The sequence below is a fragment of the Leptosomus discolor genome, chromosome Z (assembly GCF_034619465.1).
Source record: "Leptosomus discolor isolate bLepDis1 chromosome Z, bLepDis1.hap2, whole genome shotgun sequence".
Classification (NCBI taxonomy): Eukaryota; Metazoa; Chordata; class Aves; order Leptosomiformes; family Leptosomidae; genus Leptosomus; species Leptosomus discolor.
Window position 1 is genome coordinate 410,488 of NC_141419.1, and position 133,857 is coordinate 544,344.

Below are 133,857 nucleotides of genomic sequence, written 5' to 3' on the forward strand. Positions count from 1 at the left end.
CTCGGAAACCTCCCGCCTCCCTCTTTGCAGAAACCAGTGCCAGTTCTTAACAGCAAAGAAAACCCAACATTTCCTTGTTAAACAGCCCACAGTGAATATAAGGGAGCAGACAGAAACGTGTGTGATTTCGTGTTGTGATACGAGTGACTCAGGCAGATGTTATGCCCCTGACCCAGGTGATGCCAGTGACACGGTACAGGTCTGGGGAAATCCCACGTGAAACCTGAGCAGAGCAATGCTGGAGCTGCTGCCCTGGGACCGTGGCAGCAAGTGGGAGTGGATCCCCTGTGTGTCCGTCCACCCTTTCTTCCCAGGCTGAAGGAGCACAAGAGCCAAGGGGGGTTTAGAATGCTGCAGAGAGGACAAGGAAAACGGTGCCGCAGCCCGGAATAGTTTTCTGGCTCATGTTCCCCCATACGGGGACTCCCACAGCAAAGTGGCCTCATCCCCACGCTTTGCCCCACTGCAGCGAGTCTCCAGCGCCAGTGGAAGCATCTGAACGAGCAGGTGCCGCTGTGCTGACTCCCAGTCCCAGTACCTGGAAGGAAATGAGGAGCCCAGAGGATGGACCTGCCGAGGGTGCTGCCCCCTTGCCAAGCCCAGGCCACCTCTGTGACCCTGTCCCCGCCGGAGGGTGCCCCTGCCCCGGCGCTGCTGCACGGCAGGGCTGCCCCATCGCAGGCCTGCGAGGCACTGGGTGACCCGGGAGCGTGACGAGCCCCTGCCCAGACGGAGCCTCTGCCACTGCTTCCCTACCGCCGCCTGCTCCAGGCAGGGCCGGAGGAGCCCGCGCCACGCTCCAGGGTGCAGCCGGAGCCCATCCGAGCCGTGTCGCAAGCGCCAAGAGGGAAGTGAGTCACTCACCTGCGAGCAGCGGCACCCTCCCTCCCTCCCCTCCGAGCCTCCCCTCCGAGCCTCCCCGCGCTGGCGGCTCGGCTCTGCGGTGGCTCCGCTTGCCGCCGGGGCCCGGCGGGCGGGGGTCTGCTGCCCAGCTGCTCCGCGGCCCCAAGGTAAGAGGCTGCTGCCCCTTCTGCTCGCTCTCCCAGGGCGGCGGCCTCCCTCCCTGAGCTCCACAGGCTCCTTCTGCCTCTGGCTGTCACAGGGCACGGGCTGGCTGCGCGTCCCCGCTGGCTCTCTGAGCCGTGGCCTCTCGGACGGCTCCAGGGGCCGCAGAGCCGCCCTCCCCCTCCCCAGCTGGGTGTGCTGGGAAGACGCCCGCCCGCTCCCCGCGCCCGGCGAGCAGGGATGAGCTGCACCGAGGCGGGGTGAGTCAGGCTAGCGCTGCCGTTGCCTGTGGGGCCGTGGGGATGGGCACTGCCCTCACCCGGCTCCCGTCCCACCCCTGGGTGGCAAGGACAACCCCAGCTTTGCTTGGGCGCTGCGAAGTGAGGTGAGGGGCCCTGCCACGGACCTTCCTCCTGCGAGGAAGAGGAGGCAGTGCTTGGAGCCTCTGAAGAAGCCCAAAGCCCTCACCCCACTGGTGCATGGCCCCTGCCCTCGCTCGTGCCGGGCTGAGGCAGGGGGACAGGGCAGAGCCGGGCAGGGCGGAGGGCAGGCAGCTGTCGGGAGGTGCCTCGCTGCAGCTGGAGCCGCGGGAGCAGTGACCCGGCCGTGGGCAGCTCGGCGGAGGCATGGCTTCCCCCGCGGGAGGGCTGCGGCAGCCTGGCGCTGCAGCGCACGAAACCGAACGCGGCGGCCCACGGAGCTCACCCCCGTGCCCCGTGCGGCGGGGGTGGACTTGGGCTCCACCTGCCAAACCCAGCCGGGGTCTGCCCCGCTCCCTGCAAGGCAGCTCCGCTCCCAGCACCGACATGCCCTGCCAGGCTGGGTTATCCCGGCGCACCACGGCGAGCGGCAGCAGCTGTGTCCTGCCGTTGCAGCTGTCAAATGGCTAGTTGCTGCTCGCTGCCCCAGGAGGGGCTCTGGCCTGCTGGAGTGGCTCTATTTCCCTGCTGAGCAACCCAGGCTCCAGGGCACATTCCTGCAGCGCTGGTAAGGAGGCGGGGATGTGTGCTGGGCTCTGAAGTGCTCGCAGGGGAAAGCTACAGAGTTTATTTAGTGTTTCTTTCCTGCATCAAGCAAAAGGAAATTGTGCAGAGGGTGTGAGATGAGTAGTGGAAACTCACAGACAGCGATGCTTTGCGTCAGGTCATCAGCGGTTCCGGCTCAAAAGGAACTCCTTGTCCTCTCGAGGACCCAACCTGGCACCCAAGAACACATCCTGGTGACCGGGCCCGGCGGGGTCACACTCACCTCTGGGCTGGCCCTGCACGCTGCGGGCACCGCACGGCTCTAACCCTGGCGGCAGCGGCTGGTGCTTTCCCGAGCTCCGGGTTGGTATTTCGTCTTGTCCTTATTTGCTGCTCTCGTCACTGAGCAGGGCAGTCGACAGCGCCCACAGAGCCTGTTGGCTGAAATGCTGCTGCTGTTTGCACTTTGTGTAGAGCTCTTCTCCACTAACACAGTGTGGTTTTGCTCTTGGAAAGAGATCTCGGGATATTTGCTTATAATAGTGTGTTTTCAAAACCATGAGTTTCTGATACTTGCAAAATTCATAAATTTTGTGGCCATCAGAAGTGGGTGTGTTACTAATGGGCTCCGTCTCAGAAAGAAACAGCCCAAGGGACGATGCCAGAGGCAGACAGTGCGTACAAGGAGGATGTGTACATCTTCCACGGCAGCGTGTGCTGGCCGTGAGAGCGCTGCTGCGGTGCCAGAGCTGAGGGGAACAGCCCCCCCCTGCCTACCAACCAGCTTGAAGTCATCCTCAGAAAACACCACCTGGAAGAGCTGCTCCAGGATCCAATGTCCTGATAGAACAACCTAAAGTGCCATTAGTGCTACTTAACAGCACCGTGTGGGATCAGTTATAGTAAACAAAATGTATTTATTTTTTTATTAGCTGGCAAGTTTGCTTGCTAGAAGTGAAGGCGCATTCAAGATTTTTCCTTTCAACTGGCCTTGCGTGGCGCTCAGCGTTGTCAGCCTGTGCGTGCGTCGCCCAGCGGTAAATCCCCGAGCGCGGCCAGGACCCCTCGATGCGCCAGGACCCGCAAACCAGCGCATCTGAACACGGGCGTCGCGGCGACGCGCTGGCAAACAGGCAGCAGCCCCGGGAGCAGAGTCCCCGGGCGGGAAGGGAGGTGAGAAGGAGGAGCGCGGGCGGCGGGCGGGGGTAACGGCCTGTGCCAGTGCCAGCCGGGCGCGATGCGGTTTGAGGCGGGGGGCTGCGCTCACCCTTTCGCTGCTGCCTTGGTACTGGGAGTGCTGAATCTGGGTCCCCTTCTGCTTTTCATGCTTTAAACGCACCAGCTGAAAATGGAGGTGACGAGGACGGGAACTCCCCAGCTAATTAAGAGGTGGACCAGTGCAAGCCTGGCAAGATGCCAGCCTATGTGACCAAGTTCTTGTTGTTCTGGGCGTTTCTGTGAATCTCAATAACCTGAGCATTGAGGCAAAGCTGAAAATGAGTAAATCTGGAGAGCAGCGAGGAGGCACTGGCCAGCACGGGTGTGGGCAGGTCCCAGTTAGGGGTGCCCTGACTCCTGTGGGAGTGCTTAAACCAGAAAGCAGAGCTTGTGTCACTGCCAGAGCGTCCACCCGTCAGGTCCCTCTGTGCCTTTCCCCACTTACCTTGGTATGGCTTTGTTGTTTGGTTCTCTGGGTTTTACGGAAGACCTTTTTTGCTCAGCTTTGGTGATGTGCGTGTGCCCCACCAGCAGCAAAGCTGATGCAGGGCTGAGCAGAGAAAGGATGAAGATTTCAGACAAGAGCTCCTCCACAGCCCAAAACCTCCTGGGCTTTAATTTCCTCTAAGAACTTGGCTGCAGCAGGACAGCAAGCTTTGTTTGGCCGTTGCTACAGCCTTTGCAAACGCTCCCCTTCCCTCCGTGACCAGACATCCTCACTGGCTGCTCTTTCCAACGGCAGGGACTGGCTGCCAGCCAACCTCATCAGCGGCCTCTTATTTTGTTTTTAATTTAAACTCCCAGAAACAGTCTTAGGGGCATCACTGGGCCTCTGTCCGGTCCGTGAAGGGTCAGGTTCCTTGGTCCGTCTTTACAGCGGCTGGCAGGGAAGGGGGAAGGAGGGAGGACAGTGGGTGGCAGAGGGAAGGAGACTGCTGCAGCCTCCAACCCAGCACAGATCTGTAGCATCACTGCAGCAGCGTCATCTCACCCTTCAGGTCACCCCGATGTGGCCTGAAGAGACAGAGCGGGGCTGTTCCCTGGTCCCCTGCTCCGCACAGCCAGCCCCCGGGGCAGCCCACCCTGCTGGGGCAGGGCAGGGTACAGCAGGGGCAGGGTGTCCCACCCCGCGCAGTGCTGTCCCCGCGGGTCTCCCTCACGCAGGGGCAGTTTGGGTCCTGCTCAGCTCAAGAGGCTTCTGTGTCCCTCCAACAAGGGTGATCCCGCCACGGCTCGGGGGGCATCCAGCTGTGGTGCCAGCCGGGGCGTCCCTGCACGCCTGGCAGTTTGCTGAGCACTTGCACAACGCCCTGCCAGGCTGGGAGCTCAGCGGGGGCTCCTGGTGGCTGCCGGCACCTGGGTGCACAGCCTGCCTCTGCTCGCCCTGGGCCACCAGGCTGGAGCGTGTGCCAGGCGCTTCCTCCCACAGCGGCCCTGGGAAAGGCTGGCTGTACCCGCTGGAGAAGAGCCAGGGAAGAGCTGGCCTGGGCGAAGAAGCCCAGATCCGTGCTGGGGCTTTGCCTGCTCCTGCCCTGGGGACATCCAGCCACCGGTATGGACAGAGGGTGGGTTCTGGCACCGCACCGGCTGCCTTGACGCCGCGCAGCCCATCCCCTCAAGATGCCCGAGGCCAGGCAAGCCAAAAGTCGGCATCTTGGCAGGCCAGCGTTGCTGCCGTCCTCCTTGCCCCATCCATCAGCGCCCCATCTCCTTGGCTGATGAGGAGGTTGCTGTGTCCCAACTCAGAGCCAGGGCTCAGCAGCCCAACGGCAAAAGCGTGACTTGAAGGCGTCCCAGGGTCCGTGCCAGCTCCTGACCCTTGGAGAAGTTTGGCTGGTGCCCTCAACTGGTGTGGCTCAGGGGACACAACCCTCAGCCTGATTCTGGTGGCTCTCCCAAGACACAACACCACACCATGGGGGTCTCTTGTGCTCCTCACAGCATAGACACGGCCAGGGCCTACCATGGGCTGTCTGCTGCAGGTGGCATTTCATGAGAAGAGCCAGGAAATCCAGCCTTCCCAGGGGAGCACCATAAGCCTCTGCTTCTGCATGTCACTCTTCAGTAGCCTTACAGCAGGCTCAGGCACCAATTTGTGCTGGTGATGGACTTTGTGGCTCCATTCCAAAGTGTTTCACACTGAACCCAGGCACTAGACTTGTGTTTCAGTTCCTGTAGGTGTTTGTAGGTGTGAGGGTTGTGCGGGACATGGTGCAGATGCTCCACACTCATATCTGCACTGTGTGCAGGTGTCAGAGCAGTGTCTGCATGGACGGCAGGTTAACCATCAGCTACAACTTGGGATTTACAGCTTAGCTGGGACCATGTGTGCAGCTTTGCTTGTCACTGGTGTCTCCCTGAGCACCCCACCAATTTGCATCACTGTGATGAGTGGTCTTCAGGCTGCCACAAATAACGGTGGTCATGATGTGAAGGTGGATAAGCCAGGCGAAGACCTGCCATCCTGTGGTGTCTCAGTGTCCGCTGAAGGTCCCTGAGATAAAAGGAGACTCGGGATGGCTGGATTCCTGGGTCTGTTCATTCCCAACACCCGTGTGAAGGAGACCCTGCTAGGGAATGAGTCTGTCCGTGGGATGTACGAGTTTCCTGGCATTTCCTTTCCTCGAAGTTATTAAATGAAAGCTCTTCTGGCTTCTGCCATTCATCTGTTTGGAAGAAGGATGCTGTCTGATCCCAGATCTAACCAGGGACATGGAGTGGGTTCCTACTCTGCCTTTGGAGGAAAATCCCAATTTTGCCCTTTTTCAGGATCATCAGAGGCAGAGATACTTTGAGGAAACAGCTTTAAGGACTTTCCAGATCTCCACTGTGGTTAATTGCCTTTCCTCTACAGCTTATTTTATTTCTCATTTCCTTTGAGCTGATGTCACACATTTCCTCTTCTCTAGTGACTCTGCAGTCATGCTGCAGTTGCTCCCATTCTGGTGTCCTGTTCTCGAGAGCCGCCTGCGCCCCAGGTCAGAGAAAATAGCACTTGCAAGAAGACCGAGCATCCTCAGTAAAACAGCCACCACTGCTCTGCTAAAGCTGAAGATGGACGTACTGTGCTGAATCCTTCCGACTGTGGTAAGCAGAAAATATACTTTATTAGCACTATTGCTCTTGGAACATACTTTTGCTGATGGCATAGCTTGTGTTAGCGTGGTCTTTGCACCTTTCAGCCACGAGCCAGTAAATCCTTACTGGAAGAGCGTGGCCCATGGGAGAGAGTGTAGACTGGGAGCAGAGTCCGCAGTTGCCCTGGCTATGCTCTGCTGCGCAGCCAGGTACTTCCACCCCTGGTTCTGCGTACAACGGAGCTGATGCTATAAACCACTCGGGATTATCGGCTGGTGTGCTAGCGTGCGAGGCAGTGGCTTGGGCTAGAGTTGCCAGAGGTTTTGGCAATGCACCGCAGCCCGCTGCAGCAGAGACCACGACCCACCTCCGTCAGCCCACGCCCTGACCGCTGCGCCTGTTCTCCCTTCTGCTGGAACAGTTACGTGTTTTCCACAAAGGGGAACTGCTTCCACAGGGGGGGGCTCAGTGAGATCCCCCATACGGTCCCCCAGAGTTCAGGGCTTAGGGCGTCGCACAAGGCCACAGGAGATGTGAGCCCGAGTTCCTCAGGCTGAAGAGGGAGGTGGCTATTGAGTAAATTCAGTGGGGAATGGTGCCACGCTCTCTTCTAGTTGTGTTTTGTAGAATGTCTGGCTTGACAAGCAAGAAGGGAAAAACAACACTCCTGTGATTCCCTGAGAGACCTTGGCATTGACAGTGCACAGCCAGCTAATGCAAAGACAGGTGAGCTCTACCAAAGGCTGTTGGGGCCAGGAGGCGGCACTGCCCTCTCCCACAGCCCGCCTTTGCCAGAGATTTCTAGCAGATTTAACAACGTAGAGTGCGTCCTTGCCTTCATCTCTCCAGGGCAGAGCACAGCCCCTCAGCTCAAACCTATCTTCTGTGCGGGGCTTTGCAGTGGAGGGGGATGTGCAGGTTCGCTCCTCCTTCCACCCCATCTGCTAAATCAGGTAGCTGAGGGGCAGGCCTGGAAGCCCCACCAGTAAAGTTCTGGTCAAAGTTTGTTCCGGGCAGAGTTTGGAGGCTGCCATGCCCATGTACAGCACCAGAAATGGAGGGGTAGATGGACAATGCCCTGTGGCACAGTCTGAAGGGACTTGGTGAATAGCAGCTGTGCGTATCTATGGGATGTGGGCGCTCTTCTCCTCCTCATGAATTCTGCTAGTGGGGTGCACCACCTTTCCCCCCCCCCCCCACTCTTGATACGTTCAGGTCTGGTGCTACACTGACAGAGCACCTTTCCTTGCAAAGATTCCAGTCCCAAGCACCAGCACTATTTGCTGAAGCTGGCAGATAGTCAGAACTGTGGGTTTACAATGCAGATTTAAGGAAAAAAAAAAACCACTTAACTTCTCTAATGATCTTTGGTAATTAGGATTTTTTTTTTTCCCTAACATCAGAATAGTGTATCAAACACAAAGCTCCCCTTAGTTTCTCTTGCCTCTGCACAGCCTCAGCCCTTCCCTGAATGTCCACATCTGCGAGGAGCCCTCCCGAGCTGAGAGACCCAAGCCCTTCCAGCTGGCGTATGGCCTGACCAGGGATGGTCCCTCAGTGGGTGGGAGAGCTGGGCTTAGACACGGACATTTATTTAAGGCCTTGTTGTCACAATTACCACTTTTCACACACAGATGAGGGTGTGGAAACAGGACCATAACATGACCAGTAGGACTTGCCTTGGGTCCTGCATGAATCAAAGGCAGAAAAGGGAACAGAGCGCGGGCCCCTGCCTGCTCCGGGACCTCTCCGCAGGGCAGCAGGGAGTGACACGTTACTCCTCAGGGATGTGCCAGACCTCTGTGGCCAGACCCCGAGGTGTCACAGCCCCAACCATCCCGCCTCCCAGCTACCACCACCGGAGTCAGCCACTGCCCTTTAGAGACCAGCAGGTGCTCAGCAGGGTGGCAGAGATCAAGGTGAAAGAGGACAGACACGTGTCACCTGGCCAACTACTAGTACTACCGCAGCGACTTGTTAACTCACATGGAACATGGCTAAAAGATTGAGTTTAGAGACACTCAAACCCCAGTGCTACCCAGCACGCAGCAGCCTGTGAAGGTGCAAGGACAAGTGGTGGGCATCTGTAGTTGCCATGTCCTCAGGGGACCCGTGAGGGGTGAGGAGGGACAGACTCAGGAAGATGGCTATCGCCTTTCTCTTCTAACAACTGGAAAGAAGTACCACGGGGTTTGCAGAATTTTCTGAAGAAAGGGAGGGCTTTCTTGACCTAGAGCTGACTTCCCCATTTGCAGGGGGAAATTGCAAATGTGCAACTGTGCAAATGAGGAACCAACAGCCGTGGGCACAAAGAGAGACACAAGCCAGAGAGGGTCGTTCATGCCACTGTTTGCTGCTGGGGAAGGTCCAGAAAGTTTTGAGGCAGGAAGGTGCCTTCTCAGGAGGCGGCAGTCTTTGGGGGAAAATGCTTGTTGGCCGCGGTGCTGGCAGAGCGGAGGCAAGCACATTGCAACGTGCAGCACCCGGCACGCCCGTCATAACTCGCACAAGAAGTTTAGGCTCTGTGACTGGTGGTACAGTTTACTTACGCTCAAGGAAAACCACCGTGTTCTGCACATGAGGTTAAAAGCCCAGCCAGCTTACCATCAGTGAGCAACCCAGTGTCCTTGCTGGTGGCTCTCAAACTGCTTTACCTGCATTAGTCAGCCGTCTTCCCGTGAAGGGGGAGAGAAAACCAAGCAGATCTGCAGGACTGTGTCATGGAGAGGCGACTGCCTGCCCGCCATGGGACAGCGAGTTGGCACTAGAGCCAAGAACAGGCACGTACGTCCCCTGGATGGTAAAAGCAACAGGTTAAAGGATAGGAGGGGTTAGACCGAAGCCATGTAAATCTGAGACGAGAACTGGTACGGTACTGATGATGCAGGAATTTCGTGTGTCCAAACTGTAGGCAAGATTTGAAGAAATACTAACTGAGGTGGGGACTGGTAATATTAAAAACCTGAAGGCATCTCTTCAGGGACAGTGTTTGTCAGCAAACCCTTCTGAGATTATAGATTAGTGATCTGAGATCCATACTGCAGCAAATAATGCTGGAAGAAGACCCAAAGGCTACCGTGGGGAAATGTGATCAAAGAGAGGACCAAGGGGACAGGGCAGGTGTCTGTAGCTGGAGCCAAGGCATGGAGTGGAACTCCTGTGGTCACAGACAGCTGAACATGAAAGGTGGGTTTTGGCTTAGCAATGGCACCGTACCAATCAGCTCATTTTATGTTTTCTATTTTTAGGAAAGAAGAAAAGCTACGGCAGGAAATCCTGCTTCAGGTGTGCTCGCTCAGCACCATGATGTCTGGAAAGGGTGGAGGTGGTGCTGAAGGCAGTGCTGATTCCTACATTTTGTGCCACATAGACTCTGAGTTTCGCTACAACCTCTTCACAGTTTTCTACAGCATCATTTTCATTCTGGGCTTTGTTGCCAACTGCTACGTGCTCTGGATTTTCAGCCATATTTACCCCACCAAGAAACTGAATGAAATCAAGATATTCATGGTGAACCTGACAGTTGCTGACCTGCTCTTCTTGGTTACAATGCCAATGTGGATTGTTTACTATCACCACCATGGAGACTGGATCATGCCCGCGTTCCTCTGTAGCGTGGCTGGCTGTTTATTTTTCGTTAACACCTACTCTTCTGTTGCCTTTCTCATGGTCATCACATACAACCGTTACCAAGCTGTGACCAACCCCATTAAAGCTGCTCAGTTTACCACCCAGAGAAGGGGTATCTACTTGTCAGCAGCTATCTGGATCATAATAGTGGGCAGCTCTTTGTATTACCTTTTTGACAATAATACTAATCAGGAGGAGATCGATTCGAAGAATGTCACGCGGTGCTTTGAGCACTATGACTCTTCTGGCAGTGTTTCAGCTGTTCTTGCCATTCATGTCATCATCTGCATCCTCTTCTATATCATTTTCCTTTTTATACTGGGCTGGAACATCATCATCATCAAGACCCTGTTCTCCAAATCCGTGCAGCCACGGAAGAGTGCTCACGTCAAGCAAAGGGCGCTCTGGATGGTTTGCACAGTGCTGGCTGTGTTCATCATATGCTTTGTACCTCACCACTTAGTGCACCTGCCCTGGACCCTCACTGTTCTGGAGCAGTGGAAGAAGGAGAACTGTCAGTTGCGCCAACAACTCAATGATGCTCACCAGGTGACTTTGTGCCTCTTGAGTACGAACTGTGTGTTGGACCCCATCATCTACTGCTTCCTCACCAAGAAGTTCCAGAAGCATCTTTCAGAAAACCTGAAAAGCATGAAAGGGAGTCGCAAGTGCTCCAGGCACACCACGGACACAGTGATTGAGGGCACCATTCACCAAGAGGACGCCATTGGGATCTAGTTCAGCCCTGTTCCGACTGCAGATTGAGATGCGTGAATTAGTCGCTCATCTCTTCTCAAGAAGAGGCGCTGAGGGACACGAGAGAGGACCAGGATATTACATTTCCTTTTTCCCATTAAGACAGAAGAATGGACACTCATTTCTTCTACCACATGCAACTGGCAGAACTGGAGCCTGTAGTAATCCGGCAGAAAAGCACCTTCCGCCGGGGCTGATGTTCTCACGGGCACTGTGAACAGCTCAGATGACCTGCTCTGACGTGAAAGAAATGTGTCACTGAACCTCTGCAGAGAGCAGCTAGAAGCTAAGCGCACTGAAATTATCCATTGTGTCAGCCCAGATGGCACATCCCCGGACCTTTGCCTGCCCAGCTCCCATGAAGAATCCACTATCAGAGCTGTAAGAGACTTCCAAAGGACCTGGAAGAACAGACTGACGTGCTAGTATCATCAGTGACTTTTCTAAGTGGCTTGCATGCTTCCCTGAAGAGAGTCTGAGCTGAAGCGGCTCTCGAGTGGCTAGAAGGGCTGTAGTCCAAGGAGTTCCTCAAATGAACACCAAAGAAGAGATCTGCGTCTCTGATCCCTTCTTACCTACCTACGCTCTGCTGGGGACCGTACTTGACAGATGTCTGGGAGTAGCTGTTATGAGCTTTTGCCTTTGCTCCCAGCTCTTGAATCAGCCAAGAGCCTGGACTAGTAGGCAAGAAAAGGAAGGGCAATTGGCAGGGCCTCAGCCCCCATCCCCAGATCAGCATTGTGTCCAAAAGGGACTATTGGCTGCCCTGGCTTCTTGTGCAAAACTGTCAAATCAGTGGCCTCAGGTTAGCGATTTCGGGCTGAGTGCATGTGTCTGGAAACCCAGTCTCACTTTGGAGGCTCCAGATAAGAGATTATTGTCAGCATGGGCATTACAGTAAGAAGAAAAGAAGCTTAAAACGCTTCAGTACCCTTGTTCCTTACATTAGGGTTGCAGCAAGCAGCTGTACATTATTCCTTCCCCCAGCCATTCTATTTCTGCTATGAAAAAAATGAAGCTGACCAGTTCTCGGTATCCTACCGTGAGTGAAGTATTAGGTCAGGTCATGGCCACTTGCTGAGTACGTCAGTGCTGCACAGGGACAGCCTACGCTTGACAGATCTGCAGTTCATGCACTCTGACAGGACTGGAGACTCCTCACTCAAGGCATCAGTTGGGGCCCAGGGCAAAGTGGTTTTCCAGGGTGCTGAGTTCTGTTACCAATCATGAGACCCTTGAGGTTCCTTTTCTGACCCAAATTGCACAATCCAGCACAGGAAATTGAGCAGGGAAGGGAACTTACTTGTTTTCGCAACATTTTTTGGTTCCCTAAACAACATAGGAGAGTCTGGTTGACTACAGGAAAAGTGCATCTGCCCTATGACACCAATTACTCCTATGCAAGGACAGCAGCCTTCCTACACCCGCAGAGAATGTGAAAGATAAGCTCAAGGCTGTCCAGAGACAAGACCAACATTTGTATCAGACTTTGCCTATATTCAGTGGAGAGATGGGTCCTTCAGATGTATCTCCTGAAGATCCTCAGGCAGCTTTTATGCTTACTTGTGCAAATGAGCAAAAGAACTCAGACGTTCCTTTTTATAATGCCATCTGCCAGGGCCAGCCACGCACTCCATGCCCAGTGCCAGGCAAAGGAAAGCATCTGATCACAGTGTGAATGTGTTCCTCTCCTGGAACTGGACTGTGCTCCAGTAACGGCCACCCATGAAGAACACCTGCTGGCACCTCTTAGCAGAGAGATAATTCCCTGACTACGTCCTTCAGCCACGTTCAAAGCTTTGCCCTGAATCCACAGCCATCCGAGCCCCAGCACACAGCAAGAGGGGCAATTTCTGTAACTTAAAAGCCTAAATCCCGCTCGCCGGAGCGATCTGCCTCTGTATTTCTGCCCTCCCCAGACGGCACGTTCTGACTGAGGAGCACTTGCAGCTGGCAGCTGGGGTGGAGCTTTCCCTTTTCGTCCTTGCCACCTGATGCCATAGCAGGGCTCTCTGGCTTCACAGCCCCTAAAGCACTGACCAGGTGGAGACTGGCAACTCTTAGAGGAAATGCCCACGCACCAGTACAGGTTAGGGGCTGACCCGCTGGAGAGAAGCTCTGCGGAGGAAGACCTGGGAGTCCTGGTGGACAGCAAGTTGACCACGAGCCAGCGATGTGCCCTTGTGGCCAAGAAGGCCAGCGGTATCCTGGGGTGCATGAAGAAGAGTGTGGCCAGCAGGTGGAGGGAGGTTCTCCTCCCCCTCTGCTCTGCCCTGGTGAGGCCACATCTGGAGCGCTGTGTCCAGTTCTGGGCCCCCCAGTTCAAGAGGGACAGGGAGCTACTGGAGAGAGTCCAGCAGAGGGCCACAAAGATGCTTAGGGGACTGGAGCACCTCTCTTGTGAGGAAAGGCTGATAGACCTGGGTCTGTTCATCCTGGAGACGAGAAGACTGAGAGGGGACCTTATCAACACTTATAAATATCTAAAGGGCAGGTGTCCAGAGGATGGGGCCAGGCTCTTTTCAGTGGTGCCCAGTGACAGGACAAGGGGCAACGGGCACAAACTGGAGCACAGGAAGTTCTGCCTCAACATGAGGAGGAACTTCTTCACTCTGAGCGTGACAGAGCCCTGGAACAGGCAGCCCAGGGAGGTTGTGGAGTCTCCTTCCCTGGAGATATTCAAAACCCACCTGGATGTGTTCCTGGGCAACCTGCTGTAGGTGACCCTGTTCTGGCAGGGGGGGGTTGGAGTAGATGATCTCCAGAGGTCCCTTCCAACCCTGACCATTCTGTGATTCTGTGAAACGGAAAGGGATTTTACATGGAGATCTGGTAAATGTGTGACCTATTGATTCCTGGAAAGCTTGCAACAGAGTTTACAGTTTAGGCTACTTAGTGTGGGTAAACAAAATGCTTTACTCCACAGAAAACAGCTGCAAGGCCAGTGTGCGCTCAGAGAACGAATGTAAACTTGCATCTAAGGAAAAGGGTAAGTGGATGCAAAAGACCCGAGGACTCTTCAGGAGGGCATGTTGTGGTAACTAAGTCAGCAACAACGCGTTTCTGAAAACCAGTCTGAGCTTCCACTTCTGTTCCCAGAATCACCTTCTTGGTTTTACAGCTATGTTGCATTACTCTGCTTTACTTTGCAATAAAAGGGATCCTCAAAAGCGTGTTCTGCAAGTGTTTTGCCCTTTAACTTCTCCCTCCTCATCTGTCTGTACTCACACTGAAGGGAAAAGCCTCGCTACCCCCTGACGCAGCTTGAAGTTGGGGTTGCTTTTTTTTTAAATCCCCACTTGAACCCCTGGGAAAGGCGGAACCAACGGCCCGGCCGGTTCTGGCCCGCTAAAAGGGACGGGACAGAGGGAACAGCTTGAGCGGCGGCTGCCGGAGCTCCCCGGACCCGCCCAGCCCCCGCCGTCCGGCCTGCACACGCCGCCGCCGCCTGGCCCGGCCCTGACGCCCCGGCTGAGCGGGGCCCAACGGCTCTCGGTAACCTGCGCCGCAACACCCGCAGCACCGCGCAGGCACGGCACCACCGGCGCGACGAACACCGCGCCCAAGGCGGCACCGGCGGCCGCCGAGGCGCCGCCCGCCCGCCCGGCCCACACGGCGCCCGGCCCGTCCGTTCCAGCGCGCTCGGCTCGGCTCGGCTCGGCTCGGCTCGGCTCGGCTCGGCCCGGCCCGGGGCGCCCGCGGGGCCGCTCCCTCCGCCCGCCGCACTCCCGCCCTGGGCCGAGGCGCCGCCGCCTTCGGGCCGGCGGCGTCACTTCCGTCGCCGAGCGCTCTGCTTCCGGGCGGCGCTGCGGCGGGGAGGAGGCGCGGGGCCGCCGCTGCCATGTCCGCTGCGGGACGCGCTCCCGGGCCCGGCTCCGGAGCCGCCTCTCGGTAAGAGCCCGCTGAGGGGAGCCCGGCCCGCGCCGCTGCGGGGAGGGCGGCGCGGGGCCTCCCCCGCCCTGGGCGCGCTGCCCCCGCCGAGCCCCCGGCGCCGCTCCCCCGCCTCGGGCCGGGCCGGGGCCCAGCGGGCCCGAGCTGGCCGGGCGCGGAGGCGGCGGTGGGGGCGACGTGTGTGTGAAGTGCGCGCTGCCGCCCGCCGCCGGAACACGGGCCCGGGGAGGCGTCGAGGGGCGCTGGGTTAGACCCCGCGGCTCGCCGCCCCGCAGAACGCAGCCCCCGAGCACGGCGGGGTCCCGGCCCGGCGGGGTGTTCCCAGCAGTCCTGGGGCCTCAGCCGCCGCCGGTGGCGCTCGGAGGAGCTGGGGAACAGCCGAAAGGCGCAGAAAGGCCCTGACTCGGCTCCCTTAGCTTAGCTCGGGTAGCGAGGGGCGCCGAGCGCGGCGTCACCGGGAAGAAGAGCTGCCCGGGACGTGCCCGGGCCTCGCTGGGTTGTTCGCGGGGCCCGCAGCCGTTGGTAGCTGCAGCTCAGGGCAGCCCTGCTCGGGCTGCGCTGGCTCTGCAAGGAGGCGGCGGTTAAAGGTACCTGCACTTCGCCGTTGGGTGGGTTTAGTCGCTGACAGTCGAGCTTGTGCAGGCAAGTCCAAGAGGAGGTGTCTGGGGCTTGGCGGGGCCGTGATCGGTTGGGCTTCACGGGCTGGGCTGGATCCGGATCGGCTCCGCTGGACGTTCCCGGTTCTGGGAATGCTGGATTGCTGAAGCCTCATGTGGAGCGGGCTCATGCACAGCATGCATTATTCGCTTGGTTTCTGCGCTGCATGGTGTGGCTAAATTGTTTCCAGACTAGAGCTAGAGCTGTAGTCATTCAGATGAGTATCATACGAAACAGCCTTGGTGGACTTTGCTTTCAGTGTGGAGCCAGCTCTGCTTCTGTGCTGCACTTAATCTGCAGTGTAGTAACTTCCAACTGGTAATTGAAAGTCAACCATGCTGATTAAGATGAGATTTTTATTATTTTCATCTGCCTCCGTTGTTTGGTTTCCTTCAGTTTTGTCTGTTGTGGATTATTTTAAATTCATGATGGTAAATAAGATAGATTTTATTGAGAATTATGGCAATTCACACGCCTGAAGTCACTGTTTTCATAATAAGCCACTTCTAACAATGCATGAAGACAGCGGCTTCCACAACCTCCAAAACTACTGACCTATTGAACTGGACCTGTCGTGGTTTGGGTTTTTAATCACCTCGTGGTGTGGTGTTTCTTACTTGTGCGGCTCTGCCATCCAGCTTCTGCCACGTAAACCAGGATGCACAGGTACATCCTCGCTGCCCTGTGTCTAAAAGGCAGCTGCAGTTAAGGTCTCGTGGGCGACAAGCCATTACAGGAATTGCTGCCCAGTGTCTTTCTGCAGCTTTTGCCTCCCTCAGCTCCTCCACGCAGCCTCAGCAGCACTTACAGCACCTTGGTAACTGCATTGTTGGGTTGTGTGACAAATTTGATTGAAAAGCTGTCACTTACCCGTCACAGATATGTGCAATGGCCGTAATAACTCCGTAGTAACTGGTAACTTTGGAAGGATTTATAGCTTCTCAAAACTTTGCCCTGTAAATATCCAGAGGTTGAGTGAGTTTTGAATTGAGTGTGCCAGAGTACACTTTGTTAAAGGGGTCTCTGTGGTTTGTGTTATTGGGTTGGAGGACCTCTACAGCAGATTAACGTACGATTGCCTAACTTTTGTGTACCAAAGGGTAGTCATGTAGGGCTAAACATAAAACTGGGTAAAATATACTGAAACATTTTAGTTGAGTTAAGAGCTAGCAAGTAGTGTGTTCCCACGTGAGAGTCCTGTTATGCATAAAGAGTCAAGGCCTAAAGCAGATAATAGGTCGTTGTGGATGAGTAGCTCAGTGCCTGTATTCTTAGTTATCAAAAGCAAACTATTTTTTTTTTCCCGCTCCCCACAACTCTGCGCTTTTTTTTTTTTTTTTTTTTTTTTTTCCTGAAGGATGCTCCTAGAACTGGATGGATGTTTAAACTTGTACTGGGTCTGCAAAACCCCGTAACTGAAAAAGGAGCTGTCAGGATGGAGATGTACAGGAAACTTTCGAGGCTTTAAATGGAATTTTGTCAGGAATTAACAACTGGTCTTTTATGTATGATTTGCACCGAGCAGTGTCTACAGACAACCCACCTCCAGGCAGCGTCGTCTCTTGCAGCAGCTCCTGTGTGTTTTAGCCACCTAAACCATGACCAGTGGCACACACTGGTTAGTCACAAGCTGAGGAAGGTCTTTCTCAGCTTTTTCTTGCTTTGTCTTATCCTTAATTTATTCTCTTTCTTTCCTCCTAATTTGTCTGGAAGTTTTCCCTTCAATTGGTTCAAGGGCAGCAGACAAGCATCTCTTCAGCAGTGCTCTCTCTGGTGGCCCCTCTCTAGCAGTGCTTCAAGGATAGTTCGTGCGGATGCTGTGACTGGAGGTGCTCCAGTGCCCGAGGGAATAACTTCGAATCCTTTCTTCTTGAGCCGCCTCCAGAGCTTCAGTGCAGGTGGTGCTGCAAGGGTCCGGAGCTCCTCCTAATGCATTCCCAGACCTGATGCTTAGGGGAGGGCTGTGGGCAGGTGACACGGCATGTCGTAGCACGCGTTCAGTGTCTGGTGTCATTTGGATGCGCACCACAGCAGTCACTGCTGTCTTGTCTTTTCAGGTTGTCACCCATCGGTCCCGTGGCTGGGCACGATGACTAGAAAACAAGCTTTGTATTTAGAAAAATAATTTAGTGTTGTGATGAAGCTGACTGGGAACTTTTTCCATCTTTTAATGGAACTTTTAAATAAACTTCTGGTGTTAAAGGTATGGCTAGTCTAATTTCAGAGTTGACTGAACAGCTCTTGGGAAGATGGGTCTCTCCTGAGTTGAGATCTGTCTAAGGGGCTATTCTGACATCCCAAGAGCTTCCTTCTGAGTCTTCATTGGCATTGTTTGTGTTTGAGTACTGACAGTGCTGTTCCTCTGAGAGTCACCAGCTGGAACATAACATAAAGTGTATGGCAGCTTTAAACCTTGGGTGATGGTTCATGCTTCTTTAAATATCTACTATCGTATGTAATTCCATTTTGAAGCTTTTACAAGTCAGTGTCATGCTGAATTACGTACATGATGCCTTTTCTGTGGCAATTTTTTTGCCATATTCTATTTGAGAGAGCTTAAGAAAGTCTTCCTTGACTAGGATTGATTTAAGATGATCAGGGTAGAAAAATGCATGTTCAGGACCAGGATCATTTGAAAAAGTAGGTGATTAATCTTCAGAGCAGAAAACAAAGTGTCAGCTGTTTTCAAAACCATGTGGAAGTATTCTGAAGTAGGCTCAGTCATTGGTTTCCTATCAAAATTTCCCCACGCTGTTTTTTTGGTAAAGGCATAGTTGTTCTCATATACGTATTAGGGAAGATACTGCCACAGAAAACAACCCTGCTGATTGAAGGCTTTGAAGTTTACTGTAGGAGTCTGGTCCTATTTGCAGTATGTCTTGTTTTGTTCAATACCTTTATAATCGCTCTTGAAATTTCAGAAGCCGTTGCCTTGATTGTTCCATGTACTTTAGATCCCTGTTTCCTGCCCATCCAGAACTTTTGGGCATAGGGAGGGGAGCTGGCCTTTTTAGAAGATAAAGAGACTCAGAGATAACTCAGAGGTAACTCAGAGATAACAGGGACTACTTTTTTTTCTTTGTTAGCTTGGCTGGTATTCCAGAGAACTGTAAAAACAGGAGGTTTAATTCTTTTTCTACTGTATCTTTTTTTTTTTTTTTTTTCTTTTTTCTGTCCAGTAGTTAGCTCACATGCCAAACCTGCTGCTATGATGACCTTTCTGGATATGACAAAAAATTAATTCTTCTGGCTTAAAAAAAGAAGTTACAAAATACTCATTCTTGCCTCTCCTGAAGAAAGCCAAGAAGTCCCCATGAGTCAGTGATACCACTGCTCTCAGCATTTTAAAGTTAGGCAGCAAAAGTCTCTCTGCATTACTCATCTGTGCAGTAGCTTCCAGGATGTAGAGAGTTTAACTTTATGCGGAAGAAAAACCAGCACCAAGTTGTGAGTAAGTTTCTCTAATCTCTGAATGAAATGACCTTTTCTGTGGATGGGGTGGTAAAAAACATATATAATTGGTCTTTACTGAAAGTGTTAGTTCTCACTGAACTACTGCCAAAATCCAGTGTATGTCATGCAGCTGCTTCTTCCAATGAGGGAAGTAAAAAGTGGACTAGTTCAGGAGGGTTTTGGGCAGAGTCCATTAGCTGGCATAGACCTAAGGCAAAGATGACAGCCCTGTGGGAAACTTCTTGATGTTGACAGATTCTGGAGCTAAAAGGCAGCAGGAAATGCTGTGGGCTGTTCTTTCTCAAAGGTTACCTGTTACGTACGGTAAGCCAGAAGATACTGATCCCTGGGGCTCTCGTTTAGCCTGAAGGTGTGTGTCGTCCTGCTGGTGCTGCCAAAACTGCCATCCTTGTAGTCCCTCGCTCTGGGCCCTGGCTTCCCTGCGGATGGGCACGTGGTCACAGGTGACAGAGCTGCCAGGGCTCAGAGAGCTGCAGAAGTGCGTCGTGCCTGAGTTCCTTGCCTGTCCCAGCTGTCAAATCAAACCGATTGTTACTTAGCGGAGTATAGGGTTGAACAGTCCTTGATTACAATTGCAGCAGTTTGCTTAATGGGTTTCACTTTGCAACTGGTGCCAGCTAAAATTAAAATGCACAGTATTATCACTTGCCCCAACTCAACTGATTACAAATATCTTAGTAAAACAGTAACCTGGGCATTCATCTGTCTGCATTCATTTTGTGTTCCAGATTTTCTGCAATCATCAGAAACTTCAGAACACACAGCGCTATTTTGCTGGGATTTATTCGTTGTCTGGTGAGGGATTAATTCACAGTATGGTAGGAGTTGGAAGGGACCTCTGGAGATCATCTGGTCCAACTCCCCCGCCAAAGCAGGTTAGCCCAGAGCAGGTCACACAGGAACATGTCCAGATGGGGTTTGAATATCTCCAGGGAAGGAGTCTCCACAACCCCCTGGGCAGCCTGTTCCAGTGCTCTGTCACGCTCAGAGTGAAGAAGTTCCTCCTCATGTTCAGGTGGAACTTCCTGTGCTCCAGTTTGTGCCCGTTGCCCCTTGTCCTGTCACTGGGCACCACTGAAAAGAGCCTGGCCCCATCCTCTTTACACCCGCCCTTGAGATATTTGTAAGCGATGATAAGGTCCCCTCTCAGCCTTCTCTTCTCGAGGCTAGAGAGCCCCAGGTGTCTCAGCCTTTCCTCGTAGAAGAGATGCTCCAGCCCCCTGAGCATCTTCATAGCCCTCCGCTGGACTCTCTCCAGTAGCTCCTTGTCCCTCTTGAACTGGGGGGCCCAGAACTGGACACAGCGCTCCAGATGTGGCCTCACCAGGGCAGAGCAGAGGGGGAGGAGAACCTCCCTCCACCTGCTGGCCACACTCTTCTTCATGCACCCCAGGATACCACTGGCCTTCTTGGCCACAAGGGCACATCGCTGGCTCGTGGTCAACTTTCTGTCCGCCAGGACTCCCAGGTCTTCTTCCGCAGAGCTGCTCTCAAGCAGGTCAACCCCCAGCCTGTGCTGGTGTATCCCCGGGTGCAGGACCCTACACTTGTCCCTGTTAAACCTCATCTGGTTCCTCTCCACCCAGCTCTCCAGCCTGTCCAGATCTCACTGAATGGCAGCCCAGCCTTCTGGTGTATCTGCCGCTCCTCCCAGCTTCTTATCGTCAGCAAATCTGCTGAGTATACACTCTATCCCTTCATCCAGGTCATTGATGAACCTATTCAGTAAGACAGGCTCTAATACTGACCCCTGGGGAACACCACTAGTCACAGGCCTCCTGCTGGACTCAGCACCCCTGATCACAGCCTGCTGAGCTCTGTCCTTCAGCCGGTTCTCAACCCACCCCACTGTCCACTCGTCTATCCCACACTTCCTAAGCTTGCCTATGAGGATGTGGTGGGAGACAGTGTCAAAGGCTTTACTAAGGTCAAGGTAGGCCACATCCACTGCCCTCCCCTCGTCCACCCAGCCAGTCGTTTTATCACAGAAGGCTGTCAGATTGGTCAGGCATGATTCCCCCTTAGTGAATCCATGCTGACTACTCCTGATAATCTTTTCCTCCATGAGTTTGGAGATAACAGCCAGAATGAGCTATTCCATCGCCTTCCCAGGAATGGAGGTGAGGCTGACTGGCTGGTAGTTTCCCGGGTCCTCCTTCTTGCCCTTCTTGAAGACTGGAGTTAAACTGGCTGTCTTCCAGTCCTCGGGCACCTCTCCTGTCCTCCACGACCTTTCAAAGACAATGGAGAGCAGCTTTGCAATGGCATCCGCCAGCTCCCTCGGCACTTGTGGGTGCACCCCATCAGGGCCCATGGATTTGTGGGTGTCTGGTTTACCTAGAGGATCCCTAACCCAATCCTCCTTGACCAAGCGGTAGTCATCCTTTCGTCTGACTTCTTCCCCTACGGCCAGGGTCAGGGATGCCTGAGGGCCAGCTTTAGTAGTAAAGACTGAGGCAAAGGTGGCGTTCAGCAACTCCGCCTTCTCCATATCCTTGGTCACCAGGGTACCTGCCTTGTTCAGCAGTGGGCCCATAGTTTCCCTCGTCTTTCTTTTACTACCAGTTTATTTGAAGAAACCCTTGTTGTTTTTGACATCTTTGGCTAGATTTAATTCCAAGTGGGCCTTAGCTTTCCTCATTGCATCCCTAATTCTCAGTGACAAGGTCTGAAGAACATGTGTTTATAGCAGTGAAGATATCGTCATGATCTTGTTTCCTTCTGGAAAGAAACAACGCACATACCAGAAGGTTAGGGGACCTGGTTTACATGATGCCTGAAGCAGTGTAATTCATTCTCTTGTTTTGTTTTGTTTTGTTCGTTTTTTAAGTATTGACCAGAGAAAAACACACACATACACACACTGTGGAAAGGTGCAGACACAAAGTTCGAGTCTCTTGTTGTGACCAAGCTATGCGAACCCTGAAGTCTCATGCTTTTCCTTGTCACATCGCCTCCTTTTTTTTTTTTTTTTTCCCCTTAAAAGCTGTAACTCAGGAAATGCAGTAAGTTTAAAAACAAACAAACAAAAAACCCCCTTGATGGCTCTCCATCAACCCCTGTTGACTGTTTTCTTGCTCTTTGTAATATGCGTAGTTGCCATTTGGCTGAATCTGGTAAAATAGTCTGACTGAGGCCCCTGTGGATCAAGAACAATCTCAAACAAGGCTTCTTATCTAACCGAAATGTCAGACCTTTCCTGCTGTGTTTCATTGGTCCATATCTTTGGTGTGTGTCATCTTATTCCTTCAGAGCCCACAAATGATTTTTCTGTGTGCGTAGCAGAAGTCGAACACGCGTTTGGCGACCCTGTGGTGTTGCTGCTCGTGATTGAACCCAGAGGCTCACTGATTGCAGGAGTGAGGAGTAATCCGCGTGGGGTGACTGAACGCACTGCTCTTCTGCGTTCAGAAGAAGACTTGGAAGAATGCAGGGAGCAGAAGCTGTCCTTCTCTGTAGTAAAGAAAAAGTGTCACATAGGACAGGTCCAAAGTCAGAAGGCTCATGTCACCACAATCTTGTTGTCTAGAAGTATATTTTTGTTTTCTGGAGGAAAGAGTTCTTGATTGGAATGAGTAATTGTTTTTAGAAGTTAATAGAGTACTTTTGAACTGGAAATAGTTTGTATGGCCTGAATATAAAAAGCCATGTAATGACTAGACTGGCAGTGAGATCATTCAAATAGGCAATGGCGTGCAAGAGAAAAAAGGAAATGGGAATAGATGGAAGGGTAACAGGGAAGGGAAAGGAAATATGAATGTCTTTTTTACTGTGAAAGTTTGTTGTCCTGGCTGCAATATCTTCTGAGGATTGTGTAGAAACTTTGTACTATTTTTGTGCATTTGAATGTGGCTTTTTTACTGATTGTCCTTGTCTGGAGCGTAGGTAAGCTAGAAGCACTCACAGAAAATAAAATAACGGCCCCATCTCTGTTATAAAAAATGACGCAAGACATACTTGGGATCAGCTCAGTGTTCTTAGGTTGCACGTGAGCTGGTCACTGGTGGCACACGTTGGTTATGGTTCATACTGAAGAGGACCTGAACTAACATGAAAGAAAAAAGAGAAATGGGACCTTTACGGTAGACCTGGAAACAAAGTCATCAGACTTTTCTTTGTCAAAATTGTACCTAGCAGAGGAGATGATGCTTCCATTTACGAGATGTTCGTTCTTATTTGAAACTTGACTGACCTGCCAAGAGTAGAGAGGGAAAAGGCTTTTGCCAGTGAGCTGTAGCAAGCAGCAGTGAATCTTTTACGATCTAGGTCTGAGTTTGTTTGATACCTGCAGATAGTGCTGTGACGCCGGTTGCAAGTTTTGGGGTTATTGAATTCCAAATGGAATGTGTTCCTTCTTGTTTTGAGTGATTTGTGACATGGTAACATTAACTAGTTGTGGATACCGTAATCACGTCGATTAACCCCACGGTTACGGCGCCCGTGCTGCACCAGGGGTCTCTGACGTACGGTGGGAGGAGGCTTTCACCAGGCTGCGGTCATGCAGGGCGCCAGCTCTGCGGAAAGCGGGGGGAGGTGGGCGGTGGGAGATGGGCACTGTGCGTGAAGGACTTTATAAAGAGTAGCACCATTACAGATCCAGGAAAAGAGGAGCACTGCTGGGTCTGTATAGGTGGAAATCCCAGACCTTGAATGTGCTGCTGGGGTTATACTGGCAACCCCTGGGGCACGGCAGCGGTAGCGATCAGGAGTATGAAGTGCGATCAGAGAAGCTGCAAGTTTGGAAGAGTTATAGTGGGGTATTTCAGCTGCCTGGACAGAGACCAGTTCTGTGCCTCATCAGGAGGCAAGGTAGAGAGAACATTCTTCTAACTTAATAAATGACTGCCTCCTGCAGCAGCCAAATTTAAACTGACAAGAGAAGCTGCTTTTCAGGGTGTCGTGGTGCGTAGGTCCTACTTTAAGCTAGCAGTGGGATGGCTTATAGCAACCACAGTACAATTAGATGTAACAGAGTAGGAGGGGAGAGCAGACAAAATAAATTCAGCACATGGATATTCAATTTCAAGAAATTAAAATACCTAAAAACAAATCAAGTAGTTTAAAAATCTCCCAAACCGTAAAGACATCTGCCCAAAAAGTGAGCAGCCTACAGGCAGCTTGGAGTCCGTTTAAAAATACTGTGTCAGAAGCCAAGATACACCGTTTGAAAGTGAGCAAATTAGTCTCCCCCCAAAAAAATCCATGTGTGACTCAATGGGAAAGCTAAAAAGCCATCATGGGAAAAAGATCTGTGTTTAAAAAACAAAGCGTGGAGTGTGAGAACAGGAGAATCTGTAGCATGGCAGGTGAAATGTAAAAGGAGAATTAAAAAGGGTGAAAAGGAAGTTGAAGAGCACCTTGCACAGGAGGCTCAAACCAGTAGTAGCACATTTTCTAAATCCATCAAGAGCAGGAATCCAGGTAATGATTGTGTGGGACTGCTCAGTGACCAAGGGTGATGGAGCGGGCACCAGGGGATGGCAAGTCAGAACAGAGAAGCTCAGTGAATTCCTTGGCACTGTTACTGCTAAAGATGGGCTGTAGAGGACATCCTGGGAACACCATACAGGTGCCTGACTTCCAGCAGCAATAAGATGATAGAGTTATAAAGGACAAAATCACTGCTTACTGGAAAATACAGTCCATTGGAAAAAAGTCAGCATGGCTTCTCTAAAGGGAAATTCCACCTTCTTAATGTACTGAAGTTCAGCAAACGAACACGTATAATTGAATTTTCAGAAAACATTTGACAAAGTTGTGTTAAAGAAGCTGAGTTTGCCCAGGCTTGGAGGAGAGGTTCTCTATCAATGGAAAGCTGGTGAAAGCATGGATTTGGACTAAGGGGACCTCATGAGGTGGCCTCCTTCAGTCTCCTACTTACAGAAGGTGGGTTGTTCAGGGTCTTGACTACTGGGGTTTTGAAAATGTGCAAGGGTGGACGTTTCACCACCGCTGTGGATCACTCTTCCAGTGCAGACTGCTCACATGGTGAATAAATTTTTCCTTATGTCGAACTGGAATTTTCCTTGTTGCAATTTACGACCATTAACTCTTTGTCTAGGTACCTGAGGTGAGTCTGGCTATGTCTTTTCTACAGTATCTTTTTAGCCTGGTTTGAGACAAGCCTTCGCTGCTGCCAGGACTCACAGCTGACGCACGTTGAACTTCTTGTCCACCAGGTTCTCCCGTTTCTTTCCTGCAGAACTGTGACCTCTCAGTGTATTCCCAGCCTGTCTGTTGCACGGTGTTGCTCCATCCCTAGGGCACCATGTAGCACTTGCCCTTGTTGAACTTCACAAGTTTCCTGCCAGCCCATTTGTCCAGCATGTCACACTCCATCTGCATTGTAGTTCTGTTTTCAGGGATTTGGACTGCACCCCCCCAGTTTGGTCTTACCCACAGGTAGGGGCAAGTCCTGTATGTTGCACTGGTCGTGATGAAGATGTTAATACCGTGTCCACTATCAGCTCTTGTAGGTAGCTTTTTGTAAGAGGCACTAGTTAGTGTAGACCTGTAATCACATTCCTTTGAACCCGGCAGTCCAGACAGTTTTTCATCTGCCATGTAGTCTGTCCATAATTCATACCTGCTCAGCGTGGCTACAAGGATGCTGAAGGACTCTGCATTACTAAAACGAGATACAGAATATTTGTAGCTCTCTTATTCCACAGACCAAATACTTTCATCAGAAAGGATAGTCAGGTTGGCCAGGCACCATTTGCCTTTGGTGGATCCATGCTTCTTGTTCCCAGTCGCTTTCTTGTCCTTCACGGGTATACGAATATCTCCGTGTGGGTTTGCTCCACAGTCCCCTGAGACACTGAGGGGAGACAGGCAAGTCTGGCCTTATCTCCCTTGCTACCTATCTTGAAGGTGACATTTGCCCCTTTGCAGCCATCACTCACCTCCCAGATTGATAGGACCTTTCAAAAGTGATAGAAAGCAGCTCCTTCTCCATTCTGTTTGGTCTTACGGAGTTGTGTATGTCCAGTTGCCTTAAGGTGGTCTCTAACTTCATCTTTCTGTGCCATTGTTAGTGTCTGGGAGCAGCAGGTACACGCAGGTAGCTGGGTTACGGCAAGAGCCCGGGTTGGCAGACGGATCCCTGGTGAGGCAGCTTTGCGGTCAGGCTGGGAAGTCAAGTCTGTAGCTCAGGCAGGTGCCAAAGGTGACAGCTGCAGCTTAGAAGCAGCTCCCAGGGCAGGGAGTGGAGGAGACGTTTGCTGAAGCCTCCAGCAGAGCTTTCTGGAAAAGCTGTCCCCAAGGTCACCAGCTGTATATCTTGGCCCTGAGCCCAGGCAGCCACAGCCCAGGAAGGGGGATGTATGCTGGGGGCCCTGGTGGGCAGCACGTTCCTCCTCCGAGCTCTGCCGTGAGGCACAAGGACGTGGGAGGCCTGAGAGCAGACCTTGATGGTAAAGCAGGACGCAAGGAAGACATTGAATACCTCAGCCTTTCCTGTGTCCTTAGTCAGATGATGGCCTGCCCCTGCTCAGCATCCAACCAACGGTTTTCTTGGTCTTCTGCTGCCAGTGTGCTCACAGGAGCCCTAGAAGCCCTTCTTGTTGCCGTTTGCATCCCCTGCCAGATTTGAGCCGGCCAGGCTTCTGATCTCTGCATGCTTCATCAGTTCTGGTGAAGTCCTCACATGTTACCTGGTCTTTGCTTGACCTCCCACACGCTTCCTTTTTGAGCTTAGTCCGAGGTTCGCTGTCCAGCCAGCTGTCCTCCTCCTGCATCGGCTCATTTTCCTCCGTGTTGGGATGGACTATTCTGTTGTGCTTGGGGGAAGCTGTCCTTGAGGATCAGCCATCTCTCCTGGGCTGCGTTGCTCCTTCAGGCCCTCCTGTAGTACCGTACCTATCAGATCAGTCTCCTGGACAAACTGTAATCTGGCTGTTTGTTTTGTTACTTGCCATGTTCGCTTCTCCTGGGATCTCAAATTCTTACTATGTCACAGCAGCACATTAAAAAATTCTCTTTGATGCATCGAGAAACCTGACTTCTGTTCAACCCCCCCCCCCGGTGTTGCTCTCACAGCAGATACTGGGGTGGTTAAAGATCCTCTTGCAAACTGGTCTGCAATTACGAGGTTTCTTCAGCTGTTTAAAGGTGGCTCTTTATTCACTTCTCAACAGAGGAACTATAGTGGGCGTCCACCACAATATTCCACTTTTTTGGCCACCCTTCTTATTCTGACTGCACAAGAGGCCTGTCCATCATCTTGCAGCAGAGCTGGTTTGTCTGAGCATTTTTGTCACTCTGTCTTACTTGTGTTGTCCCCTACTTGTTGGGTCTTTTCTGAGAAACCCAGTTAAAAGCCCTCTGACTTGATGAGCAAGCACAGGGAGCAGAGGACAGGGCTTAGTGGTCGCTTCAAAGGCTGGAGAAGAGACAGCGCTGTAGTCCCCTTCATGTTGGTGCCTGGACTGGTTTTGCCCAGTGTTGTTGCTCGTGATCCAGAGAAATGAATGACCTGTGAAATCTGCAAGTTTGCCGAGTTACTGAATGTTTTAGTCATAAAAAAGCAGAAGGATATCGCCAAACTGAGTGATCAAAAGGTGGCAGAAGAGCTTCAGTGCAGATGAATTTATGAAACCGTAAGGTAATTAACGTAAACATGGTTTAAGTTGCTTTTTCTAAATTAAGGGTAATTCACCTAGGGAAAAGGAATCTAAACCCTATCTACGTAAGGCTGAAGAAGAGGAGACTCCAGGAGAACGTGAGGGCAGTGACGGTTCATTGCAATGGTTACTCAGTGTAAAGAGCAGCCGAACAAAGAGCCAGCAATGTTGGCTGTCGTTAGGAAGGGCGCTGAAAACAGCAGAGACACCGTCGTACTGCTCTGCAGTAAAGCTGTGGCTGCAGCCGCGTCTCGGTACGATGTGCAGCTCTGGCCGCTGCGTCTCATGGGGGAGCAGAGGGGCGAAACAGCGACTGCAGGGGCTGGAGCAGGTGCCTTCCGAAGAGCAGCTGGGGGCTGGGACTCTGATTTGGAGAGCGAATGGAATCAAGGTGTACCAAAGCCCGAAGGCAGGGGACGTGCTGGCGGGGGAGCCGCTTGCCCCGTCGTGCCATAGGACTGAAGGCGCTCGGGAGCTCGGTGCTGTGAGGCGACCGAGAAGTTCTTGATGGGGCAGGTCGTGAGCTGCCCCGGGTGGCCGTGGGAGCTGCCGACTGCAGCCAGTTCGGAGAGGGACCGGGCGCAGGCGTGAGAAACGGGTCCGTGGGTGGATGCTGGAGGATGAGGCAGGGGTGTCCCCTCTGCGGTCCCATGCTGGTGGCTGCTGGAGGGACGCGCAGGGCTGGTGGAGAGCGGCCAGGCCAGGCGCGGGTGGCGCTGGGCTGGGCTGGGCTAGACGGACCGTTTGTCTGCTGTGCTCCCGCCTGCCTCTGCCAGCAGGACTGGTACTGAGTGAAGGCAATGGTGTAATAAATCTGCTTAATTAAAAGCAGGGGCTGTTACTGAGCAGCTGAGCATTGAACACCATTGTTTAAACTGTTTTTTTTCTCCCGCTAAAAAATATCAGATATCCAGTACTTTGTTCTTTCTTTAATTTTTTTTGAGCACGTTACTCTAGCAACTGTTGTTGCTAAGACACAAATAGCTACAGATGTTCTCAGAACTGATTGCACCTGATAAATACCTGGCTGCTTCTAATGCAAAATAACAAAAGGAATGAGTAAATTTACTGTAGCCACAACCTTTTTAATAAAATCGTGGTGACAGTTGAGTACTGAAACAGCTTGTCTAATAGAACTATAGATGAATTTCCTGGTAGCCTCTGGTGGTAGCTATATGACTTTTTGGTATCTATTAGTGAAATCTTTTATTGAAAATAAAGCTTAGAGCTGCGTAGTGTAAGTAATTCCTTTTTTCGTGGTTAATATGATGCAGATTTGCTGTCTGACAGAGGATTAAGGATATCAGTCTTTTGTTCAGGAAATTTCCTTATGTGTTTGAATGTGTCTGAAGTGGCTTCTAGAAATTAAAGGCAGCGTGCTGTGCTGTTTGAAAGTTTGTTTTAAAAAGCTTTAAAGACAAACAGCGCTTTTTCCCCTCTGGAGCTGCAGCTTTAGAGATTTGCCACCCATTTATCAGTTATCTAAAACACAAAAATGTACGTGAGCCGCAAGATACCGGGTATCTCACCATTTGTGGTCTTGAGAAAAAATCCGTTACGTCTCAATGCAAGTTGAATCCTCGTGAACAGAGGAGGTAATCGACTTTTCTACTTTTCTTAGGTTTACATAAATTACTGTGCTTTGTTTTGTAGCTAAAAGGTTAATAGCAGTTCCGTGTTCGTGTGCCATGGGAGCGATGCACGCTCGATCTATCTGGAAGAAATTGCCGACTTGTTTCTGGGCTCACGGGGAGTCGTTTTGCTCAAGGATGAAGTTGTTATTTCCAAATTTTCCTTTTGTGAAACCAGTTCTTTTCCCCGTTTACGATGTTCCTGCTGTGTTTCAAAATCAAGTTTAGATTTGATCTGCCTAAGAACTGGGCAGCCAAGCTGCGTGTGTGTCATTGTTCAAGCAAGGTGAACTGCAGCCAGCCTGCGCTGGTAGCCCGTCAAGGGTTTACAAATAACATGAAAATTCCTGTTAATGAAATAGGCGTTGCCCGGGGTAGAACTATAGTTGTAGTACCACGTTTAATTTCAGTAATTTTCTCATTTTATAAATGCCGCACATTTTTTTTTCCATTTTAAGATTATGACATTTTAATCAAACCACGATTTTTCAGTCCTCCAAGACTGTGTTTACAGGCTCGTCATACCTTCAAAACTAGAGCATACAGTCTGCCTGCACCACAACTCTTCCAGTGGTTTATTCGGAATCTTCCCTGGTGAATAAAGAAGGGAAGAGAGAACAGGGAGAGAGAGCAGTCAACAATCTGGCAGATTTCAGGGCTAAGGTTTATTCTTTGCTGTTCTTCACAGTATTTTGCAAATATCCGTGTGTGCTGTGTGTGTGTGCGTATCTGGGTGTGTGTGGGGGTGTGCGGGGAGTGAGGAAAAGCAAAGAATAGCAGAGTATAAATCTTTGCGGTGAGATCCGCTGGATTCGTTGAAGATAGGAAATCAGCAGGCTGGTGTGTAGCACAGCTTTCATTCATTAACTCTGTTCCCTTTTCTTGTTTTTAAACGTCCGCTCTCTGCATCTGAAAAGGGCAACTGGTAGCGAACTGTGTTTACAAAGGGGGTGGATTTAACAAAACAGAGCTTGAGATGCGGTATCCTGAAGGTGGATTTTAGAGGGGAATTTTTAAGAATTGTTTTGGAGAGCAAGACTTGTCTGAGGAGTTGATTGTGTTAGAAAGTAGGATTTGGCGGTACCACAGTTTGAAGTGAGAAACCCGAGTTCCTTTTCCCTCTTGCCTCATTTGTGTTTTTAAGTGCCGGAGTAACGAACCATTCTCATCTGCGCGGCAGCCGCGGGATGGCTGTCAGAGACTGACTGTGCAGCCTTAGTACGACCTGTATAAATTAACCTGTGAGCAGCACGGGAAGGAGAGCATTCCTTGTGTCACCTCCAGGTCTGCTCCTGAAAGCAGAGGATTCGTGTTAAAAGTGTTTCACTCCCTGCTAGATGGGCCCCTCCTCTTCTGCTCGCCCCTGCCTTGCTTTGCGTGTCGCTGGAGTTGCATTAGCGTATTAAATACTGTGATGCCCTTTTCTTTAAAGTATCTTTAGAGTTTTTTGAGTTTGTAGTCAGACTCACCAGACACAACATTTCACACACCCAGGCATCTGTTTACTCACTCATTTAGTTGCATCATCGTGATGGTACAACTTCATGAAGACTTTACATTATCTTGTTTTTCCTGAAGGAAGGAAAATTGAAGCTTAGTACACGAAATCGTTAATTCCTGACAGCTCCTTAAGGGGCTGTTTTGTTACACAGACCAAGCCAGGAACCGGTCCTGTGATCTTTAATCAAGCTGTTTGAAAACAAAATGGGAGATTCTTCAAAACTTCGGAGAATGCCTGTTTTTGCCAAATCCTCTTGAGACATCCTGTAGGAGCAGGCAGCAGGCTGGGTTTGCTTGCTCGGTGTAGTCGGAACACTAGTGTTTGGCTGTGTGGAATACAGGCTGGAAATATTTCAGCAGTTTGGCTGATGAAATACTATCACGATTGGATGTAGGAATGCTGAGATATGGGGAAGGATAAAATTGTAAAGAAACTTTTCTGTGGAACAAGGAGGTTGTGTCCTTATGCCTGCTCACACCCTGATGTTGAGGGGCAAAAGAATCTGAGTTACTGAAGAGACTTGCTGTAAATTGAGTTGATGTACAGTTGGGGCAATAAAGGTAAGTAGCTTTGATTTGGGGAGGCAGCCTTGGAAAATACTCAAGCCCTCAATGAAATTTTACCCTGGCCTGTACGATATACCCTGGCATGTAAGACCTTCACCTGTCCTCAAATAAGGGATAAGAAATCCTTTGTGTTTCCGTGGTTAATACGAATTTTTTCCAGGCTGCAGAGCATCCCTGTGCTCGGCACGTGGCGCTCCACCGCAGGCTGGCCACACGTGCTGCAGTTTAAGTAGGTCTGGCAGGGGCCAGGAGAGGGAAGTGGCAGCTGTTTTCAGGACGCCGGGAAGTTGTTTCTGTTAACTTGTTTAGTCACTTTGCATGGGGACAGTTTCATGATGTGAAGGTGCCTGAATATTCCAGACAGAATGGGAAACCAGAAAGACGTCGGGAAAGGAGAGCTGGGTAAACGGCCTTTTGCGTTTCCACTGGGATTTGCAGCAAAATTTCCATGGCCGCGGAGGCAGGAATAGGTTGTACCTCAGCACAGAAAGTCGTTGTATTTAATTTCTTCCAACCCACTAAGTGTTTTTCGTCATTTCTTCCAATTTCTGCAATCCACTTAGGTTCTGCTCTGTGTGCAGTGATGCACGCACGTGTGTGTGGAAGAGACAGCTCTGCTGGGGGGGAGAGGAGGCACCTGCGTGCTTTTGGTGCGGTTGAGATGGAGCTTGTCTGAAGAGGTTCGGGTTGGTTTGGAGTAAACTGGTTCTGAAATGAGAGGGGGAAAGAAGAGCGATTCAGTGCGTAGGTCACCACGTCTGTGGACGTTGGTCGGGCAGAGGGGGAAGCCGTGGAGCACACGTGCCTTTATCTTTTGCCCAGCAAATGGCAAAAATTAATCAGGTTGTGAAAGTAATCTGCTAATTTCTTTTTCATGGTTTTAAAACCCTGAGCGATAGCAGCTTTTCGGTATAGGATGTGAGATCTCTCTGCTAAATGCTACTGGGTTACTTAGCTTCCAAAATAAAAATTATTTTATAAATTTGCATCAAACTTCTCTTTTTGAAAGGTGCAATTGAAATAATAATCTTGCTTTGTGAATTTGGCAATAAACAGTGCTGCATGTAAATATATTTAGGTATTTAGGTGTGCGGTCTTGTCCTGATTTTTTTTTGGTTCGTTATATAAATGTTCTAAATTAAAACAGGTTAGATTGAATCACGCTGTTTACTGACCTAGTAGACCAGACTTGATTATTTAAAGTGTATTTAAAATCATGGTGCACATGTCTGATTGATACATTACCTTCTGTAGTCAGTATGGTAAAAGTAAATGATGCAGAAATGTGCCACGTGGGTAAAAAAAGTCTGTATCTTGAAGCTTAAAGCTAAATCCCTTGTTTATGAAATCTTTCCATGTATGAATTTCGTCTTTACTTGAGAGATGGCAACACGAGTTTGGAAAGCTTGTGGGTGGAATATATAACAATTAATGTTCTCTGATAGCCTAAATGATAAGTCCCCCCAAAAGTACATAAAGCTATGAACACCTTTTCTTGACAGGCTTTGAAGACTGCCGAGGAACACACGATTTGAATCATTTAATCATTAAAATAGTAATACCCATGGAAGAGCCACAAGACTTACCCGAACAACCAGTAAGTACATTTAAAAAGGCTAAAAGTGAACATGCAAAACAAATAGATGATCTCACAAATTTAGTATACCGTTATTTTAATTAATAATGGAAAATAAGGCTTATACTTAGTGTATTTATCTAGAGGTGAAAAATCATTATGCTGTAGTAAGATGTACTTTTTGCACAACTACTTTGTACATTTAATTTACCATAATTGTACAGGCAATAGTAATACAAGGAGTAGTTATGTATGCTTAAACTCTCTGATGTTTCTATGTAAAATAATTACTTGTGCTCAGAAAACCAGACTATTCAAGCCTATTCTAGAGAAATTAAAATTCACTATTTTAATGACAGAATCAGCATCTGGTTACTGTAGTGTGTATAGTCTTTAATTCTTCCTGTGCCTGAGACCTTGGGAAGGTCCCGTGATCCATGATCTGCACAGGTGGAAAGCATTTTTTTAATTCTTAATTTAACAGTGTGTTCAAGTAGGGAAGCATGCCTTAAGTTAAAAATTGCTGTCCAGACGTCTTACATATTTGCCATACCGTCTGTATTCTCAGTAACTGCTAATACCGCGTAGCAGAACTTTTGGGCAGAGCGGTTATTAATACAGTAGAATATGAATTAAATTTGTGTATCTAAAACATAATAGCGCAGGAATTAAGCAAAAAAGGGTGTATTAGTGTTATATTCCGAAATTAAACCTGAGGCAAACTCAACAAGAAATTGGCAAGTTACCTTGAGAGTGAAGCTTATTTTAATTTCGGAGACCTTTTCAAAGTCACACAAAAATAGAGTAATATGCCAAGGGCAATTTGTTAATGTTCTCATTTAAAAGATTTTGATGCTTTTTTAATGTGAGAATTTTATGTTCTTCAGTTAACTAGTTAGAAAATACATTGTAATGTCATTTATGCAATTTTATGACTTAAGAACAAAGTTGAATGAAATGGAAATGTACTTTTACAGTTGTTGAAAATAGTGCTTGATGCGACACGCAGATTGTGTGCCTGAGTCAATACGCACAAAGGGTGGTCAGCAAAACCATGTCATTTGAACTCCAGCTATTTGTAGGATTTAAAAATCAATTAAATGTGTGTATGAAAAAGGGAAATATCTGTAATTACATCCTTGTATAATGAAAATTGTCTTTGTAAAATTTTATTCTTCAGGGCATGAGAGACAGGGTACATCTAATTTTCGGTACATGAAAGCATCTCTGTAAGCAGATTCTGCTGTAATTTTCAGCTGAAGATCTTGGTGATTTCTTTTAGGTATTTTATGCCAGTCAGTCATTCTGAGACAGAATATGAGACTGTTGATCACGACTAGTAAGTGAGGGGGTATTTGGAGTACAGTGGCGCATTCTGACAGGAGGAAATGAGAAGAAACTTCCTAATTAAAAAAAAAAAAAGAAAGAAAACTGAAGTCAGCTTTGCAAAACCCTATCAGCCAGGTAGCCCAATAAACTTGTTTTCTTTCCCAAATGATTTTGCTTTTCTTAATCTTGGGAACAAGATTAGTGTGTTACTTTAAAAAATAATGTTTATGGCAGACTGTTGCTAAATGAATCCAGAAAGGAGCCTGCAGAGAAGTCATCAGGCTTTGCGTTCAATGTGTTTTACTTGCAAAAAAAAAAAAGAAATTGGGTCATTTTCTTGTGTTGGTGTGGACTGTTGGTAATAATTGGTCTAAATATATACAGGCTGTCTTTCCTAAAGGGCTGTCGGACTCCTCACGCACCCCATTGCCACCTGGCACGTTAAACAGGCATGTCTTTCGTCCCCAAGTCGGGATGGAAATGTTTCTGCAGCGCTAGAAAACAGAATCAGACATGGAAAATAAGAGAGCAAAGGGAAGGTTGGGGGAAAGTGATGGAAAGTGACCTCCTGACCTTCTCGTGCCAAAAAAGTTATTAATTTATAAGTTATTAATCCAGATTAGTTTTTAGAAGTAATCCTGTATAATAATATCTCACTTGTTGAATGCATTGTGGGTGCATGTAGTTGATTTTTATAATACTTTATTCAATACTTAATGCTAGGAAATGGCAAAAATCTCCATTTTATAAGGGATGGTGACCTTGTGTTATGCCCGTTGCAGACCCCCACTGGGTTCTGGTCCGTTTGGAACAGCAGTGGCAAGTCAGTGGTAGGGAGAGCGCGGTGCTGGAAGAGGCTCCCGAGGGACCCAGCGCGGCCAAAAGTGTAGAGAGAAAGCGCCGGTGGTGTTGGGGCTGGCAGTGCTCCGTCACCGAGACGGGCAGAGGGCTTGCAGCGGGGTTCTGCGTTCCTGCCTGGTGCAGCCCTCCGTTCTCTGCAGCGCTGCCGCAGCCACGAGCGGTTTGGCAGCGCTTGCTGCAGCAAGTGGTCGCCTTGCGGCTGGCTGGCCGCGAGCGCGGGGGCTTCCCCGTTCTGCTGGGGCTGGGAATGGCCTCTGAGAGCGGGGTCAGTCGTGGAGCACGTGTTGGCTTGGCGTCAGGAGGAAGACCTTGGTTCTACTTGAGTCTGACTCTGAATGCTGGTGGGTCTGGGGCAGAAACAGAGTTTTCCAGTGCAAAGAGTAATTGGGATTTTCAGCTATGGAAGTCTGTAACTTTGGAGCAGGGATCAGCTAGGATGGGTCTCTCGACTTGTTTTCTTCCTCCTAGATCAGCATAAGCCCAAAACTGATAGTGAACAAAGAGGTGGAGGTAGGAGCCAGGATGCACCGTGTGAGACCTGTTGCTCTTGGTAGCGCAGCAGAGCAGCTTGGGGGGATAACAATGTCTGGAGCTGCCGATGCTGAAACGTGAATCACTGAGGTAGAGCAGATCTTCTTCCTTGGTTTCGTGTCTTTTCTTTCTTTGTCTTTTCTCTTGGTTTTTTGTTTTTGTTTTTGTTTTCCTTCTCTCTTTTTTTCTTTATTTTGTCTTTTTTCTTTTTTTTTCTTTGTTCTTTATTCTTCTTTTTTCTTCTTTTTTCTTCTTTTTGCTTATTTTCTTTTTTCTCCCTCTCCCTCTCCCTCTCCCTCTCCCTCTCCCTCTCCCTCTCCCTCTCCCTCTCCCTCTCCCTCTCCCTCTCCCTCTCCCTCTCCCTCTCCCTCTCCCTCTCCCTCTCCCTCTCCCTCTCCCTCTCCCTCTCCCTCTCCCTCTCCCTCTCCCTCTCCCTCTCCCTCTCCCTCTCCCTCTCCCTCTCCCTCTCCCTCTCCCTCTCCCTCTCCCTCTCCCTCTCCCTCTCCCTCTCCCTCTCCCTCTCCCTCTCCCTCTCCCTCTCCCTCTCCCTCTCCCTCTCCCTCTCCCTCTCCCTCTCCCTCTCCCTCTCCCTCTCCCTCTCCCTCTCCCTCTCCCTCTCCCTCTCCCTCTCCCCTTTTTTTTTTTTTTTTAAAGTAGTGAATTCACTTCTCCTGCATGACAACTCTTCAAACTGTGATCCTGTCACTTGAGAGGGGACAAAAAACCCTTCAGCATCTCTCCGGAGCTTTTCAGACGGGAGTGTGTGTTGAGAGGAGGCGCTGGAAGAGCTTTCAGCGGCCTTTTTGAAGGCTGCTGCCGGAGGGGATGGGTTGGTGCCCCGTGCAGGGTTTGGCGGTGCAGTGCGGTCATGCAGGGCTCGGCTGGGAGAACAGCGCATCGTGGCAGCGCTCTCGCCTTGTGCCCCGATCATCCTTCAGTTGTTGTTAGTAGGTGCTGTTCCTGTGTTAAATGTGTTTTGTGACCTGTGCCAGGGGGGAGAGACCATGCTTTGCGGGCCCAGGACAGAGGGTGTGTAAAACTGTTCCCTTCCACTGAAACTGGTGGCGGAAATTGCAGTGATTAGTGACGGGTAGAAGATGGGGTTTGCATCCCACTGAAGTTTCAAGATTTTGTAAATGTTATTGCTTAGTGTTAAGGTGTTAGGGAGAATTCCTTTTAAAATCCTGCAGAGGTGGGGACTAGCCAAGGCTAGCCAGTTGAGGCGGGAACATGGTAGGTTAAAATTCAAAATTGCTGTTTAGCTGGACTTAGGCTGCATAGGCCCACTGGCTTTCCCATGTTCCAGAGCCTCTCCAGGTATTTATTGATTTTTTTAAAAAATGAAATTAACAATTGACTTAAGGGAAAACTCATTTAAGATACTGCTCTCTGTACAACACCAAGGGCACGTTTCTGGCAGAGTGGGAAGGTCTCCCGTCAGAGGAGGACAAGGCACGATGGCCGTGATGACCTTGATGGTGCAGACACTCATCAAGATAGAAGGTCCAGTCCAGGGACCAAAGCTGGCAGAGCGGTAGAGCAGTGCTTTGAGCTCAAGTCCTGACTATCAAGAGGTGTTTCAAGAAAAGCTGTTCCATTCTGGTTGTGATGAAAATGTCAGTAAAACTGATTTGTTCTTGCAAAACCTCACTGCATTTTTTGGAGGGTTTTTTTGGTTTGTTTTGGTTTTTTTTGTAAGTGAGCTGATTTCTCTGTCCACCTCCCATATATTAAAAAAAAAAAAAAAAAAAAAAAAGCCTGGATTGAAGAAGCCAGATCTGATTGAGTACGTGACTGGAAACAGCAGCATTCCTCCTGGGAAACCTAAAATTCAAGCTACCAACTTTTAAGTTAATTTTTATTTTTATCCTCAATGTAACTTTGGTCTGAAGCAGTTTGCTGCTACTTTTTCTGATGTGATTAATTTCTTCTATCTCCTTTCCTCAAGAGCCCTGTGAGCAGTTGGCCCCCTGAGCTCTCTGGTGCAGCGTTGATGGCTGAGGTCCCCGCTCTCGAGTGAGTGGCAGGGTCCCAGGGGAGAGCTGGAGCACCTGCTGCAGGGCGGAAAGATGCTGAAAGGAGTTGGGGGGTGCCATGGATGGGCAGCAGCCGTGCTCTGATAACTGGGTGCCGGGGGAGCTGTGGGAACACTTTCTGCTTTCCCTTAGTGTTGTAGTTAACATCGTCTTTGGGTGGGGAAGCCTGATGCAGCTCCTTTAGGCCCTGGCCCTCGTGGCGATAGAGCAGCAGTAGTGTATGTTCCTGGCCAGGCAGAAGAAGGGCTCTGGAGAAGTCTGCGAAGCTGTGGGGCTGAAGAACCACAACAGGAGTTAATGTCAATGCCAGTGCTGCCAGTTCTTTGCCCAGGTTGAAGTGATGGATGTCAGAAGATCTGAGGCTGTGTGGTACCTGAGCCATTGTATCGCCAGTCTTTCTGCCATTGCCTTTGCCTTTTGTGCCTGTGTGGTGAGTGCTAACGAAGTCTGTAGTGCTCTGCTGTGAAATGCCGGAGGGAATAGCTGCTGGCAAGACTAGTTTGTCCTTTCCACTTCCTCCTTTCCATCCTGTTTGCTTACTTCTTTCCCCTTGCTGCCGCCTTCAGCCTTTATCCTTTTTTGTACCTCTGCCTCCCATCTTCACCTAACCAACAGGAATTCACCTGTGTTTTCCTAATTTATTTTTTTGAAAAGGTTTTGAGCACATTTTGACCTTTCGTGCTCAAATTGCATTTTCCTGGCATTTAATTTATACTCACCTGAGAGAGACAAACTTGGATACAATGGTGAGGCGTTTCTGCTAGTGGCTCTCTGTGAGTGCTGTACCTGAGGCAGGGGCTGTAATCCCTGCAGCCCGATGCCCAGCACGTCCCTTCCCAGACCCGGTTCACAGAAGGCACGTGCTGAACGTGGCCTGCGGGGACTGGGCTGAGTGGTGAGCGCAGCTGGGTACCGAAGCAGCAAGTTTGGCATCTAAATGTGCCCCAGAAACATGGAAGGCTGTGAAACTTTCTGTTAGTGGGAGAAGGTGGGGCAAGAAAAGCCTGTATATCGCAGGAGCGTCTCCTCAAAAGACTACAGGCTACAGAAAGTAACGCTGTCATCCTGCTGAGGGTTTCCAAGTCGTATTTGTAGCCTGCATGCAGAAAACCAGATTTGTGTTCAAGCCAGTGCGTTCTGTTGTGTGATACTCTGTAGAGGAACGGGATCCATCTGGCCACCTACAGAAACAGAGTAGATGCTGCACTGTTTTTACTCAGAAATGAAAATTGGAATTCCTAATTTACTACAGAAAAGATATTGAAGTTCCTATCCTTATATAATATTTAAATATAGGGTGGGAAAAAGCAAAGGACCCAGTTTATGGCAGTTGCGCTGAATCTATGCAGAATAAGATTTTCCTAAAATTTATGGCTGTTCTATTCAGACAGTAAAATTGTCCTTATTGGATGTTTGTAGCTGTATATCTCACCTTCTGTTACTTACTTAAATAACATGGCAATTTTGCTGCCGTGTTCAGTGTTGGCACTTGTTTTCCGCTTAGGAGAAAGCTTGTTTTGAGATGAAGAACCTGTGGTTGCACTGGTTAGCTCTGGAGTTCAGTGCAAGGCTTTCTGAATTTAAAGACCAGTGGGAACTCTATAGTAACCGGCGGTGATCTGCTGCTGAAAGTCTGTGTGCGTAGGTTCTGTCAAGGACAGCTCTCGTTAGTTGTGTCTCTGAACGCTTTTGTCTTTCAGGTGAAAAAAGCCAAGATGCAGGAATCCCGAGAACAAAGCGTGAGGTACGTAATTTTGAATTTCATTTCAGAGTGAAACAGTTATTAATGTTCTCTTATCATTGTAAGCCCCTATTTCAGAAGCTTGCATATTGTTTTATTTTTCACAGAGATAGGGCAAATATAAGTCACTTTTGTATTTGGTATAATTTTGAGATTAAGTGCCCAATAAGAAAAAATAAACTGGCCCTTTGATATTAAGCTTTTATAATTAAGCATCCTGTTTTCTGCAGAATCTGATGAGACTGCACATAACATGCATTTATTCTGGTGAGACTCAGAATATTTTAATAATACCTGGGCTATGATTTTCAGCACAACTACTTGGATAACTGTTTTGAGACATGAAACGCTCTCAAATCGATAGCCACTTCTGTTTAAAGCTGTTGTGTTGTACTCTTTTTAGCCTCAGTAGGTGCTTTCTGATGTATATTGTATTTAGGAATTGGCCACTATTATTACATAGAATGAGAATAGCTAGATTAGGGTTTCCTCTGTTCCTGTGAGTAGTAGCAAATACTGTGAAGAAAGATTTCTTTTTGGAGCTTCTGACATCCCAGTGTGAGCGAGAAGGAAACACTGTGTGTGCCGTTCATTTAGGAATGGACACGGTACCTTGAAGCCCTGAATGGGAACACTAGTATGTATTTTTTTAAAAGTCCAAAGGGAATACTTCAACAGGAAGCAGTGAGCAAACAGTGCGTTGTGTGCCTAAAAGTTAGAAATCTGAGCTAATCACTGCAAGCTCCCTTTCTAGCTGGTCTGAGGTGAGATGAGCCGTGTCCTAGGGCGACTTTTTCCCTCTGTTGTCTGTGAAGAGCTGCGGGCAGCACAGGCAGGTCTGAGCATGCCGGAGGGAATGGCGTCGCTTCTCCTCCCGCGTGTTACCCTGCTGCAGTGCGCTCACAGCTTTCCTACGGGTGCCGGTAGCCTCAAGACTTGAGCGTAAACATCCTTGTATAGTATTTAAAAAATAGAATGGAGGGGAGGGATAAAATTGCATTTCTAACCTGGTTAAATACTCTGTTTAAATATTCCGGCTGTATTTTGATAAAACCATATATGATTTTAAATTTGACCTATGGAATAGTTTCAAATAATTTATTAGACCTGTTTCTCCTCAGCAACATGGTTTTCAGCCAATGTCAATACTCTGGCTGTATTTGTTTCAGCTGGATTTTGGAAGCAGGGAAGGAAGGAGCTGTTGTACCCCAGTGAGGGTCGTCTCTCTTGGGAGCATTAAGGCTCAGTAAGAGTCTTAACAGTGTTGTGGCTGCAGCGTGCTCTGCAGGGTGCGCTCGGTGGTGCGAGGCAGCCACGGTGCAAGTGCGAATTTGCCTCTTGCTTTGGTGAGAATTGAGAAGTTGTAAGTGATGGAGAATAAGAGCACTTGGGATGGATGTGTCCCAAGGGCCACAGGTGGATGTGTTGAGGAGCAGCAGCGCAGCAGAGAGCAGAAACATGGGCTGCTATGATGTGGTCAGAACTGTTATGTTATCTGTTACATTTTCCGCAGGAAGTGGTCACCATGAGCAGCTCTCGACTTGCTTGCAGATGCCATGCCGTTTGGCAGCCACAGCTCGACTGTCAGTGCCACAGAATCACAGCATTTTTTTCCACCAAGGATAATGACACACGAATACCCCGAGTCTGCATAGAAATACGTTATTTTCTTGCAAAACTCGTGCTTCAGTATTTAGTGTCAGGAGGATAGAGCTGGGCTCTTCTTGGTGATGGCCAGTGACAGGACAGGGGGCAGCGTGTGCAAGCTGGAGCACAGGAGGTTCCACATGAACATCAGGAAAAGCTTTTTCCCTGTGAGGGTGGCAGAGCCCTGGCACAGGCTGCCCAGGGAGGTGGTGGAGTCTCCTTCTCTGGAGACATTCAAAACCCGCCTGGACGCGTTCCTGGGTGACCTGCTGTGGGTGGTCCTGCTCTGGCCGGGGGCTTGGACTAGGTGATCTCTCGAGGTCCCTTCCAACCCCTGACAGCCTGTGATTGTGTGATTCTGTGATTTATTATGGAAGTCTGTTCATCTACTAGTATTGAGAAAGATTTCCAAGGATTTTGCTTATAAAGGTGTTCAGGGGGAAAAAGCCAAGTTGTGCATTTTGGTTAAGCTTCACTCCCTCTCACCAGCCAAAGGAAGGAAACTCGCTTGCCTTATAACCAAACCTATGGCACTCACTAGCCAACTCCCCCGCTTACCCTGTCCCAGGAAAGCTGTACCTCCTGCTCCAGGGGATTCTCTGACCCATCCTGGAGCAAGGAGCTGGACAAAAGGGGCCTGTCACAGCCTGCAGGAGCAGTCCAGGGCAGGATGGAGCTACTAGGGCGCTGCTGGTTGATACCACACACTCCTCGGCTTCTGCTTCCCCCCAGCCTGCAGGAGCCACGTCGAGGCTGCCATGAGCGGGATGTTGTGGTCCTGCTGCCACAGACCCCCGTGTCCGGGGCAGGTTGCCTTGCTGCTGCGTTTCTCTCTGAAGACCAGTGTTGAAGCATCCTTGAACTGGGAGTCACTTCTGTAGTTAAGAAGTGTTCACGGGTTACTGGGTTACTCTGGATTTGTCACACGCTGTTTCGGTTATGTGCCAGTGTTTGCTTTGTTCATGGGTAGAGCAGGAAGTAGAGATAATTTCTTGATGAAACTGCTTTTTTTTTTACGATTGCCTTCTTGGCTTTAGTTTTATATTGCTAGTTCTGCAGCACAGCTTTTCATGAAGTTTTGAGGCATCTGTGTGTTGGTCTGATATTCTCAGGCTGCAGTTTTACAAGGTGAAGGAGCCAATGTAACTGCTTGTGGTTGCTGGGAGGGGGAGTTCTGCTTGTAGCTCAAGTGTGCACCGAGCGTGGTGCTTGCTGGATCCCTCTGTGAGCTGAGTCTATTCAGTATCCCAGCAAACATACCTGTGGTTTTTGTGCTGGATGAGCAAATCAGACTCTCATGGAGAGCCTGAAGGGTGCCTGGGCTGACAGAGGGGAGCAGGAGGCCGTGCCCAGGCAGCAGGAAAGAAGCTCATGCCTCCTGCTGCAGGCAGCAGCACCAAGCTGCTGGGTCTGCTGAGCCGTCAGTGAAGCTACAGCCTTATCTTGGGAGACCAGTTGGTGAGTAAATGTGCTGGAGGTGATGACAGTTTAAGGTCTAATTAGACCTGCAAAGCTCTCTCGTGGGACCTCTGTGTGAAAGATCAGAGAGTGCAGAGCTAGTTCTGTTAAGAGTTAGTTTGCCTCTGTTAGGAAGGTTGAATCCAGGGGTTACGATGCCCAAGGATGTTAGTTTAAGAGTTCGTCATGCTAATGATTAGCCTTCGTTTGTCCTGGCAGTCATGTGAGCAGCGCAGAAGTCAGCGATCAGAAACCTGAATCTTCAAGCCTTGGTTCCAACCTTCCCATGTCCAGTGAGAGTAAGTATCTTCTGAAGTTCTGCTCCCACTGTCTTTCCTCTTTTCTTCCACTGGTCTTGTTACTTGCTTCATCAAGCACAAGCTTTGTCTCCTCCTTGTAATCCTTAGCCTGTCCTCACTATCAGTTGTAAAGTGAAAGTTTGCTGTGGCGCTTACAAAGCGTTGGTGCCTGATGGTGAGCAAATATCTCTGTCTAACAAACGTTTGTGTGTCCCTGCCCCTCAACTTGTGGCTGGGTGCTGCCATGTCTTATCCGCCATATACGTAATTTTTCTTGAGGGAAGGGGTTGAGTTGACCAACAGTAATACCTGTTCTGAAAGATGATATTTTTATAAATCATTCTCTCTACACAGCTGGTTGGGTCTTTTGTAATGTCATGTGCCGTACACTTAATCTTAGACTCCGAACTGCATTGAGTGTCTGCAGAAATCCCTTATGAAAAAAATGGAGGGGAAACTGAGGCAGAAAATAAAAAGATTGCTTAGTGAGTGTGAGATGGAATGTGTCCTGTCTTCTGGAAAAAGAGGGCTGGAGGTTATTGCGAAAGTAGGATTCCTGTGTAGAATACCTTTGATTTACACTTAATAAATAAGTATGGGCAATCAGCTCAACTTGATTGAAAATAGGTAACGTGTCACTTCCCATTGCTAACTGATGGCATCTTTACTGTTTAAATCAATGTGCCGTGATGTTGCAGTTGCAGGGGTTACCAGAAGTTTTAGCCCGTGAAATCTCCTGCCTAACATTTACAGTTCCAGAACCTGCATGCAGTAATATTGTGGGGTTTTTTCTTTTTTATGCCATTACCTAATTCTTTATGTGCTATTTTAAAAGAATGCTAGAAATACATTACTGCATTACGATTCTGATGAATATTGACATTCTTTAAAAAACTAAAAGACATTTTTGCGTGAGGGATGTGAGGATATCTGACAAGTGTTGAATGAAAGCCTTTAGGTCCAAAAGTCCCCAGTTTTGTGTTTCCTGTTGTAACCTTGTGCTACATGGGCGTCACACCATGAGTAAAGGCAGACTCTGGGGAACCAGAGGGAGGTGATTCATGGACCATTCGGAATGTTCAGGACAACAACAAGTACAAACTAACGTGTGGCTGATGGTTTGTATTTCTCAGCCGCTTATGCTCAGGTTCCACTAAGAGGAGGTTATTTAGGTGGCAGAATGCAAACGTTACAGTTAGGGTTGCCTGTGCAAGCTAGCTTGCTCCCCTCAGTGGATGTCACTGCTAAGAGGGTTAGCTACGTGGTGACAGAAGAGCAATAACGTTGTAGGACTGTTCCAGGCAGGGTAAGCCTGCCTTGTTGCAGCCCGTCGCTGCATCCGGAGAGAATCCCAAGGCAAAGCATGCTGCCGTCCGTGACCACGTTTCTTTGTGAAGGCTGTTGGTTGAGCGCCGCCCCAGAAAGGAGAGGGAAAGTGCGGTCTCTTGTCTTGTAAGTGATGGAGGATCCGGGCCCTGGGCCCGTAAAGGAGATACCTTGTTAGCCTGGATCCCCGCCTAGGCAGGGCTGGAACCTGGGTGCTTTGCCGCCTGCCCGGCTGGCTTCAGGTGGGTGAGCTGGATCCACAGCGGCACAGCTGTGTTTGCCAAGAATCTGGGTGTGGTGCTTGTAGAGCTGACCTGGTAAACCCCTGTACCGTGCAGATTGACAGTCAGAAAAGTCACCTAGCTCGGAGGTGACGGCAGCACCCTGCACTGCGGGGGTGGCATGGGCCGGAGGGGCTGCACAGTGCCAGATTGTTTGCCAGGGGTCCTGCACGTCCTTGCTTTCCTAGTTTGATGGACAACTGAGTATTTATCCTGTCAGCTCATCTGAATCCAGGGGCTTTTTTAATGGCTCTTGCATTAAGACATACCATCTCAATCCCCCTTCTCCACCCCAACCCAGAACTGTGTGACTGACGTGTGGGGTATACTAGAGCCGTAGGCAGTGCTAAGTGAGAAGATGTTGAACAGTTCCTGCTTGGATTTGCAACCCAAATGACTCTTTCTTACCACTTTTAGAGGGCAATGGCTGAGGATTTATACAAGCAGAAAAATGGAAACATCCCATTAAATGTATCTGCCGAATTTCTTTAAGAGGTCATCTGGATTTGGACTCCGAGCCTTGTGCACTGCAGCTCCACCTGTTGCTGCTTGATGTGTGGGACTGAGTTTGTTGAGCTGGGAACCAGCCCTTTTGAAAGGAAAGGCAGAATGCTGGAGCCATGCTCTGGGTCAAGTATGTAGAAAAGGGAAGAGGAAAGCTTGGCAAAACAAGCGTCTGCTTTGGTCCCTGCTCTGGGATGCAGAAAGAAATGTTGAGCTGGGTGCAGATGAAGACCCTTTGGCATATAGAAGGTTTTGGGCTGGGCTGAAATAAGAGTTTTATCATGAGTATTGCAAAAGATGACAGTACCAGCTGGTAAAGAGAAAGAGAACTGTTACAAAGGGAGAAATTGTATTGACTGAATCATCTACCTGCTGTGAACTGGCAAGAAAAACATTTTTGTGCAGTTCTAACAGTGCATGTTTTGAGAATTTGCCTTGAAACAGATATTCAGGGCACTAAAACACCTTTGAAAATCCTATGTCTTGGTTAAAATGTACTGTGCATACTGATCTTTAATTGTCATTATCTGTTGGGTTTTGAAATCGCCTGTGTAACTATACAAACTACTTTTTTTCCAGTTATGACATGCACTGATTATATCCCAAGGTCATCAAATGATTATACCTCACAAATGTATTCTGCAAAGTAAGTTGAACAGTTGTTAATAAATTCTGTAACTCTTACTTCTTTCTGAAGTGATCTTTTTGCATCTTACATGTTTCTGAAATGCTGTAAATCACACTTTCCTATCTTCTGGCAAGAGATACTTAGTGCTGCGGACACTGAAGCTGATAGAGGTCACCCTTTGGCTTCAGTGGCTGTTGTCTTATGATCCTAAGGATAAATGAGCCACTTCAAGTAATTAACAACACAATAGTCTTGTTGAATAATGCCCATATGAGGAATAAACAGATTGGATATAAATGAATATAAGGGGAATGCAGGATTTTCTGGTCCTTTACCACGTTCGGGGATCTTAACAGTTCTTCCCATTGCACCATAGCAGGCCTCAGTCCCCCGTGCCTGCTTTTGTGTTGCCTCTTTGTGGGTTCTGGTAGTTCAGACATGTACTGCTACGTCGTACTAGCTTTAGGATTTGGTGTTGTGAGGCGTGATAGGTGAAAGTAATTGCTTGTACCTGTTGGAAGGGGGAGTTTGTTCTTCCCCTCTCACCCTGCCCTCCCAGCCCTGGACTAAGCACTGGTGCTCTGGCATCATGGAGGAGAGAGCTTCCCCTGTTACCACGGCAAGAAACAGGCAGCGTGTGTAACCCAAGAGCCTGTCGTACTGGGAAGCACGGTCGGGTATGGCACTCAGAGCACGGGTCAGTGGGTAGTTCCTAAAGCAATGTTTTAACGTGTCTTCTGGTTTGGAGACTGAAAGATGCATAATGTCAATTGTTCTTTCTTTTTAATAAGGCCATATGCACATATCCTTTCTGTACCTGTATCGGAAACAATGAGCCCTTACCCTGGTCAGACTCAGTACCAAGCACTACAGCAGTCTCAGCCCTACACCATCTACCCCCAGACCACCCAAACCTACGGACTACCTCCTTTCGGTAAGAAGTAACTTTTCAAAGACTTCTGAGTGCGTGCCTGCAATTACTGTCTTCTGTCTCATTAAAAAGGCAATGTTGTGCTTAACCAGGTATGTTGGAGAGAAGAGTTTGTAGGAGAGCACAGGCCTGGCTTAAACTGTGGATTGGTGTCTACAGTACTGATGGGACTTCGTGTCATGAAATATTACTTCTTACAAAGCTGTTCTCCTGGCCATTAATTTGAATGTCTCCCCGTGAAGCTTGCCAGATGGTTCTTAGTTTGGGATCATAATTTTCTCCAGTTGTGGTATGGCTGTGTTTGTGCAGATTCCTTGTCAGTGAAATCACACAAGACGCCGTACTACAGCATCTCTGCTGGAGGTGTTTTTCCTTTCCCTTTTGCTGGCCAGGCTTAAGCCTTTTTTTGTCATTTCATCTTTCACCAAATGTAGATTTCATGCTAAAATGTCTCCAAGTTTACTAGCCGAATAAGTTTGCTTAGGTTGCTCTAATCCTTGAGCCCTCTATTAGCCATTCCCGTTTTTGCAGATGCTTGAAGGGCGAGGGTCCTATGGGAACTGGGCAGCTAAAGCTCGGTGACGGGGTCTGAGCTATTCGCCCCGTGCTGCCTTTACAGGGCAGGGGGGAGCCACCTCCGGGGTGTTGGTTGTTTTGGAAGATACAATGGCCATCTTTCTCCGTGGTGTATAAAGGGAGTTGAGGATGAGTAGTGCAGACAGAAAAAAAAATCTTACCTTCTGGGTAGGTTAGCTAGCGACAGGAGCTGCCTGGTCTTTCCTCGTACTCTGTATATTAAAGTGTCAGGCGCTGGGGAGAAAACCCACATGGCTGATATCCCTCCGCATGTGTTATAACTGATTATTAAAAATTAACATTTTAGTGTCTCTCTCCATTTTTAATGTGGCCCTCCTTGGTTCCGCCCGTAAGTACTGCCCGGTGTTGCCGGCTCTCTCTCAGAAGTGGATGGTGGCAGAGGCTGTTTTGCCTCTCAGCACCTGGCGCGATCGAGCGGGGAGAGCGTCGCCCTTCCTGCAGGTGCCCTGGGGAGCAGGACCTGCGCTGGCAGCGCGTGCAGAGCCGTGGGACAGCCACAAGTGGCTGCCCCAGGGGCTCGTGGTCGTGCTGCGTAGCTGATGAACAGAGCCTGCAGGTGTATCTGTAGTGCTGAAACCTTAGTTATCTTGAAGTGTAAAAGGGTGAGTTCTTCCTTAGCTGAAGAACTAGATGTTTTTGTTGTGTAAGTTATAAAACAATTGATTCCTCGTGATGTTTTTGAAAGATGGTGGAGAAAAGGTAATACAACTGGGCTCAGTTTTATTAGACATAAGTTACATTACTAATTCTGTTTAAAGTAATGTGGCACAAATTGTTAATCTTTATGAGAAAGGTCAATATGTAAAACGAATCTACATACCTTTTTTTTTTCTTCATATCTATACACCTGGGATTCATAAAAAGGAGTTTTCTTGTGGTTGAGGGATCCTTAGGAAGAAAGTTGACTCTGTGTTGCATATCCTGGGAAGCCGCAGGTCTCTGCCTGTTGTGTTTTCTGAGCTCCCTTCATTCCTCCAGGAGAGCTTTTCCCTGGAAAGCTCAACCAGTGTGGAGAAGACTGATGCTGTGTCCATACCTGAGTGTTCCTTGCCAGGGCAGTTTGTCTGCTATCTTTCTAAACACTCTGTTCCTTGTCTTTTTGTCCGGTTGCAGTGTTGGGTGTTGTCCTGCTGGTTCGTTACCTACAAACCACGCCTGACCCCGCGTTACGGTTCTCTTCCCTGGGTGCCTGCGCTTTGGTGTCAGTACCCTGTTGCACTGGATTTTGCTGTATCTGAAGAGTGGCGGGTGGTTTCCGTGATTTATTGGGCGTTAATTGATAGCTTGTCGTGGATGGTGCACTGAGGCTGCTTTGTATGTTCTTGGGTATTTTGCTGTGTCACACTGTTTGTTTGTTTTTAAAGGCAAGTCTGTGTAAATGTATGGAATGCTTCCTTGAATTATTAGGCCAAGATGTTTAAAAAAGTGTATTAGACTTAATGGTAGAATTTTTGGGGGGAGGGAGGATGTAGGGGGGTTTGTTAGTGTTTTGTGTGTGTGGTGTTTTGGTGGTGGTAGTGGTGGTGGCTGCCTTTGGGAGGGGGGGCTGTTTGGGTTTTTTTAATCCACAGGTTCTGGAAGTCAGGGGTACTTAGCTGCTTCAGTGTTGCCCTCTCAATGTAACAGCAGATGTTCTTCTGAAGACCTAGGCAAGAGGTCAGCGTTTGCTGTTGACTTCCTAGGAACTGTTGTCTGTTAAACATCTTGAAATGTGATGAGTTACTGAAATGTCTTGGTGTGGATTTTGAGGTCTATTGTTAAATACCTGAATCTTTATTCTGAATTTGAGTGTTAGGAAGATGTTGAAAGTCGTATTTGCAGTAATGGAAATCATACTGGAGTGGTACCTGCTTGATCACACTGAGAAGATGGACCTTGGATGGTGTGATGGGCAGGTGGAGGGTAGAGGACTGAACGTGCACAGTGCAGAGCAAATTCTACAAATTATTTCTGCTCACAAAGTCTCCGTTGAGCAGTTGAGGACTTGGCCAGCTCGGTCAGATGTTCCAGAGGTTTGCATGACTTTCTGCTTGTGTTTGTTTCTATGCCAAGAAGAAGGCATCACGGATTATCTAACTGGAACAAGGCAGGTTGTTGTGGTTTAACCCCAGCTGGCAAGTAAGAGCCACACAGCCGCTCTCTCACTGCCCCCCCAGTGGGATGGGGGAGAGAGTCGGAAAAACCGGTAAAACTCATGGGTTGAGATAAAGACAGTTAAATAGGAGAGAAAAGGAGGGAAGATAATAGTCACCGCCCACTGACCGATGCCCAGCCAATGCCCGAGCCATGGTGCCCCCTGCCAGCTCCCCCCCAGTTTATAAACTGGGCGTGATGTCATATGGTATGGAATACCTGTTTGGACAGTGTGGGTCAGCTGTCCTTGCTGTGTCCCCTCCCAGCTCCTTGTGCACCCCCAGCCTCCGCTGGCAGGGCAGTAGAAGCTGGAAAGACCTTGACTTGGTGTAAACACTGCTTAGCAACAACTAAACCACCGGTGTGTTGGCACCGTCATTCTCACCCTCAGTCCAAGACACAGCACTGCACCAGCTACTAGGAAGAAAATTAACTTTACTCCAGCTGAAACGAGGACACAGATGTGTTTGGGTGTGAAATTCAAGCGAGCTGACAAATGCAAGCATAGCCTTGAGATCACTCAGGGCAGGATGCTGCTTTTAGAGGAGGGATGACGTGTGCTCTTGCCAATTTGTCACCTCTCTGGGTGCCGGAACACTTTTTTGATGTTCAGTGCATTGCTCTGCATGCATGGAAGGTACGTGTGGTCTGGAGAGATTTTGTTAAAGAAGCATTGCAATAAGCATAGCGACATACCAGCTGCGTATGGGTGGCTGTACTTTGGTGTTAGGAGCCTGTGGATGTGAGGGTTTACATGAACTCAAGAAGAACTTAGAAGGGATGGGCCATCCGGGGTGGGGCCTTTCCACGCCTGCAGGCATGTCCTGTGACATTCTTCTGCCCCAGCTGCAGTGCTGCCCTTGGACTGTTGGACGTGGAGGGATTTCCTTCCCTCTCGCCCGGCTTCCTCTGCCGCCCTGGAGGCTGAGCTAGCTTGTAAGTGCTGTCCTGCAGAACGGGAGGACCTGTGCCACCGGGCCGAGAGTGTGCCTTGCTGGGTGGAGAGTGGGACCTGTCTGTACTGGGAGATGGCAAAGAGACGGTCGTGGAAAGATGCCTTAACACACAGCCTGAGTCAGCTCCTGCGCTCGCATCCAGCCAGCCCTGCGAACACCCCGGACGTGGGTGTCTGACCTGGTGTTATAACCACTCCTCGTGCAATAATATCCTACAGCATTCAGAGTTGGTTTGTGCTTCGTTGTCACGGTTATTGGGCACTTCTTGTGTCCTGTGACCTTCTCATTACATTGCTGTCTGCTCCTTGTCCATCTGTTTGCACTTAAGGAACTGTCCGTTACTGTCCCCTCTAAAAACTGCTCACCTGTTTGAAGGTTGCGGCACTCCTTTCCAGACTGAGCCAATACAGCTACGCCCACTCTCCTTAGAGGATCTGTTCCCCATATGTTTTATTTTGGAGTTTGTGCAATATATCTACAATCTTTCCTAAATCAGTTTTTCCCTTTTGTTTGCTAATTATCACGGTTCTAGAGGTTTCAAACAGTAATGAAGGTGCAACTTGAGAGTCGGAGAATCAAGACCCTGGTGTGGCTGCACGGATAGGTGAATGATTTAATTTGACTCATGGGTGACAGTCTGAGATCAGGTGTGTAAATGAATTGAAGAGCCTGTGCGGAATTTGATTCTGACAAAGCTGCAGCATGGAGGGAGCTCTTGGAGTTGCAGCTCTTGTCCAGCTCTGTGGAGTCTCCCGTGTCTTCTGCGTCAGAGACTTGGAGCTCGTAGCCCGTGGCTCATCCTGCTAGAGCGAGTGAAGGGCTGCAGGGGACTTTCGAGGCCTTGCTACCGTTTGGGGGGGTTTAAGAAGGAGGGTGGTCTTTCTGCTGGCCCTGAACTTTGTGTCTAGCACCAAACGTCCTTTGCCCCTCTGCTTTGCACACTCCTGCTTGTTTTTAAGTAGATCCTCTCAGCCGATTCCTGCTTTCTAACCAGCACCAGGGAAGAATGCCTTTGTCTGTGCCTCTGGGTCTGGAAATGCTTAAAAGCCTGCAGAGTCCTGCAGCACCAGGCCTGAGCTGAGCAACTTCAGTCAGATGCTGTTTTCACCCCATCAGTGCAGTAGACTAGACCTTAACGTGGCACCTGAGCAGAAACCACACCGCTTATGTGTGCCTTGTACAGATAAATTACGGGCCCTTTGCTGCCTCTGTGTTTTGCCCAGTGTTGTTACAAACGCTTTGCAGAGTGGCAGGAAGTCTAGAAGGAACATTTGGGGGTTTTTCCCCTTTTTTTGAGCTCTATATTTGCTGTTATCAGTCTATGAAAATCACTGACTGGTGGCTTGTTTTAAAATACTCAACCAAAAGCCCAGTGAAATAGCGGAAGCATTGACCTTGACCTTAACAGATACCAACTTCGGCCTTGCTGTGTAATAGCTGAGGTCATTTGCAGTGCTGTGCGACTCAGCCCAAACTTCAGAGGGGTTAGCAGTTCCTTTATACCAATGTGGCAGTGAATCTTACTGTGACACTAACAGATTTTTAGTTGAAAGCTTTAGAAATTGGTCTTATTGGTACTTTTAATTTTCTCTTTTTCAGCCAGTTTTGTCAGCAGCTCTAATCCATGCACAGCCTGACAGTCAGCACTTGCCGTTGCAGAAAATAAACATTTTCCGTGTGTGATTTGTGACTTGCTTTTGTGACGAGCAAAACTCGTAATCTGAGGTAGCAGCATGCTGTTTGGTCCCAGCATATTTGTTTGTAACTGGTCCAATTTATCTGATTCAGGTGCACTGTGGCCAGGTATGAAACCTGAAAGTGGTTTAATTCAGACTCCATCTACAAGTCAGCACAGTGTTCTTACCTGCGCTACAGGGTTAACCACAAGCCAGCCCAGCCCAGCACATTATTCTTATTCCATTGAAGGTAACTTGGCATGGTTTTTATCTGCATCTCTCTCCGTGTAATTGAGTCCAGATAGCACAAGTAGAGAGGCTTGCACGTTTGTTCTCGGTTTGTGCATGCTTCTTGACGCTTTACCTCTTCTCTCTTCGTGTGTGTGTGTGTTTGGGTTTGGGTTTGCTACGTACCTCTGTATGCACCAGGCTGGCTTGTTGGTGCCATGCTGTTGGATTTAACAGGGTGAAGAGCAAATGGGAAGGGGAGAGGAGACTAAATGTTGTGTTCTTGCATGCCTTTACTGGGAATGCTCTTGCAGCTCAAGCTCTTCGTTGGTGGTCTGTAGTTTGATGTCAGGAAGCACGCTGACTGACATTGGATTTTTTTTTTTGTTGTTGTTGTTGTTTTTAATTACTTCTGGAGGTAGATGGCTCTTACATATTACACACGCACACCCCCCCCACACCAGGTTGGTGGATCTGCTGGAGAGTGAATTTCTCAGTGTAGAGCTAACCTACCAATATTCCAGCAGCTGGAGGTGCCACACCTAAGAAGCCAGGTGGTGAATTTCACCAGCTTCCAAAGCAGTTTTTAGGAGTAAATGTGCCAGTTAGCTGGATAATGAAATATTGTTGCTTATGGCAAATATGTGCAAATTGATAGTTTGTTTTTTTTTTAAGTGGGATTTTTGCCATTTATGCTTGGGTGATGAATTGTGAAAATTTGTCTCTTCCTCTGTAGTTTTTAGAAAGCTTTTCAGGAATTCTTCATCTATTTCCTGTGTGAAATTTTCATAGAATAACTCAGGGACTTCAGGAGATCTTAGTTCAGCCTCCTGCTCAAAGAAGAGTTGACGCTGAATTTGGAACCAGGTTACTCAGGGCTTTATCCAGTTGGGTCTTAAAAACCTCCAGGGATGGAGATTTCGCTAGTTCCAGTGCCTGTCATCATGGCGAAACTTCTTTTCTTTTGCAAGCTTGGAGCATCCCCTCATTCACGTTGTGACCATTTCTCTCCTCCTGCTGTGCACCTGCAAAAAGAGCCTGGCTCTGTCTTCTTGATAACCTCCATGCAGGTGCCAGGAGGCTGCTCTCGGGTCCCCCAGAGCCGTCTCTTCTCCGGGCTGGACAGTCCCCCTCCCCCCAGCTGCCCCTCGCAGGGCCCATGCTCCAGCTCCAGGGCTGGTTTGGTGGCTCTTTGCCGCGCCCACTGAATTTTATCAACATGTTTCTTGTGCTCCAGGCCCCAAACTGAATGCTCTATCCAGCTGTGGTCTAAGGAGTGCCAAGTAAGGGGGAATAATGCTTCAAATTGCCAGGGAGTGGGTTTTAGCGTACCTTTCACTGGTGGGAAGGCCATGCGGTGTGTCATGGTCCTTGCTCAGCTTGTGTCATGGTGACAATAAGCGGCCCAGCATAATGTTTATCCTTAATTTACTTTTCACACCCGTAACATGAGCAACACAGCACTGGAAATGCTGCCTTCCTTTCAACCTAAGTCTCCTCCAGGTACTCCCACGGGCAGAATGAGCGATAGTGTTTTGTAGCACCAGCTTTAATTGCCGGGGTCAGACGCAGTTCGGCACGACGTGACCCCTGGCGGGTTTGCCGGTGGTGTACCGCGGCGAGCACGTGAACCCCTGGGGATTGGTGAGGTGACAGAGCCACCGTCAGGCCTCACTCTGCAGGAGAGTTTTAAACCATTTGGTCTGCGCTGCTGTGAGACTGTGTGGTTTGAGGAGATTTTCCCTGCAGGCTGCTCTTTGAAAATGTGAAAAAGTCACCTGAAGTGTACAAATGCTATCGCTTTTCTGAAAAACTTTTTGCAGACTGGCAGGAGACTCTTCCTTTTTTGGATTTGCTGTGTTTCCTTTCCATCAAATTAGCGAGCAGCACACTGAGGTCAGGCTGGTGCGAGGGAGGTGGTGGAGCGCCCGAGCTGGAAGGATGGACAAGTTGCTCTGTTAGTAATCTCTTGGAAGTCTGTCTTTTCTCTCCAGTCGAGACAGTAGCGGGGTACACAGCTGTACGGTGCTGCTTTCCCGCTGGAGGTGCATTTCAGTGCTCGGATGTGGTTTAGTTTGCCAGTGCTGGGCTGAAGTAACGTGATGTTTGAACGCTGGTAAATGGTGAGATGCACTGAGTGACTGAGAATTTTGCCTTTTGTACTCACCTGAGCTCTGGCCCCAGTGGTAGGTCACAGAGGCGCTTGGAAGCACTGGGAGCGACGCAGGAGGAACGGCTGCTTCTTGCCTTGCCTCTTCCTGCCCCGTGAGAGCAAAGCAGCCGACTGAAACATAAAGTTTCCCTTCCCAGCACATGAGGCAGGTTGAAACATCTTTGAAAACAACTGGAGCAAAACCCAGTGGGATGAGGAAGGCAGGGGAGGTAGGGGGGTAAGGTCTGAGGGTGACGTCTGGAAGTGGGGGAGGAAAGAGAGGAGAAAGAAAGAGTCATGTCAGCTTCAGGGCAGTACTTGGGTGTGCTGATCTTTTCAACCTGAGACCATGAGGTGGTCCCTTTTGGCACATCTGGGCCAAACATTTTTACGTGTTTTTGGCCCGTTCACAGGTAAAAGAACTGACTTGCAGTGCAGAAAGAATCAATTAACCTGTGTGGTGGGAGCTGTTTGTAAAGATCCCTTGTGTAGCACTCCATAGGGAATTAAAAAAGAAAGATTGGAAGGAGACCAGAGTTGAGGTGAACAATAAAGTTCATATGAGGGATTCTGTGTTTTTACCAGAATCTCAGCACTTGGAATATTTTTGCTATGATTTCTTAACTTCGGTTTCCGTCTCAGTGGAGAAGCAGCCTCTTCAGCGCCCTGCAGAGCCGAACCACTTTCTGGGGCTCTCTGATTACCTTGAGAGAGGTGGTAGCATAGTCTGTCTTTAGATGGTTCATCTCCTGCAGCTTCGCGGCAGGTTTGCTCTGCGTTCGCGAGGATCTTTGCTCTCCGCAGTGCCCTGGGAAGCGACGTTTTCTTGGGGTGGTGACAGCCTTGATCGTTTCCGTGACCTGTGTAGTTGGAAGGGTTTTATTGGGAAACTGAGCCCTGTTCTCTAGCAGTTGCTTATGAGGAGTGTCTGTGACGGATACCTTACCCTCACAGCTCTGCCTCTAGTAGCTGCATGGCTACTACAGGTACTTGAGTATCTTCATTACCATTATTGCTGTTCAGTGCAGGCTTTTTCCCTTTTTCTAAATACTCTCCCCTCAAAATTCTTCCCCCGTCTGTTTTTGAACACTGCTGCTTCTATCTATGAGGGCTTTCCCAGGGGCTGATTACTTCCCTTCGTTTCTGCTTCTGCAGAGATGCCACCTTTCACATTCCTCACCTCTTGTAAGTACTGTGTATTTCTGCACCTCTTTCAAGATACATCTATTTTGTCTTTCATCTTTTTTGAGGCATATTTTGGATCCATTGCTCTTTCCAGGAGCTGTTTATCAGGTATCATCTGTGCTTGCCGTTACACAACGTACATTGAGTAAGAGTTCATGGTGGGGTCTGTTTCCCTGGGCTGGAAAGACTGCAGCCTTCAGAAGCTCGAGTTCTTCCGTCTTGGGGTGAATTCCACATGGGTGTATTTGCAGAAAGTGAGGGCTTTCTCAGAGTGACGGTAAAGTAGGCCATGCTGTGGATTTCTGCGTCTTTTCATAAGCATCTAAAAGTGATTTTTGGTTTCATTTGTGTGCAGAGAAAGGTTTAGCAACAGAACATGTTTCTGGGCGGCACCTGGTTTAGTATATCCTGATTTTGTTCGTGCTGACCTCATTATTTGTTTTCACTAATCCTTGAGGGTCCCAAAACCCCGTGTGAGTAATGTTTAATGGAGTGGCCCTGTGGCTGTAAATCCACAAAATCTGCTAAGTGCCTGGTGTTCCCAGGTGGTGCTCTAGCTCTTCTGTGTTTTGGAAGGACCGAATGCAGTGACGCGAAGGCTATCAAAACGTCTTAACATTCGTACTGACAGCTACGTGCCTCTAGTAATTTGGCCTACAAACTGTTGACAAATGATTTCAGAAAGTCTTATCCAAAACCAGTTGTAGTTCTCACAGGCATATGGGAAGGTATGTTCGCTTTCTCCACCACTTTTATATGATTTTAAATATTTTTACTGTTTCCTTAAGTTTTTTTATCTAATTAGACTAAATATGCAAATTCCAATGCAGAGAGAAATTTTTTATCAGAGCTGATTTAAACACATTCGTATCCATTTTACTGATTTATTCTGATCAATTTTCAACTGCTTCTAATTCAACATCAGAATGTGGTTGTTGTCTTCTCAAAACTTTTAGTAAAGACTTGAAACCGTTTAAATTATACTCCAGTTGCTTAGCCGGCATGGAGGGAAAAGGTTTCAGCAACATTTGAAGTACTGTTTTGAAAGATACACTAGCTCTCCTTCCCTGTAAGCCCAGTTGAAATGTGACTGGTTTCAAAATACACCCCAACTCTTTTTGGCTGTTACAAGCAGAGTGCTGCTGGAAGCACAAGTGCTTGCACACGTGCCTAGGGAGTGCTTATTTCGCAGCTTCGATTGGTCTCGTCTCTTGTGCTTTTCTAGAAGCGTTTAATGCAGTAATTCTTAATTTTACAGCATCGACTACCAATGCCAGTCCAGTCTCTACATCCTCAACTGTTGTCAATATTTCCACATCAGCAGTAGCCAGCATCTCACAGGTAAAACTCTTTCCTTGTTACATTTCTGTGCAGCACCTCCTTCGCCGAGCACCATCGGCCCTGGGGTTACAGGGCTCCCTCCGTAGGTAACTCGGAGGCAGCACAGTCGCTCTGGCTGCCTCTTTGGCCCCGGCGCTTTTCCCTCTGGCCTTTGCAACAAACTCACCTGGTCTGTTCAAAGCTGTTTCGTTGTCTGCAGATCGTGTGGTGGGTCTTAAACAGGGTACTGAGATCTCTGCAAGAGAGACAGTGCAGAAGCAGCAGCAGAACTATTTTGAGAACCAAACCTACAGGGAGGATTATAGGTGGATGTTCTCTGAACGCCTTTGTTCTCCCTCAGCAAGAAAAGGAAAGTAGGTTGTACACAGCCAAAACAAATCAAAAAACACCCAGTAAATTGGAATATGCGTTCTGATGGGGCTCGGATAAAACAGAGTCAAATAGTGTGAAGTCAGACTGTGCTCTTGCTGGGATTTCTCTTTGACAGGCATGCTCTAGCGTCAAAGTCATCTTCATGTAGGGTGTTTTCTGAAAGAAGTGTCCTGTCATAACCAATCCTTCCCTCTAACAGGAATATCCCACGTACACGATCCTTGGCCAGAGCCAGTACCAGACATGCTACCCGAGTTCTGGCTTTGGAGTTGTCACACCAGCAGACAGCAGCACGGAGAGCGCTGCGTTAGCCGCCGCGGCGTTCCCGGCCGACAAACCAGCCGCCCTGGTGCCTATGCGGACGGCGCAGAGACATTCCTCTGGTAACGGCTGGCTCTGACGGGGGGCTGCAAAAGACCTGTGGTAAACGGCACAGGGTGCGGGCGTGGGGGAAGCTTTTTCCAAAAGGCGGGTGCTGCACCTTTGCGTCCCGGCCCGGAGAGGACATTTGCCTTCCGTTGTCGGACTGGTCTCGCTGGTGTGCGGAGCGTTGTGGCGCGCCAGCCAAACTTACGTACTGGCAGTCTTATACTGGTGCGATTCAGGAGACACCCACCGCGTGCTCCGAACGCCCTGGGAAAAGGGATTCTGGGGGTGACTTGGGGAGCTGCCAGCAGCAGCGCCCTGGGGCCTGCTGGCCCTGCCGTGGGTGGGGTGGGCTGTTCCTTGGGCTGCAGGGCCGCTAGCGGTGCCCCGGCTCAGCCGCTCCTGCCGGCTCTTTCCCTCCCGCAGCCGGGGATTCCGGTTGGGATGGCCGTGCCTCAGCTGCCAGTCCCAGCTGCGAGAGCCCTCCGGGCCCGCTCAGGCCTTTTGAAGGGCTGCAGTTGGGCCGTGGCCTCTCAATGAGCTGGTCGCTGCCCTGCCCAGGAGCACGTCCTTTCCTTTCTTCGGCCTCACCATGTGGATCATTTTTGCAGTGACAGCGGTTCTGCTGCGCCTTGCGTGCGAGCAGGGCTGCCTCTGCATAGCACTGAGTTACCAGGCACTTGTCAGGAGGAGGAGATTTTAGCTGGTAAGAGATGCAGAAGGTGTATTGAAAAGGTTTACCTGACTATTCTAGAGAAGTCACATCTTTGGCTGGCCTTTTCCAGTAATGCCATGTCATGTACCGCCTGCAGTCGTACATTGACTAAAATTTCCTCGCCAAAAATACGGTTTTCTAAACTTAACAAGGACAGGAGAAAAGACTTAGTACTTCTTCCAGTGTCTTACACAAGAAGTTATGAGATTCTTCCTGCGTTGTCAAACAGTTTTAAATTGAATTCTGCTGCCTGTTGCGGGTTGGTAGGCTGGGAAAAGAAAACCCAACAGATTCTGTTAATTTTTGTTGGTGCCCTGGTTCTGCGGGTGCTATATTTTGGGTTCATGGCTAAAGCAGCGTTGATAACACCACGGTGTTTTGGCTACTGCTGAACAATGCTTGTACAGTGTCAAGGCTTTCTCCCCTCCACAGCCCCCCCCAGCAAACAGGCTTGGGGTGGGCAAGAGCCTGGAAGGTGACATAGCTGGGACAGCTGACCTGAGCTGACTAAAGGGATTTACCACACTACGTAATGTCCTGTTCAGCCATAAAAACTGAAGTAGAGGAAGAAGGGGGGAGGGGGCATTTTAGCTTCCAAGGGAGTCTTGCTTGGAGATGGGCTGGGCATCAGCCTGCTTGTGGGAGGTGATGAGTGGCTGCCTTTGAAGCACTTTGCCTTCTGCATCTTCCCCAAGTCCATTGTTAGTACCTGAGCTCTGCCAGGTCCTCAAACCCATTCAAGCAGCCTGAAAGCAGGGGTGGGTGGCTGCCAGTGAGCAAAGCGTACAAATGGATAGTCTTGAACTCAGTGAAGTTCCAGACCTCTCTCACCGTTACCCCGTGGGATGCTACAGACAGGGGATGACAAACACCATGCTGTGATGCTGTACATCAAGAAGCATGGTGCTTCGAGAGCTTTCCCTCCTTCAGGAAGCAGTTGCCCTCTAGTTGGGGTGACCAACAGCAGATTTACCCATGAGAATTTGTTCTTGATGTTGAAAACCTAAGGAATTGACTGTTATTTCAAGACAGTGCAGCAGATGGCCCAGTTGTTAAACTGTCAGTGCCATTTTCTTCGCTCAGGAATTCTCCAAGTTCACCATTTTGCATGAATTTTCATAGGAATTGAAATCTCTCATCTTCAAGACCCAGAGTAAATTCAAGCTCTTTCAAGTCATTAGACTAGGTACAAGGAAGAAGTTCTTCACCCTGAGGGTGGTGAGACATGGGTTGCCCAAGGAAGTTGTGGCTGCTCCATCCCTGGAAGTGTTCAAGACCAGGTTGGATGGAGCCTTGAGCAACCTGGTCTAGTGGGAGGGGTCCCTGTCATGGCAGGGGGTTGGGAGTAGATGATCTGTGAGGTCCCTTCCAACCCAAACCGTTCTGTGATTCTGTGAAGTCCCCTGTGCCCTCTGCCTTCCTTCTGTGGTTCTGGTCCTATTTCTGCGCTGGTTAGGCAGCTGACTGGGATGTTAACGCTTCTGCCTGAACTGTTAACGAAGGGTTCAGAGTATTCCCTCAGAAGGGTGTTCCTACCAGGAGCAGAATAGGCTCCATAACGTATCCCTGTCAGTCATGGCCATGGTACTTGGCCAAGTCTGTGTCTCCAGGGCCAAGATCATCCCTGTTAATTCTTTACTAATTCTTGACCGGCCAGTGGAGCTGTAGTCTGTCTGTTGCAGTTAGCACACTGTGGATTTGTGTGTAATTAACACACTCCAGATATCCCTGTGCACTGTCTGTTGTTTAACTGTCAGTCAAAGACTTACAGTGGCACAGGAGTGAGTGGGTGTGGAGGTGGAAGCAGCTTGTGTTGCATAGTGTGGCTTGACACAGAAGGCGTTTGACTAGTCCAGGAAATCTGGGAGGGAGAAGCATCATTAAATACTTTCCCTTGTACACTCCTGCCAGACGGAGGGTTTCTGGTGCGCTCTCTGGAAGTATTAAAAGAAACAATTGAGTACAAAGCAGTTCCAGGGTAGTGAGACATCTCGGGGGCTGAGGGCTTAGGATGGAGGGTGCTCTGTCTTTGGCTTTGCACTGCAGACAGGATGCAGTAAGTAGCTCGGTCCTGGTGGACTGAATTGAGGAGACAGGGCTGTTTTGAAATGGTGGGACAAAGAAATCGCATTTCATGTTCTAATCAGGGTTCAGCTACTACTGCACCAAGAGAGCAAGGTAACAGCCTACCTTTGGCAAAGGAGTTTGTGGCCAAATGCTATAAGCTTTATGTTGGCGTTCGTTCTGAGACATGAGGGTGTGAGAGCTGTGTGATGTCTTTCTTCTAGGAGATGCATCCACAAGTCCTTCTTTATCAAGAGCAACAGCAAGTAAAGAGTTAGATGAGCAGGCAAGAAAAAACATCCCTGGGAAGAACAGGGGGAAGAGGAAAGCAGATACCTCTTCCTCGCAAGACAGTGAACTGGAGGTAAGTAGTCCTGTTTTCTACAGGTAGCATTGCAGAGTAGTGTGGTGGAGAAAGTCATCCTCTCTTTCTTGCATCCTGTCTCCATGGAAATGGAAAGGGATCGTAGAATCATGGAATGGTTTGGGATGGAAGGGACCTTTAAAGGTCATCTAGTCCAACCCCACTGCAGTGAGCAGGGTCATCTTCAACTAGATCTGGTTGCTCAGAGCCCCGTCCAACCTGACTGTGAATGTTTCCAGGGATGGGGCATTGACCACCTCTCTGGGCAGCCTGTGCTAGTGTTTCACCACCCTCATGGTAAAAGGTTTTTTCCTTACATCTAGTCGAAATCTCCCCTATTTTAGTTTAAAACCATCGACCCTTGTCCTGTCACAACAGGCCCTACTAAAAAGTCTGTCTTCATCTTTCTTCTAATCTGCCTTTAAGCACTGGAAGGCTGCAATAAGGTCTCCCCAGAGCCTTCTCTTCTCCAGGCTGAACAGCCCCTCTTCTCTCAGCCTTCCCTCACAGGGGAGGTGTTCCATCCCTCTGGTCATTTTTGTGACCTTCCTCTGGACCTGCTGCAACAGGCCCATGTCTTTCCTGTACTGAGAGATAGTTTGGGAATTTCCCATGATGATTTGGGAAATTTCCGTGTTATCTGAGAACTGGCTCAAATGAGTTCTTCAGTAGTCCTTGACAAGCATCACTTAAATGCATCTTGGAATCGTGGTGGTGTCGATGGAGGAGACATTGGATGTCTCTGGTACAGCATCCTGCTCAGAGCAGGGCTGTCCCCAGCACTAGACCCATGGCTTTGTCTAGCTGAGTCGTGAGAACCTCCAAGGCTGAAGAACCTGTACCTATCTAATGATCTGTCCCAGGACTACCATGTCCACTTGGGGAAGGAGGTTTTCTTGTCTCCAACTGGAGTCTGCCAAGCTGCAAATTTCACCTGCTTTTTCCATGGCAATTTTCTGTCTGCCACTACTGAGAAGAATTTGTCCCCGTCATCTTTGCAGTTCCCTTTCAATTAGGTGTCATCTGCTATTAGATCACCCTCCATCTCCTCTTTGCTGAGACAAACCATCACAGCTTCCTCAGCCTCTCCTCCAGGCTGCTGACCATCTCGACAGCCTTTTGCTGGCCGCTCTCTGGTTTCCTCGCATACCTCTGGAACTGGGGATGCAGTCTGGGGTGACCTTCCCAGTGCCAGGAGGGTGAGGCAGCACCTTCCTTCTGTCAGCTGGGCACGCTTTGTATTCTCCAGCCCCCAGTTCATCTTAGCCACAGGGGGAGAGTGCTGCTGGCTCATGCTGCGCCCAGAGTCCACTGTGCCCTCCAGGTCCGTCCAGCCTGGACCCGTACCAGGGGTTGTTCTACCCCACGTGCAGAATCTGCAGTTATTGAACAACATCTAGTGCCTGTGGCCCAGTTCTCAAATCTGTCAAAGTCCTTCTGTACTGAAGCTCTGCTGTTCCTCGTGGCAGCCAGTCTCCCTTTTTTATCACACAAAGGTGTCTGATAAACACCAAGGTCATTGACCTGGTGCTCTCCAGATCACAGACGGTAAAATTCTATCATAGCTGGGCTCTAAAGTTCGTTAGTGCTCCAAGTTTTTGCTTTTGTAACTATAAAGGCAAGAGAAGCTTTTGAAATAGTTTGACCAAGAGAGCATTGCTCTGAGCATGTAATTGCTCTGTAGCAGTATGTGAACTGCACTGCAATAAACTGAGAGAGTTTCATAATGTGTTCAGCCTGTAAGACGAATACTCTTGTTCATATCTGTTAAAAACATGGTGCAACTAACCACAAAGTGAACCTCAAAGCTTGCTCCTTTATTGTAGCTCACTGCTTGGAGTATCTTAACTCTTACCTGCTTTTATTCTCTACGCAGCGAGTGTTCCTCTGGGACCTGGATGAGACCATCATAATCTTCCATTCACTTCTCACGGGATCTTATGCTCAAAAATATGGCAAGGTAATAGTGTCTTTTCTGGGGAAGAAAAACCAGATCTGTCATGCAGAATTAAATGTTAATCTTTAGAAAAGGAATAGAAAATGGTGGCTTGTTTTAAATGTGTAAGGTGATACTTGTTGGCAGTTTGGGTCAGGGAAAGAACACTAAATTTGGCTTTATACAGAGCTGGGATGTGGACAGCACAAACAGTTTCCTTCTAACAACACAAGTCTTAATGTCACTGTTTTTATCATCAGTTGGGAATTAGGGAGGTCATAGCACATAATGAAGGGAAGGATTTTTTTCTCCTTCAAAATATATTGAATGTTTTTGAATGTTCCATTTGTATTGCTTCTGAAAATGCATCAGTCCCTGCTGCGCAGTGCTGAAGTGTTCTGTTACGTTTGGGGTCAATGTGTTACCAGAACGTGGAATTTTTGGAGTTGTTTACAATATTAGGGAAATTGTAGTTCACGCTGTAGCTCACGCTGTTGAACGCAGGTGGAGTTACATCAGGCCTGATACACAGTGGAGACTCTGTGCAACGTAACTGATGAAAGATTTATCACGATTTACTTCTGCCGTAACCACAGTGACTTCATGTTTTCTCTCTTTGTTTTGCTAGGATCCAACTCTAGTGATTGGCTCAGGCCTGTCAATGGAAGAGATGATCTTTGAAGTAGCTGATACCCACTTGTTCTTCAATGACTTGGAGGTACGTGGGGAACGTTTTTGAAAGGCAGAACTCCACGTTACTTACCCAGAATTGCAACGCGCTGTTTGTGAGGGCTCTTGTGCTTCGGAGCCCCTGAATGCCGAAACATTCCGGTCTGCCTAACTCGAGGTGGTTCTGAGCACGACCAAGTCCAAGAGGTGTCCTCCTTCACAGGAGACAGGCGTCCTGCAGACTTGTGGTGTCATGAACTCTTTTAGCTCTCAGGTGGATTTCTACTGGAAACTGTGTAAAAGAGTGACGTCTGCTTTGTCTTACATTTGCATTCTGGACTGGTAGGCGCTTTGCTTTCACTGGTGCTGTTTGTAAATGGAGACCAGAGGTGGGGGGAAAAAGGTGACCTTGAGAACGTCAGTTCTCGGGGGCTTTGACTAAGCCAAGGGCAGAATACAACTCGTGCGTCTCAGCCAGTGTCTCGGTGGGTTGCATCGGCTGTGTCCAAGGACACGCTGCCCTAGGCAAGCGTGCTGTACACATGGGGGTTCCCCCAACGCCCTCCGGTTTTCCTTCCTGCGAGCTGTCTCTGCTGCTGTCCTGGTCCCATCCTGCCTCAAGGACTTCTGCTGAGCTCCCGCCCCCTTTCACGCGCAGCATTCTGTGCCCAGCTCAGTGCATCTCACTGTTCTGCCCCACTTCCACGGAAGTTGAATAGGAGTCTTTGCCCTAATCCTGGCACTGCCCTGTGCTGTGCTGCGATGTGTTACCAGGCGGTAACGCACACAGCAGTGCGATATATACAGGGAGGTGTGAAGTTATGCCACAATCTCAAATGGTTGGAAATAGCAAATTGGCTGATTCATGTCGCCTTCGGTACGAGTCCACAAATACGGACTCATGAACCTACTTTGCAGAAGTTCCAGGGCCAGTTTGAAGCTTAGGAAGGCCGAATATGAGCAGTGAACAACTGATTGTGGGCGCTTCACTGATGCGCATCGTGGGAAAGCAAGATGGCTTTGTTGATGCAAATAGAAACTTAAATGAAGTTTCTGTTTGTGGCCGTGACTGCTTAAGCTGTGAACTGTGCGAAGGCAGCAGTGACAGTTACCTCCCTGCCCCAGAAAGCAAACCAAAACCGAACAGCAAATACAGTCTGTCGGGCTGGAAAGGTAGTCGTTGGTACGTTAGCTGTGTGATCAGCAGCAGCAGTTACTGCTGCGGGGCTTGGTTATAGCAGCGGTGGGAAATTCTTGAAATGGGGAAAATTCACTTCTTGTCCTAAGGTAGTTGCACCAGAGCCTTGGCAGTGCCACCGTCCTGATGTTTCGCTCCAGGGTTCGTGCTGTGGCTCTCCGGTAACGGAACTGACCGTTGCGTTGATGAAATGGGATATCCATACTGGGCCAGATAATGTGGTTTTGGGGTATTTTTGGTTTGGTTTGGTGTGGTTTTGTGAAATAGCAATAGGGTTTCAAATGACAAGTGAGCTTTGAGTCCAACCTGTTTAGTGAGAGTCAGAGTTGCTTTTTCGCAGACGACTCGAAATGTTATAGAAACGTGCTTTTTTCAGACTTTTCTGGTACTTCAAATCCCAGTCTAGACAAGGACCTGTAGGTGCTGAGAAGTAACACCTCGTACTGGAAGACAAAGCTAATGGAAGCTACGTATAGGCTTGTGGAGGCCGTGTGGCATGGCTTGCTGCTGTTGGGAAGTGTGAGGGGGTGGTTTCATATCACACCTTCAATCTGCAAATTTCAGTATGTTTCTGGATTACAACAGCATGACTATATTTTTTTTCCTTAAACAGGAGTGTGACCAGGTACACATAGAAGATGTGGCATCTGATGACAACGGCCAAGATTTAAGGTGGCGTATTGATGAATGCATGAAATGTGTAGCTGCTGTCGTTTTTGTGGGAGTTCAAACCCGGAGGGGGTTAAGGGATGGCGAGGTCAGCGTTGTGCAGCGGGTGGAACTTGGCAGACAGTTTGCTGCTTGGAAGACCTACAAAACATTAAGGCTTTTGGAAGTGTCATGGATTATATTGTCCACCGTTGAGTGTTGCCCGTGTGCTCCATGACACGTGAGGAGTGCAGCGCCACCGCTCCAGACTTCATGATCTCGGCCTGTGAGTCTCCCTGTGGTTTGCAGCCCTCTGTACGCGGATGGTGCGCAGGCAGGCAGGGCCAGGGTAAGTTTTCCGCTGCGTTAATGAGCGGAACTGGCTCCTGGAAAGGTCTGAGAGGTGCCTGTCCACCAGGGAGAAGGAAGTGCGGGGAAGGTGGTGAAGCAGGACCTGCTTCCAGCTGGCAAAGCAGCTCATCTGCTTGTGACGTAAAGACACGGATGTTAGGTTGGAAAGATACTGTGCTGGAGTTTATCACTGCAGACTGGGAAGGGGTTAGTGGGAAGGGTGCTCTGTACCACAGAGGAGTGAGCAGTCAAGGAGCAGAGGAAGGTTGTGCAGTGGAGGGCGTGAAAGAAGAGGTGAATCAGTACAGGCCAGTGCAGCAGTTCAGGACCAGCAGCAGATGTTGCTGGATGTCCGAGCCCGTGGCGCGCGGGGTGCAGTGGTGGCTGTGCAGGGTTCCTCTCGGAGGCGCTGTCCTAGCTGCTGTCGGAGCTGGAGTCTGCAGCCCCGCCAGAAAAGCTGCGGCGGTTCTGCTGCTGTGGCGCTCGTCACGGATCTGCTTTTCCGAAACAGCAACTACAATTTCTCCACGGATGGCTTCAGTGGCTCAGGAGGTAACGCGAACCACAGCTCCTCGGTCGGTGTCCAGGGGGGAGTTGACTGGATGAGGAAACTGGCCTTCCGCTACCGCCGGGTACGAGAGATCTACGACAAGTACAAATCGAACGTTGGAGGTGAGTGTTCGCCCGCGCCGGTGTCTGAGCACGGAACGGGGTTTGTGGTGCCAGGCTCCTTCCTTCCTCGGCGGTTTTGCTTTCCCGAATGCTTGGACACGAAAAGTAGCCATTCCTCTAGTGCTAAATGGGATCAGACCTCCATGGAATCGAGGAGGGCACGTCTCCCAAACTGAATGCGTGCCAGTGCGGCCTGTGAGTTGCCATGCAGATAGGGATGGCCAGTCAGTCCTGGGCCTGAGAGAAATTTTGATGCAGACGGCATTCCTGTGCTAGTTTTGTGTGAAAAGCTGCCTGTCACTCTGCTTAGAATGGGCCCAAATGACTTGCATACGAAGCTGCTTAGGAGGTCGTTTCACTCGTGCCTTCAGAAGATCTTTTTGTCGTGCCATGACCAAGAAATACAACGTTCGCCCTTTTGGCTGTTGGGCTCGTAGTCCGACACGGCGTCTCCACCGTCTGTTCACAGAGTCACTGAAACTCTTCTAGTTTTGCTCCCCTTCCAATGCCAAAGTAGTAATAATGATGCCGACCACAGATACCAAGTGCAGATACATTCTCTGTCTAGTCTGACTCTTGGCATTGACATCCCTGGGAAAGGGGCGCTGCAGGAGCAGCTCACCTGCCAGGGTGACTCGCCCTGCTGGGTTGTGGGGATGGGTACCCTTTGCCTGTGCAAAAAAAACCTGATAGGACATTTTCTTGGGCACATTTCCTAACAACCAAGTGTTCCAAACTGTAGCTTTCAGCCTTAAAACCCAATCCATATACGTCTGCCTTTCAGTGTGCTGCAACTGCCTTGTTTCTGGCAGGGATCAGGCCATTGTTCTGTATTTTGCACGTGGGAAACCTGGATGCAAAGTTTTTGCGGGCCTGTCTAAAGCCCCGTGGTAGAGCAGCCCACAGCGGGTCCGTCTGTGGCCACATTGGCAGAGGCCTGGTCGGGGCTGGCGTGAGGTGGGGGATTCGTACGTCATGGCTGGGAATTGGGTGGAGAGAGGTTCAGGCTGAAGGTGCTCCTGTCTTCTTGTGTTTGCTGACGGGAGCAGTTTCGAGTGCATGGGCTCCACCTCTGGCTGCTTTTAGTTCAAAACTGGATGCTTTGAGAAAATGATACCTAAGAGGGGTAAAAAGTGTGGGGATAAAAACAAAAAAGGGGATTTAAAAAGGTATCTGAAAGGGATTAAAGTGGAAGGGGTCCTTGGGAAGTCCAAGAGGGTGCCTGCAGGAGTTCCTTCCCCCGCTGGCTGTGGCCTTGGGCCGCGCCTGCTGCTGCGGTTACCTGGTAAAACAGAACCGCGGTTTGTGGCTCGTGGCCTGAGAAAGGGTTTGGGAATAATCAGCGGGAAGTATCTGCCCAGTTCCCCATGGTCAGGCACAGGTGGGTGTCCAGGCTGACCTGTTGTCACGGGAAGGCGGTTTCTCCTCCTGCCTCGAGACAGTCTCAGCTGTCGGATGCCTTCGGTGCCACCTTACTTGGGGCAGAACAGGCAGCTGTCCAACGGAGCGGTGGCTCTCTCTGGGCGTGACTTGCCGGCTCAGCGGGGAAACCCTGTGGTGCTTCCCTTCCAGGCCTTCTCAGCCCGCAGAAGAGGGAAGCTCTGCAGCGCCTCAGGACCGATATAGAAGTGCTAACGGATTCCTGGCTGGAAACTGCGCTGAAGTCCCTGCTCCTCATACAGTCCAGGTGTGGAAACTGGGAATGTGTATATCGCTGTCTCTGACCTTTCCCTCGCTGAGCCTTGCGTGCAGTGCTGTGCTGCGGCAGTGTCCATCTGTGATACCACTGCTGCTTGTCACGGGTGCGGAGAAGCCAAGTGCAGGGGCTCCGCTCCCGAGCCCCCTGTGGGGTTTACGTGCTGCGACACCCGCTGTTGGGAACGTCCCCGTAACAGGACTGTGCTCGCAAAATTGCATTTCTGCCAGAGAATTTCTGTTCGAAACAAAGAGCCAACGAACAAAACGCGCAAATCAAAGTCTTGGCCTAAAGACCCTCTTGAGAGCAGGACAACCAAGCACGTGGCACTTCGGAAAGCTGAGCAAGCTGCCCAGAGTAACCCTCGGCACCGCTGGCCATAGACGGGCTTTGACAAGTGTTTTCCTTCTTTTAGAAAAAACTGTGTGAACATCCTGATCACAACCACCCAGCTGGTGCCAGCTCTTGCCAAAGTTCTCCTGTATGGATTGGGCGAGGTGTTTCCCATCGAAAATATTTATAGTGCTACAAAAATAGGTAAGGGATTGCGCTGAGTACCTGGCACTGGGGCATCTGCGGTGGGTCAGCAGGGATTTTTACATAGGGAATCCAGTTTCTGCAGCTGAGCAGCCCCCATGGCTGCCCTGGTCCAGCTGGCCATGTGCTGGTGCGGGCTTCTGGCCTCACAAGCTGAACTGGGTGTTAGCCCCTTCCCAGTTAGACAAGAACGTGCTTCTGTACTGGGAAGAAGGGGCCTGTTCAGGCTTCTGTTACTCTCTGCCCAAGGCTCGTTATAGTGGGATTGTCTTTTGGCAGGCAAGGAGAGCTGTTTCGAGAGGATCGTGTCACGGTTTGGAAAGAAAGTCACCTACGTGGTGATTGGAGATGGGCGTGACGAAGAGGTGGCAGCTAAGCAGGTGGGTTCCTGACGGCAGAGAGGTGGGGCGGGGGTCGATGCAAAGGGGAGTCACCGCAGCAGCAGTCCGGTTCTGCAGGGACTCTCTGGTTTTTTCCAGGGCTGAACTCTTAGGCCAGGGCAGCAAGGGGGAAACTTTGCCTTTGATGCAAGAGATCTTTCACTGTGTTTAGATGGGGAGTTTTCTGGCTCTTGGGGGTTTGGGTTTCTGGTTTGCTGTTCTTTAGGCTTGTGTATGACATTGTCCCTGTGAAACAGTGCCGTGCTGTAGCGTGCCTTGCTGGTAGCACGCAGCTGTCAGTGGGGAGCACGCAGTTTTCCAGAGGCGCGGAAGGAGTCGGGACGCGGTTGCCAGCGGTCAGACCCACACACGGCCTCTGCTGTCAGTCGGAATTACAGACAAGAAGCAGTTTGGCAGTTGGGACAGGCCCGAACAGGGTGTTCAGTCACTCGCTGAAGGCAGTGCCGTGCGCGGGCCGCTGTCAGGGCATCGCCCCTGCGGGCCGGGGCTGCCTGCGCCGCTCCCCGGGAGCCTTGGGAAGGCTTCCCCGGGCGAGGCGGCAGCTCCTGGCGCAGCGCTGGGGCCGTCCCGAGGTGCAGAGCCTCTGGCAGCGCCGGTGCCCATCGCCAGCAGGCGAGCGGGCGGGAGAGGCCGCGGATGCCGCGAGCCTGTGGCCGAGCCCGCCCCGAGCGCGCTGGGACGGCGCCGTCAGAAACGCCGCGCTGCCCGGCCCTGCTCCGGGCGTCCCCCGAGCTGCACGTGGCTCTGATGAGCCCGGCTTGTCCTCTCTCTTCCAGCACAACATGCCGTTCTGGAGGATCACAAATCACGCAGACCTCTTGTCCCTGCACCAAGCCCTCGAGTTAGACTTCCTGTAAGCAGCCGGAGCGAAGGCTGGCTGCAGCTCCTGCAGGCCCTCTGCGGCGCTGGGCAGGCAGAAATCTCGTACATTTGGGGACTCGCTTTTCAGCTTGATGAAGAAAACACACCTAATGCAAACTGTGCAGCAGAACGTGACACTGGGTCGTTTCCTCAGGAGCGCGGGCCCTGCGAAGTGCAAAGGTGTCCCATAAAGAAGCACCAGACTCAGCAGGGCTGGAGCTCGTCTGAAGAGACTTACTGAAGCCAGCTGAATTCCTCTAGCAGGTAGTCTCCAGAGGGAGGGGGTGATACAACAGCAGAAGTATTTGTAAGAGCCTTCTCCTTTCTCTTCAGCTTAGTTGTAGAACCCAAGTAAACACAAAACCTTATTTTTATAGAAAAATACTGATGACGGAGCTGAACCTCCCTTGTTTCGCAGAGCCAAAAAGAGCTATGTGTTTTTTCATAGGAAATATTAATGAAAATGTCAAAAATACCTCTATTGCTGTGAAATGTGTCCTCTCTCCTTCCCTGGGTGTTCAAAGCAGTTAATTTATTACAATGTCCTTATGTTATTTCCTCAGCATGGGATTACTGGAAAATAGGAAGATAAGGGAATGTTTCTGGGATACGCAGTTCCTTGTAGAGGAAAGTGTTGGTGTTGTGAGTTGATCCCGGTGGCGTCTTGTCGGTGTGTGCACAAGCCCTGTTCACCAGCAGGAGATCGCTGGGTTCCAGCTATCCATGGCCCAGACCGTAGGCCCAACAGATTTTCCCTGTAAAGGAAACCGAAACTGCCTGTGAACATGAGATACAGCACACCACCATTGCAGACTGCTCGGATGTGAACGGAGTCCTTGTCTGGACTAGGAATAATTTGAGAGAACTAAATCCTCATGAATGTTACAGAGAAGGGTTTGGTTACTAACCTTCACCTCTGCTTTCCTCATGCCATTTGTCAGAGTAAGTTCCTTTTAGTAGAAGCAGATTCCATGTTCTTGTATTCCTCTTTGCATTAGCCTAACTGCAGAGTTAGAAGCAAAACCCTTGTTAAGAGGGACTTAATTTTCTACGACACTGTGACTTGGCAGCCTGGAGCACCCTGGCCTTGGGAGTGGCGGTCACACTGATTTTTGTGCTCCTATCTCAGAAAAAAAGGCTGGAGTCCATGACCTGCAGTCCCGCTGGCCAGAAGTAGCCAGCTGGAGACTGGGGGCTGGCACAGGGTGCTGGTGGCGTGCCGGGCTAGGCTGTGCTCGGCGGTGTCTCTCTCCTCCCTGTACCCCGGCGGCACCAGATCAGCAGGCGCCCGGGGTCTCTGCACAGGGGACAGTTGCCCCCCGCGCCCCACCGCACGCCTCTGCTGCTCCTGCTGAGCCCAACGCCGCAGCTGCCCCCAGGGCCCTCCTGCTCGCGGGTCTCCAGCCCAGCGTCGCCCGTCCGGGACCCGCGGGGGCCGCTCTGGGAGCGTGTCCCTGCAGGGGGGACAGCGGCCCACTCAGGCTGGTGACGCGTCTGCCGCGTTCCTTTCCCGGCCTTGATGACTGAGGGGTGATTTCCATCGGTGCTGGGGGAGTTGCTGGGCCAGCTCCGCCCCGTGCCGCTGCGCCACGGGAGCGTCTGTTCCCGGGCCGGCTCCGGTCACCTCCATGGAGAAGGTGCCTAGAGCAAGGGGTTTGGATCCCCAGCGCTAAGGGACGGGACACGGGCGTCTGTTTCACATGTTCCTAACGCCAACTTTGCTTTTTTTTTAAAAAAAAAAAAAGTCAGAGGAGATTCTCAAGGTGGTTCCAGGAGTCAGGAGGGGCCTGCTTTCCATCCAGCTCCTTGCTGGGTGCTGGCCTTGTGCTCTGGGGCTGCGCATTTCCCCGGGAGCTCCGCGCTTCAGGAGCGAGCGGCCTGGGGGGAAGCCGCTGCCTGCGGCACCGTGGCCTCTCGTCCCGTTAGCAGAATCGGAGGAGCCGGTTTCTGCTGTGGGTGGAGGGGGTGGCTGTGGGTGCACAGCAAGCTGGGGCCCTGTCGTGGAGGGCTCGGCAGCAGGGGCTGAGGAGAAGCAGGAGCCCGCGGGGGCTGTGCTCTGCGTGCCCAGGACAGAGCTCGGGCGTGCTGGCGGGTGTTGCCACGAGCTGGGGCGGCCCGTGTAGGTGGGTGCTGGTGTTCCACGGCGGCATGGCCCCGGGCAGAGCAGGGAGAGGTGCGGCAGGGCTGCAGCGCCGTACTGCTGGGGCCGCCAAGAGTCCGGTTCATCTGGGGTCAGGTGTTGCTGCTGCATCAGCCGGAGCGGATCTGGTGGGAAGGGAGCCGTGCCGGGAAGCAGCCCCATTGCTCCCAGGGTCTGGAATGTTACCAGAAGACCAGGACTTGCCTGTACTCACAGAAGAGTCTGTGCTGGATCCTGAGCATCTCTCTGTGGGTGCCCAGCCCACCCAAAGCTCTCCTGTGCGCGGGCTTGGGAGATGGCCCAGCCTGTGAAGCGGCCCGTTCGGAGCACGCCTCGTGCTCCAGCTGGCTGAACCTGGGGAGTAAAACCTGTGCCTTAACCTCCCGCCATCTGGCGTGGCTGAGCGGGCCCCTTGCTTCTCTGACGTCCAACGCAGCCTGCAGGAGAGCTGTGCTGGCCCGCGCCGGGAGGTGGAGTGTGGCCTGCCCAGGCACTTGCGGCAAGTGCTGCACCCAAGGTACCGCGCAGCCCGGCAGCTGCTGGCTTTGCTTTGTGTTTACTTTAAAATGTTTTAAGGAGATTTTAAGATGGCAAAATTTTAGCTGAGTGGAACTCTTGCAGCCAGTGACATTTCATACTGATATTTATACGATGTTTCCTTGAATGTATGTAAAGTACTTTTATAATAGGAGGTTGATGGTACATTTCTGTGTTTATGTTTAATAAAGGTTGACCCGGCTATTTTATTTTTTCCTCCGCTGGCTGAATTTAAGACTTCCCCTGTCTCTTGTGTGGCAGGAACAGCATCTCTATTCACGTGTTGATTTTCCTCTGTCTCTGCTCTCCCATCACCCCTGACCCGGCTGTAGCTGAGCTGGTGACAAACCCCAGTGCCTGAAGGACAGCCAGCCTGCGGGCCTGGGGCGCTGAGGCCAAGCCCTGCTCGGTGCTGCTGGCCGCCTCTCTAGCTTCACCACGGCCACGGAGGCTTTAAAAAAAGAGAGAGAATACGCTAATATCTGCTGCCTCCGAGAGCCCTGGGGGTGACGTCCGTGCTGGTGCTCATGGAAAGCAGCCGGACCCCCCCCCGAGCCCGCAGCAGCCCTTGCTGTGCTGCTGCCCCTTCGGCAGTGGGAGAGGGCTGAGCCGCGGGGGCTGCCCGGTCACGGTCTGTGTGATGGGATCTGTCCTCTGAACTGGAAAAAAAAATAAAGTCTTTATTTTCTATAGCCACAGCTTCAGCCTGTTCTCTGACACCCCTGCAGCCGCCCCTGTCCCCTGCGACGGCCTGGGCTGGGGTTGATGGCACTAATGGGGGTCAGGGGGATGGTACTGCAGGTCCCAGTGCAGACGCTGGCACGAGCAGCCACCGGAGATCCTGGTCCCCTGGGGCGTCCTGTGAGAGCCAGCAGTGGAGGGACCGGCTCCTGGGCTCTGCTGTGGTGCCCAGGGGAGGCACACGGGGCGTGGATAGTCCCGCACAAACCGTCCCTTTTTCTTTCGCACAAGGCCAACAAACGCCCCTCCCAGCCTCTGCTGTGCTGCCCTGTCCTTGGCCACCGGCTTATCGTGTCCCAGGGACAGTTACTGTGTCCCAGGGACAGCTGCCCAAGGAGCGTTTCAGCCACTGCTCCAGCTGCGTCCTGCTGCCTCCCCTGCCCTGGCACCGGGTGGGGTCCCCTCCTGGAACAGGGTCCTGCCGGGAGGGTGGGTGACAGAGACGGGGAGAAAGGGCCCGGGGCAAACATTGTGGGCAGCCAGGACAGGCCATGGCTGCTGTGGGCAACAGCACCAAGGGCCGGGGGCTGTGACGGGCCCTGCTCAGGTTCTGACACGGAGCAGGGGCAGCCCGGCCAGGGAGCAGCAGGTGTCCGTGCCCAGGAGCCAACACTCACCACACCAACGGCCACCAACAGCTGAGAAACTGGTTGTGGCCAACACCAGCCCGGGCACCCCCCAGGGTGTGGCGGTGGGAGCACCAAAGGGACCAGGAGGTGTCCATCACAAGCCAGAAGCGCTGAGCCGCGCTGCGGCTGCACGCGGGGACACAGCCACTGCCCCCACCCCAGGAGGACACGGGCCCATGGCGCTGCTGCAGCCCCCACCCCACAAACAGCAACTGTCGGGGGCAGCAGCCATGGGGTGACCCGGCCAGCGCCGCTCCCGGAGCCCAGCTTCAAGCACAAAGCAGCAGCTTCATCCCTCTCTCCACCTGCAGCAGGGAGGGAAAGGCAGGGGGGGACCTGGCCAACAAGGCAAAGGGCAGAACCAACATTTCTGTCCACGGAGAATCCACACTGGAACGCACCTCCCCATTGGTTTCCGAAGGGGCACAGCCCCATGCACCCCGACCCTGCACCATCCCGCAACACGCTCCCCAGGGTGCGGGCACCCCACCGCCCAGCGCAGCTGCTCTCCCAGCACAGGGGAGTCCCTGCCGCCTTCTCCGTCCCTCCCTGAACATAGCGATAACAGGCAGTCTTTGACCTTAACAGGAGGAGGAGGAAAATCCTGGCTGGAAACCAAAAGATCAGCTGCTGCCAAGGAGGGAACAAGCTCTCCCCTACACTAGCACCCACCTCCCGGAGCAGCAACAGGTGCAGCAGGCACAGGCAGGCACAGCCAGAGAGAACAAACCATTGGGTTGGTTTTTTTTTTGTTTTGCTGGTTGTGTTTTGGTTTGGTTTTTTTTATGGAAAAAGCTAATAATAAATAACCAGAAAAGCTGACATGGCAGTGCAGCCACACTGTGCTGGACACCCTCCATGAACACCGCAGCTCTCCCCGTGGGCACAGCCATGGCAGCTGTGCTGTGTACCGTGGGACCTGCTGGGTGCTTACATGTCGCCCCAGTTTCTGCCAGGTCCCTCCAGCTGCCCAAAACAACAGCCTGGTGGGGCAGAACTGTGAGCAGGACTAACAAATCTTTCTCCCCAGCAACTCAGTTTGGAGGAGCCAGCCTCAGACAGCAGACTCAACAGTGGCAGCCCCATTCAGGACATGCTGCCCCGCTGGCCAGGAGATGGGGAACTGGGTCTGGGCCAGCCACTGCATCCGCCTGTTCACAAGGGCTGGCACTGGGAATGAGCGAAACTCCAGCCTGTCGCTCCCCTCGTTGGCATCCACCTCGTCGTAGCCGCCGTCTCGCTGTGCCCGCACGTTGGGGTGCAGCCACTTGTAGTAGGTGACTCTCAGCGCCAGCCCCAGCAGGTAGCAGGGCAGGGCAGCGGAGACCACTGGGACGAGGTACGAGTGTTCGTCCGAGGGGGACCGGCACCAGACCCAGGACAGGGCCAGCAGCGTGCTGTCCACCAGGATGAAGCCGTGATAGATGATGCTGCGGTACAGCGTCCTCCCCTGTGCCACGTTGAACCAGCTGAAGTAGAGGATCACGGCCACCACGGCCCGGTAGAGCTGCTCGGGGCCGGGTGACTCCATGAAGTCTGTGCCCTGCAGGCTGACCCAGAGGAACATCGCCAGCCACACGAGCGGGAAGTGGATGGCCACGCCGTAGGGCCAGAGCAGGGCAAAGAGGGCAACCGTGAGGATGCGGGGGCAGATGAGGAAGAGGTTCCACAGGAAGTAGACGACGGAGGAGCCCAGGCTCAGCTCGTACTTGTCCTGCAAGAAGGAGCGCAGCGACTGGTGGTAGTCCAGCAGAGACCAGGTCACACACAGGAACGCAGTGCAGATCCCCAGTCCTGCAAACACAATGGTGGAGATGCTGAGGGCAGATCGAGGGGGGCCCGGCCCGGCTCAAGCCTCCCCTGCCTGGCATTGCTAAAACGAGCTTCCACCAGCTCGCAAAGCGGCTGCTGCAGAGGGTTGGAGCCTCGGCACCCATGTCGCTCCCCTGGCCTTCCACCCTCCCTGAGGAGGAGGCGGCTGCTGCCTGGCCTTGCCCAGGAGATGGGGAAGAAGCGACAGGACCGAGCGGCTCTGTGGAGCCTGTCTCCCAGCCAGGGTGGCACCCAGCCCACACGGGCAGGAGGTGAGCGCTGGCTCCACCCAGCCAGCGCACGGTTGGGCTCCTCATTTCACTGCAGTGGCAGGTGCTCCCCGCCCCAGGAGAGGCACCGAAGCTTCCCTCGGTGGCCTGTGCTCCACCCTCCGTCCACGTCTACAGCAGTATCTCCCCACCCCACAGCACGCTCCTGATTTCTCTCCTGACCCTCAGCCTCTCCTGGAGCACGCAGGGGAAAGACCACAGTGGTCCCCCAGCTTTAACCCACCCACCCCAAGCCCAGCATAGTCCATGGGGGCACGTGAGCGCAGGACAGGGGTGCACCCTCCTGGTCACGTCAAGGGAAGGAGTGATGTGGGAGAAGAATGACGCCTCAAGCAAGGGCAGACGGCCCGTATCCTGATGGGTCCTGCAGCCCCTGGACAGTCCATCTGGTCTCTCCCATCCAGGCCCGCTCTGACCTCAATCCTGTCCCCCACAGCCCCCTCCCCCGGCCCCAGACCACTCACCCTGGGAGGGTTCTGCCTTGTTTGTCCGCAGGATAACGTAGAGGAGCAAGGTGAGCTGCGGAGTGTTCTCCAGGAAGGTCTCAAACAGGCGGAGCATGCTGATGTCGTGGGAGAGGAAGGCCATGTGGCTCTGCTCCTCCTCCTCCTCTGCCTTCGCCCAGCACACCTTCCAGCCCACCTTCAGAGCATGGAGGCACCTGCGTGGGGTCAGTGGTGAGAGGCTGCGGCGTGGCAGCGCAGCGCGCCCCTCCGTCCTCACGCCGCCCTGGCGGGACAACTTGAAATGCCCCGATCTGTGCTCAAACCACACCCGCCCCCTTCCCCAGCCGAGCACCACGGGGCCCACACGGTGCCACACGACGCCCACACGGCGCCCACTTGGTGCCCACACGGTGCCCGGCCGCGGTGGGAAGTTCGAGCCTGGAACTGAGCATCGCCCTGGGGGGAAGCGGCCGGATTATTTCCCCCCCGCAGGAGGGGGGGCACGGCGCAGCCACGCCGCTCCCCCGAACAGCCAGGGGAGCCCAGGCCCAGACAAGGGCTTGGGGCGTTCACGGCGCCCGCAGGCTCCGACACCCGGCCCTGCTCGGCTTGGCAAGAGGCCACCGGCAGCGGTGACAGCACCGGGAGACGGAGCGAAGGCGGTGCTTTGGGACGGGGGTGGGAAAGTTCAGCTAGAGGGACACGGGTGGCTCCCACCGGGCTCCAGCCCGGGGCTGGGCCAAACCGCTCTGCCCGGGGAGCCCCTGGGGCATCCCGACCCCCGGGGAGGGGGAGGCAGGGCGCTGGGTTGTCCCGGGGGCTCCCCGGGCAGAGCGGCGGGCGCGGGGGGTCAGGCCCCTCTCACCCCCGCAGGGGCAGGGCGAAGGGACGCCCCGGGAGGGCAGCGGGAGCGGCTGGGGCGGAGCGGCGGGGCTGGGGGCGACGCCGGGGGGCACCAGAGGGATGCCGGGGGAAGCCGGGGGGGGGGCGCGGGCGGGACGAGAGACGAGCGGAGGGCACCGTACCTGAAGAGGAAGCCGAGCTGGAGGAAGTGGAGGGCGGCGAGCAGCCACGGGGGCACGGCGGGGCGCAGGGCGGGCGGGTCGGCGCGCAGCCAGAGCCAGCTGCAGGCCTGGGTAGCGAGCGAGGCGGCGGCGAGCAGGGCCAGCGCCAGCGCGGCCCAGCCCGGCTGCCCGCCCCGCGCGTACCCCGCCGCCACCCACCCGTCCGCGCACACGTCCAGCGCCGCCGCCGCCGCCCCCGCCGCCGCCAGCGCCAGCTGCACCGGCCCGAACCGCGGCGGGGCGGCCCGCGCCATCGGCGGCCCCGCGCGCACCCGCCCGCTTCCCGGCCGCGCCCCGGGCGGGCCCCGCCCCCGCCCCACCGGCGGCCCCGCCCCCGCCGGCCCCCGCCGGCCCCCGCCGCCCTCGCGCCTCGCCGGGCCGGGCAGCCGCGTCCGGTAACACCGCCCCCTCCGTAACCCCGCCCCCCCCGGGTCAGCCCCCGCCCCCCCGGGAACCCCGCACCCCCCGGGGTCAGTCCCGGTAACGCCGCACCCCCCGGGTCAGCCCCCGCATCCCGCCGCCATCCCGCTGCGCCGCCCGGGCCGCCCCAGCTCCGCCCCCCGCCGCTCCCGCCCCGGCCCGGCCCCCCCTCCCCAGCTGCACCCCCGGGGCTCCCAGCACGGGGCAACCGCAGCCCCCCGGGCTCTTCCGGCGCGGTTCTCCCCACAGCCTTTCCGCTCGTTCCCGCCACCGGCCCCCGCGCGCGACTCGAGCGTCTCCCCGTCCGCCCCCGGGAGGCTCCTCCCAAACCGCCCAGGACCCCCGGGGGCCGGCGCCGCCGGGCTGGGGGCTGCCAGCTCTCCCCTCCCGTTGCCAACGGGAGGATTTCGGGGCGCAGCAGAACCCGCACCCACCGCCTCCCCCCCCGCCGCCCTTCGGGCCGGCGCTGGCTCCAGGGGGCTCCGGTGCCCGGGAGCTGGAGGGGACGGGGCTGCGGAGACGGCAGAGGGCCCCGCGGGGGACAGCCAGCCCTGCCGCGCCAGGAGCGGTGTTACCATCGGGTCTGAATTTTGAATAGCTAATTACTTTTCATTGATAATTAATTGCTTTTAATGAACAACTAACGTCTTGTATTTAATTATTTCCTGACGCAATCAGTTTACACGACGGTAAGAAACACACAAACCCTCCCTGATGCTCAGAGAGAGCGGGTGCAGCCCTCACGAAGATGGCCAAAGCCAGGGCTGCTGCGGGTGTGAAATTGTGCAGAACGCAGCACGGGGAGGCAGGTACGAGGAGTGAAATTGTACCTTCTCAGCTCGTTATCCACCTTATGGGATGAAACCACAGAAACAAAGGAATGTTGCTGTGAAGACTCTCACATCCTCCCCACCCTGATTTGTGTATCAGAGATCTTGATCAGTAAAATGACCAATGATTATATTAGCATAGAAATATTAATAAAGTCATATAATAGGGTGGACCAATCATTGTAAATGTCAAAACTAATAGCGGGCATAACATGCACGCTTATGTTAAAGACCATGACTTTGCAGAAAAAGGATATAAAATGCTGAATTTTGATGTAACTCTGAAGCACGTTCGGAGGAGCCATCCCCCGTGCTTCCCAGCGCTGCTGTACAGAAGTGCCGGCTTCTCTGCCACGGTGTAGGCAAGTCTGTTGGGAGGGCGACCCTCCGTCACCAGCGGGAGGGCGGGGGTGGGCAGAGGGGGCCCGGCCGCTACCAGCCTCCCACAGCAAAGCGGCTGCCCCGGAGCACCCCAGAGCACCCGCTCTGCAGAGGCACTGGCTGCGACGCCCCAGCGTGGCTGGCAGCTCTGCCCCCGGCGCCCCGCTCCCCCGACACAACGCACCCACGCCGCCCCGGCCGCCCTGCTGCGCCCACCACCGCCGCCGCCCATCTCCACGCCCGGCCTACGCCGCTCCTCGCCCTCGCAGCCCTCCCGCCCTTGGAGCCGGCCTGCGCCGCTCGGCGAGCGCCCCACGGGCAGCGCACCCACGACCTGCGGGAGCCGCCGGGGCGCACCCGGGGCGTGCTCAGGGTGCCTGGCCTCCCCCTGCCCTGGGAGAGCCCAGGGCGGCCTTTGGCGGGCAGCGCCAGTATCCCCTCGGTGTCTCGTTCACCCCAAGGGCCCACCGCCCCACCGCTTCCTACGGCTGCCCTCGAGGTGCCCCCAGAAGCCGGCAAGGCCCCAGGCTGCCAAACCACCAACTGTTCGGTGTTTCTCAGGGGTGAGGCGGGCAAGGGCCGCCCGCAGGGCCCAGCTGCAGGGAGAAACCAAGCGAGTTAAGGGAGCCCAGAAGGGAAGAGCTGCTTCATTAGAATCCAACTTTTTACCCTGGAGCCTCCTCGTGGGCACAGCCACGTGAAAGCCGTGGCCCAAACTTGGTGAAGTTCAAACACTGCCAAAAGAAGAACTAACCCCACCTGTCTTTGCTCCTAAGCCAAAGGCGAGGCCGCTGCGGCACAAGGCCACCAAAACAAGACCTTCTGGGTCGCCAGTTGCACGGTCCTTCCAGAACCAGTGTGTGCCACCACGAGGAACCCCTCCGGCAGCAGACATGTGGCAGCTCACAGCTCTCATCCACGGTGAGCTGAAGTCCACAGGGAGGCCTGGTCTTCATCTGAGCTGCGAGGCCACCGCAGAAGTCACAGCAGAAGGGAGACAGACCCCCTGATGTCAGTCAGTCCGGCACAAACAGACTGTAGCACTCGGTGCCCTTTCCCAACGTATCGAGCTTTTCTAGAACACTTCAAGTCAACACGATAGAGCTTTTGGCAAAAGGCACTGGCTCCGTCTCGGTTTCTGAGCAAGTTCTCAATGCCAACAGCATTGTCAGCTGCCAGTTCACATGCACGGTGAGCTTGTGCTCCCTCCGTTTTCTCTCACTCTCAGTCGTGACGGCGCTTGCTGGGACCGAGAACCCCTACGATCAGGCAGAGCACCAAAAGCTAGACGCTGGTGGCAGCAGACGCAGAGCCGCCGGCTCTAATGCACTCGTCGTATTTCGCGAAGTCGACCTCCCTGATGGCGCAGAGGTGATCGAGCCGGCAGGCCTCCTCGCAGCGGCTCAGGTCGTACCCGACCGAGTTGAACTGGTGGTACCGCTGCAGGAGGCGCGGGTCCCCCGCGATCCTCTCCAGCGCCGCCTGCATGGAGCGCGCGGAGCCGTCGGGCACCTGGAAGGCCGCCGTCAGCCTGTACTCTTCCTCCCACGCTGGGAACTCTTCCTCCCCTCCTGGGGCCATCATGTTGGCCTGCGTTAGGTTCAAGTAGTAGGTCACCATATCCTGCAGGGAGGGAAGAACAGGAGGACAAATCGGGGGAGGCTCAGCCCCCGAGTGAAATGCTTGGCTGGGACGCAGCCAGCCCCCTCTCCCAGACGCGGGGGTGCAGCACCAGGGGCGAGCTGCCTCCCAGCAGGCGCTTTGACCGAGGTGTGACCCTGGGGACAGGCACCTCAGGCGAGAGCCTCCAGGACTTGCCACAAAAGCATCCCGTTCTGTAAGGGATGGGTTTTCTCTGCTTGACTTTTATCTCCAAACACCAGGGAACCTGAGCCTGGCCCGCTTCAAAATCATTCTGTCACTTACTGCCAACACTGTCCGCTGGCAGAAGCCCGGGTTGGAGTAGTGCTACTGAGCAAAGTGATTTTCTCAACTGTGAGTAACTAAAGTTTTTCACAACTTCTGTTCTCAGCCTCTTGCCCTTCTCTCCACCAGCCCCCCCTGCCTCCCACGTGCATTCTACACGCCTCTCTCATGCTATGAACGGGTGCACAGGGCAGCTACGGAGCCGCTTTCTCCGTTGCAAAGAAAGGCACAAACACCCCACCCTCCACTCGCTGCACACAAGAGACAGAGGGAACAGAAGCTGCCCCTACAATTCACCTAAATTCAGATCCATTGCAAATGAATCAGTTTAGCGACTCGGGGGACCCAAATCATTTTCTACATGGTTCAAAGTTTTTGGAGGGGGTTTGACAAGTCTGTTAGTCCTCGAAGTGAAGTTCTGCAATCCGCACGACCTGGGTAGTAAAGCAAGTGTCAAAGGAGATGCTAAAGACATGAAGGACACGACAAAACCTGTCCTGCGCTGCCCTGGGAGCTCATCCCAGCAGCGGGTCCGGGCCAGCTGGCCGCGGGCGCATTGCCTTGACTCTTGCAAAACCTTTGTGCCAGACAGGCGGCTGGAACAGCCCGGCTGAGGGCTCTCCTAGGCAGCCACTTGGTCCCGCCCGTTAAACCAGCAGCTAAAGCACTCCTCCGAACGGCAGCACGCAGGGTCCCCTACCAACACCTGAAGGGTGTCTGGATCGTAGTCGACCACCCGGATCCCAGGGTTGTTGGCTCCATTGCTCACTCCAGGTAACGTTGTTTTCCAGGGAGTCACTCCAGGGGCCAGGAACATGACATTGACTGGAGAACCTTAACAGACAGGCAGAACAAACCCATGAGTGGGAGACCTTGGCTCGTATCACACCCTGTCCCCGCTGCAGGGAGCGCCCCAGGAACCGATGGCACTGCAGAGCGCGGCTTCGTCACCGGCCCCAGTTACACCAGCGCACGCACGAAGATCAGCGCGTTGGGCAGCACTGGGGATCGACCGCGGGACGGCTGCAGCTGAGAACGGGCTTTCTGCTGCTGGCGAAGAGCCCTGCAGCGAGGGTGCACAAGAGCCCCACGCTTCGCAGAGAGCCAGAGCACTACCCTAACCCCAAGCGAAGGTCCGTCACCGCTCCCTTACGTCTCAGCTGGTGTCCAAACCCCACCGTGAGGGAGCAGGCAAGAAGTTGCAAGGCACTGAGGGGAAACGACAAAATTTGAGGGTAAGCAGGAAGGAGGGATGGAGCTACAGGCTGGGGGTGGAGATCAGCACCACTGCTGTCACACGTTGACCAAAGCATTTCACAAGCCTCTTCTGGCCTCTCCGCCGCCTTCAGCCAACAGCCTCTGAACACTCTCACTGACGGCGACTTCCAGGGGGTCGGCAGGGCTCCCACGCAATGCTGGGGCGGCCAGAGCCGTACCTGTGTCACTGTAGAACATCCGGAAGCTGTCGGTGTGGTGGTGCCCAAAGAACTGCGCAGCGATCACCCGGTGGTGCTTCCGCACGATCCTCAGGTATCGGTCGTTAAAGCCGCGCCGGAACCAGGCCTTGCCTCGCTTCTTCTCGAAGAAGCCAGGAGGGACGTGCCCCACGAGGTAGACCTGCAGAAGCAAGAGTGGTGCTGAACGCGCAGCCCACGCTTCCCGCGGGGCGCTGCCTTGCTGCGACTGCACAGAGGGAGGAGCAGGAGCAAGAAGAGCTTCAGGGCTGGGAGAAGCCCTCTGCAAAGTTTGTTTGTTCCCTTCTTTTAATACCATTTCATCTGCTCTGGACGCGTTGGTCAGTGTTTCTTCCAGCCACTGGAACTGGCCTCCAGGATCTTCCTCACCAGCCGTCTCGTTGTTCTGGTCGTAGTACAGATTGGTATTGAGGACAACCACTCGCCCCCTCGTCCTTGGGCCGGGCAGCTTCTCGGTGTAGAAAGCTCCTGAAAAATGCAACCGACAGGGAAAGAGCTGGAGGTCTGGCCACGCTGGCTGCTGTGACCCCAGATCCCTTTGCTTCCACCCCTCCGCTCTCCTGGGCACTAGCCACAGCAGAGTCGTCGTCCGGACACGGTGCCAGCAGTGCTCTGACCGCTCCGGGACGGGGGTTTGGAGAGACTCTCCCTGCTCTGTGCCTCTGGTCGTGCTTGTGACTCCCCAGGTGAGGGGGGACCCTGCGTGGGGGCAGTGTGCAGCACCAGGAGCTGGGCTGTTCCACAGAGCCACAGTGCTGCCCGCACCAGTAGCCTTCTTAAAACATCTTTGTCCTTCCACTGCATCTCACCACTGCAGCCTCTGTAGGGACACTTTTCAGTAACTTGAGGAAAGCAGGAAAGACTAAAGCATAAAGAAATTTTTCTTCTCGCAAGCAGGAGAACTCAGTGCCAGAAATCAGCGTTAAATTGGACCCTTCTCTCCAAATACATACTGTTGCTCTGAGCATATAAGCAAGGAAAACCACTCTGGTATTCTCCTAACCACCCCATCTCCCCAGAGTGCTGCCAGCGTGAGCCAGCAGGGCCACACCTGCTCTGAAAAGAGGAATGGAAGCGTCATTCAGCCACGGACGCCACAGTTCAGCTGTTTGGTTGTAGATCCTGTGCTCCTTCCCTGGAAACTGGTTCTTGGGGTGGAAGTCATGATTGCCCATCGCTGCGTAGACTTTAGTACCTAGAGCCAGCGAAAAGGAGGCGCGGAGGCATCCCTGCTTGCCACGAGAGCTCCTCAGCACCAAAGCTCCCCAGGCACTCGCAGACAGCATGGCTTGAGAGCTTTGCAAAAGCGAATCATCCACCCACAGCCATGGGGCGGCATGGACTGGGAGTCCAACACTGCACAGACTGTCCCTCCTCGGGACAAGCCACCCCAGAGCCACGGCTTCACAGACCTCTCGGGGAGCTTCTGCCATCAGTAACACTCCTTCCCCCACTGCTGACACGGGTTAAGCGTGAGGAAATCTTGCAGCCTTTTCTGTCTTAATGACTAATTACAGAAACGTTTATTTTCCTCTCTTCTGAGTGAGTTAACCTGAAACAACGAGTGCACTAGCCTCAAACAATGAGTGTGCATCAGACACCTCAATTCAGGCATGCCTCACGCCACACAGCAACTAGGAAGAGGACAAACAAGTCCCAGGGACCAGAGCCCTTCCATGCCTTTTTCCCCTTCCCAGTTCGTCATTACTCCACCCTGCTAAACTCTCCCCACAAGCTCTGTGCCCACCTTCCCTCTCATCCCCCCACATCCTACCTGGAAATGTCTCTCTTATCAGAGAGGTCAGATTTTCTATTATGTGCAGAACCTTTTCTTCTCCAAGCTTCTCATTGGGGACGTGAGGAGTATCATCTCTAGAAAGAGAAAAGCAGCACAGCCACTGTGACAAGTCACTTGTGATAAGCAAGGCAGAGAAACTTGCTCACTTCCCTTTGTGCCTCGTAGAAAATAAAGTTGAAGCTTTTGGGCGCAGGACCTTTTCGGTTGTATTTTCTCCCCCCCATCCCTCAAGGGACGGGGTGGGGGTGAGCAAGCGGCTGTGGGGGGCTTTCCTGCTGGCTGGGGGGCTCAAACCACGACACCAAGGCACCGAAGGAGTTTCAAGGAATTGTCCAAAGGGAAGACAGGCTCCACTTTATGCTACTGTGAAAAACCTACATGCACGTGTACCAAGCGGAGTCTCACTCTGCCCCAGCCCATTTAACAGACAATAAATCTGACGGGAAATGTTGCAAGGAACGGCATTCTGCAATCTCAGGTCAACATCTGACCAGCAATAGTGAAGCAAAGCTGTTTGCACAGCTATTCGAACAGCAGAAAACCAGCTCTTGTTACAAGGAGCAGAGGAATGCCTCCAGCCGGGCAGTGATCACCGGGGTCTGCCTCCGGAGGCGCGGCAGGCACACGCGCTTCCATGTTTTCACCAATACGCTTCATGGCATTTGTAGGTGACGCTGGGCTGTCAACAAGCCCATCAAAGAGGAAGATCAAAATTCAAAACGGTGTCAAAGGACTGGGGGAAATAGTTTGAAGAAAAATGAAAAATCAACATAAAGTCATAAGGAGCAATAACTACTTCCAAGTGGGAACCATCATTTGCAGAGACAGCAAATGAAAACATGGGGGCAGGCAACAGCCAGGACTGGGGGTTACGGCAGGTTACAGGCTGATGTTGCACCTCCAGAAGAAAAGCAAGCATTGCAAGAGGACACCTGCACTTACAATAACTATGTAAAATAAAGCTTTTACTGCCTGCGAGTGCTGTTGAGGCCTCCTGTGGAAGAGGGCACCCACTTCTGGAGACCATACTAGGAGAAAACGTGTTCTATTTGGGGAGGTTCTTCATATTTCTGAAGCAAAACAGCTCTTCCTCGAGAGAAGCCTCCCAGGTGCCTCTTTATGGCTTGAAGAGGTGCCACAGGCCTGCCTTGCAATGCTCTCCCCCCACCGCCTCCAACAGGCAGGGCTTGGAAAGAGCACGTCCCATTCCTGGAGCACTTCGGGTGCTCGGAGTTTGCGTGACGTCAGGCAGAGCTGGCAACAACCACACAGAAAAGGCAGGACGATGAACTGTGATCCTTTCCTGACCTTATGTTTCTCACTCCTGGGGCTTGTTGGGAGCCTCTGGACGGTGTGGAGAGGCCTCGTTGCTGTCACGCTCTCCCCCCACGCCTACGTTTTGCATCGCAAGGCGCATCCTTACCTCCCCTCTCCCAAACGGTTACCTCGGAAAGAGCCCTGGATGCCCCCACAAGCTCCGTACGCCCCGGCCCCCCGCCTGTCCCTTCTCCCAGCCAAACCCCGGCAACCCACCGCGGCCCGAGAGCAACGGGCAGCCCCAGCCCCCGCTGCCGACCCCCGGGACGCCCGGCGTCCCTCCCCTCGGAGGAGCAGCTCTCACGAGGCAGACGCCGGCCCTCAGCCCCCCGCACGGCGGCGGGGGCGCGGAGCGGGCGAGCCGAGGAGAGCCCCGCCAGCTGCGGGGGGCGGGCGGGCAGCGGACCCCCTCCCGGCGGGGCCCGGCCCCTCCTCACCCGGTCCAGAGGACGAAGTCGGGGCGCTGCAGGCGGTCCCTCATGGCGCGGGCGGCGGAGGCGAGCAGGCGCCAGGGCGCGTCGCAGAGGTAGCTGCCCCAGGGCCCGGCGGCGGGCACGGCCCGGGAGCCGCCCGAGGGGCACACCTGCCCGGGGCCCGCCGCCGCGTCGTAGTCGGGGTCCCAGTGCAGGTCGGTGATGTGCCAGAAGCGCCCTGCCGCCGCCGGGAGAGGCCGGGGCTCAGCGGGACGGGGGGCGCGGAGCTGCCGCCGGGCACCGCCCGGAGCCCCCCGCCCGGCCGGGGAGCGGGGCGCGCCACCTGCCCTTACCTGGCAGGGCCGCGGCCAGCGGGCAGAGCAGGAGGAGCGCGACGGGCTGCAGGACGAGCTGCATGTCGGCCAGCGACTGCCGTGCCGTGCCGTGCCGTGCCGCGCCCTGCCCTGCCCCTCCACAGCCTCCCTCACCTCAGCTCGGCCGGGCAGTGCCCGCACTCAACATGGCGCCGGCCGCTTCCCCGCGGCCTCCCCCTACTGGTAGGAGCCCGAAGACGGAGGGCCGCGATTGGCTGTCGGCCGCCGGAGCGGCGCCCGCGGATTGGGCAGGAGCCGGCGGCGCAAGGAGGGGCGGTGCGCGCGGGCTGTCTGGCGCCCGACGTTGGGCCGCCGCCATGTGGAGCGGGCACGGTGCGGGCCGGGGGCGGCCGGGCCGGGGGGGAGCTCGGTCGGGGGCGGGGCCTGGGGGCGGCGCGGGGCCCCCGGGGGCGCCCGGAACGGGGGTCCCGAGGCCGCCGCCGCACCCCGCGATGGCAGCGGCGGCGGGGACGGAGGGCGCGTCACCGCTACCGCCTCACGGGCTCTCCTTGTCCCCCCTCAGGTACCTTCGACGGCGGGTACGGCACCGTGGGCACCTCGGGGCCACCGGGCGGCTACACGCAGTCCCCGGGCGGCTTTGGCTCCCCCTCCGGCACGCAGGCGGAGAAGAAGCAGGTAGGCCGGGAGCGGGGCCTCGGCCGGCGCTGGGCCGCGGCGGCCGGGGGAGGGGGGCGAGGGGCGGCCGCTGCCCGGCGGCGCTGACGGCCCCGCCGCCCCTTGCAGAGAATCCGCTCCCAGAACATCGTGCCCTGCACAGTGTCGCAGCTGCTGGCAGCCGAGCAGGTCGACGAGACCTTCCGGATCCGCGACGTGGAAATCTCCCAGGTGGGCTCCGGGGGCGAGCGGCGGGCGGGGAGGCTGCGGGCAAACCAGGCGCGTTTCCCGGGGCCGTCTCGGATAAACTCTTCCCTCTCCCGACGCAGGTCATCATGATGGGGATAATACGGCACGCCGAGAAGGCGCCCACGAACATCCTCTACAAAGTGGACGACATGACGGCAGCCCCGATGGACGTCAGGCAGTGGGTTGATACTGACGTAAGCAGCAGATTTGTTGTGAACGCGCTTCTTTAAAAGTTTTTGGGGGTGGTGAAGAGAGAAAAGTTATGGAGATATAGAATATCTCAAGTTAGAAGGGACCCATAATGGTCATCGAGTCCAACTCTGCTTCTCGCAGGACTTCCTTACAAAAAAGATGTGGCTTTTCTGAAAAGCGCTTTAGGGATAGCACGTCTGAAACCCAAGGGAGATGCTGCTGTAGCAGAGGTCACTGGTGCTGCATGGGACTCTTCTCCTGTTTGGTCTTTCGTACATGATTCCACGTTGAATCACTCTGTAGTTTTTTAAGGGTTTAGCTGCTGGAGCCCAACCCTTCCTTCACAGCTGAGCTGAGAGGCGCAGGCTCGGTGCTTCTGCGTGAACACAAGGACAGAGGGTGAGCAGAGGTTTTGTCTGTGCCTCGGTGGTTGAGGTGAAGACACGTACCAATGAACGTTGTCTTGTTTTCTGAGTCATGACTCCTGAAGTGCTGACAGCTTTCGCTGGACTCTCCTGCTGGTACAGCAGGCCTTTAGGCCAGACCGCGTTGCTGTAACACAGGTTTGAAGGCAAACGGCTGGGTTCAGATGAGCAGCTTTGGCAGACGCTGAGTTGGCTTAGCTGTGAGTTTATTGTCCCTTCAGAAAAGGTTCTGGCCTGCCGCCATTCCCCTGCCCAGGGGATGGAGTTGAACACCTGCTTTTTCACTATTCACTACTTTCCTCTTGTTGCCCTGTGGCAACCTCTCAAGTGGGCAGAGGCAGCAGAGCAGGCAGCTGGCTTTGGCTGCTGTGAAATGTACAGTGCATTCAAACGAGCAAATGGGGGTTTTCCCCCATTTTTCATTTATGATTCTGTTTCCTAACTGCTGTTACTGGACAGAGGAATGCATGCCGTTTGTGTTTGCTTCAGAGAAGCCTTCTTTCCTGCGTCATTTATTGTGATAACTGAGAAATGGAAACATGAACCAGCAAAACCTTCCTTTCTCCTTTTCCCGTCTGGCAGGAGGCGGGTGGTGAGAACGTTGTGGTACCGCCAGGAACTTACGTGAAAGTGGCCGGTCACCTGCGGTCTTTCCAGGTACAGTGGGGGTGTCCGTGTGCTGCTGCAAGTCACGAGGCTGGAGCAGGGCACGAGGGGTCGGTGGTGTGTGACGGTGTCCCTGGGCTCCCTTTAGAATATCCGCTTGGTCGTGGTCTTGGCTCGTCCTTTCCTGCAGACAAATCCTTAATTGTTTTTGCCAGGGCTGTAGTTAATAACGCTTTAATTGCTCCTGGGTGCAAAGGACCATTTGAAATGCCGCTCTGCACCAGCACATTGGTTTTGGTGGAACAGGGTGCGGCCATCAGGGTCTGGGGTGTTGGTGCTGCAGAGCCTAGGCCAGGTTCTGGTTAACGGGGGCGCTGCTTGTGGTGTGTTACCTGCTGTGGTTGGCTCATAACTGAATATTATAACTGAATGTATGAATAAATATTTAAATGCATGTGTGGAGCAAAGTGCAGTTAATTACCACTGTTTAGAAAGAGGAGTTACCCTGTCTGCATTGTCCTGCAAAATCGCATATGAAATTGTAAGTCAGAAGATTTTGGACTAGGTGCATGCAGACAGGCTCCCTACCCACCGCTGTCCCTGTTCCTGGAGAGAGTGGTTGCATTGGCTGCTCAGTGTGTTCCTGTTTTCCTGTTGCTGTGATGTTAAAGTTTTTTATTTGCCTTTTTTTTTTTTTTTTTCCCCTCTGAAAGAATAAGAAAAGCTTGGTGGCATTTAAGATCGTGCCTCTGGAAAATATGAATGAGTTCACCACGCACATTCTAGAAATTGTCAACGCGCATATGATCCTCAGGAAGAACCTTATGGTACGTACCTGAAGGTCCTGATTCCATCTTGGCCTTCTCTGGGTGGCTGGTCGTCTCCCAGAGAGGGACCTCGTGGTTCGTTGAGGACGTTGTGGAGTTGTGAGGCTGGAGAGCTCGAAGCTGTTGGAGGGCTACAGCGAAGGTGTGACAGGAGTCCTGGCTTCCTTGGAGGGGGGGGGTGTCGCAGTCCATTTCCAGTGGCTTCTTTTGGGAATCCCTTTTGCATGACTGTCTCTCTGGTAACACCGACCCCTCCCTGCTGCGGGCTCGTGGCAGCCTGTGTAACCGCAGCGGTTTCACTCTCGTCCTTGCAGTCAGCGTCGAGAGCGCCGCAGCCGTTCGCCTCCGCCGGGCTGGGCGAGATGGGGGGCTACGGCGGAGGGGGCAGCCTGCCCGTGAACGGACTCACAGCGCACCAGAGCCAGGTGGGTGCGAGCAGCTTCTCCAGGGACACGGCGGGTGCAGGGGGTGCTGCTGCGGCGTGGTGGGGGCGAAGAAAGGCCGGCTCAGTTGCTTGTTGAGGAGGGATAGTTCTTCCTTGGCCTTGCTCTCCCTCGCCCGTAGCGAAGCTCAGCTGTGTGCTAGTGGTGGTTCTTGTTTTTCCCAGGTGCTGAACCTGATTAAAAACTGCCCTGTCCCAGAGGGTATGAGTCTTCAAGAGCTGAAACTTCAGCTACACAATATGAGCATGTCAACCATAAAGTAAGTACATAGGAACGAAGGACGCTGTGGGAATCCAGGCAGTCCTCCCTGGAGCCTGATGAGAGGAGGCAGAGAGGAAAATAGTGGGCAAGCCCCGGTCCTGACTTGTGGCACAGCGCTAGTAATGCCAGCTGTTCCCAGCAGAATGCAGTCGTGAGCCAGAGCCTTTGGAGTCTCAGCAGCTCAGAATGAGCCGTTGTCAGCTGAAGGGGGGATGATAAAATGCTTCCCTCCCTGTTTCCAAAGCAAGCTGTCTCGCAGCTCGGTAGCAAAGCCATAGGGACCGGCAGCACCGAGCACCTCAGCAGTGTTTTCTCCTCGGTTCCCAAGGGCTGCCCTGCTCCCTGCACCCCATCAGAACTCGGGAACAGGCTGTTTCTGTTCTCTTCTCCTTGGCTGTCTCTAATAACTACTCCCCCCCGAGACTTAGAAAGCCAGCGAAGCCTGGAGGCAGTAAGGAAGGTCCACTGTCCTTCTGTGTCCCGTCCCCTTTGAAGCAGAGCGGCAGGTACCGCTTTTGCCTGGGAAGCACCGAGAGCGGTGGCCTTCCCTCTGTGGCAGGCGGAGTCAGAGCTGCTGGGGGAGCCGATGGCCACCGCTCTGGAGAAGCTTTCTGCACCTGCTGGCTGGTGGAGCAGCACTTAAACTGCTCACAGGACAGAGCCACCGAGAGCTTGCCTTGGCAGCTGCCGGAAGGGAACAGCAGGGATGGGGTCTGTAAGTGGGAAATCCCCGAGAGAAAGGTGTTGATAGGAAATAGCAACTGCTTTTTTGTTTTCTTCCAAGGCAAGCTGTTGAATTCCTTAGCAGCGAGGGACACATCTACTCCACTGTGGATGATGATCACTATAAGTCAACGGATGCTGAGTAAAGTTACTTCCAGCTGGATTTAGTTCTAAGCAAATGCTTGTCCACGTGTCAAGTGGTCCTGCCGAGCCTTGCAACGTGGACGGTGATCTTTGCTCTTTCTAGCCTCTGAAAGTCCTGGTTACTCTGTGAGTGCCCCTTGGAATGCAAGGACAAGCAGAACGTATAGGATTCTGTTAACTGAACTCAGTTATATGCTGTGACCATGTGACTGAAAGCATAAGCAGACATGGGAGAACTGAACTCCTCAAAGCTTCAGAGCCTTCAGTTTGGTTTTGTCTCCTTAGAGGATGCCTGTGTTAGAGAGAAGAACCTCTTTGTAACCCCAGGCAGATTGTCTTTTGTTTCTAGAGCTGTTTGTCCTAACTCAGCTTTCATTTAATTTCGTTCACAAAGTAGGTAGCCAAGAGTAATACTCCACTAATGTACAGTAATCATGGATAGATTTGTAATTGGTTTAGTTTATGCATTTAAATCTATATTTGTACTATGAGGTGATCTTGTTACTAGAGCTTTTGAACGTTTCCAATAAAATTTTAACTTGGGTAGTCTTGCCTGCATCTGTGGCTCGAGAGGCCGTCCTTCCCTAAAGGAGAAAACATCTGTGTTGCCAAAACCTGGCCGTGTGGGTAAAAACACAGCTCATGCTTTCCAAGTTTCTTTAACTGTTCTTACTTTTTCCTTGGCTTTTGAAGGAAATTGCTTTAAAAGATTGAACTGAAGTGTATGTCTGGTCACTGGGAAATTAAACAACTGTACTACTGAAGAAAGCTGCAGGTTGTATCAGTGTTCCAAGCACAGCCAGGGTCATTTCTGCCACCAGAAGTGCTTTAGCTGGAGCTCAGGTGAATCACATCATGTGGAGCGAGTTTGTCTTTGCACTGTTTTTAAAGCATAGTGGAAAAACATGAAGTTAGGCAACAGCAGGGTTGATCTGGGAGCTGTACCAGGGTGGAGGTACCGGATTTGCATTTCCTGTTTCTCTGCACAATCCTGCCTTGTTCAGGAGGCAGCGCGCCGCAGGCAGCTGCTCCAGTGTGTTTGTGTCCTCTTAGCCACGACAGGCTTCCTGTAGTATAAAGTGCAAAGGTGGAAGCGACCTTCTGGGCAGACCCAAAGCCAGAGCAGAAAACCAGCCCAAACCCAAGCCAGGATGTGAGCCAAGTTTGAATGAATGAGATCCTCGCTGCAGCTTTGGGGCTGTGCTGTGGGCGCTGAGTGAGGAATGGCATGAACTGAAAAACTGCACCCAAAACTACTCTTCACTGGGAGAGGGAAAAAACCTGCCCAGTTTGATCTTAAACAAAATTTAAAATTTATTTTCCAGCTCTGATTTGAAAGAGGAGGCGTGCAGTGCGTGGTGCAGGAGTGAAATGCCTGCTTGCTTTTGGTGTACAGCTCTCCCCTTGTCAGCTCTTTTCCCTTAACGCACATCAGGACTGTGAGGTCTTTGTCTCTGCCGCTTTCCTGGGGCTTTGCCAAACTTCCGGGAAAAGAAGAGTTGAACTTTGGTCCTTATTTGGTTTTCAGGTCATTTTTTTGCACTCAACACCATGAGTGCAGCGGGGGGCCTTTGTAGGTGCCAAGAATCTGCCAGAGCGTGACAAGCACGCTCGCAAGCAGGAGGGGGCTGGGGATGTCTAGGACAGACGTGCAGTTAAAACCAGATGAGCAAACCAGCAAAACCTAAAGCCGCAACATTTTTACAGCGTTTCTACAACCTGGCTGAGAAATTAGGGCAGGGCGAGAAGCGAGTTTGGCTGCATTTGAGAAAAAGGCAGCTTCTGCCTTACGAAAGTGGGTTTCTGACCTGCAATTGTAAAAATGTGTCACTCACTCAGTGGTTTGAGCGCCAGCTGGGGCATAGCTTGCACCGTGTGAAGGGCTTCGTCACGGCTGCTCCTAACCCATCCCACCTCACGTGCCAAACAGCATCTGGACGTGCTGCCCCCAAAGCCACCCGCAAGCACCCGTAACCCCAGCCCAACGCCGCGGTCATGCAGCGGAGCAGCGCGAGATCTGTGTCCCAGGGCCTGGGCTGGCATCTCGGGGGCATCTCGGTGGCTGCCCAGCTGTGTCCTTGTCTGGTGCTGCCGGAGAGTCCCACGGCTGACAGTTGAGGCCACGGCCCACAGCACAACAGGGGGATTTATTCTGTGCCTGGGACTGTCCTGACGGTGGACAGGCCGCTTGCCTTCGAGGAAAGTGGGTCCCTTTCTGCAGGCTCGAGGCAGTTGGAGGTTGTGCTGTGGATCCCTGGGGCTGTAGTTAGCCTCTGCGAGCAATCAATGTCGTGTCAGGTCCCAGTGTTTGGAGGCTGGGTGGCTTCCAGAAACTAAAGGACTAGAAAGGAAAAATCGCCTGCATTTTGCGAATTGTCTTTTTAACGTTGTCATCAACAATTTCGTAATCATGTTCATCGCTGTCTGTCTCCGCGCCTGGAAGGGAAGAGAGAGTTCAGCCTGCAGACGCCCCGCCACGGACTGCAGCAGACACCCCATGCCCTGAGCTGCCTGCCCCACCTCCCCGCTCCGAGCTGCACCTGGACGCGGTGGGGACTGAGGACGTGGGGCAGAAGGGCCTCTCGTGGTGCGGCGGCAGCTGCCCTGCCACTGCAGACACCAGCCTCTGGGGCACGGGTCCCCTGTGGTCTGGAGGGGGGTGTGGGAAGGCGCGCCGTTTGATGGCAGGTGGAGGCCAAGGGCTTGTCGATGGTGTTCCCGTGCCACTGCTTTTGATGTCAAGTTTTGCTCATGCCATGGGCCCTTTGTGGGACGAGGGGTCAGGGTGGCCTCCCCATGGGTCCCCCTATGTGTAGGACAAAAGTATGGGGCAGGTCCCCATGGGTTCCCCACAACATGTGGGACAAGAGGATGGGGCAGCCCCTGTGGGTGCCCCCAGCCTGTGGGGCAATCCCCCATAGGTCTCCCCCTGCATCCGGCACAATGGGATGGGGAGATGCAGCCCCCATGGGGGCCCAGCTGGCTGGGGCACAGATGTCCCCAGCTGAGCATCCCTGCCCCAGGACCCTCTGAGGACATCCCCGGGGAGGTGATGGCCAGCAGCAACCCCCAGTCAAGCATGACCCACTGACGCTGCTGGGGTGCCCTGTCCTCCCACCAGGTCAGCGCTTCTGGGGTCGGGGCCCGGGACGCACCAGGGTCCTCACCTGCATCCCTGGGTGGTCCCCGCTGGCCACGCCGCCTGGGGGTGCTCGGCTGGGGCAGGGCTGGGAGCGGCGGCAGCGGAGGAGCCGGGCGGGCTGTCACTGGCAGGGGGCTGGGGGTCGAGGGGCACCTTCCCCCAGGGCCTGTCCCTTCCTGCGCCGGCTTGGGGGGCCGCGGGGGCGGTGGGGCCGAGGTGCCGGGCAGCTGGGCCAGCAGCCGGTAGTAGAAGGTCTCGGTCAGCTCCTCCACCCGGGATCGGCGGGTGCAGGGGGCTGGGGGGTGGACGGACCCCTCGCTCAGCAGGAGGGAGAAGTCCAGCCACCGCGGTGGGATCTCGAAGCCCTCCTCCGGCTCCTCGCAGAAGCTGCCCACCAGGAAGGGCTGGTCCAGGCGGGCCTCCAGCCGCAGGGCGGGCAGGGCGCTCAGCACGTCCCGCTCCAGCCCCGGGTCAGGGGCCACCACCCGGACCTCGCAGGGCAGCGCCTGCACCTCCAGCAGCTCTGCCAGCCTGTACTTCTTGCTGTCACACGCCTCCTCCACGAAGCTGCCCCCCAGGTCCAGCGGCAGAAGCAGCTCCTCGCTTTCCTCCTCCTCTTCCCCACCATGGCGGCGGCAGAGCAGCCGGGTGCTGGAGCCCTTCCCTTGCAGCCCCCAGGCCTCCAGCCGGTCGCCCACGCCGAGCGGGGGCACGTCGTCCCCGCGGCCCTCGCAGTCCCGTGTCACCACCACGCGCAGCCGCCACCCGGGCTGCAGGCCGGCGGCCAGCTCCCGCGCCCCCGCGAACTGCCGGGGCCGCCGGCGGAACCGGCCCTCGTAGGCGCTGGACAGGAGGAAATGGCGGCCGCTGCTGGGGGCCGAGGCCAGGACCCGCCGGGCGTGGGAGCGGCCGTGGAGCTGCAGCCGCTGCCCCCGCCGCAGCCGTGGCACCCAGGTGCTCTCGAAGATGGCGGGGCCGGCCGGACCCTCCAGGATCTCGGCCTGGGCCGGCAGTGCCTCCTGCATCCCCAGCACCTCGCTCAGCAGCAGCGGCCGCGCGAAGTGGACGTGCTGCGCCTCCTCCGTGACGTCCTCCACGTCCACCTCCAGCGTGGAGGGGATCTTCACCACGTCCCGACGCACTGCGGGGGCAGAGCCGCCCTGACCCCGTGCTTGGCCTCTCACCGCCCCGCAGGAGAGAGGACCTCCAGCCCGCGCCCGCCCCTACCTGCGGCCACCCACACCAGGCGCATTGGGGTCCCGGCACCAAACTGGTGCAGGCTTCCAACCCTGCAGCACCCCAGTCCCAACCCCACAGCACCCATGCCCTGACCCCACAGCCCCGACCCCTCAGCCCCTCAACCCCTCAGCACCCAAATCCCAACCCCTCAGCACCCCAACCCTGACCCTGCGGCATCCCTGTCCTGACCCTGCAGCATCCCTGTCCTGACCCTGCAGCATCCTTGCCCTGACCCCGCAGCCCCAACCCCTCAGCACCCCAACCCTGACCCTGCGGCATCCCTATCCTGACCTCGCAGCATCCTTGCCCTGACCCCGCAGCCCCAACCCCTCAGCACCCCAACGCTGACCCCGCAGGATCCCTCTCCTGACCCCCCAGCACCCGCCTGCCCCATCCGGACTCACGGTGCATGGCGGCGTGCACCTCGTAGACGGGGTGCAGGAGCAGGGCATGGGGGCCGATGGCGGGGCAGAGCAGGGGCTGCGGCTGCCCGTCCCACTGCCCCAGCACCTGGTGCAACGTCAGGCCCTGCCGCCTGCTGCCCTTCAGGCCGGGTCCCTGCAGTGCTGGGTGCCGCCCTGGGGCTGGGGCAGGCTGGAAAAGACCTGTGGGACAATGAGGATGAGCCCGCGGGGGCTGCAAAGGTCTCCCTGGGGAGGAGGGCGCGTCCATGGGGGGTGGGCTGGGGCAGGGCAGCCCTGCTCACCTTTAAACGTCGGTGGCAGCTCCGTCGTCTGCCCTGTCTTCGTGTCCTCACACACGACCTTCTGCAGCGCCACAGCCATGACTTTCAGCAGGTCGCCCGTCGACAAGCAGCATTCGTTGCCTGAGATCTCATACACGGACCCTGCAGGGTGAGGAGGAAATTTCCTCAAAGAAAATGCCTCTACCAGCATTTCATAGACTCACAGAACGCTTTGGGTTGGAAAGGCCCTTTAAAGGCCATCTGGTCCAACCCCTCTGCCATGGGAAGGCACATCTTTCACTAGATTAGGTTGTTCCAAGCCCCATCGAACCTGACCTTAAACACTTCCAGGGATGGGCAGCCACAGCTTCCCTGGGCAACCTGTTCCAGTGTCTCACCACCCTCTGTGAGCTGTCCTTTACTGCTTCCTCAGGATACCTGCAGGTGGTTGGTGGTCCTGTCCAACGCTCAGGAGCTCCCGAATGATCTCAGACATACAAAGGAGGTGCACAAGTGGTGGCAGCAGGCAGCTGGCCCAGGAAGAGCACAGAGACATTCAGGGATGGAGTTAGGAAAGCCAAAGCCTGCCCAGAGCTGAATCTGTTGAGGGATATGAAGGGCAACAACAAAGGCTTCTACAAGTACATCAACAGCAAAAGGACAGGGAAAAACACAGGTCTGCTGCTGAATGTGGCAGGGGAGCTGGTGACAAAGGACACGGTGAAAGCCGATGTGCTCAATGCCTCCTTGGCCTCGGTCTTCACAGGCATGACCAGCCTTCAGGAGCCCGAGATCAGGGCAAAAGTCTGGAGTAAGAAAGAGCGATCCTTGGTGGAGGAGGACCACATAAGGGAGCACACAACAGACATTCTTAAGTTCATGGGACCTGTCGGGATGCACCCGTGAGTGCTGACTTTGTGAGACCACTCTGTTACCTTTGAGAGGTCACAGGCAATCGAGAGACATTCTTGAAGACTGGGAAAAAACCCAAACGTCATCCCTATCTACAAGACAGGCCGGTCACCCTCCTCTCAAACCCTGGGAAGGTGATAAAGCACCTCATTATGGAAACCCTTACCAGACACACGAAGGACGAAAAGGTGATTTGAATTATTCAGTATGGATTTACAAAGGGGAAATCAGGCTTATCCAGCCTAATGAGACTTGGTGGGCAAAGGCCGAGCAGTGGGTTTTGTTTATCTTGAGTTCAGTAAGGCTTTTGGAGCTATGTCTCATCACATCCTCGTAGAGAAGCTAATGAAGAATGGGTAGGATGAGCAGACACAGACGTGTGCTGAAACCTGGCTGAACAGCTGGGTCCAGAGGGTGGTGATCGATGGCATGAGGTCTAATGGGAGGCAAGTCACTACCAGTGTGCCCTGGGGATCCATACTGGGTCCAATCCTGTTTAAACTCCTTGTTAACGATCTGGGGCAGAGGGCACCCTCAGAAAGTTTGCAGATGACACAAAACTGGGAGGAGAGGCTGATAGACCAGGGGGTTGTGCTGCCATCCAGAGGGACCTCGACAGGCTGGAGAAATGGGCTGACAGGAACCTTTGTAGTTCAACAAGGAGAAGTGCAAAGTCCTGCCCAAGGGAAGGGACAACCCCCCACACCGGCACATGCTGGGGGCTGCCTGGCTGGAAAGTAGCTTGGTAGAACAGGACCTGGGGGTTCTGGTGGGCACCAGGCTGAAGATGAACCAGCAACACGCCCTTGCTGCAAAGAAGGTGAACGGAGCCCTGGCTGCATCAGGCAAAGTCTGGCCAGCAGGTCAAGGGCGGTGCTCCTTCCCTCTGCTCTGCCCTGGGGAGGCCACCCCTGCAGCGCTGCGTCGTGCTGGGCTCCTCAGCACAAGAGGGACACGGACCTGCTGGAGAGAGTCCCACGAAGGGCCACAAAGATGGTTAAAGGACTGGAGCACCGCTCATAGGAGGAAAGGCTGACAGAGCTGGGATTGTTCTGCTTGGAGAAGAGGAGGCTCCGAGGAACCTTACTAATGCCTATAAATACCTGAGGGCACAAACAGGACTGAGCCAGGCTCTTGCCAGTGGTGCCCAGAGACAAGACAAGAGGCCATGGGCATAAACACTTGAAACTTCCCCTGAACATAAGAAAACACTTTTTTGCTGTGACGGTGCTCAAGCACTGGGGCAGGCTGTTCAGAGAGGCTGTGGAGTCTCCATCGCTGGAGATATTCAAAACCCAACTGGACAAAGTCCTGAGCAACCAGCTCCTGCTGACTCTGCTTGAGCTGGGGTTGGCCTGGATGATCTCCCGAGGTCCCTGCCAACCTCGATGACCTAGTGATCCCCATCACAAGTGGTCATGGGACGTGCCATTAACAAATACCAGTTACATAGGGGGGCTCTGCCCGGCCAGCTGTGATGCAGCCCTGGCGGCAGCAGGGCTGAGCCCTGGCCACAGGCTTTGTCCTTTCTGGGACGTTGGCCGAGCCCGGGCATCCTGGCACTGCTACCCGTGAGTGCACGGACATCCCTGACGGACCCCCAGTCCCTGTGGCTGTGGTGGGGCCAAGAGGACCCCCAACCCCTGGGACTGCAGAAGGGGACCACGGGGTGGGGGTGGAGGGCACAGAGAAAGGAGGGCAGCTATTGAAGGGCAGAGCTGGTGTGGGGGCTCAGCGGTGGGCAGAGGTGGGGCTGGCCCAGATTCGCCCGGTGAGCGGGCAGGCTGGTGCCTTTGGGCACGGTGGGAACGTGTCGGTTCAGGGCCCTGGCACACGCAGCCGCCCTGGTGGGTCTGGGCAGGAGAGGTGGAGCCGAGGCAGGACGCGCCATCCGAGATGGGCTGGATATTGCCGGCCAAGCCGCAGAGGGACGGACGCTGCTGCAGGCACCGCTGCATCGCTGACCACAGCGCACCTACGGAGCGCAGGCGGGAGCAGCGGGGTGCGACTGGCCGGCAGAGCGCCTGTCCCCCAGGAGCAGGGGGAACCTTGAAGCGGAAATAAATGTGAAAAAATAAACCACAGGAAGAGGTGGATGAAAGCTCGGAAGTTTCACAAAGTATTCCATGTTGTGTAAGCCCCAGCCCGCCTCCTCCAGCCCTCCCGTGCCCTGTCACGCCGTGGCAGCATCGAGGGCATCCGAAAAGCGCAGAGGTTCCTCGCCCCCTGGTGCAGAGGCCCGGGGGACTCCACGCGCACATGGCACAGCCGGCAGCAAGACACACGGACACGCGGCTGCGATGCCCCGTGCAGGAGCTCAAAGCGCTCGGCAGCTCCGAGGCAGCACCGAGCCAGAGCGGGTTTGCAACATAAAGCGGGACCAAGGACTCAGGAGAGGCGAGGAGTGCGCGGTGGGGAGAGGAGCCCACGAAGGGGCCAAGGTCATTTCCTTTAACGTCTTGGGAACCCACCCAAAGTTTTGGTAACAAAAAGAATCAGTAAGATCGTCAGTAACGGCAGGAAATCCAGCGGTGTTTAAGAAATACCACCAGTGCCAGATGGCACGTCTGCAGGGCGCAACGCTGATCGGTCCCCAGGGCACTCTGAGGCGTCTGCGCGGCCCGGCACCGTCACCAGCACCCAAGGGAACACACAGCCAGCAGGCTGGTTGAGGGGTCTGTGTTGGGCTGATGCTTATTTCTAAGGAACCAGGAAAACCTGGAGGCTTGTACAGCCCACGTCCTGGAAAGTTTCCAGTGCTGGTAACTGTGCAGGGGTCGTAACAGGGGAGAAAAGCAGTGCAGGAGAGCACACTGGGAATGGCTGGAGGCTGAACTGGTGTCACTCAGATGAAAAATGCAGCAGGAAAGATCCAGTGCTTGATCACGCTGCAAAGGGACGGGGGTAGGTGTGCCTTTCCTGGAGCCAGAGCCTTTCCTGGAGCAGGAGCTCCTCAGGCTACGCTGCCACATCATGGTACCCTCCCACACAAGCAATGCCCCTTCTGTCCTTAAATCTCTGCATTAATTGAGCTGCTACCAAATGTTCTGTGCAGCCCCAAACTTCTCCCCTCCCTGGGATGAACTCGTGGCAAACGCCCTGCTATGCGGAGCAGAGAGCACCAGCTGCCTCACCACGACTACCAGCAACTGCCAAACAAATGACTGCTGCTGTTGGAACAGCGGCATTGTCACTCGTTTAGCAACGTTATGGTTCTGAGAAGGCCACCAGAAGTCTTTGGGAAACCTAAACATCCACCCTAACTGACCCACAGAGAAGCAGAGTGCGACCACCCCAACCACTTCTCCTGCTCTTTAAAAGTCAGTGTAACCTAAACAGATGCTACAGATCCTCCAAGTCCCGATGGCAATTGCCACATGGGTGTTGTCAGGATCCCGCTGTGCATTCCCAGCACTTTTGGGAGCCCCAGAAACCCAGCAAAAGCATTTGCCGATTTCTGGTTCTGCTGCACCACCAACCTTGTCAGCTGAGGAAGCCACGTCGGTCAAGGCTTCTCCTCCACTGAAGATATCTCCAGGGACATGGCCCAGGAGGAAGAAGAGAGCTCAGACCAGGCTGCTCTCTGCGCCCTTGCTGGACTCCTCGCCCCGGGGCAATGCCATCCCACCTTCCCCCAGCCACTGAGCATGTGGCTCCATCCCTGCCAGATCCACTGCCAGCAGGTGATTCACTGCCTGGGACAAGAGCGGCACATGAAGCAGGGGACCAGCTTGGACGGTTTCTGTTGCCCCACTGCTTTCCCAGCAGCATGACCGAATGTCCTGGGGCACTCAGCTGGGTGGGCACTGGGTGTAGAAGAGAAAGATCTTTGCAAGAAGCCTTAGGCACCAGTGTCTGGTGGTGGCACAAGGACCCGTGCCTCTCCCTGGGCACAGGCACCCGGGTGGCAGGGGACCAGCTGTCTTCAGGGAGGGAGGAGCCCAAGCTGCAGTGGCATGGCAGGGGAGGTGGCACAGCCTCGGGGCAAGAGGCAGTGGGCACCTGGCACTCACCTTGGAAGTAGACGCCGGAGCAAATCCTGAGGATTCGGGGCAGGGTGGCAGGGTCCAGGGAGCAGATGTATTCCTGGAAGGAGAGGGGCTCCATGGCCGTGCTGCTGGGTGCTCCCGGGCACTCTGCAGAGAGGGAACTGCGTGGGAAGCAGCTCTGGGCTGTGCTTTCACTTCTGCTGTCTTTTCACTTCTGCTTCTAGCAGGGCCAAGTTCCCTCTCCGGCCGTGGGCTCACGCTGCTGGCAGCTCTCCAGCTTGCACGGACTGACTGGCTGCTGGGACAACCCTCTGCCTGGCCTCCATCACCCATCGCGGCTCGGCGTCCCCAGTCCTGGCCCTGGTGGTGCCGCCAGCGTTAAGGGTGGGGGAAGGCAAGGACCCCACAGCTCCGCGGGGTGCTGTCCTGGCTGGACCGATGCTCCAGCCTCTCCCACCCAGGCTGTCCCCGCAGCCCATCTCCTGGGCGCCGGCCTGCCCGCCCCCCCCGCAGCAGGGGCAGACAGAGCCGCGGTGCTGCGGAGCGGAGGGCAGGTCTGGGTGGCCCACGCCAGAGAAGGCAAAGGGCCGTGTCCAGGCAGCTCTCACCCCTTACCCACACACAGGCACCTCCATCCTTCTCACCTCTGGGCTTTCAGACCCCGCTTGGGGCCTCCATTCCCTCCATTCCCAAAAGGTACAGCGGCCTAAACTGGACAGCTCAGCAGCCCACGGTTCAGCGCGCAACAAGCTAGTTGTGGTTGGAGAAGACACCAAAGACCGTCTGCACTTTGCCGAGGCTTCCTCCCAGGGATGTGTGATGCCCTAACATCGAGCAGGGCTGGCACGGAGGAAAGACTCAGCGCTAGTGCACCTCCCGGTCCAGCAGCTGCCGACGGCCGGGGCAGGCGAGCGACACGTGGAAACACGCTCCAGGGGCTGCTGATACCCCAGCTGCAGAGCGCGGCTGGGAAAGGGCAGCTGAGGACCCACTGTGCAAACCTCCATGGGAAGCCTGGAAAGATAAGAGGGGTCATAAAGGTGTCCAAGCCCTGGACACAGGTACAATGAGCGCAGCCACGGAGAGCAGTCACGGTCAGCTCGAAGGCCCACTGGCTTCTAGGAGCAGGTCTCCAGGCTGCTGAGCTCCAGCAGCAGAGACAGGGCTTGGCCATGGTGAGTCAGAGCCAAGGAGGAAGCAGCATCTTTTCAGGGATGGGGAAGGGCTGCCTGGAAAGGGAAGTTCAAGATGGCTCACTAGGGGCCACAGGGCTGAGCAGCTCTGCTTTGGGGCCAGTGATGCCTGCTGTCCTCTCCTGGTAGCTCAGCCTTGAGCCTGATTTCGTCAGGGGATGGGTGAAGGAGAGGTTGCTGCTTTGCAGCTCCCCAGAAGCACGTGTAGCAGACCTGTGAGGTCTGGGATGCCTCTGGGAACAACAGAGCAGCTGTAGGAGGAACAGGCAGCAAACCCGTCAGGGCTCTGTCATCGCAAACGCAGCCAAAGCCTTGAGCTGAATTAATGGGTTGAACATTTTCACTTCCTCCTGCTCACTACCAGGCTGATGCCCATCTGCCTGCGAGGGGAGGGAGAGGCCAGCCACAGCGGGGCCCTGAGAACTGCTGCTTTATTTCACACGCTAATCGAAAGCAGCCCTCCTCTTCCAGGAACAGCCCTCACCTCCCCCTAGCCAGCAGGGCTGAGCACAGACCATCCGTTCCCCGTCGCAGACACATCCACATCAGCCACCCACCGCTCGATGTCAGGATGGGTTAGGCTAGACACGCGGCCCCTGGACTGAGGGTCCTCTGTGTGAGCACCCTCTCCACCTCCCCGAGATCAAATTCAGAGGTGATCCTGCCCAGAAGGTGCCCCTTCAGCGGGGTGCCCTGGGAAAGCAGGGCAGCACACAGAGGTGCTCCAGCTCGGCAGCGCAGAGCACTGGACATCGGAGCACCAGGGGATAGGACGGTGCCCCAGGAACAGGACCCAGCTCGGGGTGAAGGCCAGAGGAGCTGCGCAGCAGAAAGGCCAAGAAAGGGAACGTCAGGCACAGGCAGACGATCTCTGCTGTAGGACAGAGAAAAGCTCCCATGGAGAAGGCAGGAACAAGCCTTGAACAGGCCAACTTCAGGGCACGGGGATGAAAATCACACCATGAGCAGCTACAGGGAGCAAAGTTGTCTACCTGCTCTTCTGTTACCCAGACTCAACTGGGGAAACATAAAACCTGCCTAAAGAAATCGCCCTGCAGGGCACTAGACAGACAACTGGAGTTTCCAGAGTCTCGGGCAGTCCCCAGGCCATCCTGCATTGGTTATCAAACCCCTGAACTTTGCTGTTTGGCTGCAGCTACACACAGGTCAGAGCTCCTCCAACAGAAGCAGGAACTGTGATCCCACGAGCAGGGCCCCGGACAGACGAGCACAGAAGACATATGAAGTCAGGGGATCACACCAGCTCCTAGGATCAAAGGAAAACTGGTCTCTCAGCCCGAGGCACCCTCACCCTGAAGGTGTGTAACCCCCTGTAGGGGAGCACAAGCCTCCTCTGACCTGCTAACCAGCACGAATTAGCAGCGCTACTGGAGGTACCCGAGTTGATGCAGGCAGCAGAACCTCTGCTTGAACAGCCCATTTCCAGGCTTTTCACAGAATCACAGGTTTTTCCTCATCTTCACCGAACCCTGAAATTGTTATCGAAGTGACTGGTGAGCCCGTATGGGACAGGTCAATAGAGAACGAGCTCCTGGTGGCTCTTCACATTATAGAAACAGTACTTTCACAAAGAGACTGGAGAAAACTGGTTGCACCTCCTTTCAAAAAGGACTCGCCCTGAAGTGATAGGGGCATAAACACACCACTGCTCAACCATCAGGAGAAATGCTGCTCCCCTTTCCCCCAGGCTTAAGCAAGGGAATGCCTCTGACATATCCAGAAGTAGCTGGGGAACCCCAGGCAGAAAAGGACCCGTCACAGCCAAGATATGACTCAGCAAAGCCTCTGTGGCCAGCCGCGACCGGAGTTTCTAGGCTAGTGCAGCATGACGGGCCAGTTCTTCCAAGTCCAGCACGCAGGCAGGCAGGCAGCTGTCCATCTGGGTGCCTTTGCAAGATGACAGTGAACAATTGGGCCATGGCCAGATGTGTCAGAATGACCAGAGCAGGATTTAAGCTCCAGTACTAGCTCTGGTATTTAAGACTTCCTCCTCCTCTACCATTCTGCAAAGGCGACTGAAACCCGTCACAGGCGCGTGCCAGGATATCGGAGACAGACAGCTGCGTACGAGAGGGTGGACAGCAAAGACTGGGGCTCTCTATCGGCTCTTCCCTTAAGGCTTCTCCGAAGAGGACGTCAGTTCTGGGAAGTTCTTAAGCAGCAAAAGACAATACCAAAGCAACCCCCGATGCTGCTGGGAAGCCATTGCTTTGGAGGAGCAGGTGGGACCCCTGAGGGAGGCAGGGGAAGCGTCACGGAGAGTCTCAGGCACTAACTTGATGCCGGCAGGCGAGGGACCTCTCATCGCTTTGTCCTTACGGCACCTCCAGGGAAGGCCAAGCGAGAGGACTGTGACCCCAACCACACGGCTGCCCACCCTGAGCTCACCACGCTCTTACTGCACGCTCTGTCTTGCACGAGCACCCCTGTCCCCAGAGCACCCCCCAAGCAGGTAGGTGCCAGTGACACCACATGGCTCCTGTGACTGAGGAGCTGTTCCTGGTGTGGACAAGAAGGGAAAGCAGAAACTTTTTTCTCCCTTTACTTGCCACTGCCAGGTTAAGACAGAGTTCCCAGGTGAAAGAACACACCAATGACCTGACTGTATCCGAGCACTTTTGACAAAACCCTCCTATTGACCAGCACCCGGCCTCTGAGCCCAGCAACAGCCACTACAGAGCCCCCGTTCTCTGGCCTGTCCTGAGCCACGTCCCCCGCTCCAGCCCTCCGCTGTGCTCGCCCCCCGTGCCGCTGCGCGTGCCGGAGCGCCCGGTGTAACTGCCGGAGCGCACCCTGCAGCCGGCACTCGCCTGCCCTGCCCTGGAAGCTGTTCCTCCCCTCCTGAACGGTCCCAGGGAGAAGGCACCTCCTCTCCAAGGCGGCATCCTTCAGGCATGTCGTCACGGTCTAACCCATGGGCATCTTCCTGCACAGCACACGGGGAACAGAACAACTTCTTTGAGCTCATCACGAGCCCTTGGGACGCCTGCCGGGTGCTGCACTCTTGTATTTCAAAACCAGAGGAGAGAAGAGGGGTTACAGTGACAATCCAGCGCAGGCTGCAAGGACAGGCATTCCCAGAAAACACTGCTATTCTTCTTTGGCTCAATCATTTCTTCAGCCGCAAATTCTTCTCCGCTTCTTCATCCCCATCTCTGCATCCCACGTTGCAGAGTGCTTTAGATTATCATGCAACTGACTCCTTTTTAATACTTCCTTTGATACAGGAAATTCACCGCTAACCACACCAGCACTTAACATGTCAGACAACAAGTTAACTGCTTAACCTCCACCAACTATTTCTACCTACGGCAGACCAGCAGCTGGCACATGAATCGTGAAGATTCAGCCTTCTGTGACAGACAGCAATGAAATGTAACTACCCCAGCTGCTGGAAGGAGATTGCTGGGTTGAGAAGAAACGCTAATCTATAGCCTGAACATGACTAAATTCAGTAAAGCTTGGGAATCCCCCTCAACCCTACGCTGCAGGCACCACGGTTATCTTTTGTCGCCAGGTCCCGGTTTACTGTGTCTCACTACAGCTCTCCCCAGGGAGCCTAGGACAAGCTGCAGAGACGCAGTGGGACACGGGATGGCGCATTTAGACTGCCCAAGGCCACTTCGTGTGTCAGAGGCAGCACGCTGGCAGCGAGAAGAGCCAAGCTGGACTATAGAACAGAACTTCTGCAGGGAGAGGATTATGCCAGAACCAGACAAAACTTCGCTCAGAAAACGAAGGCAACCGCTGTTCAAAATCCCCTGTCAAGCGGCACTCCTGTGGGCCAGGGCGCAGCGCGCTGCGGCCCGAGGCAGCGAGGCGCTCACGAGCAAAGAGGCCGGAGCAGCTTTAAGAGCTGCAGCCTGAGCCAGCCACCAAGAACAAGGCCTGCAGTGACAGCGGCACTTTGCCACAGCAGAAATCCTTCAGTAAGCCACACAACCACGTACAGTCTCAACTGGAGAACCGTAGACTGGGAACGAACACACTACACCCTCCAAACTGGCAAAATCTGCATTTAATTTACAACATAGTAAAGGTTACAGGTAAAAAGCTCAACAGAAAGTGTGAAAAGGCCTATTACATATTACACAAGTGTACAAACTTCTGTACAAAGCCCCTAGATGTTATATTGTCCCCTCCTGTACTGGCCAGCTATGGCCCCCCATAGCTCTAAAATAATGAGAGCTTGTTCAAACCCAGGGAGGAAAAGAGCTTTAAGAAACAACGAGCAGTAAAGCTTCTCTTTTCAAGAAAAATCTTGCAAAGAGACACTTGCAAAAGATCAAAACAAAACAAAAAAATCCCCTCTCCCCCCCAGCAAAAAACCAACCCCAAAACGGAAAAAAAGGAAAAAGAAAACCTGTTCAACTTCTACTTGCCCTAAGCAGTCTGACCCTAAAGAGCTGCCTCCATAAAGCAGGCTGGCTGGAAAAAGAAAATTCTACATACCAGAAAGAAGGAAAACTAAAAATAAAGGGAGGAAGGTTTGAAAAGTCAGCCCGGAGTGTTTGGAAGCAGAACGCCAAAGCCCAACTCCTGCCCAGCAGCAACTAAACCCAGCGCCCCAGCTGCGATGGAGGAGGTGCTGCACTCACCCCCGCCGGGCTCCGGGGCCGCGGTGCGGGGAGGGAGCAGCCGGGCTCCGAAGCGCATGGCTGCCAGCTCCTCGTCACCTCCGTCCCAGGACAGAAGCGACCCCCCAGCAGGCGCAGGGGTCCCGCTGGTTTCCGAGCGCCCCGGCCAACCCGCCTGGCGCAGGCAGCACTGCGGCCGCCAGCGGCTCCGCCAGCGGCTCCAGCCCTGCACCCAGTGACCAGCGGGGCACACTGCTGCCATTTTAGTGCACGTTTTCTGGAGAAATCCCCCAAACAACAGAGGAATGTGACTACGTAGCTGAACTGCATTACAGCGTGTAACCTACGAGAAACAGAGCTCTGGCGTGACCTGGTATCAAGTAAAGGCAGAGTGTCCGAATGCACGTGAATCAGGTTTTGAAACCTAAACCCAAGGATCTGCAAGGCCAGAGCAACGATTCAAATCACGCTTCTCATTTTATCCAGTGGGAGAAAGTGATGAAGTAGTCAAAAAATGTAGTACTATGAACCCAGGTTGTGCACTGCTTTATTCAAGGCGAGGCAGATTCTCTACTGAGAATTCATATTCTAGCTTTAAGTAGCCCTCGATTCTCACCCACCCTTACTGGCAGCCAAAGTAACGCGCAGATTGTGGTTTTAGTCGTTAAACACGCGAGTCCTCTGACGCTGCTGACGGCTGCTCCTTTTTGTGTGTGTCTTGTTGCACCTCGCACACACTCTCAGCTCACGAGCTCCATTTGCAAATAAAAATGAAACTATTTAAGTTAAAAGGGCCAACGAGTTTAAAAGAAACTGCTCTCCTCTGTGTTAGCTCCACCTTACATTACCACAGGGGAGAGTCATCACGACCTCGCTGTTCCTCGCCCGCAGAGCCCACAGCCCACCCCCAGCCGAACGCCTGCCATCAGCACCGGCACCAGCTCAGACCCACCGCGTGTGCACCCTTCATCCCCCCCGGCCATCCCCCCGACCACAGCTACGGAAGCCCACCTATGTCTCACCCATCCCACCTCCACGCTCCTGAACTAAGGGGAGGCCGTAGTGTTCTAGGTGCAGGCAAACTAAAAAGAGAAAAAGAAGAGAGATAATGCCCCACACTGGTGGGTTTTGAAAATGGAAAAAATAAAAGCTGACTTGTGTCTTGCAAGTTTTAGGACTCATACCAACGGGATTCCTGAAAGGTTTGGCCCCACACACACCTACTGCTGATGTAGCTGACCTGCTACGGGCAAGCCCAGCAGGAACAACGTGACTCATAGTGAGCACGACACCCAAATACACGAATTTGCAGGGTCATGCCATAAATGACAATTAAATTGTATGACTCTGCCCCTTCAACTTACGCATCAAAATTCAGAATAAAGACCTCTGGGGACAGCAATGGCTAAGAAAAGGCTGCCAGATTATTTTGGTTCAAAAGGAGATGGGAGCTGTATTTTTTTTTTTTTTTAAACAGACATATAAAAACGTTTGAAGACATATCTTTAAAGGATATTTCACTTCTCCAATCTTGGTATTACATCTGGTTAGGACATTGAGATTTTAAAAAGACGATACTGCACATAAACAGTTCCTGGAGTTCGTAACTCCCACCTCCCACAACAACCCCCACTCAGATCAGCAGGGAAGGGGTTGGCTTCTTGCCCGGCCATGCCTCCTTGGCGTATTTCTTCTTCTTGGGTTCATTCACAGCTTCAGGATTAAAGACAGCAGGGTTTGGAGCCGGGTTCATGTTAACTGTCGAGGGCACAACCGGAGTCAAGTCCACATCTGGGGCAAGATTGGGGTAGGGCATCGGCAGCCCGCCAATGAGCGCTGTCCCGTGGGCGCCGTGCGACTGGGAACCCGCCTCGTTGTGGGTGGGAGGCAAGCCGCCGTACAATCCTCCGCTGTAGGGGAAGCTCTGCATACGCCGGGATGCAGAATCGTCTGTGGTCAACGAGCCCGGATTCTCCAACCGTTTTTTCTGTAGATGGAAGTATTTAAAGAATTACTCAAAGCACGTGAAACAAGCCGCTCTCCCCAAAAGGGCCCCGTACAAAGCGGTGACAGATCATGTCCCAGTCTCTGTCCCAGCAGACGACTTCTGCGTTTCCCTGAAAACCCCTTAATAACGACCTCTCAGTGGTGCCCGAGGCAGGAAGGGGTGACAGAAGCTGAAGCCCAGGTTTCACTCGGATTAGGTCCGAGCACCTCTTTACCTCCTGCGCCAGGCTCGAGCCCGTCCTGGACGCCCGAGCGGGGAGGTCCTTGGTCAGCGACACAGACCCTCCCTCCCCCCACAGCAAGAAACCGCAGCTCCTGTGTCACTGGGGTGGTTCTGCCGAGCTCCCATCCATCCCCATCTCCTCCTGCAGGCTGGGGTTCATGTAGGACTGTCCTTCTCCACACACATTATTTAGGGTGCACCAGCAACAAGTGACATTGCTACGACACTGTTGCTCAGCCACCCTGAAGTTTTGCCAGTCTCCCCTACTCCTAGCGTACGCAAATTAAACATAGCACTGGCAACACACTCGTCTTGGAGCAAAGTCCAAACCCTGCTAGTTCTAGCAGACAACATAATGAAATCTTTAACACTTACAGTATTTAAACAAACAACCTCTCTTTTATTTTCTATTTTCCACACTTCCCACAATTTTCACTGATGCTACAACTACCATACCGAATTTCTGGAAAGTGTTTCTTTTTGGGAGGAAAAAAATTGCCATCGATCCTGTGCATTATTAAAGAAAACAGCTAAACATGAATTTGAAGGAAAATGGTCAAATCTGCTAAAAAAAAAAAAAAAAAAAAAAAAAAAAGAGTCAATTGTGAACCACGACTTCTGCTTACAATAAAACACGCTTTCCACCACAGAACATGAGGTTTCTAAGGTGCAATTCATAAAGTGAGGTCCTCAATGTAACGCATTAACTAATTACAAAGTCTGTACCTTGACAGGGACCACCGCTGTCTGCACCATGTTCCTGAAGCGCCCAACCGACGGGTCCACGTCCTCTGCGAAGGCAAGAACAGCGGCGCTTTCAGCAAGGACCCAGGGAAAGACCCAACGTGTCAGCCAAAGGAACCCGTATGAGGACCTGGTACACGGACCCTCTCTAAGCCAGCACTCCAGCAGCTCCCAGTAAGCACCAGCACGCCCAAAGAGAGAGAAGAGCTAAGGGGACATGTAGTGGCTCTGTCTCAAGGTGGGCTCGTCAGGTACCCTGGTGAGAAAGGCTTCCGCTCACCGGGAGGGCGGGGAAGGGGACAGACGGGTGGCCAGTTTGCACTGCTCAGACAGGCCGAGAGCTGCTGCTGGCACGGCACGGCACGGCACCTGCTCAACGGCACAACTGCTGGCCACAGAAGTCCTCGAGGGACCTTGCAGGAGGAGTCAGAAGAACTCAATGTAGAGCCTCTGAAAGCCTGAGAAAATGACCTTTTTGGTGATGCAAATGATTGCTGTTTACTTAAGATGTTCTGAAAACTAAACTGCATAACCTTACAAATCCAAATGGCATGCACTGCCAAGTGAAACTAGCTCCAGACTGCATTTCAAAATGCATACTCATTAATAAGCTTTTATTAATAGGAATATTACCATATAAAAAAATCATTAATAGGAGTGCTACTAATATAGAACAGCTAAGGCAGAACAAATTACTAATTAGGAATTGGATACCTCTTCAGAAACATCATTTTGAATGAGAATTACTTTCAGATATACAGACAAATAGCAAAAAACGTCTGAGCTTGAGACAAGCATCCACTAGTCAACAGGTAAGGAAAATACTAAGGGACAGAGAAAAAACGAGTTCAGTTCCCATTTAGATTCTAAAGAAGGCAAAAAAATTGAACCACTTTGCTCCTTTTGGACCCACGAGTTCTTTCCACCATCTGATAGAATTTTGAAGAATGAAGCTGAGCATGATATCCCTGTCCTGCACAAATCCTGCAGTTATTTTACAGGTAGAAGAAACGCAGCGAGACCAAAGACTTCAGCACCACACACAGCAGCTCCTCTGAAATAGCAGATCCCAAACACTGACTGCCAAAATTTTGTTGTTATCCCTACGCAGCCCTTAGGAATCCCTATGGGAATACTGGAAAGCAGGCCTTAAAGGGCATCGACTAAAGATCAAAGCAAGCTGCTCACCTGGATTGATGATTTCATCGTCATCACTGAACGTCACTCTGGAGTTCTTCCGTTTTCTCTTTGGTCTCTGAATATCCAGGTTCCCTTCCTCAATGGTTAGTGTGGAAATTCTTTTGTTGTGGGCTGTATTAAACTCTGTCAGGTTCTAATGACAAGTTTGGAGACGAAATAGTTGAAGCAACCAGTGTATGAAGTCTGATGTCATCACGTGATCGTGCACCTCAAAAGACCACAGCCCATCGTTCAGAGCCCTGGGAAGACAGAGTGCTCCGGCGCGGCCCAGGGAGGCCGGGCAGTCTCTGTCTGCAGACATCCAGGACGTGACTGGGCGCCAGCCTGGGCAGCCTGCTGTAGCTGACCCTGCCGCAGCAGGGGGTGCTGGGTCCCGAGAGGTCCCTGCCAACCTCAACAGCCCCGCGAACGCCACACCCCCCGCTCTCTCCCTCCTCACTCGCCAACTGTAGGAACCAGGGCAGCGTTCACTGTCACCCGGCAATGGGGAACACCGGGGGAAGTCACCCTGACCGGGGGTGGGCTGGAGAGCGCGTACTCCCTGGCAAGCCTTTGGGAGAAGACAGCAGGACGGTCAGGTCACTGATCCTGGGAAGCAGCATGACCACAGGCTTACCATGGCAGAACAAGACCCGCCATGCGTATCTGCCAGCAGGAGACAGCTCAGACTGTCCTCAAGGCCAAGAAATTAAGAACCTGAGCCTACACAAGCAAGCGGGGAACGCTGCCCGTTTAGCTGGGAATGCCACCTAGGGACAATGTGCCACCATACTCACGTCAAGTTCTGTCTCCTCCTCTGGCAGGCCCAACAAGCCCTTGAGCTCTTCATCTTCGCCTCCCATTTTCTCATCTCCTTTAACTGCTGACGGCAGTGTCTGAGGCTTCTCTCGCAGAGTATAGGCCCGTGTCGAAGCGCCAAATGAAACCGTGGAGTCAATGGGTATCTGTTGGGGTTTGTGAGGTTCCAAACGGATATGACCCAAGAACGTACCATGTGCTGAGAACATCAAAATTCAAAACAGTCCGTTAGTCATCAGCTTGGGCTCACAGTATTCGAGTTCAAGTCTTGAGAAACTCAGGAACTGTACACGGCTGCTCCGAGATACAAGTCACTGAGGTTCTGCTGGAAACATTAGCCATGTACATTTTACCTACCATCTCACCAGATAAGAGAACACGCATCAGAAGTCCTCAAAAACTCACAGAAATAAATGACAAACAGCCTTTATTTTCTGGATTCTTGTAGGTCCCAACGTACCATGTCTGGAATCACCCCCTCAGTGGAAAAAACAGCGTGTCAGGTTTTAGATCTTGGGAAACCACCCTCAGAAGAGAAAGCGTCACTAAAACTGTGAAGGGAATGACAAGTCACTCTCCTCCCCTCCCTCAGCCTCTTAAGAATCTAGAAAAGTTGTTTTAAACACCAAGTGAAGCAGACGTAAGCTGACTGGAGCAAACACTCCTTTGCTCCTAACCCTTGCCAGTCTTCCACGAGGACGCTAATTCAGATCATAGTCATCTATCCACATGGTGCAAACAACAACAACAACAACAACGGAAAAAGTGTCAGAGATTCAGAAATGTTTAAGCACTGAAATACCATACTTCTGTCTGGTTAGATGCCACACTACTTACTGCTGTTTAGATCTATGAGGAAAACCCTCTTGAGATGTTTGTGATAGACCAAGGCAGCATGGACCCGAGAGCAAGACTGGTGGTCAATGGTAAAATCGCACAGATCAGGATTTCTCCCAAAGAGATAGTATTTCTTCTCATCAATGATGAGTTTCTGAGGTAGAATATCAAACAGAGAAGCACATTAGACTCCTATAATCTTTTGGATCTTCCTGAAAAAATTCAAGAGCATGAATCAACAGAACAAATTTATAACAAAGCATCAACAGCTAATCAACAGTTCGGTTTTGTCTGACACTGCTAAGAACAGGAACTCCAATCTTCTCTTTGCAAACTCAGAACAGCTGAACGTGGCAGAGTCCCCGTTATTCCATTCTTTAGCAGCCAGTACAAGACAGCCCGGGAAGGACAGCGACTCTTCAAAGCAGGAGGCTGTCTTATACAGGAGATTCTCTCTCACATCTGCTCCCGATGATTCTTACACATTCCTCGATGCAGGTGACCTTGGGCCTTGGCTAAGCCAGGAATCTATGCTAAACGATCTGATACAGATCCGTCTGACACAGAACACCAAAATTATACTTCAGTATAGAAATGGACATACAGGAGATTTCAGACCTTTATAATAAAGATGCAGAACTATACCAAATATGTACTGTGATATGAAATCGTGTTAGTCTGTTCAAGTAATCCATTAATTTTAGGCATTTCTTCTTAATTCATACTAGTTCTAATCTCTTCTTCAAACGAGATCTTATGTATTGTAGTATCAGTTACATAAACCATCTCTGAAAAGCAAAGGAACAAGTGACACAGTCCTACAGTGCACACAGCACAGTTCTATTAACAGACAGTGCCGCTGACAGGAACGCCTCACGCCCCAACGCTGAAGTACCTACACAGTGCAGCCTCCTTCCTCACCATATTCCAAGATCTTCATCTAACCTGTGTCTTCTTGCCTCCAGCTGCCCAAGTCAAAGGCTGGCCATGCATTACAGATCGGTTAACAGATGGTTTCTGCTTTTCCAAACATTTACCAAAGCCCACACAACGTTTCAGTAGCGAGATCAAGGGAATGCTGATGATACATTTTCCATCAGAAAAAAAAAAAACAACAAACCAATCTTACTTGAGGAAAGCTTTGCTTTCATGAGATGGTCTGAGCTGAATTATCACTGCCTGCTAGAGCACAAGGACTTCTCCCCTCTCCCTCCTTCCGTTCCCAGCCGTACAATCCTCCCCCCGATCGCACTGCCACCCATCCCAGCCAAGTGCTCACTTGCAAAGCGCTTTTTTGCCGCGTTAGTCTTTACGGTTTTCAGCTCCGACTGCACCGGTTTGCCTCCAGTCAGATCCGCCCCCAGCTGGCTCCGGCGCACCAGTGGATCACACGCACTGGGACTGCGGTGAGGAAGGCACCTCCCTCCTGGCTTTCCCACCGGTCAGCCACCCCTCCTCAGGTTTGCCAGCTGGGTAACCACACGCCCGGCTAGAAAGGGCCAACGGATCAGACCCGTCCCAGGGAGCTGCTGTGGGGCTTGCTGAGCTTCCAGGAAGGCCGACACAGCGAGCACCTGGACAGTTAGTTATCCCGTGGCTCTACCCAGTCGTACAGAACAGAAGGGACAGCTTGGAACAAGACACAGTATTTATACTCCTCTGCCTTACCTGCAAGCATAAAAATCTCATGGATCTCATTTTCTACAAATCATTTGCAAAGTCACATCTATTTACCTGTCCGCCAATTCCGAACCTCAAGGCTTTTAGCATTTTTTCTGTTGTTCCCCCCCCGATGTGTTCTACATTTTCTGTGTTGGATTTCTCATTGTTCTGCTGAACATTTGTCAGCCCCCATGCTGCAAGCTCTCAGAATCTGGTATTCAGTAACAAGTATTTAATTTATTTCTGTATGTTTATTCTCTCTTTTAGGTCACTAGAAGAATGAATTGAACAACTCAACTCCATGCTCATATACACCACGATGACTTTAAAATCAATTGCTCCCTCATGTAATAACCAGCTGATGTCTTATTCCCAGCTAACTCAAGGCATACCTTTTAAGCACAATTTCACGTGAAATCTACTGACTTCCATATTTTGGCCTGCTTTCTTAAAATAACAAGATTTAGGTGATCATGCTGCGTGTGCATCCATCAGCTCCCTACTAAACCAAACAACTTCTCAACCAACCGGCCAATTTCAACCTGCGCTAAAAGATATTAAATCTCAAGAAGTTCCGTGAAAACAAACAGCTGGATAGAATGACAACTTCACCAGTACCCTCAGCGATACATAACCTGGCAGGAAATCCACACCAGTGCCAATACTTAGGCTTTAACTACAACAAGTCTTCTTTGTGAGTCCACGTCTCACTTGATCAGACAGGAATCACAGCTTAATTAGCAAGTCACCTTCAAGTACATTATCTGGTGACAAATGAGATGCAAATGCAAAATGCAAGTGATTTTCCTCCAATTGGGACATTTAAAACATGCGGGTGTCTCCTCTGAATCCATTTGTGTCTGGTGGGGAACAGCGTACCTCAAAGCCTCAGCATAATTCAGATAAAACCCCTGAGAAATCAATATACTCAAACAGACTACTGGATTCTGCTCTTACCCAGCTACCTTATCGCTTTCCCTCTCTTTACAAACACTGGTTTTCACAAGAGCCACCCCTCAGAATCAACCAGAAAGTATAAGCCACCGATAAAGAGATTAAACTAGTACCTGGTTTTTGTCAGTCCTTTCTGGTTGAACATTCTTTTTTTTTTTTTTTAATTCCCCCTCTAACTAGATCACATCTCCTCCCTGTACACTCTTCATGCCCGTGTGCTTCTGTTGTGCTTTTCCCTGCAAGCCTGAAGCACCACCTACCACTCCGTTAGTCTCACTGACACTGTCCCTTAACATCACCGCTGTCTCACCCAGGTACCGACCGGTGAACAGCACAGCGTTTGGTACCGTACAGCTTCTGAGAAGTGCTGGTTCGGTCTTCTGGGGATTCGACTTCATGGCAACGGCTCTATGGCCAGTATTACGCAGCACCTTACTCAGTTCAGCACGCTGAGTCTTCCCAAATTTAGTACCTTTGTACTAATGAATTCTATGATTCCACTTGGGGAAAAAGACAAGCACTAACTTTTCCTTTTATTCTTGTGTATTTAAAAAAAAAAGTGGGTAAACAAAACTCTGATACAAGCAAGTGGATCTTCAGAAGCTGATTCATTACGCCACATTTCAGTGCTCACCTCCACAAGCAGTTACCTCACGATTTCAAGTACCGTAAAAATTGGTCCAACAATTTCTCATTCTTGTCCAGAATGGAAACCAAAAGAAGTGTCCCCTAAGTGTTCATCTGCACCCTTTACGCCCAAACACCACCATTCTCACTTGACAGAACTTCAAGAGATTTTGCAAAGACACAAACGAATTCATAAATCGGAAATATTGCAACAAATCAACAGAGAAAATAATTTTATTGCCTTTATTTCAAGATAAATTTCCCAATTCTCTGTGCCTCTGAGTTATAACCCAGTGTCATCCTTTGTACACTGAGCTTAAACACTTCATGGCTTGTTTTAGTGTTGCACTTTTCAGACCCAGCAATCACGAGGTGTACCTCAGACCTCTGCACGAGACCTGGGACACGGATGGCTCGGTTAGTATCAAGTGCTCAGTATCCACAACAGCTAAGAACGTTCTTTCTTGCCGTCCACCATGAGACACAAACCTGAAAAACTACTTGCCACACGTACCAAAAAGGGAAATGGGTGGGTCATGCCCAACGCTGTTAATTTGCTGCACAGCTCCCCAAAACACACAGTACATTGTCCCAGGTATTCCCAGTCTAGGACTGCAGCCACCCCCCGCACCGGCAGGCAAGGCCCCCAGGCGCCTGCAGGAGCAGCCGTGCCAGGGCAGCTCCCCAGCAGACAGCCGTGCCGTGCCGTGCCAAGCCAGAGCTGGGCTGCGCGGGGGTGCCCGGGCCTGCTCAGCGCTGCCCGGGCCCTCGGCACACGCCGCACACCGCCCGGCGGGCGAGCCGTACCGACAGCCAACATCAGCCACTCAGGAGGTACAACGCAAGCTCCACAGTCATTCTGTCACCTCTGCGATACACCCTCTGCTGAGCCTCGCAGTACTCGGGCAGCGGAGCGGCCACGGCCGCTCACAGCGCGCTGGCGGCAGCAGAAGGAACCTGTTAGGTTATCAGCGGAGCTGGTGGCAGGCAGAGGGAATCAGGATGTTTGTGCCACCCACCTTCCCCGCGCAGACAGAGACCCCAGGCTTACAAAGCCGACCGGGGCCTCCTGTAGGCCCCAAAGCTTTGGGCAGCACCGCCTCAGAGTCGGATGCCACCAAGACGATACTCCTGACTGTCAATTTATCCACACCAAATCCGCTCACCCACTGCCAAAACCAGCGGTGTGTCCTCAGCTTCCACAGGGCATTTTGCTGCCTTTCCCCTCCCCTCCGCCCAGTCCTGACCAGGACTCCCATGACAGACACTTGCCTAGCACCTGAGGATTCATTCAGCAGAGAGCTCCACATAAACTCTTTCACCCTAAAGCTCTCTCCCCACACTCAAAAATCCAAAAGAAACACGACAAGAAAAAACTCATCTCGTAGAGTTAAGTGCCCCAGGTGGGAAGGCTCCATTATGTTTGGCCACCTGCCACCTACCAAAAAACCCCAAGTCACTGCCATTTGGCTTTGCTTGCTGAACCTCATCCCATGGCCTGGAAGAAATACCGGGAGACCCCGTGCCAAGCACAACCCTTAGCCCAGATGGTACTGCAGGACGGCAGCGAGGAGGCTGAGCTGGGAAGCAGCTCTCCGACCTCTGAATGGTTCTGAACATGGACCAGCACCATGAGAAGCAGAACACATGGCTCGTGGTTTGAAGACAAGCACAATGCAAAGGGTCTAAAGCTGTAGTGCCTAGAAAGAGCCAGTGAAGGGCAGCTCCAACGTAGTTAGAGTAGCAGGTATGAACCACCTCAGCCCTGTCTTGTACGAACTACTCTGATGATGCAGCACATGTCTGTTAGCCCCTAATTCCTTTCAAACTAAAGCTGAGCAAAGATCTCTCAGGTCAAGACTGGCTTTGCCCATTTCTGTGTCTTTAAACCCAGAGTAAAAGCACTCTCTCAAAACAGTCTGTAAAACCATCAGTAAGGGACTATAATGAAAAGCCTTTTACTGGTTTCTGGCCTGGGAATACACAAGTTTATGTGTGAGACACCTATTTGTGACATCTCTATCCACTTCCCTACGCAAAACATATTCTGGTAACTTAACCAAATTCTAAACAGTAAATCTCTCCTGCTAGACACCAGAAGGAATACGTAATACTGTCTGAACTCCTGTGGTAGCACACATTAAAAACCAGCCAAGATTTTAAGCTGCATAAATCTTTCTTGATCCAACACAGAGTTCTCATTTTTCCAAGTTTCTGTTCAGAAAAGCTGGCTCAACTTTGCAAACTTTTGCTGCCCAGAAACATTTCTCCATTTCAGTCAACTGCAAGTTATGAGTCTCTCTGCTGCGAATACACATTGACTGGCTCGGGTCCTCTCTGTCAACCACGTTAAAGGGCCTTTTTTTTTTTTTCTTATTTACTACTTTTAGTGTGATATAATACAAAATATGAAACAGAGATGGTGTATATCAGACAAATTCCTTTGCTGTAATAAAAATAAGTCACTGTATCTGTGCTAATCACAACACTGCTTGCAGATCCATGGGATGCAAAATCATATTGTATTTCATTCCGTAGGACAGGGCACAACCCTGTAAAATACAGGACGCCAAGTTAACCTTAGTGTAACACAAAATAGAAAATAAACTGAGCAGACAAGCGTCTCAAACCAGCAGTACAAAGTGAAGAGATTTTACTCTTACTCTTCTGTATTTGAGCTTTCTTTCCCCATGTTACTCAAGTTTCTGCTCCTGAAGTTCCTGAGACAAGGTGCCTTCTGGCTGCAGTCTGATACCTCCTGCACATGTATCTTGTAGGAAACAAAATGTCAGCCTTGGTCCAAAATTAAGTTTGGAAGAAATAAGGCTCTGCAAAGCATCGAGTTTCCCTTACAGACATTCTATTTTTTCTCTCTCTCACCAGGACAGGTCTAACGTGCAGGAATCAAAGCGCCGTTGCTCGCTAGCTGGGCCCTGCAGGTTTGTGTCCCTTCACACCGTGCAGCGAACCGGAGGGTAACTGAAGGAAGCACGGCACAGCGTGAGACAGCCTTAGAGTACAGGCAAGGGAAAACTCACTGCACTGTGAGGTTTCAGAGTAAAACAAATCGACTTGAAAATAATGAATTGGAGGGAGAAAGGAAATACGTGTAAGTGCAGAAGATGCTGGGAAATGTTCTGCTGCTGGTGCCTATGCATACGATACACCAAACACACACAAAACCTATATTCATACCTCAATGAGTTTGTCTCCTTTGACTACATCCAGATGTAAGCCAGGTGGTGGTTTCCCTGCCCTGGAAAATAAGGAAAGGAAAATATAGTATCAAAGTATTTAATAATAGAAAGTTTATTGGCATTAGAGCTAATACTCTGTTAGAACTACAAACCAAAACTACACAAATGTGAGCAGAATTATTTTGGGGAAAATATGAAAATACCATAATTTTATTTTCTTCCCCGCATATTCCTCCTGACAACACACAAACCATCATTTTTCACAGTAAGAGTTAAGCTAACAGGACACGAGGCACTTCAAGCTTTACTTCTCCAGACGAAACCCAGCTAATTTACAAATTAACAGGGCAGCTCCTAAGAGAACATGGTATGAGGCCAGGAAGAGGCTAACAACTAGAGGAGGGGATAGGCTGGGGCTGTTTGCTTAAGGGACTGCTCAAGGGTTCTGTTTTCTCATGGGACCTTCAAAACAGTAGATCTCTGCCCTTAGCAGCTGAGAGGAATGGAAACTTCTACCATCCTTCCCCTCTAAGACTGGTAATGGCCAAAAACTTGAAAGGGGCTCCACACACACCTGCAATGTTGTAAGAATGTTGGCCAATAGCCACTGCTCCTCCGCACTCACCCTACAATCAAACTTCACAGGTAACATGGAAGAGACTACAGCATTAGGCGGCAGCAGGACCCCGACCCCACGACAGTACAGTCCTCTTCCACCAAATTCTCACACAAACAGCAGCTCAGCTCCCCCAGCCCTGTAGCTCCACCCCTGCTCCTCGCCTGTGAAGCAAGTTCACCAGTCAGACAGCTTCACCAGTCAGACAGCATCATTCCCACTTGGGCAAAGGGAGCACAGAGGCACGAGGGACTTGGCAACGCACAGCAAAACACCACCAAGATGCGGGAGAACCCGTGAGGATTAGCAGCAAGAACATTCGGTATTTACAGGGCTCAAAACCAGAGCACCACTGTGGTATCAACGCGCTGCCCTTCACCACATAGGATCTGCGGCTGTTGACAGCAAATTGTCTCCTGTTCAGCTCAGAATCTGCACCTCCAGTACTACTTCTGATAATAGCACTGCTGCTTGTCTCTATGGCTGGAGCAGCTTTCTAGGCAACAGCAGCGACCCAGTTCTCAGCTACACCGCTGGCCTGCTGCAGAACCACCACAGAGCAGACCACATTCCCATTTACTGCTCTGCTTACTGCACAGAGCAATCCGAGAGAAAAGCAACAATGGGGAGGATGTTCTCGGCACGGCTGGAGAAAAAAGAAAGGTCACTTGTCACTGAAGTTGTTTGAGGGGGTTAAATATAGAGGTTTCCGGGACGTGCTTTACAACTTTGAAGGTTTCTTCCATGTCTCCAGGTCAGCTGTTACTACACATATGCTCTCCTTTCTACTTATATATTATTTCTACTGTCTTTCTCTCCCAAGTATTGCACAAGCATTTTCCTTTCCTGCTCCAAAGCCATCACACTAGCCTGCTCAGATCTCTCTCTGGCCCTGCTTGAATATGCCAGCTGGGACTTTCACAAGTTTTCTTACCAAGCCCTTCTCTAAGATGGTGGGTAAGATTGTTATTCTTTTGGATGAATGAACAGCAGCAGCAAAAGTAGAGGAGGCAAAGCTCCAGAGCTGCCTGCTACAATGGCAACTCCTTCCTAGAAATGGGGTTACAGTGCTGTGAGGGAAAGACCAGCAGGTAAAAGTGCTCCCAACGAAGATTCCCAGTCCGTCTGATAGAACTGTAGAGTTCTACAAGGACTGCCTCTTCCAGTCACTCCAGTACAGCTAGGGGACTGCCTCCTCTTAAGTGCTGCTCCAGGATCACACAGCCAGGCTACACCTACATATTGCTGTCTCCTCCTGTGCTCCCCTCAGATCCCAGGGCTCATTTTTCATTGAAAGAGAGGTTTAATTCACACAGTCATGTCCGCTTCTCAGTGTTTCCTCTCTCTGTCCCTGAGCACTGGCAAACTTGTTTTGCTCCACTGCACTGAAATGGCCAAGTTCCAGTTGCTCTGCGACACAACTTCTGATAATTTTCACAAGCCTGCCTTACTTTGATCAACAAAAGCTGCTTCCTACACCCTGGTGTTCTTCTTTTTTCCCTTTCCAATAGGTAAATCTTTCAACAAATTAACTCTACAAGCAAGTCTACCTACTTACTCAGTCTGGTCTCTGCTCTTCTTTTCAGTGATCTCTTCCTGGGTATTCAACGGTCAGCCTGTCCTAAAAACGTTTCAGCAATATCCTCAGCAGACCTGTTAGGGCACAGGACAGCTCCCAAGCGCTCTGCCACAACCACTTTCCTCTTCTGTACGGCGAATCCTGTCTGACGGTTAGCTTTCGTCACGTACAATCTCTGACTGTTCATTACCCCTCTACTTTTAGTTTCACCCTTGCTGTTACTTTTACCTTTATTTTGAACACAACGAAGCAGCCCAGCAGCAGCACAAGACAGTGCCTTCAGCTGTGAATTAAGGTGCTTGAAAAATTTATCCATTCTCTGGCTTCTTTTGGACCGAGAAACCTTTGTAGACAGTATTTCCCCTGTTCACCTCTGCCTGCAAACCACTGAGCACAGCAAGGCTGTAAATGCTGATTATGTACGATACCACCAAAACAAACTCAAAAAAATAATTTCTGGTAGAAAACCCCTTTGGAACAGATTGAATCAATGTCACAGCTTAGGCTGCTGAAGTTAGAGTCTTGAAAAGCCTTTTCATGGAAAAAGTTGAATGATTTTCCAGTTTTATATTCACAACTAACTAGTTCCAGCAATCAGAAGTAACGGCTGTACTTGGATGTGTCAACAACCCCTCACATCAGACCCTTCACCTCATGCATCAACGGAGTAAATCTCTTGCTAAATCTGAAAGGAAATCTCTTGCAAAAATCTACTGGCAGTTTGTCAGAAAGCCGGCCCTGTGCTGTTAGAGCAGTTTTTTCCCCTTTTATTTCCAATATTAAAAAAAAAGTCTTCTCCCACTAACTAATGTGCTAAAAGATTCACTAAACTAATGTTCCTACACTGTTCTGAAGGATGGAGGATGACTTGAGGTCAACACTCTCCTCTCTGTAGAACAATGAGGCTTAGTTAGCACTGCTCAAAGACAAACGATCTCACAACAGAACTTGGCTCCAGCACAAGTGCTTGCCTTTGAAAAAGAAAACCAAGAAGCAGTTCTGCGCCTTCCAGATTGTCTATCACAGTCCCCACTGCCTGAACATCTTCTGCTCTCTACAGGGCAGTGTCCTGTAAGTGACCTTAAAGTCAGACCTGCGAGTGGAGTAATTGTCAGCGATCGCTGCTGCAGTAAGTCTAACGGAGACACGGTACGCTCGGACTGCCCGCTGGATCGCCAAAGGCTTGCTCGGGTGGAAAGCAGCCTTCCCGAGAACGAACGAGGCTGCCTGGCAAGGAGAACGTGGCATAACAGTATCATTAAACGAATTCTCTGGATTAAATGGTTTCTCGGGACATCCCACACGACAGCTTTTCTTCACTGAGTCCAAGGAACTCAAAGAAGCGTCAGAAAGTTTATGAGAACTAATAAAAAGAAGTAACAAACTGCAAAACCCAGACGGTACCTAGCCAGGCATTCTACGAGATATAACGTCAGTTTTGTACACTTAAAAGTTTATTAACCTATTGCTTGAGCTACTCTCACCGTCAGAGACATGAGGCTATCAACTGACTAGGGGCAAGTCCTGCCTGACCAACCTAGGGGCTTTCTACAACGGAGTGACTGCATCAGCGGACAAGGGAAGAGCTACGGGTGTCATCTGTCTGGACTTCTGCAAGGCCTTTGACATGGTCCCCCAGAACACCCTTCTTTCTATGCTGGGAGAGATACAGGTTTGATGGGTGGACTGTTCAGTGGATAAGAAATTTGCTGGATGGACGTATCCAGAGAGTAGTGGTCAACAGCTTGATGTCCAGATGGAGAACGGTGACAAGTGGTGTCCCTCAGGGGTCTGTACTGGGACCAGCATTGTTTAATATCTTCATTAACGACACTGGCAGTGGCATTGAGTGCACCCTCAGCAAGTCTGCTGATGACACCAAGCTGGGTGGTGCAGTCCATATGCCAGAGGGATGGGAACACATTCAGAGGGACCTGGACAGGTGCTGGTCCTGCACCTGGGCTGGGGCAACTGCCGGTATCAACACCGGCTGGGAGAAGACACACTAGAGAGCAGCCCTGTGGAACAGGACTTGGGGGTGCTGGTGGATGAGAAGCTGGACATGAGCCACCAGTGCGCAACCGCAGCCCAGAAGGCCAAGCGCATCCTGGGCTGCGTCGAGAGCAGCATGTCCAGCAGGTCGAGAGAGGGGATTCTGCCCCTCTGCTCTGCCCTGCTGAGACCCCACCTGGAGTGCTGTGTCCAGCTCTGGAGCCCCCAGCACAAGCAGGACATGGACCTCTTGGAGCATGTCCAGAGGAGGCCACGAAAGTGCTCAGGGGGCTGGAGCAGCTCCCTGTGAGGACAGGCTGGGAGAGTTGGGGGTGTTCAGCTGGGAGAGGAGAAAGCTCTGAGTGGACCTTATAGGGACCTTCCAACACCTGAAAGTGGCCTATAAGAAGGCAGGGGAAGAACTGCTCACAAGGGTTGGTAGCGACAGGACGAGGGGTCACGGTTTTAAGCTAGAAAAGGGTAGATTTAGTTTGGACATCAGGAAAAAAATTCTTTAACGTGAGGGTGGTGGATCACTGGAAGAAGTTGCCCAGAGAGGTAGTGGAAACCTCATCCCTGGAGACATTCAAGGTCAGGCTTGATGGGGCTCTGAGCAACCTGACCTCGTTAGAGATGTCCCTGCTTATCGTAGAGGGGCTGGACTAGATGGCCTTTAGAGGTCCCTTCCAGCCCAATGCATTCTACGATTTTAAAGCGTATTTCAGGAGTGAGGTAGAAACTACATACAGTAAAGTCAAGTTCTGGCTGGGAGACTGGTAGAACAGAATATTTCAGTTGGGTGAGACCTACAACGATCATCTAATCCAACTGCCTGACCACTTCAGCGCTGACCAAAAGCTAGAGCACGTTACTAAGGGCACTGTCCAAATGCCTCTCCAACACTGTCAGGCTCAGGGCATCGACCACCTCTCTAGGAAGCCTGTTCTGGGGTTTGGCCACCCTCTCAGTAAAGAAATGCTTCCTAATGTCCCATCTAAACCTTCCCTGGCGCAGCTTTGAACCATTCCCACACGTCCTGTCACTGGATATCAGTGAGAAGAGATCAGCACCTCCCTTTGCAGGAGGCTGCAGAGAACAGAGCTGCAGAACTTGTATCACCGATCAGAACTAGCAGATAGGAACTAAGTAACAGCCAGGCCAGAATATAGTCATCTAACCCACACTTCAATACTCAATGGTATTTATCCTTTGGAAACACGATGATACATGGGGATAACAGTTCTTCCAACGCTGCAGAAACATTTTTCTTGGAATAAAGGAGGATAAACCTTCCCTTGAATTACACATAAACTACTTAAGATGAGCTGAATGTCCTGGGAAAGGAGTTAATGTAGTACCTGGCTAAAACTGATGTTTGTTAGCCGAATCAGCTGACTTCTTGCAAAAGAAAGCATGCACATTCACGGATGACGAGAAAGTAGGGAATTGAGACTGGCACTCTACCCCAGAACTGTTGTTCACTACCTGTACAACGGATGGGGAGTATCAAAGTGGCCTGTTTCCAAACTCAAATATTCCTAATGGGATGCTGGGGTTTTGGAGGTTTTTTGTGTGTGTTTTGGTTTTTTGTGTTGTTTTTTTTTTTTCGTTACTGCAATGTAAACTTTCCTTAAAATGACACTCTTCAAAACTTCCATACAAGGTGTGTAGTATTTACACGTTGGTCCAAACCCACTGTACTCCCGTTCCTTCAGACCATTCTCTTGTCAAATGCGAGGGCTATTTAACCAAGAGAGCAGGGCTGCTGCCGTACGACTTCAGGAACTGCACTCCTCTTTCTCATTCCTGTATCAGGCAGAGCAAACCGACCAACCCAAAGTAAGGAACCTCCTGCAAAATAAAAGCTACCCCCAGTCACCAGTCTCAGGTGCCTCACACAGGAACACTCTCCAAGTTTCTAACAGCTACCACCTCGAGGACGTCCTGAGCCATAGCTGCCAGCTGTTTAAACACCTCTGCCTAAGCTGCTCCGAGACCCCCGTGAACTTAATGCAATCACAGAACCTTCCACAATTAACTTCATAGATCACCCACACAGAGCTGGAGCATCTCCTCCACTGTTTGGCCATTCTGCAAACTCTAGCTCTTCTCCTCAAAAGAACAGCCAACACTTGTCTCCTACAGACTTTCTGCTCACTATTCAAGACACTCAACGCATCTCTCAGTTGTTCCTCTTCCAGACTGAAGAGGAGCCCAGGCTAACTATCTGTAGAATGTTTTCCTACATCTTTGATTGAGATACTACCTAAAAATAATACTTGAGAGAAAGAATTCACAAGGTTTTTGAGGAGGCAAGTAGTATCACATAACCTACCACCATTACTGGAGACAACCAAGGCGGTGTAAACAAGGCTGTCAGTACAGCAGACCAGCATTTTTAAAAAAGCTTTTGACCAAATTATCAAACGGTCTTATGGAACTTAAGGCGTGACAGGGAAAAGAACCACTAATCCATGAGGGAATGTAAATGCTTAAGAGTCAGGAAAGAGCAGGGCTCTGCAAGGGCTGTGTGATGTTTATACACAGCCTGGAAAAAAGGAGCCAACAAACAAATGAGAAAATTCACTTGTGACAACAGTTATGCAGGAAACTCAAATCTGACTCAAATGCTGCCAATGAACCTCACGATCCCGAACTACTGCTTGAGAAAACATCCTGGGGGGCGGGGGGAAACCTGCACTCCTCAGTGCTAGGGAAAGACCACCTCAACCACACCAACACACCCAGGAGCTCCAGGCTCCTTACTGCCACTCAGGAAAGATCTAGAGCCATCGTGACTGTTCAGAAAGAATCCGAGGAACAGTCATCAGCAGCTGACAAAGCAAAGACACCACAAGGAAGAAAATAAAAACCCAATGTGTTCACTTCTTGAACGCTCTATTAGTTCTGGTTCTCTTGTCGAGAAGGGCACAAGGATGATAACCAGTACGGATGGCTTCATGCAAGGGAAAAAAAATATAACGGAGTACATCGCTTCAGAAGGTTGGAAAAACCAGGCAAGTATCCACTCCCTTTGTCCTCTTCCTGAATGCTACAAAACCAGTGTATTCATTACTTCTTGAACCCCAAGCAGCAAGGAGCCTTGCATCTGAAAACAAGGACAGTGCCTTTCCCCACATTTGCATAATTTGTGGAAAGAACCGTCACTCAGAGCTGTGGAACTGAACTTTATGTTAACAAAGAAAAATCAGAAAATTTGTGCGATTAGGTCTGGTGTTAGTTGTTAAACACGAGCACCCAGGCAGAGGCTTCAGCTCACAAAACCCCTTTGCTCCTGACAGCCGAGAGCCCAGAGAGGGTACGGCTAGGTGGAATACTTAAGGCTTCTGCCCAAGCTACTGCTCACCACCACAGTACGGCAGGAAACCACCCGGGCTGTTGTTTTCAGTTAGTACGGTTGGTTTTTTTCTCTTTTCTATAGAAAGGAGGCAGAATAAACAAAAATCCTCCTCTTGGCAAGATGCTGGTTGAACACCACCAACCTGCATCAGGGACGGAAACGAGTCCTGCGCCTTTCTCAAAGCCCAGCATGCACACCACAGAAACCGAGACCCAGCTAGCGCTGGCGTTTGTTTAGGTGACTGAATTTTGACAGCACAAGGAGGTGTGGCGACAAAGTCCCAGCCAAAACCTTCTGGGTAATTGTTTTAGCTCATGCAGAATGGTTTCTTCCCGTACGGAAGAGGAGGGCTGGATCAACAGCCGACCAATAATTCCGATCCAACCTTGTTACGTCTGGAGGAAATACGATGGTTAGGGCACTCGAAGGTTAAGAAAAAGGCAGGTTGATGGGAGGCATTTACGATTTCCTCTGCTCTTAGAAGCGTTCAGGTAATTCTCACCAAACTTCCCGTTATACGAAATACAGTTTAAAAAGCTTGTGGTTCAAACATGATTACAGACCTTTCCTGAACACAAAAAATTGCCCTGTGTTTTAGGAGTATTTTATGGGAGATTTCTGACGAGAAATTGGCTGCTTCAACCGAACAAAGCATTCCATTTGTATTAAAGCATTTGCCCAACTTCACCTCGCACCATGTATATTTGCCTGTTACAACGCAGTTCCACACAAAATCAGATTTTACTGGTTCACTCTGGTTCCCTTGGTTTCTTACTTAGGAACAAAATCTCCAGGGAATACAGTGAAATTTGGAAATTGTATACAAAATTTAATTTGTGAGAGCAGGGCCATAAATATTCTATTAGAGAGAACTACAGGTTTTGACGTCAAAAGATGAATTCAATTGGCACCAAATTAAATAAGAAAATTAATATTAAGTAGTGAGCAACAATGCAATGATTATTTGATAAGATTATTCCTACGTTTTCAGCATGAGAACAGTTATGCTGGAAGTGTAAGGTACCTGCAGAAATCAGAGGAAGAAAAGACAGGACTGTATCCTTTGTGCCTACAGGAAGCTGTCCCAAAGCCTTGTTATTTTGCCAGTTGGATTTCCAACCTAAATTTTCGATCAAAGCCTCTAATTTCCTAAATTTTTTGTTCTTTCCCTTCAGCTATAAAAAAAAAATCCTCAATACTATCCCTCTTTAAAAATACTTTAGCCAGTGAAAGGCAGCGTTGTTTTTATTTTAACAGCCAGCCAAAGCTGTGTTCTCTCTCCAGGTAAGATCACTGCTTCTCCATCCAGGAATTCTCCCACTGCATCTGTTCCAGTTTGGTTTGAGCTGCATTAAGCACTGGTAACAGACGACACATCTGCACCAGTGCCTTCCCCAACAGCACTGACAGCCCCCGACCTTACCAACAGACACGTACGGTTACACGTCAGGTGGAGCGTCAGTCGAGTGTTTTTGAACAGTTACGTGCCACTAGTGATTGACGGACACTCTGTGATCAGCCTATGTACTCGTGTACCCGTCCTTTTATTTCTGAATATGAACGTAGGTTTTTACTTCTGAATAGCGAGTTTCTGACTTTAAGAAGCTCTTGTTCTTAGTCCCTGTTTTCCATCTCACACTTCCACACCAAAAGGCCTGGATAATACTCTGGCCTCTGTGTTGACCATGCTTGTGTCACTAACAAGTATTGTGGTCACTTCTGTCAAGGTAATTAAAACACCCCTAAACAACCCAGCACTAAAAGGGTCAGCCCAAGACTATTCAACTGCTATTGCCTCCTCAAAATCAATTCTTCTTGCATGAAACTCTCTGTTGCTTCCTAAAACGATCGTTTCCTGTGTGTACTGAACGAAACAGTCCTGCAGAAAGCTGTTAACCTGACAAAGTCAGCCTTTAGCAGACACAGCACATCTATTTCTCTGCCTGGAACACGTAGCTCCTGCAAAATACAGTCCAGCAGCTGGACACGGTAAAGCTCACGTTCCCCCACAGCAGTGACACGCATGGATTTGTTGGCCTTACAGAAGACGATTAACAAGGAACTATTTAACAGGGACATCACTGAACAAAAAAAAGTTCCAGCGTACATTTTGAAAATACTAAACCACCTGCAAGCAAAAATTCTTTCTTCTGGACTAGAAAAATGTGTTTCCTCAGTTCCTTCACCTTGCGCTGTACAGGCCAGTCCACGGCTCTGTGCATGACGGCAGGATGCTTCTGTGAGGAATTTGCACAGGTTATTTCTGTCATTGATGGTGAACCCTCTACTGCAGAACCACAGAGCCATGCGAAAAATCAGGGACAGACAGGCAAGAAGAGGAAGGAAGGCACAAGCTCCTGGAAGGAGCATTTGAATATCAAAAATAAAACATTTCAGAAAGAGAGGACAAAGCCATTAACGCTTTGGGATGTGACACTAGCTACAAGTACCGAGTAACAGAAGTTCTACAAATCAGCTGACAGTAGCTCTTCAGCAAGGCAAAGATTCAATGCTGACACGCCAACTGGGTTACGACAGCTAGATCCAGCTGAACTCTGCAGCCTCGCTGAAGTACGTCCTACCTAGTCTAAAGAGAAATTTTGAGTTGTAGCTATTCAGGACACAGACAGGAAACCTTTCATTTGTTAGTTTAAAATTAGGTCAATTATTTAGGTTTCTAAATGTGGACTTGGAAACCTAAATTTAGCCACTTCCTAAAAATCTTGGCCTGTGTGACTACTGCACACACATTCATGCCCAACTTCAAGGACAAGGTGGAATCTCCAGAATTCAAGACCCCCTCTTCTCCAGAAATTTGTGTACAATCATTGCCAGGAATAGCTTGATCTTGGCTCACAGAAACTGAAGAGGAACAATTGCTGCCTTTGAAACACACTATTTCAAACTTATGTAAATTCCAGAACAAGCTTGACATCCCAACTAATTGTGTGTCAAGGCAGACAGCAGAGAAAGAGTCACGATCCAAAATTCAGGTTAAACCAGGACAAAAAGGAGAGACAGGCAGTATCCACTAAACATCTGATGGCCACCTCAAAACTAGACCCCAGATCATTTGTACCTCAGGGAAATTACTTTTACTCACTAAAATCACCCCAGAAGGTATGCAAAAGTCTTAGTAAAATTAGGATATGTGATTGTTATCTAAAGACATATTCTAATCATAGAACAGAATCACAGGATGGTTTGGGTTGGAAGGGACCTTAAAGACCATGCAGTTCCAACCCCCTGCCACGGGCAGGGACACCTCCCACCAGAGCAGGTCGCTCCCAGCCCCATCCAGCCTGGCCTTGAGCCCTGCCAGGGAGGGGGCAGCCGCAGCTGCTCTGGGCAGCCTGTGCCAGGGTCTCACCGCCCTCACAGGGAAGAATTTCTTCCTTACATCTCATCTCAATCTCCCCTCTTTCAGTTTAAAACCATTACCCCTCATCCCATCTCCACACTCCCTGATCAACAGCCCCTCCCCACCTCTCCTGCAGCCCCTTTCAGCACTGGAAGCCGCTGTAAGGTCTCCCTGGAGCCTTCTCTTCTCCAGGGTGAACACCCCCAACTCTCTCAGCCTGTCCTCACAGGGGAGCTGCTCCAGCCCCCTGAGCATCTCCGTGGCCTCCTCTGGACCCACTCAAGCAGGTCCATGTCTTCCTTATGTGGGGGCCCCAGAGCTGGACGCAGCCCTGCAGGGGGGTCTCACCAGAGGGGAGCAGAGGGGCAGAATCCCCTCCCTCAACCTGCTGGTCACGCTGCTCTGGATGCAGCCCAGGGTGCAGCTGGCTTTCTGAGCTGCAAGCTCACACTGCTGGCTCACATTCAGTTTGTCACCCACCAGCACCCCCAAGTCCTTCTCCCCAGGGCTGCTCTCGATCCACCCCTCGCCCAGCCTGTGTCTGTGCTTGGGATTGCCCTGACCCAGGGGCAGGACCTGGCACTTGGCCTTGCTGAACTCCATGAGGTTTGCACAGGACCACCTCTCCAGCCTGTCCAGGTCCATCCGGGTGGCCTCCCTGCCCTCCAGCGTGTCGACCACACACACAGCTTGCTGTCATTGTCAAACTGGCTGAGGGGGCACTCAGTCCCACCGCCCACGTCGCTGACAACGATGTCGAACAGTGCCTGTGGCATGGCTGAGTGGGAACTCACGGGAAGTGCTGGCAACACCTTTATTCCAACACACCATAAACACACAGCCCAGGTCTGTGCTAATACGTATGGAGGAATTAGAGCCCATGCATAAACAGCAGCACCTGCTTATGCCAGTACTTAAGATAGCACTCTTTATTTTTCGTCTGTCTTGAGCTAGTTTAACTGTTGGAAACACAAGAAAAGGAGGAATAAATATTTTACGGACTATGAAGAAGTAACCTGTAACAGCATAAAAACTAAATCAAAGCCAGAACCTAAAACCGATGAAACTTGATTTTCAGCAGAGGGGTCTTTTCTGGAAACTGGCTACTAAAACACCATCCACGTTAGGAAAGACCAGATACAATGATGGAGGCAAATCACGTAAAACTTTAACATGAAATATATTTTACTGCTTTTGCAGATTAGAAAAATAAACCAGAAGTAAATAAATCCAACTGGTAGAAGAGCTCCTCCCTCCTTCTGGATGGGGCAGTGGAATACCACCAGCCATACCTACCTAATACTTCCCACTTTTGGTTGCCCATTCAGCAGAACATAAACACTGTGACTGGAAGCTTTCCATACTGGCTGCCTGCTACAGGGGCTTTTGGGTTGTTTTTTTTTTTTTTTTCTCCCCACACTTAGGAAACAACAGCTTACCTGTTTCAAAAGAAGCATGTAGGAAAAATGTTAAGGTTTTCCAGACCAAAATGAATCTTTCACTGATATGGACACATCTACAGGTGACCATTTGCCTAAGATCAAACCGCATCAGGTGTGCTTTTCACCACACCCGCATGTATAAACACACAGCTTGCCCTAACTCCATCTCCAAAATATTACATTGTGCATATGTAGAACCGAGGTACACGGGAAAATAAAGAGCTTCCTTAGAAGGCACATGGAGAGAGTCTGTACGTGAGCCTCATCTTACCCGAGAGGGTTTTAGAACATGACAGTAAAAGGACATTCAGGTTGCAAAAAGCAAATGATCAAAAATCTTAGAAATGTCAGAATGAAACAGACCCTGGCACCTGAACATGCCCCCCTTACTCCGGGGTGTGAAACCCTGGCTTGGCTCACCTCCCCGACGCCCCCTCCCCTCGTTTCTGTCATTCAGCGCAAGGATTGCGCTTCAGAACCAAATCAGGTCAGCAGCAGCACTGCGAAAAAAGCTGACTGTCTGCGAGACCCTGCCCTGTTTGTGGCAGAAGCCAGAAAGTCTGTAGCTCAAGAGGCCCCCGCAGTTACAGTCCCCCCCTCCAGATGGAATTTATTCAGGAATTCTTCTGCAGTAGCATGCAAGTTCCCAAAACTAAGCATTTCACAAGTTGTACTTCTCCAGCTGTTTAATCTATAGTTTTCAAAGGCAGAAGTCATTCGAATTCACCACTGAATATACTGCTAGTAGTGAACACTGTTGTATAAGAAAAAAAATAAAGATATGATATTTCAAATTCCGAGCTGAACATCCGGAAAGCACCAACACTGAATAATTTTTGGGTTTATCTACTCTATTGTCTCATCATTTTATGGGGCACCATCTTGTCTCATATAGATGTTTGCTGTTGTTCAGCACAAATAAAATACTAAAACATATGAGTAATTCTTTTCCACAAGAGGGTTAAATGTTTTTACTAAAGCACGCACTTGTAAAACAGATCAAAATTAAAAAGCGTATTTGCTAAGTATCCATTCACTGAGCACTACCATCAAAGCCCTGAAAGATAAGGGACCTGTAGGAAAAACCAGATGACTGTGCAATTAAAGACTGCAATCATGCATGCACATACATAGCTAGCTCATACACATACACAAGCGCTCGATTTTTCAGCTGCAACGTTGTGTCATTTCCCATGTGATTTAAAACACAACTGCACACCTCCCTTCAGTAATCAACGCTCCGGCTCCCAAAGAGGCTACAGCAAAGCTCTATGCAGTGATGTACCCAAAAATTCAAACCAAACGAACCAGGGCCTCACGTAATCTACCCTAAGGCCCTGCTTTCAGCAGAAGGTCGGACCAGATGATTTCCAGAGATCCCTTCCAACGCAGACTTTTCTGGTTCTAAACCCAGCCCAATTCACGGTCTGATGCTGCTTTTCCAGCACATCGCTTTGCCCCGTCTTCTCAGCCCAACGCAATGAAAAATGCCGGGCTGGTTTCGGGCTGATAGATTTCTCGTGCTGAACACGTAACTCGAGCAGAAAACTGAACCTGAACTACACCACGGATGCTGCTCAGCTCTCGGGGAGAGGCACAGCACCTCCGGGCAGCACGCTCAGCTCCGGGCAGGGCCGAGGCAGCCGCCGCCGCTGGATGCGCCCGCCGGGCTGCACGGCCCCGAGGCCGGAGCCCCCGCCGGGCCCAGCGCCGCCGCCGCAGCCGGCCGCCCCCTCGGCGGGCTCCGGGGGCGCAGGCCCGGGCAGGCGGGCTCAGCCCGCGGCCCTTCCCGCCCCGCCGCTCCCCACCCACGCCCGGCCAGCCCCGGCCCCCGCCGGGCCCTGCCCCGCCGCCCGGCCCGGCCCAGCCCAGCCCGGCCCAGCCCGGCCCAGCGGGCACCCGCGCTCCGCCGCAGCCCACCGGAGACCCGCAGCACACCCAGGGGCGAGCGGCCCGGCGGAGCGGCCGCGGCCCCGGCCCCGGCGCCCGCCTGCTCACCAGCTGGGGCACTCGAAGAGCGAGAGGCCGCCGCCGCCGGCGGAGTTCGCGTTCGCCGCCATCTTGCATCTGCCCCATTCAGGCGGGCCGGGGCAGGCTGGGAAGCTGGAGGACCGGCGCGGGAGGCGATCCCGGCGTGCCCCGCGCGGCGCGGCGGGGCGGGCCCGGCGGCCGCTGCCCACCGGGACGCGGTCCCGGCCCTCGGAGCGGCCCCGGCTCCTTTCGCCGCCTCCCTGGGCCCGCCGGCGCCTTCTCGGTCCCAGGGGGCGGCCGCCCGCCTCGCTGCTGCGGGGGGAAGACGGTGCCGAGAGGGAGGGTCGGTGAACAGCCTAACGGCGGGGGATCACCGGATCAGGCCTGTCCGGGCCGGGTTTTCACACCCCCGGGGTAGCGAGCGCTCTGGCGCCTCAGCCTCTCGCTGAACAGCGGACAGAAAACCAGTCTGATGGCCGGTAGCAGGGGCGGGTCACGCACTTCGTGACAAGTGCCGGTAATTAAGCTTGTACGGGGGAAAACCCGCATTTCTCCGGTACCACAGCTGCCCCGGGAGCGGTTGCGCAGAGGAGCTCACACCCTGAGCCCCGCAGGGACGGCTGGCCTGGCACAGGGACGGCTGGCCTGGCACAGGCCCGCTTGTCCCTTCGCTGGCTCCCGCGGCGAGTGCCAGACTCCCCCGAGTAACTTCCCGGCAGCTCCCAAAGCGGTAGAAAACACAGCCGAGCGCCAGGAACGCTCGGTGCCAGAATGCTGCAGCAACAGCAACAAGAGTTTCTGGTGGTGATTCTTCACGCTCAGGAACGTGAGCTGCTGTTAAAAATAGCTCCTGCAGCAGCTCCACTGCTAAGTTCAATGATTCAATGAGAGAGGAGGAAGGAGTCAAGCAATTACAGCAATGCTGAGCCCAGCAAGCTGGACTGGTGTTCTCCATGCCAGTCTCCAGGGGACTAAAACAGGCCAGAGTAAGGATGGATCCTACAGATAACACACCCAGGCTCCCTTTTCAGCATGGCAAGGAGGGAAGTGCCTTCATTTTCATACAGAGGTGTGACATTAAATGACTCTCCCCGGGCAGCAGGCAGTGCAAAAGCAGCAGGCTCTAACACATTTTAAATAAGGAGCAGAACACCACGCTGTTCCCTTGCTTTCCAGTCAGATTTTACC

General features: G+C 52.1%; 7 protein-coding genes and 1 non-coding gene across 12 annotated transcripts; 3 read left to right on the forward strand and 5 right to left on the reverse strand.

The window, feature by feature from the left end:
- The first annotated feature begins 6,251 nt into the window (after positions 1 to 6,251).
- PTAFR (platelet activating factor receptor) lies at positions 6,252 to 10,667 on the forward strand. The gene is made up of 2 exons (XM_009952314.2): positions 6,252 to 6,275; positions 9,515 to 10,667. The coding sequence occupies exon 2, from the start codon at positions 9,570 to 9,572 to the stop codon at positions 10,632 to 10,634; it is 1,065 nt and encodes a 354-aa protein (XP_009950616.2). The 5' UTR covers positions 6,252 to 6,275; positions 9,515 to 9,569; the 3' UTR covers positions 10,635 to 10,667.
- A 3,844-nt stretch (positions 10,668 to 14,511) lies between these two features.
- EYA3 (EYA transcriptional coactivator and phosphatase 3) lies at positions 14,512 to 69,737 on the forward strand. 4 transcript variants are annotated; one of them, XM_086479126.1, is made up of 18 exons: positions 14,512 to 14,543; positions 32,499 to 32,593; positions 39,030 to 39,073; positions 42,395 to 42,474; positions 45,165 to 45,231; positions 46,005 to 46,147; positions 51,619 to 51,756; positions 56,330 to 56,412; positions 56,984 to 57,167; positions 60,154 to 60,293; positions 62,170 to 62,253; positions 62,858 to 62,947; positions 64,710 to 64,768; positions 65,607 to 65,767; positions 67,340 to 67,454; positions 67,879 to 68,000; positions 68,280 to 68,380; positions 69,178 to 69,737. In XM_086479126.1, exons 2-18 carry the CDS (start codon positions 32,561 to 32,563, stop codon positions 69,256 to 69,258), a joined length of 1,725 nt encoding a protein of 574 aa, XP_086335252.1. In that variant the 5' UTR covers positions 14,512 to 14,543; positions 32,499 to 32,560; the 3' UTR covers positions 69,259 to 69,737. The 4 variants fall into 4 exon arrangements, with proteins under 4 accessions (XP_086335252.1, XP_086335253.1, XP_086335254.1 ...); XM_086479129.1 differs by lacking the exon at positions 14,512 to 14,543 and adding an exon at positions 29,136 to 29,151 and having other exon boundaries at positions 32,553 to 32,593; XM_086479127.1 differs by lacking the exon at positions 51,619 to 51,756.
- Positions 69,738 to 74,324: 4,587 nt separating this feature from the next.
- Positions 74,325 to 77,175, reverse strand: XKR8 (XK related 8). The gene is made up of 3 exons (XM_086480115.1): positions 76,883 to 77,175; positions 75,876 to 76,072; positions 74,325 to 75,103 (listed from the first exon to the last, which is right to left on the reverse strand). The coding sequence occupies exons 1-3, from the start codon at positions 77,173 to 77,175 to the stop codon at positions 74,364 to 74,366; spliced, it is 1,230 nt and encodes a 409-aa protein (XP_086336241.1). The 3' UTR covers positions 74,325 to 74,363.
- A 2,601-nt stretch (positions 77,176 to 79,776) lies between these two features.
- On the reverse strand, positions 79,777 to 85,898 carry SMPDL3B (sphingomyelin phosphodiesterase acid like 3B). The gene is given in 8 exon segments (XM_086479260.1): positions 79,777 to 80,175; positions 81,179 to 81,312; positions 81,915 to 82,095; positions 82,249 to 82,421; positions 83,005 to 83,148; positions 83,728 to 83,825; positions 85,506 to 85,744; positions 85,845 to 85,898. Coding segments are annotated over 8 exon segments (1,422 nt in total).
- A 259-nt stretch (positions 85,899 to 86,157) lies between these two features.
- Positions 86,158 to 90,886, forward strand: RPA2 (replication protein A2). Its single transcript, XM_086479263.1, has 9 exons — positions 86,158 to 86,188; positions 86,379 to 86,491; positions 86,600 to 86,701; positions 86,800 to 86,913; positions 87,919 to 87,993; positions 88,656 to 88,769; positions 89,084 to 89,194; positions 89,377 to 89,471; positions 90,258 to 90,886. The coding sequence occupies exons 1-9, from the start codon at positions 86,173 to 86,175 to the stop codon at positions 90,340 to 90,342; spliced, it is 825 nt and encodes a 274-aa protein (XP_086335389.1). The 5' UTR covers positions 86,158 to 86,172; the 3' UTR covers positions 90,343 to 90,886.
- Positions 90,887 to 91,666: 780 nt separating this feature from the next.
- THEMIS2 (thymocyte selection associated family member 2) lies at positions 91,667 to 101,061 on the reverse strand. The gene is made up of 6 exons (XM_086479932.1): positions 100,952 to 101,061; positions 100,332 to 100,454; positions 95,428 to 95,568; positions 95,126 to 95,326; positions 93,494 to 94,623; positions 91,667 to 92,768 (listed from the first exon to the last, which is right to left on the reverse strand). The coding sequence occupies exons 2-6, from the start codon at positions 100,423 to 100,425 to the stop codon at positions 92,682 to 92,684; spliced, it is 1,653 nt and encodes a 550-aa protein (XP_086336058.1). The 5' UTR covers positions 100,426 to 100,454; positions 100,952 to 101,061; the 3' UTR covers positions 91,667 to 92,681.
- Positions 101,062 to 107,598: 6,537 nt separating this feature from the next.
- On the reverse strand, positions 107,599 to 112,091 carry PPP1R8 (protein phosphatase 1 regulatory subunit 8). Of its 2 annotated transcripts, XM_009951448.2 has the most exons (5): positions 111,908 to 112,091; positions 111,049 to 111,269; positions 110,261 to 110,405; positions 109,055 to 109,119; positions 107,599 to 108,085 (listed from the first exon to the last, which is right to left on the reverse strand). In XM_009951448.2, the coding sequence occupies exons 2-5, from the start codon at positions 111,112 to 111,114 to the stop codon at positions 107,732 to 107,734; spliced, it is 630 nt and encodes a 209-aa protein (XP_009949750.2). In that variant the 5' UTR covers positions 111,115 to 111,269; positions 111,908 to 112,091; the 3' UTR covers positions 107,599 to 107,731. The 2 variants fall into 2 exon arrangements, with proteins under 2 accessions (XP_009949750.2, XP_086335794.1); XM_086479668.1 differs by having other exon boundaries at positions 111,049 to 111,950.
- A 3,327-nt stretch (positions 112,092 to 115,418) lies between these two features.
- On the reverse strand, positions 115,419 to 115,584 carry LOC147413171 (small Cajal body-specific RNA 1). The gene has a single exon (XR_015184092.1).
- Positions 115,585 to 133,857: the final 18,273 nt, after the last annotated feature.

Coding starts and splice junctions, on each gene's coding strand:
- EYA3 (XM_086479126.1), top strand. CDS start 32,561: ATGGAAGAGCCACAAGACTTACCCGAACAACCA. Junction 45,232..46,004: donor TCACAAATGTATTCTGCAAA/GTAAGTTGAACA, acceptor CTTTTTAATAAG/GCCATATGCACATATCCTTT. Junction 62,948..64,709: donor TGTTCTTCAATGACTTGGAG/GTACGTGGGGAA, acceptor TTCCTTAAACAG/GAGTGTGACCAGGTACACAT.
- RPA2 (XM_086479263.1), top strand. Junction 86,492..86,599: donor CGCAGGCGGAGAAGAAGCAG/GTAGGCCGGGAG, acceptor CGCCCCTTGCAG/AGAATCCGCTCCCAGAACAT. Junction 89,195..89,376: donor TCACAGCGCACCAGAGCCAG/GTGGGTGCGAGC, acceptor TGTTTTTCCCAG/GTGCTGAACCTGATTAAAAA.
- PPP1R8 (XM_086479668.1), bottom strand. CDS start 111,279: ATGTTCTCAGCACATGGTACGTTCTTGGGTCATATCCGTTTGGAACCT. Junction 110,406..111,048: donor AGGAGGAGACAGAACTTGAC/GTGAGTATGGTG, acceptor ACTTGTCATTAG/AACCTGACAGAGTTTAATAC. Junction 109,120..110,260: donor CGATGAAATCATCAATCCAG/GTGAGCAGCTTG, acceptor TTGCCTTCGCAG/AGGACGTGGACCCGTCGGTT.
- XKR8 (XM_086480115.1), bottom strand. CDS start 77,175: ATGGCGCGGGCCGCCCCGCCGCGGTTCGGGCCGGTGCAGCTGGCGCTG. Junction 76,073..76,882: donor CAGCTCGGCTTCCTCTTCAG/GTACGGTGCCCT, acceptor GACCCCACGCAG/GTGCCTCCATGCTCTGAAGG. Junction 75,104..75,875: donor CAAGGCAGAACCCTCCCAGG/GTGAGTGGTCTG, acceptor TTGTGTTTGCAG/GACTGGGGATCTGCACTGCG.
- THEMIS2 (XM_086479932.1), bottom strand. CDS start 100,425: ATGGAGCCCCTCTCCTTCCAGGAATACATCTGCTCCCTGGACCCTGCC. Junction 95,327..95,427: donor GCTGCCACCGACGTTTAAAG/GTGAGCAGGGCT, acceptor ATTGTCCCACAG/GTCTTTTCCAGCCTGCCCCA. Junction 94,624..95,125: donor GGTGCACGCCGCCATGCACC/GTGAGTCCGGAT, acceptor CTGCCCCCGCAG/TGCGTCGGGACGTGGTGAAG.
- PTAFR (XM_009952314.2), top strand. CDS start 9,570: ATGATGTCTGGAAAGGGTGGAGGTGGTGCTGAAGGCAGTGCTGATTCC.